This window comes from Leucoraja erinacea, chromosome 18 (assembly GCF_028641065.1).
Source record: "Leucoraja erinacea ecotype New England chromosome 18, Leri_hhj_1, whole genome shotgun sequence".
NCBI classification, from domain to species: Eukaryota; Metazoa; Chordata; class Chondrichthyes; order Rajiformes; family Rajidae; genus Leucoraja; species Leucoraja erinaceus.
In genome coordinates, this window is record NC_073394.1 from 34,963,086 (window position 1) to 35,077,277 (window position 114,192).

The window sequence follows — 114,192 nt, forward strand, 5'->3', positions numbered from 1 at the left end:
GCAGGGTAGTGACAGGAGCAAAGATAACCAAGTGTGTAAGAATGGAACCTGGCAAACCAACACAAGCCTATGATAAGTGATGTTCGACAGGGCTGAGTGCTGGCACCCTTATTATTAAATATGGGAATGATTTAGGTGTGAATGCAGGAGCCGTGACCATTAAGTTGCTCAGCAGCTGCACGGTGGGGCGTTGTACAAAGGCGTTACATAGGAGTCCAGGGCCGCGATGGGGAGCCACCTGCATTGATTTGAGCCAAGCTGAGCACGTGTAGAACTTTGCCTGAGGATTGTGCAGACAGATGTGGCCATCACAAAACAGCTGGATGAGCACAACTGTCTTTGCTGCACATCGAGCCGGGGGGGCCCAGCCAGTTCTGCACAGAATAGTGATGGGCCGAATGGCGTCTCCTGCAAGCAGCTGTGTGAACCGTCCTCCTGGATGCAGTAACAGCACACGGACGGATGGGTCCCGGAATGAGTCTCCAAACCAGTGGGTGATCGCTCATGTTTATTTTCTCTTGGCAGGTACACTGGAGATCAATTAGAACATTGTCCTTTCTGGCTTGGTTGAGAATTACATCATCTTTCATTCAGAACATCGTCACTGCACCTATTCCAGCATTCACTGTGCTCAAACTGCCCTTCATTTTCTAGAAAAAGGATGAGGTACAGGATACAACTTAAATAGACATCCAGATCCAGATCCCATCTAAACCATCCAGAGCCCACAGCTGGGAAGTGTCTCAGACCACCCAGCATCTGTGGAGAGAGAAACGTCAGCATGTTTGCTCAAAACGCAGGTCACGGGCCAAAAACGTCAACTGTATTCCTCTCTTCATAGATGCTGCCTGATCTGCCGAGCATCTCCTGCTATTATTAAGGAAGGGACAATCTCACAAGTCATGGGTCTGCTACCTGAACAATCGATTGATCATTCTCGAGGCTCGGTACAGCTGGCTCAGGCACCTGGTTAGATAAACAAAACTAAACATGAGGGATCACGAGGTGCCATCCAGGCCGGAGATTAATAAACACAAGTGCTTAACTGTAGTGTCCGCAATCCTTCACTCGAGGGGTAAAAGTGGGAGAAGGAAGAAGAAACGTCAGCAAAGAGTGGGAGAGGGAGAGGCTGCAGGAGGGAGGCACGGATCAGGAATGGGCCAGCACTGCGTAGTTGGCCGGGTACAGTCCTGCTTGTCCACTGCCGAGTTGGCCCTTGCACCAGCCTTGTTCGTCCTCTTCTCCGATCTTCAGGAACTCTTCACCTGTGGGAAAACACGAGGACAGGTAACTGCTGGGGATGGGAGCTGCGGTCCATGTCCTGACCCAGGGTGCAGGTGGAGCTGCTGCCAAAGGAGGTGAAAAGCTAGGGGGCAAACTTCAGCGACATTACAATTTGCATTTTACTGCAGGTGCAGTTCACAATCTGCAACAAATGCTGCCTTGCTGTTGTGGTGCTCAGCTCACACTTGCTCACACAACCATCGGACGATGACTAGATCTCTGCCGTGGGTCAGGTCAGGCCACCCCCCTTCCCCACATTCAGCGACTGGCCACTAGACGCTGCTGCTAGGAGTCAGCAAGGTCAGGGCCCTGTGAATGCAGGCCATGTAGTACCGTGTGACGGACTGGTTCCTACATTGGTGCGGTGCCCTGGGAAGGCCACAAAGTCTTGCAGTTGTGAAGCAGAAGTCTTCAGGCTTCAACTGGAACTTAATCAGGCAACTTCAGGCTGGAGGTTAGAAGTGTAAGTGGGCAAAATTTGATGCTGGCTTTGTGCCTGAAACCATGCACAGGATTGAAGTTGGCAAGCAGTGTGCAAAGACAGCCAAGGTTAATGGGCCTGCAATAAAACAAACCAGGTTCCATTTTACAGTCCACAGCATGCAAATGTGTCTGTTCCACATAACATGCTCGGCAATTCATGCTCCACTTCTCCACTGCCCTGAGGCTGGATCCTCCCCCTTCAAACACCCTGGGGGAAGAGTAAAGAGGAATATTTGGCTACATGGCCCTCTGCTGCACTGTCAGCTGCCATGGACCCAGCTAGTCTTGGAGAGAGACAGCATGGAAACATATCCTTTGGCCCACCCAGTCCACGCCCACCATCAACCACCCATTTACACCAATCCTACATAATCCCATTTCATTCCCACCACATTCCCATCAACTCCCCCCAGACGCTACCATTCACCTGCACATGGGGGCAGTTTCAGTAGCAAATTAAACCCTGAGTGGAGCACTCAGAGGAAGGTGACAGGGAGAAGGTATAAACTCCACACACAGACAGCACCCAAGGTCAGGCTTGAACCCAGATCTGTGGCACGCTAATGCTTTATGGGCTGCACCACTGCATCAGGCAGTGATCAATACCTCTGTACAGGGGTCAGGCCTTCAGTCAGGCTTTGAGCAGGCCAGAGGCTCAGTATTCTGCAATGAGTGACTCATCTATTGACACGCCAAGCCTTTCCACCATCTTTGTTTATATTCATACAATGGATGTGGGCCTCACAGGGCGAGCCAGCATTTCATTGCCCCATCTCTATTAGCCTTTGAGAAGGTGTCGATGAACTATCTATCACCTTGAACTGTTGCCATCTTGAGGTGTGATAAACTCCACACACATATATTTCACAGCACCCCAAGGTCAGGCTTGAACCCAGATAATGCTTTATGGGCTGCACCACTGCACAGGCAGTCCAGTTTAATACCTCTGTACAGGGGTCAGGCCTTCAGTCAGGCTTTGAGCAGGTCAGAGGCTCAGTATTCTGCAATGAGTGACTCATCCGAAGATTGACACGCGGTCACGGGCCGTACAAACTCCGTACAGACATCCCATAGTCGGGATTAACCTGGGTCTCTGGCGCTGGAGCGCTGTGGGCAGCAACTCTACCGCTGTGCCAGCATGGCCGCACAGTTGGTGCTTTTGCTGCCCTCGTCCTCCTAGCTGGGATTGGCCCTGTTTGGAAGATGTTGTCTAAAAGCCTTGTCCCACTGAACGAGTTCATTCAAAGAGCTCCCGAGTTTGCCTTGATTCGAACTCGGAGATTTACGGTAATGGCCGCTCATCGGTACTCGGGGCTCTCATGGACACTTTTCAACATGTTGAAAAATCTTCACGAGTCTTCCCGAGTACCTGCCGTTAGCGTTACGAGCCGCTAAGAGACGTCCCCGAGCACCTCCGTGCTTACCACGAGTTTAATTTTTCTTTAAACTCGGGAGAGCACTTGAATTAACTTGTACAGTGGGACAGGGCCATTAGGATTGTTGGCAAGTTGCTGCAGTGCATCTTGTGAATGGTACAAACTGCTGCTACCCGTGTGCCAGTGGTGGTTGTGATGGGACGCCCAGCAAGTGGACCACCATGTCCTGTGTACTGTGCTTCATCAAGCTGCAGTCATCCAGGTACATAGAGTATTGACTCAAGCTTTGTAACTGGTGGAAAAGCTTTGGGTAGTTGGCAGGCGAACCACTCGCTGCAAGATTCCCAGCCTCTGACCTGTGTATGTGGCCACATTGTGTATGTTGCCCACTCCAGCATAGTTCCTGGTCAATGGCATTCCCCGTGTCATCCCACATAGGATACTAGTGCACAGTGGTTTGTGTGCACATCTCCAGCATAGTTCCTGGTCAATGGCATTCCCGGTACGGAAGCCGGTTACGGAAACGCCCTCCAAACGCTCACAACTTTCCTTGGCTACGCGGGCAAACTTCCAAACTTTGGCAAAACAAAAACAAATGTTATGTCAGACAAATGTTAAGCACTGCTGGCTTTTTCTCCACCTCAGACCATTGGACTCCATGACAAATCCATTGCAGATTGTATCACTGTGGGCCTTTCATTGGGATATACGGGTGGGTCCTGGTACTAAGAGCTGGCCTCAGGGCAGGAGATAAGCTGATTGAGATGCGCATGGTGAAAGATTCCAGATCCCAATCACACGCGTCCAGGGTGTAAGATGAGATTGCTGGAAACATTCAGGGCAGGCAGCTCCAAAGATCCTACAGGGAGCAAGATAGTCCACTCGAGGAAAAAGACGTAGTACGGTCATGGGCAGATTCAAGGGTAATTTTCGGCCCCATTTTCGTAACCGGCTTCCGTCTCCGCACCAAAGATCCCATAGGATACTAGAGCGGAGACGGCAGCCGGTTACGGAAACATCCTCGTAAAAATAAAAGTTCTTTGGTAAAAATCTTCTCCTCATTTTTAGAATTAATTTATTAACACAAACTGTTCCCCCGCAACGTTGATTACACTGCGAGTCGGGTCGGGTTACTGAAATGGATGAAAAAAAGGCCCACGTTCTGTTCCGTTGCGTACTACACGTCTGTGGTCTATCTTGCTCCGCTATAGGATCTTTGCCTTTGTCTGACATCAGGGCAAAGGCTCAAGGGAACCCGGCCACATGGAGTTCACCACCCTGACCTGGAGATCACCACCATTCCTGCACAGCTGCTGGGACTAAATCCTGGAATTCCCAACCATCAGGGGGGAGGGGACTGGAGCAGTTTGATATTGTGGCTCACCACCACCTTCCCAAGAGTAATTAGGGAAGACAAAAATAAAGCTGGCCTCACAGATGCCAACAAAATACAAAAACAATTTAAATAAAGTTTAATCCTTATTGTCCCATGCTCCCCTCAACCTCGATTATCCAACCAAGATAATGCCAGTGTCCTGTTCACTGTCCACTGCCCATTCAACACCACCCAACCCACTCACATAGCCTTCAATATCCAAACCAGTCTGATTCCAGTCTTCAGCACAAACACCATGTCCTTTAACCCAGTTAAGGTCAAAACGTTGCACCTCCTACCATCTGAGGGGAAACTGCCAGGGGTCGTGTGGAGGTGGTCGGGGGGGCAATGAGTGGACCAGGGATTCACAGAGGGACAGGGTCCTGTGGAATGCAGAAAGGGGTTGGGTGAAGGTGGAATGCCATTACAACTGGCGGGAATGGCAAAGGGCGATGCGCGGGGTGCAGAGGCTCGCTGAGTGAAAGGCGAGGACTGGGGCAACTGTCTCTGCTAGCACGGGGGGGGGGGGGGGGGGTGAGAGCAGAATGCTATGAAATTGAGGAAATGGGTGAGAATTCAGTGGAAGGCAGTGAAAGAGGGATTGTTCTGGGTGGGATGTGACTGGGTCTGGGTGGAACAGCAGCAGAGTTGATAGAGTATTGGCACGATTTCTCAGTGTATTCTTGGTCAGGTTAGGCTCTGTTGTGAGGTGCCCTTTGCTCTTGATGCTGCGTGGTTGTGAGAGAAGGTGGGTTTGGGGGCAGTGATCACCACACAAACATGCAGAGCATCTGGAGGCCACGTGGGCAACATTGCGCATCGAAGCCAACGTGTGTTAGTTGGTCAGTACCTGCAGAAAAGCTCAGCTCATCAGCCTCCTGCCCCAGGTAATCATACAGTGCTCGCACTCTGACAGCCGCTACCTTCACTGCCTCGTCCGGTCCCGACACACACTTCCTGGGGCTGTCCTCATCCGACCAATCCGATGAGTAATCTTTAACTCCGCTGTGGGAAGGAAGGCAGAGATGAGTGCAAACGTAGCGTTTGGGAGTGTGTGTGTGTGTGTGTGTGCGTGCGTGCGTGCGTGTGTGTGCGTGTGTGCGTGTGTGTGTGTGTGTGTGTGTGTGTGTGCAGGGGAGCTGCTGGAATGGGGGACTTGCAGAGGCAGCAGAATGTGTGTGTGTGTGTGTGTGTGATTATCAGTGTAGTCAGAGCGTAAGCGACAGAGAGCATTTCAGAAGCTAAGATCAGGTCGGGGGAGGGTTTAGAGACCCTGCTGTCAAACACTGCCCCCCCCCCCCCCCCCCGGGCACATCGACTCCCTCTCCCTGGGTGACTCACTGCAGACACCTTCCACTGATGACAAAACTAGTCACAATTTTCAGCCTCTGCACTCTGACAACCTGATATGCCCTCGTCTCTCCTCATACCTGGGACCTTGACAGGAAACTCTTCAAGCTCCTCTGCACTGCTTTCCCAAAGTGGAGAACAGTACTCTGCGCGAGGCGTGAAGAGTGGTTTATAACATAAAGCGCATCGTATCCGATGTGGATTAAGCTCACGATCCTGTGGAGTTTCAAACCACCATCTAACATTCACCCTTCAACTTCAATGCGTGGGGGTATATTCCATTCCTGATATTCTTTTCCACATTAAAATAAATCACTTCATCATTCTGTTATATACCAATTGCAAAATGTGTCATCAGTATATATCTGTCCTAATCATTGTTTATATTTGATGGGGGGGGGGTTTGCTGGCTGCAGAGTTTGACGATGCCTTGTATACACAAGCTCAGGTCAGTAACTCAGTTGGAATCCGCTATTCAGCAACATTCAGAGCTGGCAGTGGCCAGATCCTGCCTCCACCCCTCTGCACGCACGCTTGCGGCAGACCAATGTCAAATACCATTTTGAAATTTTATCCCCACTTGCCGATCAAACAACTAAATTAATCTCAAGCCACATACTCTGTGTTTGTTTCACCAGCTGTCAAGTACTTGCCTGGACTTTACAAAGTAATAGCAATGAATCTTTTTTTAAAACAGGATGCTGTCTCTAGGTTTACACATCACCAGCGTTACATTATCTACTCCCCGATGTGTTCGAAAAAACACTTCTCTTTTTCCTAAATAAGGGCATCATGTTTGCAATGCTCTCTTCCCCAGAGGCAACCCACATGTGGCCAGTTTCCATGAAGGAGGAGGAGGGAGAGAGGAGGTGGGGGGGGGGGGGGGGGGAGGGGGGAGGGGGGGGGGGGGAAGGGAGGGTCAGGAAGGCGGAGCAGGGCTAAGGGGGGAAAAGCAGGTAGGGGATGGGGGGTAGGCTGGTAGGGAGGACTGAAGCAAGGCAGGGCAAAAGGGGGGGTGGGTGGGGGAGAGAGTGTGGGTGTGGGCTGGGGAAGCTGGGCGAAGGGGGGGGGGGGGGAGCGGGGGTGGCAGAGGAGAGAGCTGGACGGGCTGGTTACTAACATTTGCCGATGGCCGTCAGGTAAAGTTGTGTCTGAGACTGTCTTCCCCTCCATGTTACACCTGCATTGTTAAAAAGCAGTTTAGGAACAGTGAAATCCTCTCTCCACCCACCAATCTCCCACCTCCCTGCCTGGTCCTGCACGGTTAGGTACAAGATCACACTCTTGCCTCCTGTCATTCTAGAACCTTCCCTCCAGTCGATCTGCCACCATCAGGGTTCAAGTGTCACTTCACCCCAGCAAACTCCTTCCTTCACGCCCATGCAGGGTCTCACTTGATCTCTTGCTCCTCATCATCTCTGTAACTCCCTCTCCCCTGATGCTCAGTCTGAAGAAGGGTCTCGACCCGAAACGTCACCCGTTCCTTCTCTCCAGAGATGCTGCCTGTCCCGCTGAGTTACTCCAGCATTTTGTGTCTATCTTCGGTGTAAACCAGCATCTGCAGTTCCTTCCTGCACCCGTTCAGGGTTTGTTGTGTATTTCATCATATATTGGTGCATTCCACTATTGGAGATGAACTGGTTGTGCGTGCGTGCGTGTGTGTGCACGATAAATGTTGAGGGGCCAGTTTATGGGCACTGGCCGATGCCTAAGCAGGGACCTTGCCATAGTGGTCCAGTCCACAATAACTCTACCTCTTGGATCCAAGGCCCAGGAGTCTCTTCATTGGCATTGTGCCCACAGCTGGCTTGTCGAGGTGTTGGCAATAGGGAGTTGAGCACTGGCGGAGAGCAAGTGCGTTTGCCCCCCCCCCCCCCCGCAGTTAGCAGAGGTAACCTGGCATCATCTGCACATGTCAGAGGAGGCACAGAAGACTGCAGCCACCTCCAACCACACATCAGCATCTGCACACTGCCATCCATGTGCCATGGACGGAGAGTAAGGAGAGAGGGCAGGGAAGGGCGCGCGGGGGGGCCGTCATCGGGGGTTGTGTACCTGTCCTGTGGAGGAGAGGAGCGGGACATGGAGCCACTGGACGGCAAGATGTTTGTGAGCGTCACTTCCTCTGTGACTTGACCACACTTCTCCTTGCGGTGGATCGCTCGGTTTGCCTCAGGAAACCACTCCTGTCAGGGGCAGAGAGTAAATCAAAACGTATCAGTGGCAGGAATGATTATATTTACAGCATGAATATTGTACTTACAGCGATGCACAATGCTATTTGGCCCATGGGTCTAGCATAATTCCAATGGAAATCCCTTCATTCCCATTCCCCCCTCTCCTACTTTTCTCTCACATACTATCAGCTCCCCTTCAATTCTTTTCGTCATTCACCTAAACTTTGGAGTCATTCCACCAGCAGGCGTTTGGATCGGGGCGGGAGACAAAACCTGGGGGATTCCATGTGGGCTCCACAGGTCCACTGACTGGTTCAGTCGGTCAAACATCCACGACTGAAGGTGGATATATCCCGATACTGAGCTGCCCAGCATGAAAGAGAGATTGATATACTTAACGTACTACAGTGGTCTGGGTTACCTAGAAAAAAACTGATCATTACTTGCAATATTTATTTGTCTGCGTTGGGGCCTTTAATGCGCCTGTAAAGCTGCACCAGATGGGATGTCTTTGTTCCCGTCCCGGTGCATGCGACAAGTAAACATGCCGTTGACTCTCTCACCTTTTGGCAGGCCGTGCAAATGCTGCCAGACAGCACCCGGAGGTCAGGGATGAACCTGAAGCAGCAAGGCAGGAGGCACTGGAATGGCTGCACCACTGTGCTGCATGGAGTTTGTTCTGCAGCAGTCATGCCTCTTGCGTATGCACCTTCTCCAGCGAGCAGCACAATGTACACAGGAGTGCCACTAAAGGGCTGATGACACCTCCTACCCATCCTAAAGGGTGCATGGAGAGGGCTGAGGGCACCCCCTGCTGCAGTCTGCTGCTCCTGTGCAGGCAGTTTCTACAAACCGCTCCCCCCCCCTGTCACCCACAGAGCACGGTAGCTGCAGATTGCTGCTTCTGTGGAATGGGGAATTCAATGAATCGCTCACCGACTTCCCCACAGATCAACACAAAGTCCCTCTCACTTCAGGGTGAACACGCCACCACCGGAACGGCCAGGACATCCCTCTCCCCGCTGCACACCTCCCCCCACCCAAACAAGGCGAGAGAGAGAGAGAGACACTCACCTCAAACTGCGGCCAGCTCATGGGCATGCCGGGGCCGTGCGTGTTGTGCCACCACCGCAAGTCCTCCTGCTCGTTGGCGGCGACTATGGCTTTGTGCAGGTCCCGATAGATGGTGCGGAAGCTGCAACAAGACCAGGGCACAGGCTAGTTAATGGGCTCCGGCTTCTGCCTTCCATCAGATGGGAGGTGGCCTGAGGCCTGTGGGCCAGGGCCCATTCCAAAACAGGGCATCACCTGGCAGGCCCGTACAAAGCTTTTCAAAAAGGGGGGGTGGCATGACAGGATTACAAAAAAACTTAATGTGAAATAATGTGTGCGCTGCGCACATCACGAGCGCGAAGCGTGACATCCCTCGATGCCAGGGTCCAGGGCCCGTTTAAGGGCCCCAGAAGCTCTGGGGTTTTAGATGCTCTCTGATCCATTCTGAGCCTTGTTTTGGAGCATTTTTACACCAAATTCATGACCAATATTTCAGAAATTAACAGGAATCTGAGGTAGCTTTTTCACACAAAGGGTGCTGGGTGTATGTAACGAGCTGCCAGAGGAGGTAGTTAAGGCTGGGACTATCCTAATATTTAAGAGACATTTGGACACGTACATGGATAGGACAGATTTAGATGGATATGGGCCAAAAGCATGTGTGGGACTAGTTTAGATGGGACATGTTGGACGGTGTGGGCAAGTTGGGCTGAAGGGCCTGTTTCCACACTGCATCATTCTATGACTAAAAATTGAAGAAGAAAAATGCATGTAGATAAGTAGAGCAGATTTGAAAGAGGAGTGAAATGTAAAGGCAGAGAGAGGTTTATGGGTGGAAAGGAACATAGGAAAGGAGGGGGGAGATTGTTTAATATCATTCATATGGAGGAGAAAATATAATAGCTCTAAAACCTACCTTAATTTTGCAATCTCACTGAAGATAATCCCCCTTTCCCTCTCCCCTCCCCATCTCTCTCTCCTCTCCCTTCCCCTCTCTCTCTCCCCCTCCCCCCTCTCACATCCCCCCCTCTTTCTTGCGGGGGGGGCGAAGATGAAGGTGGCGCGGGCCCAAGATGAGGGTGGCGTGGGCCCAGCGGGGGTTGCTTAGCCGCAGCGGGGGTCAGCGGGGATCAGGGCGTGGGCCCAGTGGGGGTGGCGTGGGCCCAGCAGGGGTGGTGTGGGGGGAAGATGACTTTGGCGTCTGGTGTTGGGGTTACAGCCGTTGGGTTCAGATTCAGCCACTCCCGCCCGGGGACGGGAGATTTTTATTACAGAGAACTGGCCGTTTCCAAAGTGGAAACATTGATTTTTTTAATCCGAATTTTTTTTTTTCCCGATTAAAAAATTTATTTTGTGACTTTTTTCTTAGGGGAAAAAAAGGGGGGTGCGGTCGCACCCAACGCACCCCCCCCCCCTCAGATGGCCATGCCTGGAGCTTGCCCAGTACTTGGCGTTGGATCCAAGCATCTCACCCCACCGAGCAACCTTGCCCAGCAACGTTCAAGCCTGTCACAGCTGCAATACAGAAACTTTACCCGAGAAATGGCTCATGGAAAGAGTAGCTGCAGATGAAAACAGCGTCCATTTTCCTTGCTTAGACGATGGCAGACCATTCAACCACAGGAGAGACCTCCCTCAAACTACCGACCCAAGTAGATGGGTAGATCCGGCAGATGGAACGAGATGAGACCAACAGCCCAACAAAAAACAAACAAAATTGTAGATGCTGGAACCTAAATCAACCTCAAACCAGAGAAGCTAGTGGAACGTGACCGGTCGAGTAGCATCCGTGGAGCGAGAACCCAGTCAACGTTTCTTGTTAGGGACCCTTCCTCAGATCGCAGCGTGGGGGGGGGGAGAGCATGGTAATGGGAGAGGAGAAAGCAGTTTACAGGAGGCCATGGACACACAGGCTGCAATGGGAAGTGGGACTGAGAATTAAGGTGGCAGCAAGAAGAGACAATATCCCAATCTCTTCCTGATTTCCCCAATGCGGATGAAGCACCTGGTGAACACCACATACAGTGGATTAGAGGGCAAGTACAAGGGGACCGCTGCTTCCTTTGGGAGGATTTTCTCGGTCGCCAAACCCTTTTGAACCAATGCAAACTGGCAGCAGAGAGCAAATGCCACTTCCCCAACCACAGGCGGGGGCCAAACCTCACTCACTGTTAGCGAAAAACACACAGCTGGAGCAACGCGGCAGGCCAGGCCGGGCCGGGCAGCATCTGTGGCGGGAATGGACACGCAATGTTTTGGGCTGGGACCATTCTTCATACTAATCTCTGTGCATTCTCTGGCCAGAAGCGACCTGAACTGCCGAGCTCCTCCAGCAAAACGTTGTTGAGGATTTCAGCTTCCGCAGCTTCTTGTGCCTCCATGTAGCTCACAGAAGCAGGAACCATCAATGGTCCTGGTTACAAACCCCGGCAGGAAGCTTGTGAGCAGGGTTCGGGAAGTTATGGCAAAGCCTCAGTCAGCAACACAGAAGCCAACTCCATAGTTCCTGCCTGACCTGTGGAGTATTTCCAGCAGTCTCTGTTTTTATTTCAGATTTCTAGAATCTGCAGGGGGGGGTTTTGGTTTTGGTTTCTGTCGGGCCTCCCATAGCTCAAGCATTCCAACCTATCTCTCCTCTTCCCCGTCCCATTTACTCTCCCCGCACCCTGCCTCGCCCTGCAAGGTCCCCACCTGTCCACGCTGGAAAGGTCCAGGTGCGCGTGGAAGTCAAGCAGGACCTCCTTGAAGAATTGCAGCCGCTTCCTCTCGCTGTCCTGGCAGGTGTCAAACACCTGCTCCATGTCTTCCATGTACTTTGGGTTGTATTTGTTCAGGTCCTCCAGAGATTTCTCATAGCGTTCACGACCCTGCAGGCAACCAGCAGTCAGATCAGCCCCTCCCCCAAAACCCACACATATCTCAGGCCTGTAAAATGGCCGCTGCTCTCCCGTACCACATCTGTAATCCACCTCTGTACTCCACCCCACAGGTCAACATCACTGCCAGAACTTCAGGAGTGATGTTCCCCACATCCCAGTCCCTGGTCGTCTTGGATACCATGCCACTGGATTCTGACCCAGATCCGTCAAGGACCGTGTGGTGACTGCCTGTGCACCAGTCTCCCCACGTTAAACAAAGTCACTCACGCACTCACGGGCGTCCTCCATGAGGGGGACAGTCACCCTCGTGTCGAGTGACCGATGATGACATCTCAGTCAGGTCTATAATCCAAGTGGACATTTGACCGTGGCCCTGGTGGACAGCCTTGCCCAGGAGGGGAGTCCCTGGAAGAGAGGGTCGCTCATGCTGGTGACGTGCCCCTGGATCAGGGCTGGAAGGTGGGGAGGGGGAGACGGGCTGGACAGGTGAGAGGGGCTAGTGACGGGCTGGGAGCGGGAGAAAGGAAGTGGAGGAAAGACTGGGGTTAGATGATGACAGGAGACCAGACGTGGGTGTGGAATGGGACGGGTGGGGATGCACGGGACAAGCTGGGGTGGGAGAACCACGTCTGGGTGGTGTGGACTATAGAGGGTGGTCTTAGATGGATCTAATAGATCCTGAGCCGACTCTGACCCAACTCAGTCGACCTCACCTCGAGAGATGTTGCAACCAATCCCACTCACCCCACCGTCCTGCCACAGAAACTCCAGTCCCGCCAAGCACCCCGTTGACACCAGTAACATTGGGAACAGACAGACAGACACCACTGTAGACAATCCTTCCATGGTCCCTGTGTCAGGGGACACCCACATGCTTCGTGGGGTGCTGGCAAATTACCCCTCCCCCCCCCTCCTCCCCACACATGCCCCAGCACCACACCCCCCACCCTGGCAACTCCCCCTCCCCATCCCCCACCCTGGTGCCTCCCCATCCCCCCTTTCCTGCTTCACCGCCCAACACCCCCACCTCCTGCCCCTCCAACATCCACCTCATTGGCTCGCTCTCCCGATCGCCCAACTCCCTGCCCTGGCGTTTGTACCTCCCCCACTGCACCCCCCCCCCTCCCCCCTCCCTCCCCCCCCCTCATCTTGGGGCACGGGGCAGCACAGTTGTGCAGCTGGCAGAGCTGCCACCCTGCTCGATATTTGAAAATTGTCCCGAATGTGTGACCCATTGTAAGGAACATGGGGCGAACAAGTTACCGGTAAAATTATTGGGTCAATGGGATTGATCTGTGAGGCAGCACCAACTGAAGGGGCCTCTTTCTACTCCACACACGGAACATCTAACTGTGGGCTACCTGTATGTGTGACCTACCCCCAAACACTAGCCACCATTAACCAGACATGACGCGATGCTTTTCACTTGCCCAAGTGATTGCCGGGCGAATAACTCCCAAGGTGTTCAACACCATCCTGGATAAAGCAGCCCATTTAATTAGCACCCCAATCTTATTCAGCTAGATTGATCCACACACACACACACACACACACACTGACTGGTTCTTCTCCCCACCCAGCCCCTGGCAGCCCATGACCCAGCCTCCAGCAGCCCCAGTCCTGCGTCAAGCCCCACTGCTCTCTGACCTTCTCCATCTCCTGCGAGCTCCTCTCCACACGCTCCTGCAGCTTGCGGAGCTGGTCTGGGGCCATGGACTGGTCAGCTCGGCCGTTGTGCTCACGGACCTGTGCAGCGCGCTCCTCCTTGCAGGCGCCGTGGAAACTGCGCTTGGCCACCTCCACCTGTGGTGGGGGCAGAGTTCACTCATGAGCAGAAGCGCGCGTGACACCCTGCACGTCAGTCGGCAGCCGCAGAGCTCGAGCTGTTCATCATCGCACACACTCCCCATGCTGGCCCGGGGCCCCCAGAAACTGTCCAGATCCTCACACACGGGCACCTAGAAACTGTCAGGATCCTCACCCAGGGGCACCTAGAAACTGTCTGGATCCTCACCCAGGGACACCTAGAAACTGTCTGGATCCTCACCCAGGGACACCTAGAAACTGTCTGGGTCCTCACCCAGGGGCACCTAAAAACTGTCTGGATCCTCACCCAGGGACACCTAGAAACTGTCTGGATCCTCACCCAGGGGCACCTAGAAACTGTCTGAGTCTCATGCCCTGGGGCACCCAGACACCATCTCCTGCCATGTGCCAGGGGCACTGAGAAACCGTCTGGGCCCAAGTATGGACCACAAAGAAACTATCTCTGCCCATGTGAAACTGTCCCATGCATCAATGAGAGGCGTTGGGTTTACGATGTGAACACTGATGCATCTTCCAACCGACCACATCCCTTGGAGCGGGAATCACCTACATCACAGTGTTACTGTATATCGCACCTCCTTCAGCTTTTTGACCCAGGGCTTCTGCGCCTTGCAGAACTCATCCTCTGTCTCCCTGGTCTCCTTGAATCCGCCGACCAACTGCCTGTGGAACGCCTCCTTCTGCCAGTGCTTAACCTTGGCACTGTCTGCACCAGCCAAGTGCTGCTGCATTTCCAGGTGGAGCTCACTCAGCTTGTCGGCAGCCAGCATGAAGGCATGCCACGCCTTCTCCAGCGTCCCGTACTGTGCACCTGCCGACAGCAACGGGGGGAGGAGGGAGGGAGGGAGGGAGGGGGGGGGGAGCAGGGGCAAAAGTGAGGACAGGGGGGAGATAAGTGGAGGGAAAAAAAAAGGTGAGAATGAAATAAGAGAGAAAGCAAAAGAAAGGACAGAGAGTGAGAAGAGATGAAAGTCAGGCAAGGGGAAAAGGAGAGGGAGAGGGAGGGGGAAGGGGGGGAAGTGAGGGGGGGGAAGGGGAGAGGGGGAGAGGGGGGGGGAGAGGGGAGGGGAGAGGGGGAAGGGGGAGGGGGGGAAGGGGAGAGGGGGGGGAAGGGGGGGGGGGAGGGGGAGAGGGGGAAGGGGGAGAGGGGGGGGAAGGGGAGAGGGAGAGGGGAAGGGGAGGGGGGAAGGGGAGGGGGGGGGGGAGAGGGGGAAGGGGAGGGGGGGGGGGGGAGGGGGGGGGGAGGGGGGGGGGGAAGGGGAGGGGGGGGGGAGGGGGGAAGGGGGGGGGGGAGGGGGGGGGGGGGGGGGGGGGGAAGGGGGGGGGGGGGGGGGAGGGGAGGGAGGGGGAAGAGGAGGGGGAAGGGGAGAGAGAGAGGACCAAAGTGAATAGGTGATAAATGAGAAAGAGTGTGTGTAAGAAATATGAAAATCAGCAAACGAGAGAAAAAGCATCAAAATAGGGAAAAGTGGCAAAGGAGTCAGATGGCATGAAATGGAGGAGAATGGATGACAAGAGCAGAGGGCAAAAAGAGTAGACGAAAGAGAGTAAAATAGAAAGGGTGCATGGAAAGAGAATGGGTGTGAGAGGAGAGAGTGTGTGAAAGAAAGGAGAATGAGAAGATAAATTAAAAGAGAGCAGAGGTGAAAGAAAAGAGGGAGCAGGCAAATGAAAGAGAGGAGTAAGGCACGGCAAGAGGGGTGGGAGAAGTAAGGCAGGGAGTTGGAAAGGATGAATGAGTTGGGCAGATAGGAGAGCAGAATGGAATGGGAAATATAGGGGATGGAGGAATGAAACAGACAAAGAGTGGGTTAGATACAGGAATACACAGCCTGGGTTACAAAGTGTAATAGAATAGAAAGTCACCTATCCAAGTAAATAGTTATTTATTGTATACTTGTAGATCTTAGATCTAAATAGATCTTTGTGGGAGCTGTACGAGCCCGATCCTGTCAATGAGAACAACTCCATTTATTGTCAACTACTGCCCATTAATTTCAATGTAGACAGTCCTTGCCCACGTCCACTCAGGATGGAAATCCGGCTTCTAGAAATTATATCATTTTAATTTTGTTTATTACTATTGAGCTTTTTCTGACTTCCTACCTTAATCCAAATCTCCTTCAGTTGCAATCGCCACGTATTCCTTTACTCAAAATATGGAAATAAATATGAAAAAGCTCATAATTTCCTTATTTTCATATACAACGTCACATTTAAACACAGTGGCACAACTGGTAGAACTACTGCCTCACAGTGCCAGTGACACAGATTCAATCCTGACTTCAGGTGCTGTCTGCATGGAGTTTGCATGTGGATCTCCCTGTGACTGCGCTGGTTTATTCTGGATGCTCTGGTTTCCTCCCACATTCTAAACATGCATGGGATGGCGGGTGAATTTGCCGCAAGTCCCATGCCTTATAGATTGTCCCAATGTGAGAGTCAGTGGTAGAATCTGGGGAGGAAGTTGTGGCCAGAATAAAAACTAGGATTATTGTAAACGGGTGGTTGATGTTCCCAATATTGGGCGAGTCCAGAACCAGGGGCCACAGTCTTAGAATAAAGTGGAGGCCATTTAAGACTGAGGTGAGAAAAAAAAAAAAAAATTTCACCCAGAGAGTTGTGAATTTGTGGAATTCCCTGCCACAGAGAGCAGTGGAGGCCAAATCAGTGGATGGATTTAAGAGAGAGTTAGATAGAGCTCCAGGGGCTGATGGAATCAAGGGATATGGGGAGAAGGCAAGCACGGGCTATTGATTGGGGACGATCAGCCATGATCGCAATGAATGGCGGTGCTGGCTCGAAGGGCCGAATGGCTTCCTCCTGCACCTATTTTCTAGGTTTCTATGATCAGTGTTTTTGATGGCAAGTATAACTCTTACCATTTAGTATGTAAACTGCTCCTGTGTCAGACTGAATTCATTCTGGAGTGTCTTCTGCTAGGTTACGAACTCAGATGCCCAATGAGTTTATAATGAGCCTTGCTTAAATGCACTGAAGTTAGGCATGCCTAAATCCCTATTCCATCCCCTTTCAAACACTTCACTGAATACCAGCAGTTCGCACACTGTTAGATTAAGAATTAAAATGGGCATATTACTAAATACTGCTGACTTATTATCTATCTCCAGTATGCATTCCCTTGATCCAGCTCATAATATTGTTACTGCAATTCATCATCTCTCCTTCATTTGAAAGTGAAAGATAGTAAATGCAAAATAATTATTTAGCAATAGAGTATGTTTTCATCCTGAGACATTGGGGATTGTTTTGGGGTCAATCTCTCTTCTACTAAGAACAGCTTGTTATTGCACCCACTATTTTTCCCCCCAGACTTCCTACTTCATGCATCATTTCACCTTCTTGGCCTTGCTGAGAGTTTGTAGTTTTCACAATGCTTCCTTTGAATTGTCTATGGGGCTCTCTCAAGACCATGGTCCCAATCTGCCACCGTGATACAAGATTCAATCCACCCTTTCCGATTTATATTCTTATTCTCACAGTATGCAACTGGAGGTTTTTGGCCCGTCCCTGTTTGCGCTTCAGGTGATGCGTTTGATCAGCTACTATCTTAAACCATTATCGTCAATGGCATTGATCTTGGCCCATTATTGTCACGTGCAAGTTTGTTATGTGGTATTTAGGTAAATCATATCACACTAGTATAGTTGGTAGTGCAAAAGAAAATAGAGAAAATAAATAATTAGTGTTACAGCTAGGAGAAAGTGCAGATTACAAAAAAGGTGTAAGGGCCAGATCGAGGTAGGCTGGAAGATCGTGAATTCATCCGTAGCATATGGAAGGTCCGTTTGAGTCTGATAACAGTGGAGAAGAAGCTTTTGTCAAATTTGACACAGTATTTGCTCTCAAGCTTTTTTATCTCCTGCTCAATGGGAGAGGAGAGAAGAGGACCAATTGGGTGTCAGTGGTCTTTGATTATGTTGGCTGCTTTCCCAAGGCAGCATGAAGTATAGATGGAGTTGAGGGGGAGTGGGGGTGGGGTGGGGGTGGGGGTGCGAGTGCAGGCTGGTTGTTGGACTGGGCCGCCAACTCTCAGCAATAGCATGTGGTCTTGGGGAAACCAGTTGGCATATCAAATTGCAGTTCTTCCAGTTAGAGAAACTGATCGAGCCAAGTTGAATCTCTTTAAGCTTCTGAGGAAGTAGAGATTCGGTATACTTTCTTGGCCTTAGCATCAATGTGGTTGGACCAGGACAAATTGTTGGTGATATTTGAGAACCTAAATACTTGCAGCTCCCGACCATCTCCACTTCAGCACCATTGATACAGTCTGGGGCATGCACTCCAACCTACCTCCTGAAGTCAATGACCAGTGCCCTTGCTTTACTGATACTGAGAAGTTGTCATCTAGATATCATGCTACTAATCTCCCTCCTGTACTCTGCCTCATTGATGGTATTGATGACAAAGATGCACATATAAAGACCCAAGCACCAGATCCAGTCATTAATAGGGCACTTTTCACACTACTCAATCCACTCACAGAGCTTTGCAAACTCGCAATGGCATTGAAAGAACTGTTGCTCCACAAGCTAGTCAAGAGTCACTGCAGTTGTTGAGGGCCAGCTGTTGTGTACACTAACTAGCCCCCAATATATCATAGATAGACACAACAAGTTGGAGTATCTCAGCGGAACAGGCAGCATCTCTGGAGAGAAGGAATAGGTGATGTTTCGGGTCAAGACCTTTCTTAAACCTAATGTTTCTCCTCACCCCAATAAATCATGGTTTCCTCACCCTAGCTACTCCCTCTATAGGGTAGTTGACACTTCTACCTTGTCCAAGAGATGATGATATCAACCAGGGGCATAGATTTGAAGTGATTTCTAGAAAGATTAGGCAGGAGTTGAGGAAAAAGGTTTTCATGTGAAGTCTGAAATTCATTGCTGAGGGGATAGAGACAAAATTTCACATTTAAACATGATTCGAACTATGGAAATTGAAGGATGTTGGAAAGTGGAACAGAAGAGGATTTGTGCCTTGGCACAGCTCAGCCATAATTATATTGAACGACAGGACAGGCTCTAGGGGCCAGATGATCTATTCCTACTATTTCCGTGTGCGATGTAGAAGGTACAATCCAAGTGCTGAAATGCCGGATTAGGTTGGGCACATAATCAGTGCCCACATCTCAGAGCATTCACAGGGAAACTACAAGAAATTGATGCCCAGTGTGCAACTCCACAAGGTGGGCCATGTGGAGTCACAGCAGAGAATATCTTAGAATGGTCCAAGACTATGGTTCACGCCAATGGTTCACAAGTTCACAAGTTATAGGAGTAGAATTAGGCCATTCGGCCCATTGAGTCTTCTCTGCCATTCAATCATGGCTGTTCTCTGCCTCCTAATCCCATTTCTCTGCCTTTTCTTAATAACCCTTGACGCCGGTTCTAATCAAGAATTTGTCTATCTCTGCCTTAAAAATATCCACTGACTTCTCAGAAATGACTGAGATTACAATGTGGTCCTCCCTGCAGTTCAAATAACTGCAGGCCAGTCAACCTGATAAAGTATTGGAAACTATTTGAAAGGATAGTATAAACTCATCATCAAAATACCCCCAGGTTATCAAGCACAGACAGTGTGGATATGTCTAGGGAAGGTCACTTCTGGTTGACCCAGCTAAATAGCGTTTCAGGAGGCAGAGGTAGCACATCAGATTTAGCCTGTGGATTTTAGGAACATTTAGCTTAGAGAGACACAGCGTGGAAACAGGCCCTTCGGCCCACCGAGTCTGCATCGACCAGCGATCACCCCCCCTGTGTCTTGTTCTATGTTATCGCATCCTTCACACTAGGGACAATTTACATATGGCAATTAACCTACAAAACTGCACATCTTTAGAATGTGGGGAGAAAACGGAGCACCTGGAGAAAACCCACGCAGTCACAGGGAGAAGGTATAAACTGTGTACAGACGCCACCTGTAATCAGGATCAAACCGGGGTGTCTGGCTCTGTAAGGCTGCAACTCGACCACTGTGCCAAGTGTTGATGTGTCACATGCACACTGAATAGATGGTTAAACATTTATGAGATTTTACAGAAAAGTAGCACATTAACTTTAGGGACAGAGAGCAGATTAGTGCTTCATTGACCAGAGGGTCGCTTTGAGCGAGGGGGAGATTTAGTTGCCAGCTCGGTTAAAGACCCCTAACATTTTACAGTGAGCAGTAATGACTTAGCTTTTACTACAGTGGACAAGGGTACTGGTAATTGGCCAGGTGGGGAACAGACATGGAGAATGCTTTACACAACAAAAATATATGAACAAGCTGGTCTGGTGGCATCAAAGCCTGGATGGAGTGGATGTGGAGAGGATGTTTCCACTAGTGGGAGAGTCTAGGACCAGAGGCCATAGCCTCAGAATTAAATAACTTTCCTTTAGGAAGGAAATGAGGAGGAATTCCTTCAGTCAGAGGGTGGTGAATCTGTGGAATTATTTGCCACAGAAGACTATGGAGGCCAAGCCAATGGACATTTTTAAGGCAGAGATAGATAGATAGATTATTGATTAGTATCGAGTGACACATGTTAATAGGAGAAGGCAGTAGAATAGGATTAGGAGGGAGAGATAGATCAGCTATGATTGAATGGTGGGGTAGACCTGATGGGCCAAATGGCCTAACTCTGCTATGTCACTTGTGAATTCAACATTTGCCTGGATGAATACAGCTCCAATTCACAAGATTCACAACACCATTCAGACCCAAGCAACCACTTGACTGCTGACCCATTCATTAGCTCATTGTTCATGGAAGGACCATGGAAGTCACACACACACACAATCCTGACGTGGAAATATATTGCCTGCCCTTCAATGTGGCTTGGTCTAAATCCGAGAACTCCCATGTGGCACCTATGATGGAAGGAAGGCCAAGCACACAGAGTACTTTCAACTTGCAGTTCCAGAGAGCCACTCACCACCGTCTCAATGGTGTACAGAGAAGGATACCAAATGCTGGCTCTGCCAGTAACACCCACATCCCACAAGTCTTTAAAGTAATGGCAGCAGTATGAAGTAACAGATTTGGCTACGGGCAAGAAAGAGGGCAAGGAATATAGGATAAATGGCAGAATACTGGGGTGCACAGCGATCGTAACCGGCCCAAAATGCCCTCAAGGTAGAGGGAAAGGCGGATAAGCTGGTTGAAAGGTGTTTTATTTTTAAAGGATGGTTTTTATCTTTTTTTTTTATAATCAAAAAATGTATTAAATTATTTTAAAAAAAATATTTACACTCCAATAAAACAAGCCAGAACCCACCAGCATAAAATACAAACGTATATCCATAATAATACTACTATACAGCTATGTTACAATCCTTATTGAGGATACATTCAACACTCTGCGGAGCCCAGCGGTCCCGGAACTCCCCCAGGGTGATGGGTTTCTCTTCAGGCTGAGGTAGGGAGGAAGGCAAGTTGAAATTGTGCGTGCAAGCTGTGTGAATCAAATTGTGTGCACATGAGCTATTGGTGGAGATGATTCTGGCCGCCATGTCACACAGGAAGGATATGGAGCACTGCAGAAGGTTCAGGAGATTGACAAGGGTGGGGAAGTTCAGCATGTGATTGTTTACTTTGGAACGGAGGAAACATGGGGAAAGGTTAAAATAGTTGATGTGAGATGTCTGGACTGTGTGGATAAGGAAGTTCCATTTCACTTTGCCAGGTGGCACAGCTTTAAAGAAAATTATTTAATGGAGAGGACGACTCATGGGGAATGATTTACACCCGGTGGGTGGAAGGGGACTGAAACCAGTGCCTGAATGTGCCGTGGAGACAGAAACACACACCACGTTTAGTACAGTAATCAGCTCCAACGGCGAAACAAACCAAAGTGAATGTGCACGAGTCTTTTAGTTTTAGAGATTTTGTATAACATGGAAACAGGCCCTTCGGCCCACCGAGTCCACGCCGGCCAATGATCACCCGTACATTAGTTCAATCCCATACACCGGGTACAATTTACAGAAGGCAATTAACTGACGAACCTCCATGTCTTTCGAAACATGGGAGGAAACCGGAGCAAAACCCATGCGGTCACGGAGAGAATGGTCAAACTCCGTACAGGCAGTACCCGTAGTCAGGGTCGAACTGGGCCTCAGGCACTGTCAGGCCGCAACTCTACCGCTGTGCCACCGTGCTGCCCCCGAGTTTCAAAGGAGGGAGAGAGAAAGGGGCAGAGGTAAAGAGAGGGGGAGGGAGAGAGAAAGGGGTATGGGGAGGCAAGGAGAAGTGGAAGAAGTGGGCAAAATATTGATAGGAGCCATCCAGGGGGAAGGGAAAAAGGACAGAGAGAGGGAGCAGGGTATAGAGGAAGGGTGTCCGTCAGTCAGTTGGGGAGAGAGTGGGGTGGTGCCAGATTGGGCCCTCGAGGATGCAGCAGCTAGCTGTTAATTCACGGGCCTCTTACCTTTCTCCACCATGGTCTTCCATTTCTTGGACCAGTTAGTCAGCTGCTGGGCGTATTGCTTCTCAATCCTGGCTCTCTCCTGGAAGCAGCTGAGCACCTCGTTGCAGAGACGGTTGCCATCGTCGATCCGCTTCACCGTCCTGCTGTAGTGGCCCGGCTTCAGGGGGAGGTGGAAAACAGACGGTTGAACGAGGTTGAGATGGGACAGGGAGCACAGACGCTGGGGTCGAGGGGTTGCAAAGGGGACTCAGAGAACAGGGCCACTGCTGTTCGAGAACGCGGGCTCAGGAGTTTTAGCTCGACAGGTGCACACTCTCCGGGAGGAGGTCAAGAGACGGTGGGAGGGAGGAACGGAAAGTGCAGACAGCTGAAGACATGCAGCATAGGTTTACAAGGTTAATTCCCGGGATGGCGGGACTGTCATATGCTGAGAGAATGGAGCAGCTGGGCTTGTACACTCTGTGGAGTTTAGAAGGATGAGAGGGTATCTCATTGAAACATATAAGATTGTTAAGGGCTTGGACACGCTAGAGGCAGGAAACATGTTCCCGATGTTGGGAGAATCCAGAACCAGGGGCCACAGTTTTAAGAATAAGGAGTAAGCCATTTAGAACGGAGGCGAGGAAACACTTTTTCTCACAGAGAGTGGTGAGTCTGTAGAATTCTCTGCCCTAGAGGGCGGTGGAGGCCGGTTCTCTGGATGCTTTCAAGTGAGTGCTAGAGAGGGCTCTTAAAAATAGCGGCATCAGGGGATATGGGGAGAAGGCAGGAACGGGGTGGGGGGGGGGTACTGATTGTGGATGATCAGCCATGATCATATTGAATGGCGGTGCTGGCTCAAAGGGCCGAATGGCCAACTACTGCACCTGCACCTATTGGCTATCAGAGAAGGGGTGGGCAGAGAAAGAATCTGAGATGCAGGAAGAAGAATGGATCAGAAAGGGGAGACCAGTGCTGTGGGGAAGTGAAGGAACAGCTCAGTGTCGGGCCGGGAGGAGAGGCAAGGGGTCGAGAGATGCTGGCTTGAGAAGGGGATGGGAGGAAATGTAGCTGTTAAGTCTGTGGAGAGGAAATCGGAGGGCTAAATAAGGAGGGGAGGAGAATGGGGGAAAAGGTCGCAGACGAGGAGAATTGACCAGAGGTCTTCACTAACCTCCCAGAAGCTTTCTCCTGTTCCACCTTCCCTTGCCACTGACATGGCCGCTGTTTCCTTGCAGCACAGAATCTTGGCGGCTTTTTATTTCTGCTGCTGGAGGAGAAATGTCATGAAGTGAGGCACCGTGTCACAGACGGCATGCAGTGGCAGAGAGGGCACTCCCAGTGACCTGCCCGCTGAGGTGTGGCGAGGAGAATGGTCACTTGTTCGGCAGCCACAGCAACATCCGCATGCCAGCAACTCCAGAGCCGTTACCATACAATGCAAAGCACCTTCTCAAATGGAAGAACAGACGGCCATGGGCTTTATAATACCTTGGAGCAGCAAGGAAGGTTCATTGCAATACACCAAATTACAAAAGATTTCAGTGACATTGGAGTGAATTTTGGTGCAACTCATACCCCCCCTTACAGCATAGGTGGCCATTCGGCCCACTGGGGCTTTGCTAGCTCTGAGCATTTCCGATTCATAGAAAACATAGAAAATAGGTGCAGGTGGAGTTCATTTGGCCCTTCGAGCCATTCATAGTGATCATTGCTGATCATCACAATCAGTAACCCGTGCCTGCCTTCCCATATCCCCTGATTCAGCTAGGCCCCAATGCTCTATCTAAAGGGCCTGTCCCTCTTGGCCGTCATTTGCTCGTAATTTATGCAACATCATTTACGCACGTGATGTGTGCCTGGTGCGCATTACACACGCATGGTGCGCATTACACACGCGTGGTGCGCATTACACACGCGTGGTGCGCATTACACACGCGTGGTGCGCATTACACACGCATGGTGCGCATTACACACGCATGGTGCGCATTACACACGCATGGTGCGCATTACACACGCCTGGTGCGCATTACACACGCGTGGTGCGCATTACACACGCGTGGTGCGCATTACACACGCGTGGTGCGCATTACACACGCGTGGTGCGCATTACACACGCGTGGTGCGCATTACACACGCGTGGTGCGCATTACACACGCGTGGTGCGCATTACACACGCGTGGTGCGCATTACACACGCGTGGTGCGCATTACACACGCGTGGTGCGCATTACACACGCGTGGTGCGCATTACACACGCGTGGTGCGCATTACACACGCATGGTGCGCATTACACACGCATGGTGCGTGATGACATAGGCAGTGACGGGCGGCGATGTACAAAATCTTCGTGCGCCATCTGCATGACACGCAAATGACTGCCAAGTGGGACAGGCCCTTAACTCTCTTTTAAATTCATCCAGTGATTTGGCCTCTACTGCCTTCTGTGGCAGAGAGTTCCACAAATTCACAACTTTCAGGGTGAAAATGTTTTTTCTCATCTCAGTTTTAAATGGCCTCCCCATTATTCTTAGACTGTGCCTCCCTGGTTCTGGATTCCCCCCATCATTGGGAACATTTTTCCTCCATCTAGCTTGTCCAGTCCTTTTACAATTTTATACGTTTCCATAAGATGCCCTCTCATCCTTCTAAATTCCAGTGAGTTCCTTCATTTATTGCCTTGCTGTAAGACATGTTTGAACAGTTCGAACATGTTCGAATGGCGGTGCAGGCTCAAAGGGCCGAATGGCCTACTCCTGCACCTATTTTCTATGTTTCTATTTTGTGTAGAATATATCTTTACAAAGAAAATATGAGCACCAGTAGGCCATTCGGTCCCTTTGGCCCTGCTTCACCATTCAGCAGTAGCCTGTGCCCGCCTGCGCCCTATATCCCCCAGCATCATGCATCATCTTCCTCCTCCTCCAATATATTTAATGACTTGGCCTCCTGCGCCTATGGTGGAGAATTTGACATTCACCATCTCTGGAGGAAGATATTTTGCTTCAACCCAGTTCTCAGCTCAGCTAGATTCTCCGTGATGTCCACCAAGGGCGCGCATCTGGTCCTGGACTTCCCATTGGGAACGTCATTCTTACAACTCTTCAATCCTTTTGTCTCATACCTTTGTCTTTTGATGTCTGGCCTTTGTCCAACCATCTGCCCATCATAAACGACGTCCAGTCTCTCCTCCCTGCCAGCTGCTTCCCCTCCCCCCCCCCCCCACAATCAGTCCAAAGAAGGTTCCCGACCCAAACCATCACCTTACCCATATTCTCCAGGGATGCTGCCTGACCTGTTGAGTTACTCCAGTACTGTGTGCATTGCATATCGGTCTAGCCACTGTTACACCATTCATCGAGTATCCATTTACACTAACCCCATTTTTGGTTGGAGATTTAAAATGTTTTTCGGTTGCAAAGACGGGGTGGATAGGATTGGTGGGAGAAGAATGAGAATAAAAGGGATTGCCTGTGATGGAGTGGAGGGCAGAAAAGATTGAATGGTATGTTGGCTTTCATAGCAAAAGGATTTGAGTATAGGAGCAGGGAGGTTCTACTGCAGTTGTACAGGGTCTTGGTGAGACCACACCTGGAGTATTGCGTACAGTTTTGGTCTCCAAATCTGAGGAAGGACATTATTGCCATAGAGGGAGTGCAGAGAAGGTTCATCAGACTGATTCCTGGGATGTTAGGACTGTCTTATGAAGAAAGACTGGATAGACTTGGTTTATACTCTCTAGAATTTAGGAGATTGAGAGGGGATCTTATAGAAACCTACAAAATTCTTAAGGGGTTGGACAGGCTAGATGCAGGAAGATTGCTCCCGATGTTGGGGAAGTCCAGGACAAGGGGTCACAGCTTAAGGATAAGGGGGAAATCCTTTAAAACCGAGATGAGAAGAACTTTTTTCACACAGAGAGTGGTGAATCTCTGGAACTCTCTGCCGCAGAGGGTAGTCGAGGCCAGTTCATTGACTATATTTAAGAGGGAGTTAGATGTGGCCCTTGTGGCTAAGGGGATCAGAGGGTATGGAGGGAAGGCAGGTACGGGATACTGAGTTGGATGATCAGCCACGATCATATTGAATGGCGGTGCAGGCTCGAAGGGCCGAATGGCCTACTCCTGCACCTAATTTCTATGTTTCTATGAATGACACTAGAATGACAATGCTGTCTGAGAGAGGGTGATGAAGGCTAATGAATAATAAGCGAAAATAAGGAAATGTGTAAATACCAGCAAGAGAGAGATTAAAGCAGAACTATGAGTGCTGAAAATGTAAACATAAGAGACTGCCTGGGATCTTGAGCAACAAGCTGTTCGAGAAACTCAGAAGGGTCCCGATCTGAAATGTGGCCAGTCCTTTTCCTTCTACGGATGTTGCCTGTCTGGAATAAGATCAGAGTTCTTTAAGAATTTGATTCCTGAAACATGCTGCTGGTGGAAGTTACAAAAGCGGTGTTTAAGAGGCTTTTAGATGGGCACAGGGGTGCACAGGGAATGGAGGGGTATGGATCATGTGAGGCAGATGAGATGAGATGAGTTTAGTTTGGCATCGTGTTCAGCAAAGACATTATGGGGTGAAAAGGCCATTCATGTGCTGTACTTCTCCATGTTCCATGTGTGCAATTGTGGACTCCTAATTTGAGGAAGGACATTCTTGCTATTGAGGGAGGTAGCGTAGGTTCACCAGGTTAATTCCCGGGATGGTGGGACTGACATATGATGAAAGAATGGTTCGACTGGGCTTGTATTCACTGGAATTTAGAAGGATGAGAGGGGATCTTATAGAAACATATAATATTCTTAAAGGATTGGACAGGCGAGATGCAGGAAAAATGTTCCCGATGTTGGGGGGAGTCCAGATCCAGGGGTCACAGTTTAAGAATAAGGGGTAGGCCATTTAGGACTGAGATGAAGAAAAACTTGTCGTGAAACTGTTGAATTCTCCGCCTCAGAAGGCAGTGGAGGCCAATTCACTGGATGTTTTGAAGAGAGAATTAGATTTAGCTCTTAGGGCTAAAGGAATCAATAGACAATAGGTGCAGGAGTAGGCCATTCGGCCCTTCGAGCCAGCATTACTACATTTACGAAATGATTACAGAGACTCGATTGGACTAGGTATGGGTTATGCTGCTCCTCAAGCCTGCTCTGCCATTCTATCGTCAGAAGTCATTTTCCGACCCTAGCCCCTTTGGGAATTCCAAAGAATTACCGCCGGTATGTAAATGCTTTTCCTTTTCCCTGCCTTGAATGGTTGACCCCTTAAGTTTACGCTGTGAGCCTTGGTTCCTAACCACGAGGAAATGTCCTGTTGTGCCCTTTCAGAATGCATTTTGTAAGTTTCAACGTTGTTTCCTGCCATTCTTCTAAACTTCAAAGAATAAACCTACACAATACAATGGACCAAATATCCCAGGAACTACTCTGGTGAGTTTTCACTGCACTCCCTCTCTATCTAGTAAATCTGTTTTTCAGAGGTAAGGAGACCAAAACTACACAATACCCCAGGAAAAGTCTCGTCAAGGACTACATTAGTGTATTAAGGCACGGATACTTTTGTATTCAAATTTTCACGGCCAACGTATACATTTTTTTGGAAGTAGTGTTAGTTTTTAGTGACGTGTACAGATACACACACATGCATTTGAATATCCTTGTATCTCAAAATTTGAAAAAAAAATTAGAATGGGTACAGAATTGGCACCAGACAATAGAGCTGGGATATATGAATCATCTTCAGGTCAGTCAGCAGAGAAATTCCATTGGGACGAGGAATACAGCTTCAGCTATTTATAACTTACATTAATGTCAGTTGAGAGGATGAATGCATTGTAGCTACATTTGCTCAGATACAGGAATAGAACAGAGAGCAAGTTGTGAGAGCAGTGTGCAAAGATGCAACGGACTTATGTTCACAGGTACAATGTGGTTGAACAGCAGAATATTGGTACAATGAAGAGTAGAACAGCAGAATATTGTTTAAGTGTGTGTGTGTGGGGGGGGGGAGATTACAGAAAACCGATCCACAGAGGGTCTTTGGAGCTCTTGCACAAGAAGTGTTTGTTCTTTGCACAAACCACATGCAGAGGTCACAGTAGGAGTGGGATGGAGAAGTAAAGTGTCGGGCAACTGGAAACATTGGATCAGCCTTGTGGGCTGAATAACAGTGTCTTGCAAAGCTGTCACGAATCAGCATTCGGTTTTACAATATAAATTGGAAGTAGAAGAAGTGTACATGATGGTTATTTAGGATGATTCACTGCAGACAGACTAGGGAACAAGCCACCGCTGCCCAGTGCAATAAAAAAGAAATAATCAACAATCTTGTGTGGTCGTTCAGGGAAGAACAGCCACAACTTGATAGAATTCTTCATTCCATGGAGAGTGAACTAGTTTCCAGCTGCTCATCATTTTACAGATACATTGTCTTCAATCTCAGATTAGTGTAATGATACAACGCGGAAGCAAGCCCTTAGGTCCGCCGAGTCCGCACCGACCAGCGATCCCCGCAAACTGTTAATCCCTGCACATTAACACTATCCTACACACACCAAGGACAATTTGCACTTATACGAAGCCAATTTACCTACAAAACCTGGACGTCTTCGGAGTGTGGGAGGAAACTGAAGATCTCGGAGAAAACCAACGCGGTCTCGGGGAGAATGTACAAACTCTGTACAGACAGCGCCCATAGTCGGGGTTGAACCTGGGTCTCCGGCGCTGCAAGGCAGCGACTCTACTGCTGCGCCATGGTGTCATCCACTAGATCCCCATATTAACTTTGAAAATGCACGCGTGTGCATGTATATATATCTTCCGAAAAGGTTTGCTATCTAAATCCTACCAGTTACAAATCCATGTTAGCTATCGTACCTCTGAACAACAGAACATTTTAAAGATATTCAACCATTTATTTTCTCCATCATTACTCAATAACAAGTGCTAGGCTAACTAGTTTGGATTTTTTGATTGAATAATGAGAGGACTTGAAGTTAGAAATGCTCTTGCCGTAGTTTAGGCAAATTTCAACGAGGGAGAGAGGTAGGGAAATTAAACTGAGATCTCACCGATAACTAAAGAAATAAAACCGGGTAAAAAGTACAGGACAGACAGAGGCAAGCTGTTAACACAAGGGAGGGGTGGATTGCACAGTCAATCAACAAATGGAAATGAGAGGCAACAAGGAAAGAGTAGCAGCCAAGGTGAATCCAAAAATAGGCATGTGCACGAGAAAGGATTTTAAGATGGGACTGGTCAGAAACAAGGAAGGTAATTAAACGTGGAGGCAAAACGAATGACTGATGTACAGAAAGAGGACCACATCAGTCTTCACCAAGGAGTTTTACTGGACTCATAGCAAAGAAAGAGGTGTTCAAGATTCTGGATGGGTTGAAGGTTGATTAGGGGGAGGCTTTAGAGAGGCCAGCTGTACAGTGGATAAATCTCCTGGTCTAGATTGGATGCAACCTTGGTTCACGAGGGAAGGAAGGAAATTCCAGAGATTCTGGCCATAATCTTCCAAAGATTCAGGGGTGGTGCTCAAGGAATTGAAAAGGGCATACATTACTCATTGGTCAATTTAACCTGGGTGGTGGGGAAAGATCCAGAAACAATGGGAGAAAGGTTTGTGACGTGATATATATGGGCTTTAAAAAAGTATTTGATAAATTTCACACCTTAAAGGGCCTGTCCCACTTAAGCGATTTTTTTCGGCGACTTGCCGGCACCCGTCATAGTCGCAGCAGGTCTCCGAAAATTTTCAACGTGTTGAAAATCCAGCGGCGACCAGAAAAAGGTACGACTCTTTGGGCGACTACTCACGACCAAACAGCCGTCACCCCGTGACATGTCGCAAAGACACACATGAGCAGTTTGATGCTGTACATATCCAGATAAGCAACTCTTCTGCTGCATGCACATGCATCCAACACATGTAAATATATATAGGAGTCATTCAACGGGACAGGCAGCATCTGTGGAGAGAAGGAACGGGTGATGTTTCGGGTCGAGACCCTTCTTCAGACGTCTGAAGCAGGGTCTCGACACAAAACGTCACCCATTCCTTCTCCCCACAGATGCTGCCTGTCCCGCTGAGTTACTCCAGCATTTTGTGTCTATCTTCGGTGTAATCCAGCATCTGCACTTCCTTCCTACACATGAATATGTAGAGGTGCAGATCTAGCATAGAAACCTGCACAGCTGCAAACAGGCAGCTCCCTCTACACACCGAAGATATCCCACAAGTGAAAATCTAGCTGTCAGCCCCTGATGTTCAATGGCATCACCATCACTGGATCTCCCACTGCCACCACTCTGGGAGTTGCCATGGATCAGAAACTGAACTGCTGCAGCCATTTACATAATGCTGCTTCAAGAGCAGGAATCCTGTGGGGTGTAACGCACCTCCTAATTCCCTAACGCCTGTTAACATAGAAACATAGAAAATAGGTGCAGGAGTAGGCCATTCGGCCCTTCGAGCCTGCACCGCCATTCAATATGATCATGGCTGATCATCCAACTCAGTATCCCGTACCTGCCTTCTCTCCATACCCCCTGATCCCTTTAGCCACAAGGGCCACATCTAACTCCCTCTTAAATATAGCCAATGAACTCAAAGGCCTCAACTACCTTCTGTGGAAGAGAATTCCAGAGATTCGCCACTCTCTGTGTGAAAAATGTTTTCCTCATCTCAGTCCTAAAAGATTTCCCCCTTATGCTTAAACTGTGACCCCTCTCTCTTATCCTTAAACTGTTAACCATCTGTAAGGTTCATGTCAGGAGATAGCTGGAATACTCTCCACTTCAGTTTCAACAACTCGCACGCAGGATATAACAGCCAGCTTGATGAGCGACCCAACTACAAGCATGCATTCGACAACGCACAGTAACAGCATTGTACCAGCTAAAGGATGCACTGCAGTAACTCACCAAGATTCCTTCCTCTAAACCTGTGGTTCCCAACCTTTTTTTGGCCATGCCCCACCTAATCACCTCTAAAATCCTGATACCCCCCCCCACCATGTGGTGATATATAATTCTTATCATTTAAAAAGTGAACTCCGTTTCAGCTGAAGAAGCTTAAAACGCCAATACCTTGGTTTAAACAAGCTTCAAAAGAACATGGCATCCATGAAAAAGAAAAATGAAATAAACAAGACAGTTAAAGTTCTGAGCAAGAAATTACTAAAAAATTACTAAAGAAACAAGAAAAAAACATTAGGTGGTATTAAAATAATAATAATGATGAATATGATAATAAAAGAGTATTCACAGGTAATAAAGAGAGAGAAAATTTCTATATTAGAATATTGAAATATTTGTGGATTGTCTCATACGAAAAATCGATAATTTGGACCCAGACCTCCTCAGTTGCGCTCAATTGCCCCCCTTAAAAATCAAATTGCCCCCCTGTGGAGCGTACGCCCCACGTTGGGAACCACTGCTCCCCTCTATTAGCCAGAAGGGCAGTCAAAGTATGTAAATATCACCAGCTAGAAGTTACCCTCCAAGCCACACGCCCTCCTGATTTGAACATACAGTGCCCTCCATAATGTTTGGGACAAAGACCCATCATTTATTTATTTGTCTCTGTACTCCACAATTTGAGATTTGTAATAAAAAATATCGCATGTGGTTAAAGTGCACATTGTCAGATTTTATTAAAGGCCATTTTTATACATTTTGGTTTCACCATGTAGAAATTACAGCTGTGTTTACACATAGTCCCCCCCATTTCAGGGCACCATAATGTTTGGGACACATGGCTTCACAGGTGTTTGTAATTGCTCAGATGCGTAATCATTGCCTCCTCAATGCTGGTATAAGAGAGCTCTCAACACCCAGTCCTTCCTCCAGTCTTTCCATCACCTTTGGAAACTTTTATAGCTGTTTATCAACATGAGGACCAAAGTTGTGCCAATGAAAGTCAAAGAAGCCATTATGAGACTGAGAAACAAGAATAAAACTGTTAGAGACATCCGCCAAACCTTAGGCTTACCAAAATCAACTGTTTGGAACATCATTAAGAAGAAAGAGAGCACTGGTGGGCTTACTAATTGCAAAGGGACTGTCAGGCCAAGGAAGACCTCCACAGCTGATGACAGAAGAATTGTCTCTATAATAAAGAAAAATCCCCAAACACATGGTCAGACAGATCAGAAACACTCTTCAGGAGTCAGGTGTGGATTTGTCAATGACAACTGTCTGCAGAAGACTACAGGAAAAACAGAAATACTGAGGCTACACTTGAAGATGCAAACCACTGGTTAGCTGCAAAAATATGTGTATAAAAATGTATAAAAATGGCCTTTGTTAAAATCGGACAATGTGCACTTTAACCACATGTGATTTTTGTTCTATTACAAATCTCAAATTACGGAGCACAGAGGTAAATAAATAAATGATGGGTCTTTGTCCAAAACATTATGGAGGGCCATTATAATGGTAAACATTATATATTACCCATTCCTCCATTGTCAGTGGGTCAAAACCCGGCAACTCCATCACTAACGGGGTGGCACGGTGGCGCAGCGGTAGAGTTAATGACTTGCAGCGCCAGAAACCCGGGTTCCATCCTGACTACAGGTCTGGACGGAGTTTGTACGTTCTCCCCGTAACCCGCGTGGGCTTTCTCTGGGTACTCCGGTTTCCTGCCACACTCCAAAGACGTACAGGTTTGTAAATTGCCCCGAGTGTGTGTAGGTCAGTGTTAGTGTGCGGAGATCGCTGGTTGGCGCGGGCACGGTGGGCCAAAGGGCCTGTTTCTGCTCTGTATCTCTAAACTAAACTAAACTAAACAGCGTGTGGGTATACTCAATCCTCAAGGACAGCAATGGTTCAAAAAGCAGTTCACCGTCATTTTCTCAAGGGCTATTGGCGATGAACAGGCACACGCATTGAACAGGAGCAGCGGACTCCTGCAGGTATACGTGTGTGTGTGTGTACATCAACAGACACAACCAGCTTCCCCTACACATGCACACACATCTGCCCACTTATATGCAGGCACACTCAGTACTATCTGTGGATAAGGTGACAGGCACAAACACATAGCTAACCTCCCCTACATACATGTGCACTCACACAGCTAACATCATGCATACACACATTTACACAAAGATGGCCACCACACCTCCAGAGGATCAACTTCCTGTGTGCACACACGCAGAATTAGCTCCCAGAACATAGACACACCGAGCCAGCGACCCCTTCATGCAGCACGCGCATGGGCCCAGATGTAGGTGTGCACTCATCTACACATGCCCCAGAGCTAGCTCGCCAAGTACATGTATATAGCCAAGCTCCCAAGGCATACGAGTGCACACACACACACACACACACACACACACACAGATCTGGCTCACACCCACACAGTGCATGAACACTCTTACAACTGTTCCAACTGAATCCGCACTCACAATTCTGGCTTCCCAAGTGCATACACTTAGCCAGTTCTCCCTACATACACACAAACACACGCACACACGACCATCTTACCTTGTATGTGCACACAGACAGCATCTTCTGTGCAAACACACTAATCAGACAAGCAGCTTCCCACGTGTACACAAATAGAACCATCTCCCAGAGCGCGCACACACACACACACACACACAGCCCTGTCGGCATGCACATGTGAACACACAGACAGACATATAGAGCTGGCTCACTCCACATGATCCACAGATCTAGTTCCCAGTGCAGAATCCATTCCCCTTCCTGAACCAGGTCCTGTGTGCACATACACTGCCAGCTCTGGGTAGACACGCATTGACGGGCAAATACACAGACACCTCCACCCCTCCTTACTCCCGCTACCTGCACACTCACACACTGCAGAGAGAAGTGAGTTCAGGTGAAGAACGTGAAAAGAGTGAGGGGATGGTTAAGGGGGTGTTCCAGTGTGGAAGGGAGGTGCAGTCTGTACACAGTGGGGGTGGTATAGGTGGTGTTCCTGCAGAGTATAGAGCTGTCATTTATCCTTAATGCGGAGCAAATGTAACCTTCAGGACATGGCCATGGATGAATCAGCATTGCTGACAGGTTACACTGCCGCCTTGACAGTAAACAGCCCATGTTGGCAGCCACGGGGAATAACCCTCTGATCCCAGTGGAGCTGGAAACACCAGCGAAGGCAGACTATCCTTTAGTCACAAACCGCACCCAGACAAATGATGGAAAAAGCGAGGAGCAGAACAGCTGACAAGAGGGACTAAATCTGGCAGCATGGGAGGAAGATGCAAAGGAGATTGGATTACTCACCCTGCTCTCAATGCGCCTGACACGGACACTCACGGCCAACCTCAGGAGTATTCCACTTTCAGCCACGTCCTCTTCCCCGGTGTGCAATGGAGGGAGGTCTTCCTACAGAGAGTGACGGAGCCCACACTCAGCACCGGGATCACCTGTTTACCAGGCAGGTTGTTATTGCACCTCGTCAACAGAGAGACGGTGCTCGGCACCCTGGGGCCTGGACCTGCTGGGAATCATATCAAGGACCTCCCCCGTCCTGACAAAGCTTCAGCGCGGAGAGCCGTCAAATGCAGCAACACTTAGATTTCAACGGCCGAAGCATGCGATTATGTGGGAGTTCCTCGAAAATGAGAAGAGAGAACACTCTTCAGGATTGAGGACAATCTCATCGAGGAAATGTAAATGATACGCCTCATCCATCAACACTGCCTAACTAATCTGCAATCCCCTTATCAACCCCTCACAATATTCCAGAGGAGAAAGGGACTGACACCAGAGAGCAGGGGGACAGGGGAAAATAGTGTGGTTACCTGCAGCACATACTGTTGTGGAAACAACCGGACCATCGGAGAACCATAACAAAGATTTGTTTTACATGACTCGCACAGTGAGAAGCAGCGTTTCAGAGGAATACGGCCCGTTGGCATGCAGCCACGGAGCGGTGCCATGCCGTGAGGGAACGGGGCAGTATGGACGGAATAGACCCCCCAGTACAATTTGTAGTTAGTTGACCTTGCACCGTGCCAACATCGCTCGAGAGGGAGCCTGTCACTTTCCACAACAGTAGGACTGCATCAACTAGCTGTCTTGTCTGTTGACATCTTGGCTTCAGTTTTTAGATCAGTAGATCAGACACAGAACAACCACGCACGACCCCATCGGTACATCCGAGGCATCGACAAAGCCAATCGGTTACATAACAGACAGGGATAACTTACAGGAGACTGAAGAAAATCCATCCACCCTAGAGTACATCAAAGGGGGTCTCTCCACTCAGCTCTGTCTCTCTCTCTCCGTCTGCCCCGCTTTGAGTTGCCAATGATTGTTATTAATAGGCTCCTTTTCATTTTATTAGCATGACGTCTCTGACAAGTAGATATCACAATCGCATTCCTTCGAGTCCCAGCACCAATCCCGCCCTGTCACCCGATCCTGGCCTGTAATAGCCAGCAGCATGTGGGCTGGGCAGGGCAGGGCTGGGCAGGGTAGGGCCAGGCCGAGGAGGAACACGTCCTTGTAAGGGACGGCCCGTCTAATGTCAACACATTTATTTTAAAGCCCCGGTATTTTACACAGACTCTGGGTCTCGCCAACCGAGTGCCACCAGGCCAAGAAACGACCATGGCACATCCCAACCCCGCCCAGAAATATCTTGCAGGACGAATGAGGAACGAAAAATGACCTTTGGCCATGGAAAGGGGCGAAAGGTCATTTTGACAAAATCAGCCCCGTCCCAGAATACGCATCCATCTGATTGGGGCGGGCACCAGGCCAAGATGGCCGGGATATTTTCAATAAGGGCTGACACAGACGCATGAAGTATTTCATGTGAAAACGATGTCACTAGACTAGACAGAGAGGGCAGACATGGTTCAACACAGTCATCTAGCCTCATCCTTCATTGTCCTTCTCTCCTCAGAGTGCCACTGCCCACTGGCCCCTTGTTAAACTGATCATCTCTCTTGTAAGCAGCCTGGTGAGACGGAGAGGGCTAGGGTGCTGGGTTGGGAATGAAACTTGGGGTCAGCGTAACCGGACACTGGATTGTACACGTACTAGCACTCCTCAGTTTCCCACACGGAATAGCCATGGGTGGGGCACTTTGGATAGGATGTGTACTTAAAATAGCTGCTCCAGAATCCACAGGCCTGCCCTGTGCCAAGTCCTGAGTGAGGTTAATAAATAGATGGAGCATCATATTGGATATTCAGAGCGAGTTCTGCACAACAGACTCCAAGAAACAAGGATCAGCTCCAATGCAAATGCCAACCAGAGGCATTCCTGACCTACCTTCGCCACAAAGTGATTCTCACTCCCAACTTGCCATCACTCGAGAACTGAACCATCACATCCGACCTGCCGACACTGCACTGCCAAAATGTTCACCGTCCAGCATTCCCCCTCCCCCTCCCTCTCCAATCCCACAGATGTTTTCCCACTCCCAATCTGCCCTTCCCGATCCATCACTACATGCCCGAATAATAGCCCTGTCCCACGGTACGAGTTCATTCCAAGAGCTCTCCCGAGTTTGCCCCGATTCGAACTCGGGAGATTTACGGTAATGGCCGCTCGTCGGTACTCGGGGCTCTCGTGGACATTTTTCAACATATTGATAGCAATGTGCAGTGTTGTTTTTCAACATGTTGAAAAATCTTCTCGAGCCATCCCGTGCTTACCTGCCATTAGCGAGTCTTCCCGAGTACCTGCCGTTAGCGTTACAAGCTGCTAAGAGACGTCCCCGAGCTCCGACGTACCCGCTACGTTCATTCTCCGTGCTTACCACGAGTTTGATTTTTTCTTTTTTAAACTCGGGAGAGCTCTTGGACTGAACTCGTACCGTGGGACAGGGCTTTAAACTGGACCTTATGTGATGACTTGAGGATGGGTAAATTGAAAAGAGCTCTCACATACCCACCCACAGAAACCTGAGCCCTTTCCCCAAATCTTCTCCCTGTTGAGATCCAAAGAAGGTGACAATTATATAAAGATCATTTAAGAACTGAGACCCATTCACACAATTCACACAATCAAACCAACAGATTTGATCAAAGGCATGAAAGAATCCCACCACATTGATCCCTTACCACCCCGAACATCACATCCGGTAATCAAACCCATACCCAAAAGGAAAAGCAGCTCACATAGATGGGGTTAATGGTAGAACTCAGATAAAGAAACTGATTACGGAACTGAGACAATAGCAGTGTTGTTTATCAGATTATACACTATGAAGCATTGCAATTAAGACTCCTGTCCTTCAAGCAGTATATTGAAAATATGCCCAGTGTCAAATCAACAATGTATGTGGATGACACAAGAGAATGGAAAGTAATAATCACCGAGGATGACAGGGATTGTCGGGGACATTCAGGAAACATCCATCCACAGGGCACCCACCTTCAAATCTGATCAGACACTCTTATGGTAGAAAGACAGAGAAGCAAGAAGAACCAAATGGTATACATGTTGCAAAGGCTGCAAGCACAGTCAGAGAGACAAAGGCTCTGTATAAATAAATCCTTGCTGATGAGAATGATATTAAAGCAAAAAAAACCAAACAGAATATGACGCCAGAGGCCATTTAGTCCCTCAAGCCTGTTCTACCACCCCATATGTGAAATATGTAGGTTGCATTTCCACAAAATATGTGGCCTACTTTTGCCACATACTTATGGAAACTTTCAATGTGTTCAATCCTCCTTCTTAATTACAGACTAAAGTAATTACCCAACCACAAGTATTAGGCTAATTGCTCAATAATAACCAGTTGCCTTCTTTTTCAGCTTTCTTTAAGAGCAACGTACCATCTTCCTATCTGATATTTGTGAATCAAGCAAAGATAATAGGCATGTTTGATTACAAACTTGAGTGGGGTTGGATAAATCCCATCCTAAGGTTCTGTCACGTTAGTGCCATTGCTTACTGCCACATTACTGTTTCATTTACTTCTCATAAGCCGGGAATACGTTTGGTTGAATGCTGCCCTGAGTCAATATGAACTGCATCCGCTGTTCCAGGTGTCAACTCGCCCCTTCCCACCCAAAACACCCCCTCCCCAGGTACTTTCTCCTGCAACCGCAGGAGATGCAACACCTGTCCCTTTACCTCCCCTCTCGACTCCATCCAAGGACCCAAACAGTCTTTCCAGGTGAGGCAGAGGTTCACTTGCGCCTCCTCCAACCTCATCTACTGTATCCGCTGTTCCAGGTGTCAACTTCTCTACATCGGTGAGACCAAGCGCAGGCTCGGCGATCGTTTCACTGAACACCTCCGCTCAGTCCGCCTTAACCAACCTGATCTCCCGGTGGCTCAGCACTTCAACTCCCCCTCCCATTCCCAATCCTACCTTTCTGTGATGGGCCTCCTCCAGAGTGAGGCCCAGCACAAATTGGAGGAACAGCACCTCATATTTCGCTTGGGTAGTTTACACCCCAGCAGTGTGAACATTGACTTCTCTAACTTCAGATAGCCCTTGCATTCTCTCTCCATCCCCTTCCCCTTCCCAGTTCTACCACGAGTCTTACTGTATCCACCTACATTCTATCTTTGTCCCGCCCCCTCCCCTGACATCAGTCAGAAGAAGGGTCTCGACCCGAAACGTTGCCTGTTCCTTCTCTCCAGAGATGCTGCCTGTCCTGCCTGTTACTCCAGCATTGTGTCTAAACTGTTAACTGTTTACTATATGTTACTATATCCAAGAGATTTGATTGTCATGTGTCCCAGATAGCTTTGCTTCGGCACAACAGAATATAGAAGGCATAAATACAGAACAGATCAGTGTGTCCATATACCATTGTATAAATATATACACACATCAATAAATAAAACAGATATGGTGCAAATAAACAGATAATGGGCTATTAATGTTCAGAGTTTTGTTTGAGTTGAGTTCAATAGCCTGATGGCTGTGGGGAAGCAGCTATTCCTGAACCTGGACGTACAATTATATAACGTACACATTTACAATTAACAACCTTGTGAATATTGCACCGCTTTTAGTAATGATAAATTTACAGACACCTTTCACACTGACATTGAGATCAATTACCCTAATGCTAACAGAAACAATTCCAAACAGGCTGAAAACACTGAGCAGGTCATGTCTTTGAAGTTACAGAAGGGGGAGGGAGTGTGAAAATGAAGATTACAAAGTCTTTCCATCATGGAGTGGAGACCAAAGCTATCAAAGGAACAATTTTTTTTACAAATAGTTGGAACAAAAGTTAGTTTAGTATACGGAGATACCTGTACAGTGAAAAGTTTTTGTTGCGTGCTATCCAGTCAGTGGAAAGACAACACATGATTCTGATCGTGCCATTTACAGTGTATAGACACATGAAAAGGGAATGATGGTTAGTTCGGGGTAAAGCCAGCAATGTCCGAACAAGGGTAGTCCGAGGGTCACCAGTGAGGTAGATGGTAGTTCAGCACTGCTCTCTGGTTGTAGTAGGATGATTCAGTTGCCTGATAACAGCTGGGAAGAAACTGTCCCTGAATCTGGAGGTGTATACCAACATGGCATAGAAATAATTTAAGCAAAAGAAAATGAAAGGTTTGGCTGGGGACGGAGGAGGTTAAACTGAGGGATGTAGCATGCCTCGTCAGGGGATGACTAGAGGCTACCAGAATCAAGGGATATGGGGAGAAGGCAGGCATGGGCTACTGATTGTGGATGATCAGCCATGATCACAATAGATAATAGGTGCAGGAGTAGGCCATTCCTGCCTTTTCCGCATATCCCCTGACTCCGCTATTTTTAAGAGCTCTATCCAATTCTCTCTTGAAACCATACAGAGAAATGGCCTCCACTACCTTCTGAGGCAGAGAATTCCACAGATTCACAACTCTCTGTGTGAAAATGTTTTTCCTAATCTCAGTTCTAAATGGTTTACCGCTTAATCTTAAACTGTGGCCCCTGGTTCTGGACTCCCCCAACATCGGGAACATGTTTCCTGCATCGAGCATGTCCAAACCCTTAATAATCTTATATGTTTCAATAAGATACCCTCTCATCCTTCTAAATTCCAGTGAATATAAGCCCAGTCGACCCATTCTTTCATCATATGACAGTCCCGCCATCCTGGGAACAGATTAGTCAAGCAAGATTTCCCCTTCGTAAATCCATGCTGACTTGGACTGATCCTGTTACTGCTATCCAAATGTGCTGTTATTACATCTTTAATAATTGACTCCAGCATCTTTCCCACCACCCAATCAGGCTAACTGGTCTATAATTCCCTGCTTTCTCTCTCCCTCCTTTCATAAAAAGTGGGATAACATTAGCTACCCTCCAATCCACAGGAACTGATCCAGTATCTATAGAGCATTGGAAAATTATTGCCAATACGTCCACTAAATCTAGAGCCACCTCCTTGTACCCTGGGATGCAGACCATCAGGCCCTGAGGATTTATCAGCCTTCAGTCCCATCAGTCTATTCAACACCATTTCCTGACTAATGTGAATTTCCTTCAGTTCCCCTGTCACCCCATTCCTCTGTCCCCTAGTACACCTGGGAGATTGTTTGTGTCTTCCTTAGTGAAGTACCTGTTCAACTCGTCTGCCATTTCCTTGTTCCCCATAATAAATTCACCAGTTTCTTTCTTCAAGGGACCCACATTTGTCTTAACTAATTTTTTCCTTTTCACATACCTAAAGAAGCATTTACTATCCTCCTTTATATTCTTGGCTAGCTTACCTTCGTACTTCATCTTTTCTCCCCGTATTGCCTTTTTAGTTACATTCTGTTGATCTTTAAAAGTTTCCCAATCCTCTGGCTTCCCGCTCATCTTTGCGATGTTATAAGTCTTCTCTATTGTTTTATACTGTCCTTGACTTCCCTTGTCAGCCACGGTTGCCTCTTACTCCCCTTAGAATCTTTCCTCCTCTTTGGAATGAAATGATCTTGAATCTTCTGGATTATTCCCAGAAATACCTGTCATTGCTGTTCCACCGTCCTCCGTGCTAGGGTCCCTTTCCAGTCAACTTTGGCCAGCTCCTCCCTCATGCCTCCATAGTCCCCTTTGTTCAACTACAATGCTGACACTTCCGATTTTACCATCTCCCTCTCAAATTGCACATTAAAGTTACATCCTAATGGTTCCTTTACCTTGAATTCCCTTATTAAATCCAGTTCATTACAAAACACTAAATCCAGAATTGCCTTCTCCCTGGTTAGCTCCAGTACAAGCTGCTTTAAGAATCCATTTTGGAGGCACTCAACAAACCTTCTTTCTTGGGGTCCAGTACCAACGTGATTTTCTCAGTCTACCTGCATATTGAAATCTCCCATAACCACCGTAGCATTACCTTTGTTACATGCCAATTTTAACGCCTGATGCAACCTGCACCCTATATCCAGGCTACTGTTTGGGGGTCTGTAGATTCCCATTCGTGTCTTTTTACCCTTACAATTTCTCAATTCTATCCACAATTACTCTACATCTTCTGATTCTATGTCACCCCTCGCAAAGGACTGAATTCCATTCCTTACCAACAGAGCCACCCCACCCCCTCTGCCCACCCGTCTGTCTTTTCGATAGGACGTATAACGCTGAATATTCAGTTCCCAGCTCCAATCCTCTTGCAGCCATGTCTCTGTAATTCCCACAACATCATACCTACCAATCTCTAACTGAGCCTCAAGCTCATCCACTTGATTTCTTATACTTTGCGCATTCATATATAATACTTTTAATTTGCTATTCACCTCCACTCTCACACCGGTCCCTATTTTACCGACCTTACTCTCTTATCCCTTCTTGAACTTTCCGACCCATTAATTCAGGTGTCTTTCGTAACTTTTCCAATACTCTCTTTCCCTTTAACTCCATCCTTATACTTCCAATTTGTTGACCCCCACCCCCCCCCCCCCCCCCCCCCCACTATAACAGTAAAGGTTGAAGGGAAGAGAATATATATCTTCCCCATCTATGAAAAGTCCCACACAAAAGGCTGGTTTTCAAGATGAAAGCCTCTGGAAAAAGAGTCAGTGGCAATATAGATTAAGTCCAGGACAAACAATAACGTGTCACGGTAAAGAAATGTTATCAGGCTGATAAACAAGTGTGTTTCTCTGGATCAATTCCATGACCGCCTAGATACAGGGTGGCCAGACCAAAGTTTTGTGCTGGAACTAGGGTCAAGGATCAGCAGGACAGCTAGACTGATCAAGGGAAGTAAACCTCAGCAAAGCCTTGCTTTAGCAACCTATGCACGCATCAACTCAAATGGTGTATAACAACCCATTGCCGTCTGTGTGCAAGTTATTTAAACATTTATTACAATTTTGCTACTTCTGTTACTGGTGTCATGCAAGCAAATACATGGAAATGAGAACGGATATATTTTGGTAGATAATCAAGCTACTGTATATAGGCTTAAATGACAGTGTCATTTGTCATCTGTCTCCGGACAAAAAAAGGGGCCAGGAGATAGCTCTGATGTGTAGCATTAAGGACAATCCCAAAAGATTTTATAAATACATAAGGGGGAAAAGGGGTAACTAGAGAGAGAGTGGGACCTCTCAGGAATCAAAGCGGTCACCTCTGTGTGGAGCCACAGAAGATGGGCAGGGTCCTCAATAAGTATTTCTCCTCTGTGTTTACCGAGGAGAAAGACAGTAGGACGGAGGAACTTGGGGCAGTCACTGGAAGTGTCTTGAGAGCAGTCAGGGTTACCGTCAAAGATATACTGAGGGTACTGCCATGTTTGAAGGTTGACAAATCTCCAGTGCCTGATCAGAAATACCCGAGGACATTGCGGGAAACTAGAGAGGAAATTGTAGGAGCCCTGATGTTGTGAGGATGTTGCCTTCATCAGTCAGATTATTGAATATAGAAGTTGGGAGGTCATGTTGCAGTTGTATAAGATGTTGGTGAGACCGCATTGAGAATATTGTGTTCAGTTCTGGGCACCATGTTACAGGATTGTCAATCTTGAAAGAGTTCAGAAAAGATTTACGAGGATGTTGCCAGGACTAGAGGGTGTAAACTATAGGGAGAGGTTGAGTCGGCTGGGTCTCTATTCCATGGAGCACAGGAGGATGAGGGGAGATCTTATAGAGGTATACAAAACCATTGGAGGAATAGATTGGGTAAATGTAGAGTCTTTTGCCCAGAGTAGGGGAATTGAGGACCAAAGGACATAGGTTCAAGGTGAAAAGATTTAATAGGAATCTGAGGGGTAACTTTTTCACACAAGGGGTGGTGGGTGTATGGAACAAGCTGCCAGAGGAGGTAGTTGAAGCTGGGACCATCCCATCATTTAAGAAACAGTTAGACAGGTACATGGGTAGGACAGGTTTGGAGGGATATGGACCAAGCGCAGCGTGGGACTAGGGTAGCTGGGACATTGTTGGCCGGTGGGGGCCAGTGTATCACTCTATGACTCTTTACGAAAGCTGGAATAGGAAACAAAGAGCTGGCTGTGAATTGCATAAACCTGTAGACGAATAATTTGAGGTAGCATTTAGTAAAGCAATTGAGATCTTATATTTCGTGCTGGTATAAAGTATAAAAAATGAGGTTACCCTGCAGGTGTGCAAACTACAGGTTAGGCAACAATTGGTTTGGACGTGCAGGTCCTTGACAGCGTGCTGAAAAGATAAACCCAAATGGCCATAATGATGAGATATTTCAGCCACAACATTAAACAGAAGATGGGGTTGTTTTCAGAGATAGCAGATTTGAAAGATGTATATACATTCAGTGCGTAGGAAAGAGTTGCAGATGCTGGTTTGCATCGAACACAAAATGCTGGAGTAACTGTGGAGAGAAGGAATGGACGACGTTTTGAGTCTGAAGAAGGGTCTCGACTCGAAACGTCATCCATTCCTTCTCTACAGAGATGCTGCCTGTCCCGCTGAGTTACTCCAGCATTTTGTGTCTATATACAATTAGTACTGGTTTAGATGTGGTGAAGGGAGAATGAGATGAAAGATAATCTCATTAGCAGGTGGTTCAAGAGTGAGGAGGTTCAGATTTAAGGGCGATGCACAAAATGGACTGAGAACGAGGGGCAAAATGTGAGAAAATCCTTTTATGCAGTGGTTGTGATCTGGACTTCACTGGTGATAAAAGTTCAAATGTAGTTTTAGATAGTTATTCCGGGCATAGTAATTGGCATAGCCAAGAGAAAGAGCAGGGGAATGGGACTGAGTGGAACTCTTCTGTGTCAGCCATTTTACGAGCGACTCCCACTCAATGACTCAGCCGAAGTGATTAAAAGACTGGGCAGTCTTCATGTCAACAAACGCTCTCATTACAGAATCTTGTCAAACCACCTTCTCTGCCATAGCCTGGTCTAGAATACGCATGTAGGACATTTTAGACGGTTGTAAACTGTTTTAAGTAAACAGGATTTTACTGTGGCACCGCCATAATTTAAAATATTTACTGGGTGAAGATTATGCAAAAGCTGAAGGCTTTGAGGGCAGTAGACCACACCCACCCTGTTCTGCACCACTCACCCTTGGCGTGACTTTTATTAACACTGGACCAATGCAAAGAAATTATGATAAACATTGATTAAACACGGGTTTGGAAGTCAAGGAGATTGACTGGATTTATACCAAGTAAGAGGGAATCACATAGGTTGAGACTGAGATTGTTCTCCTTACAGCAGAGCTGATGAAGTGAGCCTCTGATGGAAATATTCAAGCTCAGGATAGGCAGAAGCCATTTCTCGCAGCATGAGGGTAGCTGAAAAGAAGGGTTGGCACTCTGCACTAAGTTGTGATTTGATATGTCGGTGCCTGAAAACATGATTCAGTACTGCAAGGGAGAAGTTCAAGGGTGGAGGGAAAGTGCTGAGATTGCAATTAATTACGAGTTTTATAAGAGTTGACACAACCACAATGAGTTAAATGGCCTCTTTTTGTGCTGCATTACTTGTGGTCATTTGAGACACAGCATGATTCATACGTTTGAGGTGAGGGGGGAAAGATTCAATACGAACCTGAGGGGCAATGTGGAAATGAGCTGCCTGGGGAGGTCATTTAGGCAGGTAAACATTTGCACAGGGTAGGAAATGTTTAGAAATATTTGGGCCAAACATAGGCAGATGGGATTAGTGTAGCTGGGGCATCTTGGTTGGCATGGGCAAGATGGGCCAATGGCCTGTACGACTGTCAAAGAGAGAAGGGAGGGAGGGAGTCTCAGACTTTCTTAAAGAGCAGATGGCATTTGTTACGTACACTTTTTTTTTTAAACAGCTATTGATCCTTTTCACCATTATCCCTTTCACAACCTTCAAGCTTTCTCCAGCTCACCCACCTCCTCTGCTTTTCCAACTCACACGCATTCACTAATCTACATTTCATGCAGAATTGACCCACTCATAACTGCAATCATTCAGATATAAATCCTATGGCTGTAAGCCAGGAATCCTCTTTCTTATTTACCCGTGACCGACACTCAATTTCAAAGCCTCACTCATTCACACACAGATTCGACCCCCTCTACTTATTACTTTTCTATCTTGGGCAGAGTGGTCGTAGTTGTTTCCATGAAGATCATGCAATGCGCACACAACTCCACCACGCACAATGTTTACCCGAATAAATCATCATGTGTGCGTGTAGGTGCGGGCACACTGTGGGACAGAGGCCTCAAGAGGGCAGTGCCAGTTCCACGCAAACTAATGTCATCTCAGAGGCCACATTACATTAGCTTCAAAGGCAATTCAAAAGTCCAGCTGACCAGTCCCTCCGTGTCATCCACATCACCAGTGGTTACTCTAGCTCATTCACACTGCCGCACACAGCTTAGGTAATTGGGACCTGGGGTTGTCCAGGAGGTTGCAGGGAAGGGGGTGGGAGGTTCAACCAGGTATCCATGTATCCATTAGGGCCATGAAGAGGAGTGAAGGTCATGTTTGGATGATGGTCTCAGAGTGGGGAGAAAATACAAGAAGAGGGAACTAAGAACATGGCTGATATTTGATCTTCACAGCATTTTCTGCACAATCCAGACACCCCATTCCAGAAATATATCCATCTTTTTGATTGGAATTAATGACAGAGCTTCCATGGGCATTTCGGGAGAGATTTCGGAAGATTTAGCACCTCCTGTGTGAAGGCATGGAACCATGTCAGTGGGACAATGGGAGAAGAGAGACGATGGGATTTAGAGTGAGGGTCAGTTGGGGTGGGGCGTGAGAATGGTCGACTGTGGGTGCTGGGGTCTGCCCACTACCACTGATGACCAACTGTGGAATTGAGACATTGGTGCTTTGAAGTTGGCTGCATGAGCTACCAGCCATGGTAATCATTGGATTCGGGTGAATTCACGGCACGAGATACCATTAGCCCTATTGCGTCTGTGTTGGTCAAAAAAGGATCACCCAATTTAATCACTCCTCCCAGCATCAGGTCTGTGATCAGCATTTCTTGCCTCTTCAAATACACATCCAAGTGGTGTGTAAATGTGATGGAGATTCTGCCTCTCCCCACTTTCCAGGTAGCGACTTCCAGACTCTCATCAATCATCCTGTGAATGAATATTTCCTCACTTCTACTAATTAAGCAGAAAAGACTACAAAAAGTAGTAAACACTGCCCAGTCCATCATCGGCTCTGACCTCCCTACCATCGATGGGATCCATCGCAGTCGCTGCATCAAAAAGGCTGACAGCATCATCAAGGACCCGCATCATCAAGGACCCACACCATCCTGGCCACACACTTATCTCCCCGCTACCTTCAGGTAGAAGGTACAGGAGCCTGAAGACTGCAACGTCCAGGTTCAGGAATAGCCATTTCCCCACAGCCATCAGGCTATTAAACTCAACTCAAACAAAACTCTGAACATTAATAGCCCATTATCTGTTTATTTGCACTTTATCTGTTTATTTATCTCCGTGTGCATATATTTATGTAATGGTTTATGGACACACTAATCTGTTCTGTATATTCTGTTCTACTATATTCTGTTGTACTGAAGCAAAGCAACAATTTCATTGTCCTATCTGGGACACATGACAATAAACTCTCTTGAATCTTACATCAATTCTATGACGCTAACTAACTAACCTTTCTGTTAAGGTTGATGGGAATAGGTAGATAAGGCCAAATTTTATACACATCAATTAAAAAACCCCACCCGATATACCTTTTTAATAACCACTTTATTCACCCGAGGTTATGAACTGCTTACATTTAAACTCACACCGCTCCTTGCACCCTCAAACCTTGTAACATCTCGTAACATGCATTACTTCAGTTCAGGATTAAATGCCATTTAGCTACTTTTCTACTCAATTGACACGACCATCTACTTGTCTTTCCTTGCAGTCTAACTTAGTGCGAGTGAAATAGATGAACCATCACGGTGATGGGACAGCGATGGGGAAAAAGAGTGGGCAGTGATAACGGCCACAAACACCAGCAGTTGCCTTGCCTTGAGCGAGCAAGGGATGGGGAGAGGTTCTGCTGCAGGACCTAGACTGACACAGGATCAGCGGAGGCCAAAAACACTGCAGATAACGAAGGCCGCAAATAACATTTCACCTCAGACAACAGCCTTCAGTACTCATCCCCCAACCCACAAGAGTAGTGAAACCCTATTGTCTTTACACACCTCTAGGGCTGCTCTTCTTGTCCATCTATTGAAGAATGCTCATCGGATCTCCAGAGTTACAATGCTGAGCATAGTTCTTCGCATTCTTTGCTTCCCACACCACAACAATCTGCTCTCAGCTTTTTTGCCGAGCAGCTGCTTGTGCCCACACACGGCAGTGGCTACCGGTGGTGAATGGATCCTCTGTGCAAAAGCACTGCATGCAAATAGACAGCAGCCATCTGTTGCACACTCCACCAAGCCACAGCATAAAAGGCTACTTGTTCTCAGGCTGGTCTTGTGGGGCAGGGAACTCCACCCTCAATAAAGTCCAGAGGGAACTAGTCGAGTGCAGCAATCAGATTCAAAATGCATTCCCATGCTCCTCCCTCCCCCTCTCTCCCCTTATTTCTGCCATAACCATTTCTCCTGTCTGTGCCCACTCCATTCCCTTCCTCCTTCTGCTTGCAGACAGGCAAGCACTCCCCTCTCCCCTTCCTTGCATAAGCACATTCACACCCCCCTTTCCATGCCATTCACAACCAAACTCTTTCCTTCCCCCCCATCACTCTTCTCCTCATCCCCACTGCATGTTAACATTGACACCCTCCCTTCCTAATCCCTCTCACTCCTTCCCTTCACACGCACATATCTCCCCCTCTCTCCTTTTCCCCAGAACATTTGTAGGTATTCTGTCTGTCCCCCTCCAAATTGTATGTGTCGACACAAAGCATCTCTTGCATGCTCTGTCCCTTCTTCCTCTCTCTTGATCACTCTCACCTTTTCTTCTGCACTTGTACAATTCCTTCTCTCTCTCTCACTCCGTGCTCTTTCCCCCCCACAGCATACACGCCTGCATCATTCCCCTCGAGTGTACACTACCAAATTTCTGCTTCTCCCCTTCCTTTCATTCAAATGCGTGACAGCATCTCCCTCCATCGCTATGCACGCACACCCCTTCCCTCCATCCATTGCAGTCGTATCCGCTTCATTCATCCCCTTCACACGCACTCCTTTTCTCCGTTCCTTCCCCTACAATATGTTCCTTTCATCTCACCTACATGCTCCCTCCCTGCTTCTTGCGTGCCCAGTCCCTTTCTTCTTTCCACCACTCTCTCCCGCTCTCTCTTCTACCCATTTTCTAGTGTGAACACCCGTCTATCTCCCACTCCCTGGCATGCTAATTTTATGCACATTCCCATCCCTCTGGTGCCGGACTGCCCACACCCTACCAGCGCATGTCCTTACACCTCTTCACACCTCGGCCCATCACCAATACATCCTTCTCTTCATGTACTCTCTCAGTCCCTCCATGTTCATTACTATGGTCTCTCCATGTCCTCCCATTTGGCCAAACAAACCCTTCACCTACTCCTTCATCCACCCCCTCATTTTTCTCACAGCAGGAACTCTCTTTTCACTGTACCTCGGTATATGTGACAGAAAACTAAACTGAGCCTTGCGCAGACACAATCTCCATCCCTTTACACATTTGCTCAGCTAGCACTGCAGGAGTCACATACATGACAGAACGGGCTGATTTCAAGCTGAAGGTTGTTGGGAGAGGAGAGTTGATCACTTTGGTGATTGTGTGGGGAGATGATAACTCAGGGCACCACCTGGAAGGTACGTGTGCTGCTTTGCCAGGTATCTTGCAACAAATGGCTCATGTCATCTTCTGCAAAAAAAAAACAAATTGCTGGAGGTATTCGACCGGTCAGGCAGCATCCGAGGAGGGAAATGAACTTCTGACATTTCGGGTCGAAATCAAGACGAAGCATCCTGCCCCAAAATGGTGTCTATCATTTCTTTCCAAAGATGCTCCTTGATCCGTTGAGTTCCTGCATCAGTTTTTTTTGTTCAAGATTCTGGCAATCTTTCATGTCTCAAGATTCTTGGTTTCTTGGTCCTCCAAAATATTCCAAATGGAATTTAAACTGGAGGTGGAATTCAACTACCTGCATGACATTAATGAACTAAGTCAGTTTATTTCCCACAGGTGAGCAGTTGTTGTGGCCTTTGCATGACCAGTTATTGCTGTTTCCAAATTCCAGAATGTTAACAGCATTTAAATTCCACAGCCACCACCAACCCTGTCCCCCTTCTCCTCCTGCATCTGCTCCTTCATATATACCCACTCTCTCTCCCTCCCCATCTCAAGCTCTCACTCCCCCTCCCTCCTACTCACCCACCCCCCTCCATCCCCAATAATGTGCACTTGCTCTCCTCTGTACCTCACCCACATGTTGTGTGCACCCACTCCCTCCCTCCCACTTGAGCATGCATGTCCTTTCTGCCTCACTCCGCTCCCATGGTCGCCTGCATTTCCTTTCCTCCTTCCCTGCCTGTGCGCATCTTCCCCATCACATCTGCTCTCCTTCCTTCAAACATGCTCCTCCCCCTTCCTCTTTAGGTCTGGATGTGCATTTCTTGCTTTCCTTTGTATGCGTGCACCCCTTCATACACAAGCATAGCCTCTCACCCTCTGTTCCAGTTTGTGTACATCCCTTTCCCCTCTGCTACTCTTCCACCTTTCCCTTGTGCACTCGCATTCCGCCTCTCTTCAGCCTTACTCCTCAGCTGCCCTCTTTTTCCTTCTCGGTCACTTATTCTGCACACTCCCAACTTTCCCTCGAGTTTGGCTCACCCCCTTGATTTCAAGAAGTCTCCAGTCTGACCATCAGTCATTGGGCACAGGGTCCTGTGGGGTGGAGTTAGTTGGTAATAGACAGAAAGGTCCAGCAGACACCTATCTAGCCAGCGGATACAACGTAGTGAGCAAGGTTAAAGATGTCGGCTGTGTGCTGGCCTCGGGACGGCTGCTATGGAGAGGAGACGGTTGCCCACCTCTTTGCAGAGTGTGGATTTGCAAAAAGAGTCTGGAGACGTATGCAAGGGTCCCTGGAACGCTTTATCCCGAACAGCTCCGTCACAGAGGACTCTGTGATTTACGGACTGTTCCCAGGGACACATTCAGAGACTGACATCAAGTGCTGCTGGAAGGTCATCAACTCGGTGAAAGACGCCCTTTGGTCTGCCTGAGCGTTGTTCACCACCCAGCAGAGAGAGATGTCCATCAGGGAATGTTGCCGACTGGCCCGCTGCAGACTGCAGGAGTACGTGCTGAGGGATGCACTGAAGCTCGGTGCAGCCAACACCAAGGCTCTGTGGGAGAGGACCACAGTCTAGGGCCCTTCCGCTGCTGGACATGGGGGGCACGATATGGTGGAGACGCCCCTCAAAATAAGGGAAGGTATCCCATGCCAGTGGGCCACATGAGCGGCACGCGTGGGGGACAGATTTGTGAAATTTGAAATGTATACACTGTATTGAACAATTTGTATAGCCTCCGAAAATGTCGGATGAATTTTTTCGCACGGTTCACGTATTGTATATATTTATTATTTGAATAAAGTCTATTTTGAAATTTAAAAAAATTAAGAAAAAGGTTGTGTGCCGGGTGATGTTATGGAACAAATCAAGGGAGGGGAAGGTTGTTGGGTGATGAGAGTTGATCGCTTCGGTTATTGTGAGGGAGATGGTAAATCGTAGGTTAGGTGTGCTGCCTTGCCAGGTATCCTGCAGTAAACGAAGTATTACTTGACAACGTACTGGGAAGATCCAGCTCTTTAATACATGGCTGGGATCAAAATGGAGGAGATCCAAGCCACGAAATGAAATAACTGGATCTGAAGTACTCTCAGTGAATGGAAATAGTGTTACCAATGGATCTGATCCAGGACTGACTTCATGCCATATTCAATTCTGACATAAAGGAAGGAATAGGGAGAGCTAATTGCAAGTAATTAAATTGCTGAGTAACATTACTCTATGTACTTTGGCTTTCACTAAGACGGTCTGGTTTACTTAGAATATCTGACATATTGTATGTTGCTGCATCAAATGTGCCCTTCAACGCTGTAACTTCATAATTCCAGTCCCGCTGCATTTGAAAATTAAACACTTGAACTCTTCAGATAAACGAGTAAAACTGTGGCCAAGCTAGAGAGCAATCACAGCGACAAAAAAAGTCAATTGTTCTCAAAAACATTGCACCCACGGCATTCGTTCGCCTTCACTGTCCCGGATCCCTAGACTGATATTCCTCACAATTGTTCCATAGCGCGCAATCCCATACCTCCACTCGCAGGTCCCGCCATTCCCAATCCCTGCCGCCAGCATCGCTTCCTCAGCCCTCCCTCATAGCCGGTACCTCCTGCTGTCCTCTCCCTACACCGCCACTACTCAGCCGCACAGAGTGGACCCAGAGCGCAAATCCACCTCCTCTCTGACACCCAGTCCTCACCCCCTCTCACAACCTCCCTCAATCTCACACCAACCTCCCTCCTCACTCCCACAACAACCTCACCCCCTCCCTCACTCACTCCCCCCCTCTCTCTCACTCTCACAACAACCTCACTCGACGCTGCAAACAGTAACTAAACTTCACAGGCATGTTCTGTGTTGCGCCTCGGTGCGACCAGAAGGCGTCAAATACGTCGCACAAACCCCCCCATAGATTTTCGCTGCCCCGCTGCCCTGATCACCGATCCACACTGGGTTACTGAGCAACAACCCCTCCCCTCCTTCTCCTACCCACTCGCTCAATCTCGGACTCACCGCCTCTTGTTTCTCGCACGGCCTCGCAAACCCGTTCAGGCTCAACCCCGACTCCTTCACTCCAGGTGACCCATGAGTCACTCTCAGCTGGTCCGGCAGTGTTTAACTCTTTCACCCAGGGTCACCAGTAAATTACTCGCAGCCTCTCTCTCTCTCTGTGTGCTGGTCGCAGTAGTTAACCCTTTCATCTAAGGTAACCAGTGATTCACTCTCAGTCCCTCTGCTGGTTGCAGAGCATTTTAACTTTTTCATCCAGGGTGACCAGGGAATAACTCTGCTGGTCTCCAATTATTTTAACCCTTTCACCAGTGATGACCAGCGAATCACTCCCAGCTCATCCATATAGATCTTGCGCTGTTTAACCCTTTCAGCCTGTGACTGTTCTGTCAGCCCACTCTGCTGGCTCCAGCATGTTAATAAAGATAATCTATTATTTCAATGTTTAAGCATGTTAGACCAACCCATTGCCCATTCTTATTCGTGCATGAGAAGGTGGTGGTGAGCAGCGATTAATCTTCTAATGAAGGTACTCCTCAGAATTATAGATAGCCACAAAAAGCTGGAGTAACTTAGTGGGTCAGACAGTATCTCTGGAGAGGATGAATGAATGAATAAATTTATTGGCCAAGTTTGTACACATACAAGGAATTTGCCTTGGTGCTCCACTCGCAAGTAACAACACGACATACAGTAAACAATTAAGAATAAAACATTAAAACATTAAACCAATAATAAAACATTATAGTTTAAACATGTGAATGAAATAAAATACCAGACCAAAAGGAGGCTACAGACTTTCGGTTATTGAGTAGAGCTACTGCTCGTGGAAAAAAAAGCTGTTTTTATGTCTGGCTGTGGCGGCTTTGACAGTCCAGAGTCACCTTCCAGAGGGAAGTGCTTCAAAGAGTTTGTAGCCAGAGTGAGAGGGGTCAGATATGATATTACCTCGCTCGCTTCCTGGCCCTTGCAGTGTACAGTTGGTCATATTGGGGATAAGGTTGCAGCCAACAACCTTCTCAGCTGCTCGAACGATTCGCTGCAGCCTCCGGTCGAGACCCTTCTTAAACCTAATGTTTCTCCTCACCCCAAAAAATCATGGTTTCCTCACCCTAGCTACTCCCTCTAGAGGGTAGTTGACACTTCTGCCTTGTCCAAGAGATGATGATATCAATCAGGGGCATAGATTTGAAGTGATTTCTAGAAAGATTAGGTAGGAGTTGAGGAAAAAGGTTTTCTTGTGAAGAGTCTGAAATTCATTGCTGAGTGGATAGAGACAAAATTTCACATTTAAACATGATTCGAACTATGGAATTTGAAGGATGTGGGGAACTGGAAGAGAAGAGGATTTGTGCCTTGGCACAGCTCAGCCATGATTATATTGAATGACAGGACAGGCTCTAGGGGCCAGATGATCTATTCCTGCTATTTTTGTGTGCGATGTAGAAGGTACAATCCAAGTGCTGAAAGGCAGGATTAGGTTGGGCACATAATCAGTGCCCACATCTCAGAGCATTCACAGGGAAACTACAAGAAATTGATGCCCCGTGTGCAACTCCACAAGGTGGGCCATGTGGAGTCACAGCAGAGAATATCTTAGAATGGTCCAAGACTATGGTTCACGCCAATGGTTCACAAGTTCACAAGTTATAGGAGTAGAATTAGGCCATTCGGCCCATTGAGTCTTCTCTGCCATTCAATCATGGCTGTTCTCGGCCTCCTAATCCCATTCTCCTGCCTTCACTTAATAACCCTTGACACCGGTTCTAATCAAGAATTTGTCTATCTCTGGCTTAAAAATACGGACGGTTCTCAGAAATGACTGTGATATAGAGAGATATAAAACAAATGAATAAAAAATATGCAAAAAAGTAACAATGATAAAGGAAACAGGCCATTGTTAACTGTGGGCTAGGTGAGAACGAGTTACAGACAATTAAACTCAACAGGACGTCAGTGAAACTAGTACAACAACTAGGGTGGGAGGGGGACAGAGAGAGAGGGGATGCAAGGTTTACTTGAAGTTAGAGAAATCACAATTCATACCACTGAGTTGTAAGCTGACCAAGTGAAATTTGACCTTATATTTATTAACAGCCTGTAATGCAAGCACTTGCCAAATGTTTACTGCACATTTTTTTAGTCATTAACATCTACATAGAATCATAGAGAGAGTGATACAGTGTAGGAACAGGCTCTCCGGCCCAACCTGCCGACACTGGCCAACATGTCCTAGCTACACTATGTTGGGTTGGATGCTCCTACCATATATTCCCAGGTTAGGATATGATTCCACATTCCCTCACACCTTACCCTTCTATGTGTATTTAATTTCCCTAACCCCTGACTCTCAGTCTGAAGAAAGGTCCAACTTGAAACGTCACCCATTCCTTCCTGATGACTGACAGATGTCAGTCATCAGGGACGGCTCGGGGTGGGTCTCGGTTCGGGGCGGGTCTCGGTTGCTAGGGGCATGTCTGGGTTGCTGGGGCGGGTTGATGTTGCCAGGGACGGGTCTAGGCTGCTAGGGGCGGGCCAATGTTGCTAGGGACGGATCTAGGTGTCACTGTGGCGCAGCAGTAGTTGCTGCCTTACAGCAAAATGCAGCGCTGGAGATCCGGGTTCAATCCCGACTACGGGCGCTGTCTGTATGGAGTTTATACGTTCTCCCCGTGACCTGCGTGGGTTTTCCCCGAGATCTTTGGTTTCCTCCCACATTCCAAAGACGTACAGGTTTGTAGGTTAATTGGCTTGATAACTGTAAAAATTGTCCAGTTTAAAACTGTCCAACTTCCAGTATAGTCCCTGGTGGACTCTTCGAAAGGTACAAGGTACAAGGTAGTTTGCTAGGAGCAAGTCTATGTTGCTATGTTGTGTTGTCTGAAGAAGGATTTCGACCCGAAACGTTGCCTATTTCCTTCGCTCCATAGATGCTGCTGCACCCGCTGAGTTTCTCCAGCATTTTCGTCTACCTTCTATGTTGCTAGGGGCGGGTCTATGTTGCTAGGTAGGGGCGGGTCTATGTTGCTAGGGGAGGGTCTATGTTACTGGGGTGGGTATATGTTGCTAGGGGCGGGCCTATATTACAAGGGGCGTGTCTATATTGCAAGGGGCGGGTCTGGGTTGCTAGAGGCGTGTCTGGTTGCTAGGGGGTGGGTCTAGGTTGCTAAGAGCGGATCTAGGTTGCTAGGGGCGGGTCCAGGTTGCTAAGGGCGTGTCTGTGTTGCTAGGGGCGGGTCTAGGTTGCTAGGGGCGGGTCTAGATTGCTAGGGGCGGGTCTAGGTTGCTAAGGGCGGGTCTGGGTTGCTAGGGGCGGGTCTATGTTGCTAGGGGCGGGTCTAGGTTGCTAGGGCGGGTCTAGGTTGCTAAGGGCGGGTCTGAGTTGCTAGGGGCGGGTCTGGGTTGCTAGGGGTGGGTCTAGGTTGCTAGGGGCGGGTCCAGGTTGCTAAGGGCGTGTCTGAGTTGCTAGGGGCGGGTCTATGTTGCTAGGGGCGGGTCTAGGGGCGGGTCTATGTTGCTAGGGGCGGGTCTATGTTGCTAGGGGCGGGTCGTTGGGCCGCGGGTCAATGTCATCGTGCCTCTGCCACCTCGCCGTTGTGATAATGATCGGGCGCCGCTAAGTTGTCCAGTCGCTGAGTCTGGCTACTGGATGGCGGGCCCCGAGGCCACGGCACTCCATTACCCAGCTCTACTGCTCGCCCTGCTGGTGCTCGGACTCCACACACCCGCGGCTGGAAAAACTCTCAGATTCGTCAACCTGGTGAGAGCGGAACGGAGAAAGTCTAGAGTGTTTAATCATTGTATGTACAGACAACAGACAATTAGAGAAGGAGAGGGGAATTGTTGGAGGAGGCGGAATGGGTAAAGAGAGGATGAAGGTCAGGCAGGGAGCGCGGAAAGAGAGCAGGGCTGAATGACAGGTAAGGATTGTCCTGCATGTGTGTGTGCAGAGAGGAAAATGAGGAATAATATAACAAAATTATGCAAATTGATGGAAATTATCTGCAAAACAGATTGTTTTCAGGTGATACATTTTAGGGATATCGGTATGATATTCTCGGCAAAAAGAATAGAAAATGATTTTTAGTGTGGTATTCCTGCTTTGACAAGCAAGCAATGCCGACATAATCAGTCCTTGCCTTTCCAAATGCTCTCATAATCCCCCAGTAATTTACCCACCGCTAATTTTAGGCTCATCAGCCGTTAGTTTCCTGGCTTGTTCTTGCGGTCCTTAAGTAAAGGTAAAACGCCTCACCTTTGGCAAACAATTATACCAATATTTCTGTCAGCGCCCCAGCAATTTCTTCCCTGCCTGTCAACAATGCCCTGGAATAATGCACTTTGTGCAGGCTCTGGGGAAATATCCACCTTTAAGACTGCCACTACTCTTGTAGTGTGGATATCAAAGATTATAGAGGAAATGTTCCAAAACATCATTATTCTCTTCCCAGAATTCCCAAGTTTCCACGACTTATACCATTACTCTGGCATCGTCTCTGGATTACAATCTTTGGTCCCTGTTTGGACGAGTCTTTGAAGGAGTTTGGAGCCAAGCAGACCTGCTAAAACCCAAACTGAAAGTTGATAAGTGTAGGAAGGAACTGTAGATGCTGATTTAAACCAAAGATAGACACAAAAAGCTGGACTAACTAAGCGGGACAGGCAGCATCTCTGGAGAGAAGGAATGGGTGACATTTCGGGTCAAGACCCTTCTACGCACTGAAAGGCACGAGAAAGGGAAAGAGAGATATAGACGACGATGTAGAGAGATATAGAACAATGAATGGAAGATATGCAAAAAAAGTAATGATGACAACAGGCCATTGTTCAATGAAGAAGGGCCTCGACCCGAAACGTCACCTATTCCTTCGCTCCATAGATGCTGCCTCACCTGCTGAGTTTCTCCAGCATTTTTGTCCAAAGGCCATTGTTAATGGTCTGTTGGGTGAAAATGAGAAGCTGGTGTGACTTGGGTGGGGGAAAGGGATGGTGAGAGAGCGAATGCTGGGGTTACTTGAAGTTAGAGAAATCAATATTCATACCACTGGGCTGTGTAAGCTGCTCAAGCAAAGTATGAGATGCTGTTCCTCCAATTTGCATTTTGACTCGCTCTGACAATGGACGAGACCCAGGACAGAAAGGTCAATGTGGGAATTGGAAGGAGAATTAAAGTGTTTAGCAACCGGGTGATCAGGTAGCTCCAGGTGGACTGAGCGAAGGTGTTCAGTGAAACGATCGCCCAGTCTACGTTGTTCTCATTGATGTATAAGAGTCCACCTTTTGAACAATGCATACAGTAGATGAGGCTGGAGGAGGTGTAAGTAAATCTCTGCCAAACCTGGCAGGACTGTCGGGGTCCCTGGACAAAGTTGAGGGAGGAGGTAAAGGGGCAGGTGTTGCATCTCCTGCGGTTGCAGGGGAAGGTACATGGGAAGTGGTGGTTTGGGTGGGAAGGGATGAGTTAACCAGTGAGTTGCGGAGAGAATGGTCTCTGCAGAAGGAGAAAAGGGGTGGAGATTGGAAGATGTGACTGGTAGTGTGATCCTGTTGGAGGTGGCGAAAATGTCAGAGGATTGTGTGTTGTATGTGACCGCAATGTGGAAAATGTCAGAGGATTATGTGTTGTATGTGACATTCCTTAAAGAATGAGGACATCGTCCTGGTATGAAATACCTCATCTAGGGTGCAGATGCGGCGTAGACAGAGGAATTGGGAGTAGGGGATAGAATCTATGCAGGAAGTAGGGTTGAAAGAAGTGTAGTGGAGATAGTTGTGGGAGTCAGTGGGTTTATAATAGGCTTCAGTTGATAGTCTATCTCCTAAGATGGAGACGGTGAGATCAAGAAAGGGGAGGGAGGTATCTGAGATGGTCCAAGTGAATTTGAGTGCAGGATGGAAATTGGTGGTGAAGTTGATGAAGTCCATGAGTTCTGCATGAGTGTAGGAGGTAGCACTGATGCAGTTGTCAATGTAACAGAGTTCGGGGATTGGGCCAGAGTACGCCTGGAACACAGGGATTGTTCAACATAATTGATAAGCAAGTGATGTTTATAAAGAGCAACTTCTGAGTTCTTCCATAAATGTGACTTTTGGAAGCAGATGGATTGTAATTATCCAGATTAACTATATATTTTTTTTAATTTTTGTGTGCTGCGTATACCTAAAGCTTTGGTAAACTGCAATTGAACAGTTCGGATGGTTTGGCACCTGGTTCATAGAGTTGTAGAGAGAGGCGCAAATGATTGAAACAGGCTCTTCGGCCTGATGGCTTTGCTGATAATGATGCCTTTCGATGCTAATTCCATTTGCCTGCATTTGGCCCATATCCCTTTTTTCCTTTCCTATCCATGTACCTAACCAAATACTTTCTTAATGCTATGATTTTACCTGCCTTCTTCAGACTCGAGTCTGCAAGAGGGCTTCTCCAAAGATGCTATCTGTGAGACCCACTGAGTTACTCCAGCACTTTGTGTTTTTTGTTCAAGATCCCATCACCTTTGTTCCTTGTGTCTAATATTCTGATGAATCATTTCTGCACTTTTCTAGCATTGCCACATCCTTTCAGTGCGGTGACCAGGACTAGTTGCAGTATTGCAAGTGTGGCTCATCTAATGTCTTGTAGAGCTGCAGCATGATGCCTCAGCTCTTACACGCAGTACTCCTTCCTATGAAAGTAAACTACATGCCTTTTTCACTTCCCTATCCACCAACGATGTTGCCATTTTCAGGGAGCTAGGACTTCCCTGTGAACTAGACCTCACTGTTTCTAAGGTCTCTGCTGATTACTCTGTACGTTTGGCCAGTATTAGGCGATCTAAAATACAATACCATTACTCTCATCAGAATAAATTCTGTCTGCTACAGATCCATCTAACTTTCCACCTGATCCATATCCCTCTGTATCGTTCGGCAACCATCCTTGCTACATCTGCAACTCATCAGTCTTTGTATCGTCAGCAGATTTACCTATGAGACCACAGACAGAAATGTCCATGTCACACAAATAAATGACGTCTCATCCAAGTCATTGATGCACAAGACAAACAACAAAAGTCTTGGCACGAATCCCTGCAGTGCTCCGCTAATGTCGAACTTCCAGTCAGTAATTGGAGATTTACTGTGCTGCTTCATTTTCCCCATTTTTGTGTGAAGATCAGTGTTCCAAGTCTGTGGGTGATGATGTAATCTAGTTCTGGACTGGATACTTTCAGTTCTGCAATTGGAATGTTGTCTTGTAGCTTTTGCTGATCTGTTGGTTGTGAGGTCATAGTGGTTTATCAGCAGAGAGCAGAGGCCACCCCGACTGAAGTCCCGTCACCCACATGGAAAACAACTCCTAGCATTCATCCAGCCAACAGAGACAAAAGTACACTGGATAGCCACCAAGTGGTCACAGGAGTGGAATGCAACCTCATCTCCATTACACAGCCACCTATCTTCACTAGATAAAAGCTGTCCAGGGTTTGACCTCCACAGAGGAGCATGGGTGAAGCTCAACAGACTTGGTACTGGAGTTGGGCGATTCAATGCCAGCATGTGGCGATGGGGACTCTGCCTGTGAATGCAGAGCAGAACAACAGACAGCCAACCATGTCATCTCTGAGTGCCCACTCTACCACCTACCAAATGGAGCTCGGGGCCTGGCAGACATTGACGCGGAGACAACAACCTGGCTGCTCAACACCCAGCTTGAGATCTAACTATTCCTTTGGTTTATGTTTCATTCGCAAGAAGAAGTGGTGTCATCTGCAAACCTTGTAGATGGAGTTGGGATGAGATGAATTTGGCCGCACAGTTGTAAGTGTATAAGGACTATAGAAGGGGACTGAGAATGCATTCTTGCAGGGCACCAGTATTGAGAATTATTGTGGAGGAGTTGTTATCACCTAACCTCACTGATTGTGGTCTGTGGGTCAGGAGTCTTAATGTAGCAGTTTTTGGTGATGAGCTTAGGCCAGGGAGATGACATCTGCTTTGGACCTGTTGCTAAGATAAGCAAACTGCAATGTATCAAGGCTGGCTGAGTGCCTGGAGTTAATATGTGCTATCACCAGTCTCTCAAAGCACTTTGGGATGGTGTATGTCAGAGCCACTGGATGCTAGTCATTAATGCATGCTAACTTTTCTTTGATAGTGGTCATGAAGGCTCACGTTTTGATGAGAGTAAAAGGATTGGTCAAAGACAATCGAGATTTATGAAAAGGAAATCATATTTGACAAACTTGCTTGAGTTTTTGAGGTTGTAACGAAAAATAGATAAGGGCGAGCGAGGGGATGTGATGTGTTTGAATTTTCAGAAGGCCTTTGCTAAGATGTCACTCAATTGGATAAGAAATAAAAATGTGAGATTGGGAGTAATGTTCTTCTGTAGATTGAGAAGTGGTTAAGGCAGAAAACTGTACAAATCAAATGATTAATAGCAATGTTACAAAATTTTGAGATTTTAAAAATCAAGTCTGCAATTTATCCCATCAGATAAAGCATAACAACAAGTTTAATTTGACACCAAATTCACTTTCATATCTCAAGTATTAAAAAAGTTATGGCCATTTTCATACTCGGAAATTAGCATCTTGTTCCCTATTGATTTTCAATGGACATTACAAAAAAGCTGTGATCTTGGATAGTCAAAAGCCCGTAACTTTCTTAAGAATTAAGAGAACTGAATGAAATTTTCACTTATCATAGATTGAAGCATTCTGAAAAAATATAAAACAATCTTACTTGGATGACATGAAATTAAAGCATATAATTAGCTAATTACCTAATTGTAGCTAATTACAAAATTGACCGATGTGACAGAAATGGTAATAAACAACCAGACTGCCTTGAAAATTCAAAAATGTGATATTATCAAGATCAGAACTTTAATATTATTGTATAATATGCTGTGTCAGTTATGGATAGGTAAATAAATTACAATTTCTAGCAAAAGACCAAGTCTTTATGGAGAAGATCAGCTGCTAGCTGGTACATTGGCATATCATAATCAGTAGCATCATCATACTCCTCAGACTGCAACCAATAAGCAACTCTGTACATGTTGTTTTTCCTCAATTTTTCAATTTTGGCATTGTAAACTAGAAGTTTTTGATCTTTCCCACTAATAATGTCGTGTAGATCATCACATTTGGAATAGTCCAAATTCGGAAAATCTCTGCGAATGTTCTCTAAATCGGTCTCTTTCAATTCTTTCCCTAGTTTTTTCCTCTCTTTCGTGTCTCGAGCATGCTCCTTGCCTTTCTATCGCTTGATGATTTCTGCTCTCAATTCCTTCTGTTTTTTCTTCCGTCTGTTCCTCTGCACTCTCCCCCATGTCACTGCCTTACAGAGCACCTCCTCCCTACGATGCTCCTCGAGATTATCAAGGAAGTTGACTGTTCTATTCTTGCAGGCCCGCATCCTACATGACAAATAACACATGGTGGCATTGGGAGATTTCTGTTTCGATGAACTAAACATCCCCATTATCTCCTCCGCATCAATGTTGTGTGATCTTGCTGATGCGGTCTCCTCCTTCAGTTTCTCAGTAACATCAAGTTCAAAGTATTTACTATACTGCCTCTCCAACACAGTGATGACAGCTTGAAGACAGCTCCTCATCTTTGAACTGAACTGTGGATGTACTGGTAGCTCCCGAAGTTTTGTCAATGTGGCGTCAAGATGTACCTCCTCACCGAAGAAATCTTCCCTTGCCAATATCAATTCCTCTGGATCATCTGTGGCTTCCTTTAGAGCAGCAATCACCCCTTTAACCACTTTGATGCCATCAACATGGTTGATCTGATTCTGGCTTGAAGTGTAGAAGCGCTTCATCCAAGGCCCAGTCAGATATTTGCCAAGTAAGCCCAATATCTGAAGTTCTACTTTTGCTTCAGCCTGGGTGAAGTCATGGAGGATGGCGCTTTTCAACCCCCCACAGGATATTCCGCTATTCAGCAGGGCAACAAAGTCATCATAATGTTCTATTAGCTTGCCACTAATGTGAAACAGTATGTGCAATCTGTTGCCACGATACCGTGGGAGGACACCTCGGGGGATGTTCCTGTCATCTAAAAATGCGACAAATCCTTTTGGGTCCCCTTTTCCGTTTTTATAACGAAGCTTGCTCATCTGCAGAATGGCATTTACTGCTAGACAGTCTTTCCCAAACAAGAATTGTCCTCCAGATTGTTTCTGCATTTTTAGGGCTGAGTGAACTGATGTAGCAATGGAGTCAAGAGGATGCAAGTGGCAGTAGAGCTCGTTCAAATATTTACCCCACTCGCTACTCACAATTCTAATAGCAGCATGATTTGCTGCACACTGGTCACTCATTGTGTTTGAAATGTTGGCGATCATATTTTGTCTGGTTTCTTGATAATTTGCTTGCAGATTGAAATAAGTGTAGGTTTTACATAAATTGTCAATTGTTTCACAAATATGTTGTGCATAGTCCTCAGCAATCCCACCAGCCAATTCCTCGACTGCTGCAGAGAGACATTTGTTTGTGGTGGTGAAATGAATGCTGTTAATGTGGATCTCTTCCTGGGTGGTTGCGTCAAAACCCACAGTCAAACCCTTTGTTGCAAGGAGCATCTCTGCTGTTTGCAACTCAGCAATAGCCCCCAATTCTCGGGACATAACTTCAACTGCACTGCGTTGTGGAACATGATCCAGATGAAGTCCACTCCGCTTGTAGAACTGGCTTATCAGGATTGGAATGTTTGCTGTGGGAGTTTTGTTTACAATACAGTCAAACACATGCATCCTTATTGTTGAGGAGTAAGTTTTCTGGCCCACCTTTGCCTTGACAATACTGGCAGCCTGCAGAGTTTTGATTGTTTCTTTGAGGACAAGAATGTCAAATTCGAGGCGTCTCACATCCTCTTTCCTGTCCTTTAAATATTCTTGACATTTTCTGAACTGTTGAATTGAAACAACTTTCCTCTTTTTCATACTGCCACGAAACATCAGCAATTGGCTGTGTGCTTTTTTAAGTTTCAAAAACTCTGCCTTGGTGTTAGAGAGCTCTCGTGCCAAAGTGTTATCATGTAATTTGGTTTTGAGTTCCTGAATCTTTCTGTCCTTTAAATCTATTTGCTTTTCCTTTCTCTTTAAGGCTTGATTAACTATACGTTTGGGAGTTTTCACTGCCCTAAGTTCACTGATCTTTGTGTGATACTTTGTTGAAAGAGCAGCCCTGGATTCGGACACAAACTGTAGTCTTTTCTTCAATTTCTGTTTCCTTGGTGAAAGACTTAGAAATTCTCTGCTACATCTTGTAGAAACACCAGATGTCGATGGTATTGGTTCAGGTAAGGCAGTAGATGTCGTTGGTGTTGCTAGATTCAGTGGAGAATGCAGACTATGACTGTCATCGCCCATGTCCTCGGTCTCTTGAAATATGGGCACTTGGCTTTCAGCTGATGTCAAGAATTCAGGATCTTGAGCACCAGGCAGTGGAATGTCATCTAAAGAAATGTGTCGACTGCCTTTTTGAAGTTTAAAAGTTTCATCACAAATTTCCATAAATGCCCCAAATTCCTTGGGATTGGTGAGTTTTTTAAACTTAAGCAAAGTCCGTTTAACGAGAGCATGCACTCTTAACTTAACAGCAGCACATGAATAGCCTTCTGCATCCGACAAAGAGAAATGTGAACTCAGCACTTTCTCTGTTTCAGTCAGACTTCTTCCAAATGAGGTAAACAAGTACAAGATGTGTCCATTTTTAAGATCCCTCATAGACTTGGGCATGACAGAGAAATTCACTTCAAGTTGAACTCTAGCTATGCCTGGCTGAGCTTTTGGATTGACAATTTTACATTTCTTCTTTGGAGACATCTGTTTACAATGTAAATAAAACAAAAACACTGAACAGCATTAACAGAAACAAGTTATTATTTGCAGTTTTAGAAAAAAAGGTAGAGATTATAAAGTTAAACGCTAAAACAAATAGTAAATACTAAAAAAGAAAATCATGTTTAATCAAAATTCAATTACAGGTGCACAATCTTTTATCCGGTGTTCCGGAAACCGAAAAACTCCGAAAACGGGCTATTTTTTCCAGATGTCGTCTGCGCACCAAAGCTCGCGTTTGGCGCCAAACTTGACCCGAAATGACCCACGGTCAACCCAGGTCTGTAATACTGTAGCGGCTGCCTCCTCCCCGGAGACCGGGGAGACACTTAAACATCTGTAAATCATTGCTTAAATGTTAGTCAGTTAGTTTGGAGGGCTTTTATGTGAAGGGGGGGTGAAGGGGTAAGCTTTAATTCTTAGTCCCCTACCTGGTCGGAGAGGCGGGGAGCGGTCAATGCCTTACCGGGTCACCGTGCAGTAAGCTCCGCAGCGCTGTGGCCGGTGGGGCTGTGGGCGGCACCGGTTGTAGCTCCGACCCCGGCAACTCTACCCCTGGCTGCGAGGCGCTCCAAATCCAGCGTGGCCCGCGGCCGGACGCCCCAGCTCCACGAATGTCGGGAGTCGGCGGCGTTGCAGCGCTGGGACACCAGCGGGGAGCGGGCAATGCCTTACCGGGTCGCTGTGCGGTAAGCTCCGGAGCGCTGTGGCCGCCGACTCCCAACATTCGCGGAGCGTCGCTGGATTTGGAGCCGCGCAGCCAGGGGTAGAGTTGCTGGGGTCGGAGCTCCAACCGGCGCCGCCCGCGGCCGGACGGAGCACCCAGCTCCGCGAGGTTGGGAGTCGCCGACCAGGTAGGGGACTAAGAATTAAAGTTTCCCCCTTCACCCCTACTCCACCACCACCACATAAAATCCCTCCAAACTAACTGACTAATATTTATGCAATGATTCTCCCGGTCTCCGGGGAGGAGGCAGTCGCTCCAGACTTTTCAAGCCGCCCGCGCTACCTACCTAATCTACGCTAAAAATCTTCCATTCGGAAATCCGAAAATGTCCGAAATCCGACAAGTGTCTGGTCCCAAGGCTTTCGGATAAAAGGTTGAGCACCTGTACTAGATATAAACATCTATCCATTTCTTAAGGAAAGATTAACATTTTTAAATAGCCTAAGTGTCCAAAGATTATTCACAAATAATTCACAATATAACATGATTTTTATATCTAATTTACATTAATTTATAGGCCAAATGGAAGGAATTTAGTGTTTAAGAGGGAACTGCAGATGCTGGAGAATCGAAGGTTACACAAAAAAGCTGGAGAAACTCAGCGGGTGCAGCAGCATCTATGCAGCGAAGGAAATAGGCAACGTTTCGGGCCGAAACCCTTCTTCAGACTGATCGGGGGCGGGGGGGGGCGGGGACAAGAAAGGGAAAAGGAGGAGGAGCCCGAAGGCTGGGGGATGGGAGGAGACAGCTGGGGGGCTGAGGAAGGGGAGGAAATGTTTCCATTAAATTGGGTGATCTCAGGCATGATCTCAGTCGACGCCGCCGACTCCCAACATTCGCAGGCCGCGCTGGATTTGGAACGCCTCGCAGCCAGGGGTAGAGTTGCCGGGGTCGGTTTCCATTAAATTGGGAGTTCTCCGACCTCTCTGTCCTGGGTCTCCTCCATGGCCACAGCGAGCAGCACCGGAAATTGGAGGAACAGCACCTCATATTCCATTTGGGGAGTCTGCATCCCGGGGGCATGAACATCGAATTCTCCCAATTTTGTTAGGCCTTGCTGTCTCCTCCCCTTCCTCAGCCCCCCTGCTGTCTCCTCCCATCCCCCAGCCTTCGGGCTCCTCCTCCTTTTCCCTTTCTTGTTCCCGCCCACCCCCGCCCCCGATCAGTCTGAAGAAGGGTTTCGGCCCGAAACGTTGCCTATTTCCTTCGCTCCATAGATGCTGCTGCACCCGCTGAGTTTCTCCAGCTTTTTTGTGTAACCTTGGAAGGAATTTAGTGTTCAATTGCTGTAAATAAATGCCCATTTAAATCGGCTTTCTAGTGGGTTCCTGTGAACGCGCTGGTTTAGAACGTTCACATCGCGCTGGATTTGTGCCCTCAAATGCCGAGAAAAATACTGCGGGATATAAAAAACCCAAAATGAACTACTCGCTATAGAAAACTTTATATACAGGGTTATATACATGCCCCATTTAATGTAAAAATAAGGTACATACCTTTAATTGTTTGCTTTATAAAACCCTGGGGCTGCGAGAGGTTGCGGAGTGAAAGAGTGATTTTAAAATTATTATAACTATTATTCGAGGCCTATAAAACTAATAATACCTTTTGCGACCGGGTCTTGCAGCGATTTTTCGTTAATGATTTACTAGGCTGAACATCTGCGATTGGAACAGCCTAGTAAAAATCGCGTTTTAAACCCGCCCCCTCCAAACAGCGCCAAAATCGCGGACATGGCTTTGGGCAGATTCCCAATGACGATTCAGGTAGGTTTTGTAACCTCAGAATAATATGTACAGGCATAGAATGGGTGAAGGCAACAGATAGAAAATAATGTGAAAATGTGAGATCACCCAATTTAATGGAAACATTTAAAAAATCTGAGTGTTTTAAAAGGTTAGCACTGGAAAGATTTTGGGTGATTGGTCCACCAAAGTCCATCGATATACAGCACTAAAAGTTAAGGTGTAATTGCGGCGGTGAAAGTAACTTACATTTCTGACCAGTCGGCTCACATCACCAGCATTAATGATTTAACCCATTGCCACTAATCTTACTGGTTTGTTGTATCAGCCCAGATGGTTTACTGTTACCTCTGCACAGAGACAGAGCAGCAAAGGTTCAAGCTGATTCCTGGGATGGTAGGTCGATCTCCTGACAAGACTCAAGATCTTTAATGTACAACATTCAAAATTCTCACAGGTGCTGTTTGGGTTGATCTTTGCCCCTGGTCAGAGAGTCTAGTATTAGTCCCCTCAGTCTCAGAGAGTCTAGTATTAGTCTCCTCCGTGAACCGGTCTCCTCCCCAAGGCCACCACTTTCCTTGCATTGCCTGTGAAATCCAACTTAAAGTTCTGATTTGAAACAAGCAGCCAGTGGTATCAGCATGAACAAACCTACCATGGTTCATTCCAAGCACCAAGTTAAGGTCAATTGAAAAGTCTGAGGTGCAGTGAAACCATTTTCATCTTGTGCAAACAGCCTGCAGAAAGATTTCCAGCAGTCTGCAGAAATGTGTGAGTTGCCTTTGAAGCACAAGATGCTTGGCATATGACTATCAAATGACCGTGTCATCATTTATACAGGAAATGTTGAAACAGCGATAATTGAAGTTTCCTGTTTTCTATTGAAAACTTATTAGGCACGTGTTCATATCCAGGTCCCCCTCCAAATTAAAGCCACTCATCTGCTTCTGAGAAAACAATCCAAGTTTGCCCAACCACTGCCAACCATAGCCATTGCTTTCTAATTAAGGCAACATTCTGGTAAAATATAGAAACAAGGAACTGCAGATGATGCTTTACAATAAAAACACACAAAGTGCTGGAGCAACTGTGAGTTAAGCCCCTGTCCCACTTAGGAAACCTGAACAGAAACCTCTGGAGACTTTGCGCCCCACCCAAGGTTTCCGTGCGGTTCCCAAAGGTTTTTGTCAGTCTCCCTACCTGCTTCCACTACCTGCTTCCACTACCTGCAACCACCTGCAACCTCTGGGAACCGCACGGAAACCTTGGGTGGGGCGCAAAGTCTCCAGAGGTTTCCGTTCAGGTTTCCTAAGTGGCATTAGGCAGCATCTCTGGAGAACATAGATAGTGATGTTTCAGGTCGGGACTCTTCTGCAGACAGATCAACAGGCATTTTGGTAAACCCCCTCCAATTCCTCTATATTTTTCATGTAATGGGGGAACCAGAACTCTGTTGAATAATGCAAATGCAACCTAACCAAAGTTTTATTGAAGCTGCAACTTGACTTCCTGATTCTTATACTCGATGTCCCAAAGACAAGGACACCATATGGCTTATTTACCACTCTATTAGCTTGTGTTGTGACTATCAGGGACCTCTGGACTTGGACCCTGAGATCCTGCTGCACTTCAATGCTGATAAAGGCCATGACATTAACTGTGTACTTTTTGCTTAGATTTGACCATCCAAAGTGCAACTCTTTGCACTTGCTTGGAATAAACACTATCTGACATTTCTTTTCCCATATCTGCCACTGTTCTAAATCCCATTGGTTCCTTAGACTACTTGCTTCAGATAAAATGCCCAGAGATAAAAGGATGGTTTAGTTTCTATCTTGTGAAGGAAGAGAAATCCGAAGTGAAAGAACAAAACTGTCTTTCCTGCTGTTACCCCACTTGAATGGATTTTACATAATTTAAGAATGTATTCTGATCTGCCAATCATTGGAGCCATTTTTTAAATTGCTTCTGCCGAACAAGATGCCTCATCTAGACTACTCACTTGCCCGAGTTTGGCCCATGTTCCTTTAGACATTTCCATGTGCCTGTCCAAATGTCTTTTAAATGTTATTATAGTACCAGCTCCAACTACCCCCTCTGGCAGGTCATTCCATACACTCATTGCCCTCTGTGGAAAAAGTTGCTCCTCAGGTTCCTATTAAATCTTTCCCTTCTTACCTTAATCATATGACCTCTGGTTCTTGATTCGTCTATTCTGCGTAAAAAGATTATATTCCTCCATGCTGTCTATTCCCTTCATGATCTTATGCATCACCCTCTCATTTTCCTACACTCCAAGGAATAAAATCCTAGTCCGCCCAACCTCTCCCAGTTACTCTGGCCCTCAAGTCCTGGCAACATCCTCGTTTACTTTCAGCTATGGGATGAGGACAATTCCCAAGCTACTGAGAGAGTAGATTTCATTAATGTACACTTTGAATAATTAGAGAAAATAATTTGTGGGAAGTAGGATTAGTTTAATGAAACATTTATGAAGAAATTGGAATCTGGGTAGAAGATTGAATGATGCATGAGTCTGATGTGGTTAACCAAGGGTGTGGTTGGTATAGTAAAGCCGAGCACCAGCCATACACACAAAGTGCTACAGCAACTTAGTTTTCCGCCCATGCCAGCTGCAAGCCCGGCCCGACACCTTCAGCCCCCCCCCCCCCCCCCCCCCCCCCCCCCCCCCCCCCCCCCGGGACAGGGACGATGGGACACCCGGGAGGGGATGTGGACGGCCCAGCAGCAACTCAACAGACCCGGGCCCGACACCGACCACGGACAAGCACGATCTCGCTCACTCGCCAAAGCATAAAGCAATAAAAATGACAAAATAATCTTAGCTTTTAATACAACTATTTCATAGTTTGAAAGCAGTTTTTTTTCTTACCTAGAAGAATCAAAGCTGGATGAAAAGGAAGAAATGAAGGTCCACTGCTCCACTGCTTTCCAGGGCTGTTTATGCATAGTGACCTTTAACCTGGGCATGTGCAGTCGGGATACCGAACTCACTTATTCACTGCGTTGTTGGAGTTTATTTGCATGTGTATGAAATTTTAATTGTTTCCAAATTCGTATAGCACTAAATATTATAGGGTTTTCCCTATAATTTTTTTTGTTTAATTTAGACGTAGCAAATATTATCGAACCGATATCAAAAGGTAGACAATCTTCCTTTTCCATTTTTAACCAGTCTGGTTGATGATCTATTTCTTCCAACCAGAAATTCATATTTTTAATATTAACTGCCCAGAAATAAAACAAAAAGTTAGGTAAAACCAAGCCTCCATTTCTTTTTGATTTATACAGGTGTCTTTTGTTTATCCTATGATTCTTATAATCCCAGATAAAATCATTAACAATAGAGTCTAATTTTTTTTTTAAGTTTTTTGCCAGAAATATCGGAATCGTCTGAAAAAGGTATAATATTTGCGGTAAAAAAATCATTTTTATGGCATTAATTTTGCCAACCATTGAGATCGGAAGTGTTTTCCAGTATTGGATATTCTTATGTAGTTTGTTCAGTAATGGGGGGAAATTTGCTTTAAATAATGATGTATATATCTTAGTTACATAAATACCTAGATATTTAAATTTTTCATTTACTATTTTAAATGGAAATTGTTGTATTATCTGTTTGTTATGTTCCCTTATTGGCATAATTTCACTTTTATTCCAATTTATTCTGTATCCCGATAGTGAACCGAATTGGGTTATTAGCTTTAATAAGTTTGGGATACTAATTTCTGGTTTTGTAATGTAAATTAATACGTCATCTGCGTATAGAGAAATTTTATTCACTGTATCCTTTGTGTTATACCCATGTATTTCCGGATGCCCCCTAACTCTTTCTGCCAGTGGCTCAATAGCAAGCGCAAATAATAATGGAGATAACGGGCATCCTTGTCTACAACCTCTAGATAGGCTAAATTTAGATGACAACCTTTGGTTAGTAAATATTCTAGCCGTGGGATTTGTATATAACAGTTTTATCCATGTACAGAATTTCTCCCCTAGCTGCATCTTTTCCATCACCGAAAATAAATAAGGCCATTCGACCTGATCAAATGCTTTTTCAGCGTCAAGTGAGATTATTGCTAGATCTTCATTAATAATTCTCTTGGAATATATAATATTAAATAATCTTCTTAGATTATAATATGAGTACCGTTTCTGAATAAAGCCTGTTTGGTCAGGGTGTATTAATTTATTCATCACTGTACTTAATCTATGCGCTAGTATTTTAGTTAATATTTTCTGGTCTGTATTCAGAAGTGCAATTGCTCTGTATGATCCCGGGTCTTCCGGATCTTTATCAGCTTTAGGAATAAGTGTTATTATAGATTCATTTAAAGTGTCTGGAAGTTTCTGTTGAGTATAGATATACTCATACAGTCTTTGTAAACGTGGGCAAAGCAAATCATAAAATTTTTTGTAAAATTCGGAACCTAGACCATCTGGTCCTACTGCTTTACCATTTTTTAGAGAGCCAATAGACTCCTCAATATCCTTTATCGTAATCTCCCTTTCTAGTAATTCTCTATCGTTTGAATCTAAACCTTTTAGATTACATTTTATTTAAAAATCTGCTATTCCTTCTGATTGTGCTACGGTTTTAGTTGAATAAAGGTTATGATAGTATTGGAGAAATCTATCATTTGTGTCCTTGGGCATTTTTAATAATTCTCCTGTCTCTGTTCTAATTTTATGAATTATTTTTTCCCCTTCCATTTTTCGTAACTGGCGTGCTAATAATTTTTGTGGTTTGTCTCCAAATTCAAAATGTAATTGTTTGGTTTTTTGATAAAGTTTTATTACTTGTTCTGAATACATTTTATTTAATTTATATTTCAATACAGCAATTTTATTATGTTTTAACGTAGATGGTATTCTCGCATTTTCTATATCTAGTTGCTTGATTTCACTTTCCAATGTTTGTTGCTTAATCCTGTTTTCTTTATTATAAAATGCTTGAGCAGAAAGTAATGTACCTCGAACATACGCTTTGAACGTTTCCCACATAAGAGAAATAGGTGTGTCAGGATTGTCATTTACCTCAAAAAATATTTGAATCTGTTTAATAATATATTCCTGGCATGATCTTTCGTTCAAAATTTGTGGGTTAAATCTCCAATATGCTTGTTTCTCGGACATTCCATTTAATTTAATCATGAATGTTACAGGTGCGTGATCTGAGATTATAATGTTATGGTATTTTGAATTATAAATAAATGGGATAAACGTAGAGTCAACTAAAAAATAATCTATTCTTGAGTATGTTTTGTGTACTGGTGAGTAAAATGAATATTCCCGTCCAGTTGGGTTTTCTATTCTCCAGACATCCTTAATATTAGTGGTATTAATAAATGAATTTAAAAATACACTTGAATGAGATGTTGCTTTTTTTTGCCTTGATGATCTATCTAAGTATGAATCTAATGTACAATTGAAGTCTCCTCCAATTATTAATTTATATTGTGTAAATTCAGGAATTTTATTAAATGTTTTATTAAAAAACGTGGGGTTATCAAAATTAGGCCCATAAACATTAAGAAGGATCACTTTTTCACCATTTAACTCTCCAACTAATATAATATATCTACCATCAATATCCACTATTGTTGAAGAGTTCGTAAAAGGTATTCCTTTACGAATTACTATTGCATAAAATTCTTAAGGGATTGGACAGGCTAGGTGAAGGAAAAATGTTCCCGATGATGGGTGAGTCCAAAACCTGGGGTTATAATTTAAGAATAAGGGGTAGGCCATTTAGGACTGAGATGAGAAAAAACTTTTTCACCCTGAGAGTTGTGAATATGTGGAATTCTCTGCCTCAGAAGGCAGTGGAGGCTGATTCACTGGATGTTTTCAAGAGTAACATGGAAACATAGAAAATAGGTGCAGGAGTAGGCCATTCGGCCCTTCGAGCCTGCACCACCATTCAATATGATCATGGCTGATCATCCAACTCGGTATCCTGTACCTGCCTTCTCTCCATTCCCCCTGATCCCTCTAGCCACAAGGGCTACATCTAACTCCCTCTTAAATATAGCCAATGAACTGGCCTCAACTACTTTCTGTGGAAGAGAATTCCACAGATTCACCACTCTCTGTGTGGAAAAAAAATTCTCATCTCGGACTTAAAACCATATAACAATTACAGCATGGAAACAGGCCATCTTGGCCCTTCTAGACCGTGCCGAACACTTGTTTCCCCCTAGTCCCATCTACCTGCACTCAGACCATAACCCTCCATTCCTTTCCCGTCCATAAACCCATCCAATTCATTTTTAAATGATAAAATCAAACCTGCCTCCACCACTTCCACTGGAAGCTCATTCCACCCAGCTATCACTCTCTGAGTAAAGAAGTTCCCCCTCATGTTACCCCTAAACTTCTGTCCCTTAATTCTCAAATCATGTCCTCTTGTTTGAATCTTCCCTCCTCTCAATGGAAAAAGCTTATCCGCGTCAACTCTGTCTATCCCTCTCATCATTTTAAAGACTTCTATCAAGTCCCCCCTTAACCTTCTGCGAATAAAGACCTAACTTGTTCAACCTTTCTCTGTAATTTAGTTGCTGAAACCCAGGCAACATTCTTGTAAATCTCCTTTGTACTCTCTCTATTTTGTTGACATCTTTTCTATAATTTGGCGACCAAAATTGTACACCATACTCCAGAATTGGCCTCACTAATGCCTTGTACAATTTTAACATTACATCCCAACTTCTATACTCAATGCTCTGATTTATAAAGGCCAGCACACCAAAAGCTTTCTTTACCACCCTATCTACATAAGATTCCACCTTCAGGGAACTATGCACAGTTATTCATCGATCCCTCTGTTCAACTACATTCCTCGATTCACTACCATTTACCATGTACGTCCTATTTTGATTTGTCCTGCCAAGATGTAGCACCTCACACTTATCAGCATTAAACTCCATCTGCCATCTTTCAGCCCACTCTTCCAAATGGTCTAAATCTCTCTGTAGACTTTGAAAATCTACTTCATTGTCCACAACAAAAAGACTTCCCCCTTATCCTTAAACTGTGACCCCTTGTTCTGGACTTCCCCAACATTGGAAACAATCTTCCTGCATCTAGCCTGTCCAACCCCTTAAGAATTTTGTAAGTTTCTATAAGATCCCCCCTCAATCTTCAAATTCTAGCAAGTACAAGCCGAGTCTATCCAGTGTTTCTTCATATGAAAGTCCTGCCATCCCAGGAATCAGTCTGGTGAACCTTCTCTGTACTCCCTCTATGGCAAGAATGTCTATCCTCAGATTAGGAGACCAAAACTGTACGCAATACTCCAGGTGTGGTCTCACCAAGGCCCTGTACAACTGCAGTAGAACCTCCCTGCTCGTATACTCAAATCCTTTTGCATGAATCCTAACATACCATTCGCTTTCTTCACTGCCTGCTGCACCTGCATGCCTACTTTCAATGACTGGTGTACCATGACACCCAGGTCTCGTTGCATCTGCCCTTTTCCTAATCGACCACGAGTCGGATAATAGTTTCCTGTTCTTGCCACCAAAGTGGATAACCTCACATGTATCCACATTATACTGCATCTGCCATGCATTTTCCCACTCACCCAATCTATCCAAGTCACCTTGCAATTCCCTTGTCCAAATTCAAATTCAATTCCCTTGTCCAAATCATTAATATATCTTGTAAATAGCTGGGGTCCCAGCACTGAGCCTTGTGGTACCCCACTAGTCATTGCCTGCCATTCTGAAAAGGACCCGTTTACTCATACTCTTTGCTTCCTGTTTGCCAGCCAGTTCTCTATCCACATCAATACTGAACCCCCAATACCGTGTGCTTTAAGTTTGCATACTAATCTCTTATGTGGGACCTTGTCGAAAGCCTTCTGAAAGTCCAGATATAACTCATCCACCGGTTCTCCCTTATCCACTCTACTAGTTACATCCTCGAAAAATTCTATAAGATGCATCAGACATGATTTACCTTTCATTAATCCATGCTGACTTTGTCCAATGATTTCACCACTTTCCAAATGTGCTGCTATCCCATCTTTAATAACTGACTCTAGCATTTTCCCCACTACCAATGTTAGACTAACTGGTCTGTAATTCCCCATTTTCTCTCTCCCTCCATTTTTAAAAAGTGGGGTTACATTAACTATCTTCCAATCCTCAGGAACTACTCCAGAATCTAAAGAGTTTTGAAAAATGATCACTAATGCATCCACTATTTCTGGGGCTACTTCCTTAAGCACTTCGGGATGCAGCCTATCTGGCTCTGGGGATTTATCAGCCTTTAATCCATTCAATTTACCTACCACCACTTCCCGACTAACCTGGATTTCACTCTTCCTCCATCTCATTTGACCCCCGGTCCTCTGTTATTTCCGGCAGATTATTTATGACTTCCTTAGTAACTAGGAGATATAGCTCTTCGGGAATCAAAGGATATGGGGGAAAATGCAGGAACGGGGTACTGATTTTGGATGATCAGCCATGATCATATTGAATGCCGGTGATGGCTCGAGGGGCCGAATGGCCTACTCCTGCACCTATTTTCCATGATTTGGAATACTTGGCAGTAGAGCTAACTAGTCTTGATGTGTAGGAAGGAACTGCAGATGCTGGTTTAATCTGAAGATAGAAGCAAAATGCTGGAGTAACTCAGCGGGCCAGGCAGCATCTCTGGAGAGAAGGAATGGGTGACTTTTTGAGTTGAGACCCTTTTTCAGACCAGTCTTGATGTTGCCTGAGGGGATGGTAGAGATAGAAACCTTTGCAGCATTGAATAAATCTCCAATAATGTGCTGTTAATCACGTGGGCATTCCTCCCAACCCTCTCCCACCACCCTCAACCCATAATGTTTGTGTATGTATTATTGGATGCCTCCTATCACTCCCCCTTGAATAGGGCACCATGTTATTGCACAGAAAGTGTCAGTTTCTACATGTGCACCGATGACAGCCATTCTAACGTCGCTGCTGTGTCTTAACGGAATCAAGGGATATGGGGAAAAATCAGGGGCAGGGTACTGATTCTGGATGATCAATCATGATCATATTGAATGGTGGTGCTGGCTCGAAGGGCTGAATGGCATACTCCTGCACCTACTTTCTATGTTTCTATGTCTTGTCTGAAAATTGCCAGATTGTCAAGAGTGCTTTCTTGTCATATGTCCCAAAACTGAACAATGAAATTCTTACTGGCAGCAACATAGCAGATATGTAAACATAGTACCCTGTAAACACCTTAATTAAACAACAAAAATGATCTATATAGAAAAAAATATATATAGAAAATCAAACAAACCTTAACAGTGCAAAGATAAAAACACGGCTCCCAAGTCTATGTAGTTTGGGGCTTATTTTGAGGTTGTAGTGTTTAATAGTCTGATGGTTGTAGAGAAAAAGCTGTTCTTGCATCTGGATGTTACAGTATTCAGGCTCCTTTACCTTCTTCTCGATGACAGGAGTGAAATGAGAGTGTGGCCAGGGTGGAGTGGATCTCTGATGATGCCGTCTGCAAATTTGAGGCAGTGGTTTCTTTAGATTCCTTCGATGGTTTGGAGGTTAGTACCTGTGATGGACTGGGCAATGTTCACCACTTTTTGCAATCTTCTTAATTCCTGGGCTTTCAAGATGCTGAACCAGGCCACATTGCAACCAGTCAATGTCCTCTCTACTATACATCTATAGAACCTCAAGAGAGTATTCACTGACATACCAAGTCTCCTCAATCTTCTTATGAAGTAGAAGCATTGATGGTCTTTCTTTGTGATTGCATCCGTGTACTGAGTCAAGGCCACCTCTTCCGAGATATGCACACCCAGTAATTTGATGTTTTTCACTCTCCACCACCGTCCCATCAATGAAGACTGGTTTGTGGATCCTCAACCTTTCTCCAAAGTCAACAATCAGTTCCTTGGTTTTACTGACTCGATGTCAAGGCAAGGTTGCTGTTATGACACCATTCGGTCAGTTGATCATCCTCTCTCCTATACTTTGACTCATCGTCAACTGTAACTCGTCCAACAAAGATGGTGTAGTCGGCAAATTTAATGAATTTGAAACTGTATCCGGCTACAAGTCATGAGTATAGAGTGAATAGCGCAGGGGTACGAGCACACAGCCTTCTGCTTCTCTGACTGGCTAAACAGAAACATCCTCCTGCTAAATATTCATGTATTGTCCTTGCCTATGGTATCTGCAAAAGCTCTGAAGTTCCATCTCGTAATAGGAAAGTGAATCAGAATGTGTTGCATTCCATATGTTGCATTTGCCCCAATGATATCTGGACCACTCATCCGCTCTGTCTGGAAGACCGCATGTGACTGATTAGTCTACAGAAAGATCTCGACCTGAAACATCTGTGTACTTCCCTCCGCAGATGCTGCCTGTCTTGCTGAGTTCCTCCAGCACTTTGCAGGAGACAAAGGAACGAGGCTGCAGGAAGAGTGGCGGAGGGGGATCGGATAAAACCAGGGTGACTGGGGATAAGTTGTAAACAGTTTTACCTCGTTGGTGAGTTAGCGGGAGCAGTCGAAGCGAGAACATAGACAAAGGAACGTGGGGAAAATAACAGGACTGTGAAAAGACTTGCTCGGCAAATTAGTAGGTCCATGTTCTCCACTCCCAAAGAAAAGCTGGAAAGAAAACAATAAACTGAGCTAATATCACAGATGGATTTCCGCCTTCTGCATTGTCACTGCAGGTGGTCACAATCAGGCCAGCATGAGAGTGGGATGGAGAATAAAATGGTCGGCAACAAGAAGTCTGGAGTCACTCATCTCTGTGGACTGAACAGATGGGAGCTCGGCAAACCATTTGCTCAGTCTGCATTTGAATCCTCCAACCTAGAGGAGACCACATTGTTGGCACCAAAAGCAAGACATGAGATGAAAGCATTGTAATGCAAATTACATATTTTGTGGCTCAGTACCTTCACACATGGTAACAAAAGCACTGCTGTTCTTCTATGATCTTGGGATCTTGCCAGATGATATCGCTGGTGTTCGTTTCTTAACTTGGCAACTTTGTTCAGGCATGATTTGTTAACGTCTGTAATTTTAGAGCGTGGCTTTGGGTGGACATTCAACTCTCAATCTGCCTCCAGGGTATCAAACACGTTATGTAAATATGTTTGAATCACTCATGAATCTCCGGAGTCTTTCTGGTGTCCCAGTTTCTCACTTCTGACAATCCTGACTGTGTTAGAACTTGGCCTTATCATTTAATTTGAACCTCTTCTTTACAGCATGCATCATAAATTTGATATTCTACGCTTTTCCACCTTCATTCCCAGATCTGGCTGAACTACCATGCAACAGTATTTCTACAGGCATTTATTCTGACATGGGTGTGCTAAGATGAAAATCTGCACTTTCGATTCACGTGCTTCTTAAGATGTCTTTTACTGAATATAATAAGACCACAATTTCTTTCTTTGAGGCTGGATGGTAAGGAGATGTAAAATGGCATTTGATCCAATTTCATTTCACAATCAATTTAATTTGAAATTACATTGTAGACCATTATCTAGCATAATCCCCCTGGGAAGACCATGTGGCAAAAATGAATGCACTATACAAGACCGATCTGTAACCGATGTTGTATTTCATGTTGCACTTCAATCCACTTTGGAAGATTTCCACCAGTATTCTTTGTTGAAGGGCTGGAGTGGCTTTGTTGGCCACTTCTATGGAGCAGCCACTTTCGAAGTGGTGCTCTTGGTAGCTGTGGTTTGCTGTCGTAGATTACTCTACACAGGCAGATGGGACTCGCTAATTTGTGCATTTCAGTCAGCGTGGGAGAGTTGGGCCAAAGGGCCCCGTTTCCTTGCTTGTATGATTCTGATTTCATGATCTATTTGCCTTCTCTTCCAGCTCTTTCAGGCATTTGAAACGATGATAAACTTTGATAAACTCAGTAAAGCTTTTTTTTTTTTTGCTGCTATATCCGTACGATTTTTGTCACTACAGCAGGTAAATGCCGTGCTGCTTGTACATTGTACATTTTTTCCATTCTCTAAGTGGGTGTCCGTGTTCTTGTACAGCAATATTGAATGTATTCAGGATAGTATTTTGTTACATCTTTCCTTTGAGAGTTGAGCATTTTCTTTGGTGACAAAGGATGTAAAGCACTCCAATAGTCAACAATGTCATTTCAATTTCAATTGTTTCTGAGTAATTATGCTTTTTGGGTCTCTGACTGTCCATCTTTTGCAATCCTATGTTTTACAAATATGTGGGGTTTTTTAAGCTGCTACTTTTCATTTTTTTTCCTTCCCCTCGGAACTTTCCATAACCAGCATGACTCATTTGTTCTGAGCAGCTTGGCATCTGTCCCATTCTTTTTTTTAAAACTGGTATAGAGGTCTGTTGAACAGATCTGCATATTGCTCAAGACGTTAATACAGAAGAAATTGAATTTGATCCACCTTGCATTTTTTTAAATTTCAATGATAAACTTTATTAGTAATAAAAAAATTTATACAAGAGTCAAGAGAGTTTATTGTCATGTGTCCCTGACAGGACAATTAAATTCATGGTTTGCTTCACCACACAGAACATGGCAGGCATTGACTACAAAACAAATCAGCGTGTCCATATACCTGTACCATTATTTACGTAAATACACACATGTATAAATAAACTGATAAAGTGCAAATAACAGATAATGGGCTATTAATGTTCAGAGTTTTGTCCGAGCCAAGTTTTAAAGCCTGATGACTGTGGGGAAGTAGCTATTCCTGGACCTGGCCGTTGCAGTCTTCAGGCTCCTGTACCTTCTACCTGAAAGTAGCAGGGAGATGAGTGTGTGGCCAGGATGGTGTGGGTCCTTGATATTGCCAGCCTTTTTGAGGCAAACAAACTGCCAAAATATCTTAATACCTTCTTAATGCCTATTCTTTCAACAATGTTAGGTCATACTCAAAAGGGTTAACATCTCTGGGATGTTGGTGGCTTGCGGGTGCCCCCATCATACCTCCACAGTATCTCTCCTGAATCTCCTTGCACCCTCTCTCCCCTTCTGACCCCAGGCCTGACCACTGTTGGGTTTTCACCATCCCCTTCAGAGCACCCTCTTTCTGATGTAGAACAGTCAGTCCCCAGCAGAGCCCCTACCCTTGTACCCTTACGATACGGTAAAACTTTATTCACCCCAGAGGGAAATTGGTCTGCCGACAGTCACAACACACAAGGTACACAAAGACTTGAAATTAAAAGTGAAAAGAAAAAGAAAAAGACAAGCGACTGTTGCCTTCACCAGAACAAATAAACAAACGAACACAGACTTATCCCTTGGGCAGAGGATTCTAAACTAGAGAGCCCCCTCCCCCAGACCGGGTCCCCCTTTGTTCTCTCACTGTCCCTCACGGCGGCCCCCCCACTCCGGGCCCCCATTGTCTACCCCTCACGCTCATCAACCACGAGGACCCACTGCCGCTGAGGCCCACGTTACCGTCGCTCAGTCTCCCGCTGCCCCACTGCCCCAAGGCTCCCATCTCTGCCACCGCTGAGGCTCCTTCGGCCCAGACAGGCCTCATCGCCCCGCTTCACCGCTATCCCCAGGGAGACTTGTGTGGGCGAGTTGGGCCCACTGGGGTGCGTTCAGGTCTTCAGTCGTCATTCTGGTTGTCGGCGGCACGGTTGTTCGGTGGGTGGATCAGGCCCGCGCGGCTCCCCAGGACATTCCCGTGGCGAGCGTAGCTCCCGGGACACCCCCACGTTTCAATGATTTCCGAGTCCACCATGATGTTGAGCTCTTCTCTTGTCGCCTCTGCCTCTGGGCCTTTTTCCCAGGAAAGGAGTCCACACCACGCAATTCTCCTGTCTTCAATATTTGTCTTTCTCATGGAATGGGAGGAATAGATCGGGTACTTCCCCAGAGTAGGGGAATCGAGGGTCAGAGGACATGGGTTTAAGGTGACGTGGAAAAGATTTAAGAGTAATCCGAGGGGTAACTTTTTTTATACAAAAGGGTGGTGGGTGTATGGAACAAGCTGCCAGAGGAGGTAGTTGATGCTGGGACTATCCCACTGTTTAAGAAAGTTAGACAGGTACATGGATAGTATAGGTTTGGAAGGATATGGACCAAGCGCAGGCAGGAGGGACTAGTGTAGCTGGAACATTGTTGGCCAGTGTGGGCAAGTTGGGCCGAAGGGCCTGTTTCCACAATGTATCACTCTATGAATATGACTCTGCCGGCCAGCCTTCAACATTCTTTGGAACTTTTCACTTCCAACTGTTGGTACGACATCAACCGTCTTGCCTTCTCCACTCTCTGCTCACTCAGCATCAACACCAACATTGCCTTTAAACCCACCGACAAGGGAAGTACTGTTGTCGTCTGGCAGACTGACTTCGACCATGCTGAGGCTAGGTGCCAGCTCTCGGACACCTCCTCATGCCTATCCCCTGACCATGACCTTACAGACGGAGGTAGAAGTGCTGGACTGAAGCCAGGTGTATCATTCTGAATCTTCCTTTATAAAGTGACAAATAATAAAATCCCAATTTGTAATAGACCTTTGTGATGTTGGCTATTTTTGCAGGTTTATCGCCATGGTGACCGATCTCCTATCGTGGCATACCCAACAGATCCAAATACGGAGAAGGATTGGCCCCAAGGTTTTGGGCAGCTTACCCAGGTCCGTGATCTTTATTCTTGCTTACCACCCTCTCTGACTTTCCTCATAAGCAAATGGACGTAGACATTTGGCCATACGCACCTGTTTTGTTATTCAACTTGAGGGTGATCATTTCCCTTGGTATTAACTTCTTGTACAAATCCCACTATTCTTCTCTAGATACCGTGCTCTAATGACTACTATCCAAAGGCTCTGATATCCACCATCATGAAGTGCTTTGATGGACGTGATCAACTTCTCAGACAGTCTTGATATATGGGAGTTTGCCTACCATCATTATAAGTCCATGGCATATGCCAACTCCCTGTCCCTACACTCATCTCTGTACCATCTAAATAACAATAACCCCCACATCAGACTCCTATTTGTTGACTATATCTCCACCTTCATCACCATAATCCTATCCAAACTTAACTTCAAACTGAGGAGTCAGCATCATTCTTCTGCCACAGGATGTTTGACTTCCCGACCCTTAGACTGCAATCCATGAGGATACATCATCCACAATAATTGTTCATAATATGGATGTATTACACTCCGCTGCCTCGTCTAAACCATCGACGGAGCTTGTGAACAGCTGGCCTGACAGCATTCGAGTTGTCCCTGCTTCTCAATCTGAAAATAAATTGTTTATTCCTAATGACTACCAACCAGTTCCACGTCCCTGTCAGTACATTATTCACAATATCAATATAGTAAAACCTCGCTACAAAGGACCGTATGGGGAGGACTGGTGTCCATTATTGCCCATTATCCGCTATAACCATGTAAGGTATTGTATGTAGTTGAAACAAAGAACTACATAAGATACACAATAGGACACAAAGTGCTGGAGTAACTCAGCGGCTCAGCATCACTGGAGAACATGGATAGGTGATATTGGGACCTTTCTTCAGGCTGATTTAGTTTGCTGCATTATTCCAGCACTTTGTGTCGTTTCACCTTAAAACTGCGCGCACCAGAAGCTGAGTAGACAGAGGGACATGGCAGCGACCAGCGGCAGCGGGCAAGTGACAAAGCAACGGCCAACAGGAAGAAGCAGTAGCAGGTGGAGGGGAGGGAGCCCCAAGGTGACTGAGCGTGACCTGTCGGTGAAAGCTGTGTCAGCCCGCAACCACAGCCGTGTCAGCTGTACCGGGAGATGGGTGAACAAGGGGTCACTGGTGCACCTTGCAATTCAAGGGTGGCATCGAAATCCAGAGCTCCAAGTGGTTGGGGAGATTGTTCGCTACAATATAACCAAAATTGATCATAAAGGGTTCCATTAAAATGAGGGGTTACTGTACATCATTCACAATAGCAGGCCCTTTACATTGAACTCCTTCGGTGGCACCTCTTCAAAGAGTTGCAACAGTCTCAATATACCACATCCATTGGATTCTCCTTGTCGATCAGGTGGTTCACAATCTGAAACTCTAGTAGATTTGTCAAATATAATTTCCATTTCGTATTTCTATAATGACTTTGGCCAAACCTATTATTACCACATAAGTGCCCTGTTACTACTTGGTAGATTGTAGAATTTTTCCTACGAGCAATGTCAGGCTAACTAGTCTGTATGTATTTTTTCCCTCCTCCCTTCAATGATTGGGACATATTTGCAACTCTCCAGTCTGTGAGAGCTGTTTGAGATTCTATAGACATTTAGCAAGATGACAATCTGGGCATCCACTATATCTTGTCAAACCTTGAGATGCAGCAAGGTCTAAAGGGTCACTGGGTGGAGATATAAATCCAATATCGATCCAGTAATGTGTTGGGTTCCATTTAGGTTTTTAACACTGATAGGTGTTCAACGAGACCGCACCCTTATGTTGGTTATGAGTTCTTTTTGTTGATCTTTCTTCTCCAGTAATGATTGGAATTTCTACTTCTGTCTGTAGATTGGGATGAGACAGCACTATGCACTGGGCCAGTATCTGCGAAATCGTTACAGTCGCTTTCTCAACTCCTCTTATGACCGACAAGAGGTGAGCTGTTATGTATAAGGCATATTGAGATTCCAAATCTCCTTGGATACCATTGACTGATGGAGACCAAAAACACTATCTGATTTACAGACTGTCTTGTACTGCCATATTGAATTTGAAGCCTGCTCTTGCAGGGAAGTGTGGCAAGAACAGAGGAAGGATGGAGACTAAAACAACCTGTCAGATAGAGAACACTACATTTCATGAACATTTGAAATAAAAGAATGTTGGAAATACCTAACAGGTCAGGCAACTGTCGAGAAACTAAAATAGAGTTAATGTTACAGGTTAACGACTATTCATCAGAACTGGCCAACTGTGCCACAAGCTGGGAAGGCTGGTCGTGTAAAATCAAGGATCATCCCTTTCCCATTTTGGTCTTCTACACTATCCCAGTGACTCCCATTGGAAGTACATGGAACTGTATTGGTCCTCCAGCTAGGTACATCGCAGCTCTTGGGCATTCAACAATGAATCCACCAATTTCAGATAACGAGCCTATCCAGCTTGTCAGAACTTGCCAGTTCCGATTAAAGCTGATCAAGCTGTTTTTAAAAATTCCCTCCATAGATAGCAAATGACCAAGGTATTTCAACATTCTTTTATTTCAGTTTTCCAGTATTTTATATCTCATAGATTCTGAAGTATTTTGTGTTTATTTTCTTTTTTTCCCCTTCCTGTCCCTTTATTGGCACTTCCTCCGGACGGATTAGATGCATTAGATTTACTCTCTCTCAGCCAGCATCACCACCATTCAGTTTCTCTTGGCCACTACCATTGTCATAGACTTTCCCTTTTGTTCTATCCTTCTTCTCTGCAACTTGAAACAACCTTTTATAACTGTTTTTAGTTGTGTCAACAGTTTGCTAATCTTTGTTTCCTTCTCAAGAAAAGCATAAAGTGCTGGAGGAACTCAGTGGGCCAGGCAGCATCGGTGGAGGGAATGGACAGACAACATTTTGGGGTCAGGCCCCTTGTTCTGACTGATTCAAGCTTTTCCATCCTGACCGCAATGTCGTATATCCTTTCCCGTTACAGATGCTACAGAACCTATTGAGTTCCCCCAGCACTTTGTATTTGTTCAAGGTTTCAACATCTGCAGTGTATTACATAGAAACATAGAAATTAGGTGCAGGAGTAGGCCATTCGGCCCTTCGAGGCTGCACCGCCATTCAATATGATCATGGCTGATCATCCAACTCAGTATCCCGTACCTGCCTTCTCTCCATACCCCCTGAACCCTTTTAGCCAGAAGGGCCACATCTAACTCCCTCTTAAATATAACCAATGGACTGGCCTCAACTACCTTCTGTGACAGAGAGTTCCAGAGATTTACCACTCTCTGTGTGAAAAAAGTTCTTCTCATCTCGGTTTTAAAGGATTTCCTCAGCCCCTGGATATCCTTAAGCTCCCAGCCGACCCCTTGTCCTGGACTTCCCCAACATCGGGAGCAATCTTCCTGCATCCAGAGCCTGTCCAACCCCTTAAGAATTTTGTAAGTTTCTATAAGATCCCCCCTCAATCAGAACCCCTAAATTCTAGAGAGTATAACCCAAGTCTATCCAGTCTTTCTTCATAAGACAGTCCTGACATCCCAGGAATCAGTCTGGTGAACCTTCTCTGCACTCCCTCTATGGCAATAATGTCCTTCCTCAGATTTGGAGACCAAAACTGTACGCAATACTCCAGGTGTGGTATTGTGTCTCTCTTTATTTCTTTCCCCACAAATGCTATCTGATTCTCTGAGTATTTTCAATATTTTCAGACACAAAGCTGTACACCTCAGAAATTTAGTCCTTTGCCCCAACTCATTTAATAATCCCATGCATTAGGCCTCAAACCCTCTTTTTTTCGTAATCATTACCTTTCCAAATGCCTTTTAAATGTAATTGTATCTGCCTCTGGCACCACATTCCAAATATTCACCACCCTCTGAGTGGAAACTCTACCCCTCAGTTCTCCTTTAAATTTCTCCCCTTTTGCCTTAAACCTATGCCCTCTAGTTTTAGACTCCCCTATCACGGGGAAATAAACATTTACTCTCTACCCAATCTTTGCCCTTTATAATGTTTTAAACCATATAAGCACTCCTCAGCCTCCTGGATTCGATTGAAGATAATCCCAGCCGATCCAACCGCTCCTTGTATTTGAAGCACTCTATTACAGGCAACATCCTGGTGAATTTTGTCTCCACTCCAGAGATGATAGCCCTAGACGTCCTGCTTTTCAACTTTCTACCTAACTCCCAAAATTATCTTTGCAGAACCCCATCTCTCTTACCAATGCCGTTAGCACTAACATCTTCTGGCTGCTTACTCTCGCCTTTCAGAATGTTCTGAACCCACTCCGAGACATCTGAGCTTGGCACAAGGGAGGCATCATACCTTCTGGAGTCTAGCTCCAGTCATTCCCTCTGACAGTCGAGTCGCTTATCACCACTGCTTGTCTCGACTTCGTCTTTCTGCACAGTCGAGTCGGTCATGGTGCCACGATGCTGCCTGACCCGCGGTTCATCCAGCTGATTTCCTTTTTCATTTAGCATGGTGCCACTAACGTGGCTGCTGCTGGTTTTCACTGAGAGGCCTCCTCTGCCCAAACGGTATCCACAGTGTTGGATAACAGGTATACCTTCCTTCTCTTAAAAGGTATAACAGGTATACCTGTTAGAGAAGGAATAGCCACAGGGAAATAATTCCCATACTAGCTGGCTGCCCCTCTGGTGGTCATTGATCTGAGTGCATAGTGCAACCACCTCTGTATGACACTTTCTGCCTCCTATGTGCTTGTCAGTGAGTCCAAACCCACTCCATCCCATGCGGTTTCAGAGGAGCTGCAGTTGAACACTCTTCCTGCAAATGTACGTAGTTATCAGGGACATGATCTCTCTCTGATATCCCACATTTCACAGGACGGGCATACCTCTCCACTGAATCTCATTACTATCCTTCCACTAATCCTAGAAAAAGCCTTTACTTTTCTGTTAACCTTGCTTTACTGTCTTTACTACTCAGCCTCACGTGTCTGCCAGTCTCTGCACTTTGACCCCCCTCCGGTACTTTGACTTCAAACACAGCTGCTTTCAAAATGGCTGCTCCCAAAATGGCTGCATTCACTGGCTTGTCTCCTTTTTATCTGCTGCACATCCTCCCCAGTGCTGCTGGAATTAAGTTAACAATTAAAAAAATCTCTTCTTTAAAAAAGGAGGTTGGGAACAATAAAGGGGAAGCATAATAATTCTGAAATATATTCCAGACATGGGAACTGCTACAAACATTTAAAAAACCCATCTGCACAGATCAAAACTGAAGGGACACATGGTGAGTGATAGTGATCTTTCAACAAAGAGCAACTCCGCTAATCCTGATTTTGCTGTAGAGATACAGCATGGAAACAGGCCCTTCAGCCCACTGAGTGGGTGGCAACTAGTGATCACTCCGAACACAACGACAATCCTCCGCTCCGGGGATAATTTATAATTTTTAGAAGCCAATTAGCCCACAAACCTGCACATCTTTGAAGTTTGGGTGAAACCGGAGCACCCAGAGAAAATCCACGTGGTCACAGGGAGAACGTATAAACTCCGTACAGACAAAGTCAGGATCGAACCCAGGTTCTTGGCGCTGTGCCGCCTCTTTTTGGCTCCACTTATCACACTCCAGCAGTTGTCTCCACTTTTTTGATGAAGGCCCTCCCACCTTAAATTCTACCTTTTCTCTCCACAGATGCTGCCTGACCTGCTGGGTGTTTTCCAATATGTTCTGATTTTATTTCAGATATCCGCTGTTTGCATTTCTTAAATGTTCTGCTCTAAACATTTGGTCTAAAGCCTCTACTGATTTGTATCTGTTTTCCCTTTGCTGTAGATTTATATTCGGAGCACAGATTTCGACCGGACTCTAATGAGTGCTGAATCTAATCTTGCCGGTTTGTACCCACCGCAAGGTCATCAGATCTTCCATCCTGGCCTGAACTGGCAACCGATTCCTGTGCATACAGTGCCAGTGGACGATGACAAGGCAAGTGACAGAAGAGTGACATAGTGAGAAGCAACTGTCCAGCACTGATTGTAGTAGGGGGAGCAGTGCAGAAATTAGGAGGCTGTCCTGTCTGCCCTGTCTGCCCTGCCTTCCTGCCCTGCCCTTCCTGCCCTGCCCTCCTGCCCTGCCCTCCTGCCCTGCCTTCCTGCCCTGCCCTCCTGCCCTGCCTTGTCCTGTCTGTCCGTCCGTTCTGTCTTTTTGTCTCTGAAACTGAACAAAGTGGAATTGTTTCAGATGCTTGTCTTTCCACTGAGGAACTGCCCTCGCTACACAGAGTTGATCACAGAGACGGAAAATACAGATGAATACAAAAAGATTTTGATGGAAAACAAGGTACAAATCAAACAGCTTACACTGTATTTGACCTTTTAAAGATTTGGAGCCTATTTAACAATTCCAGCAGCATTGTGGGGTGGGAGATTGCAACCTTCACATGGTCCGCCCTGTTTTGACGAATGCATTCAACCTGGCGTGCACAATCAAATAGGATCAAATAGAACAAGTTGTCCTACAACCTCAGGCTGTGCACGTCATACGCAAGAAGAAGAAGCAGCATTGTGCAGTGTAAAATATTAGTTAACAGACTCGATCATATGTACCCTGCCCAGACTGCGTGGTGACCATGGGAACACCTATCCTTTAGTGATCCCCTGCTCTAAAGGAGCCACAGGACTTACTGTATTGGCCAACCCATCTACCCTTTACTTCCTTCGGAGACTGAAGACATTCAGCATTGCTCCAATGATTCTAGGTTTCAAGGTCAATTTATTGTCACATATACCAATTAAGATAAAGTGAAATTCGATTTACAACACAGCCTTACTAAAAAAAAATCAACGGCACACAACTACATAACAGTTAATATAACCATCCACCATAGTGGATTCCCCACATTCCTCACTGTGATGGAAGGCAATAAAGTCCAATCTTCTTCCTCTTTATCAACTTACCAACTTATACAGATGCACCATTGTAAGCTGGTAACAGGATAACAGCATTATTGTTATCTGCTGTTATGAAAAAGGTGGTGTCAGTAATAAATTGTTAAACTTCCTGTTGAATCACAGTAGATCAGCATGCCGCTTATGTTGAAGGGCATTTAAAATTTCAAGTCAATGACCAGTTTTAAGTCTGAATACAGTCTGTTATCAACCTGAAACATTAACTTGGTTTGCCACAGATGCTGTCTGACATCATAAGTTAATAAGTAATAAGAGCAGAATGAGGCTATTCGGTCCAACAAGTCTACACCGCCATTCAATCATGGCAGATCTATCTCTCAATCCCATTCTCTTTCTCCTTTCTCCTCATAACCCCTGACACCTGTACTAAACAAGAATCTATCTATCTCAGCTTTAAAAATATGAATTGACTTGGCCTCCACAACCTTCTGAGGCTCGAGACACTCTCCAGTGCCAGCACATCCTTCCTCAGATATGGGGCCCAAAATTGCTCGCAATACTCCAAATGTGGTCTGACCAGCACCTTATAAAGCCTCAGCATTACATCCCTGTTTTTGTATTTTATTCGTCTTGAAATCAATGCCAGCATTGCGTTTGCCTTCCTTACTACTAATTTGACTTGAAAATGATCATTTTAGGAATTCTGCACCAGCACTCCCAAACCCCTCCGGCATGACTGCAGTCTGGTGTTTATTTCAGATTTCCAGCATCCACAATATATTTTATCAAAGGTGATTTGGTGCAATTGTAAATCAATTCATCAGAAGTTGAAGTGTGATTCCTCGAGGTTGTGATGAGTTTCATTCGGATTGATCGCAGGGTTGAGTAATGGTTTAGTGTGACTGGAAATTAAGTTATGATAAACGTTAGAGAGCGTTCTATAAATTAGTTACTCAAAATGCACATGACTTTCTACCTAAAGCAAGTGCTTCATTATGTGCTACGCTTAAGGCAAAATGAGTAGGTAATACTATTACACCAAGATAGAGAGTCGAGTGTTTAATTTTCATATGTGCCGAAACAGAACAATGAAATTCCTACTTGTAGCAGCATAACAGGTCAGTAAATACAGTACTCTATAGATAACATAATAAAACAAGCCCAAAAAAAGTTCAATTTAAAAAAAAAAGTTAAACAAAACAAAAGTCTGAAGTCTGTGGTGCAACCAAGAAAGTTTGTAGTTTAGTTGGTGTTTGTAACGTTCTTGAACCTGGATGTCACGACTCCTATACCTGAGACTCCTATACCTTATTCCTGATGGCAGGAGTGAAATGAGGGCCCAGCAAGGGTGATGTGGGCCTTGATTATATTAGCTGCCTTTTTGAGGCAGCGCCTCCTATGGATCCCTTCAATGGTGGGGAGGTCAGTGCCCCTGATGGACCGAGCAGTGTTCACCACTTCTTATAATCTCCATCGTTCCTGGGCGTTCGAACCATGCCGTGATGCAACCATTCGATACCATACATTTGTAGAAATTCATGAGTGTTCGTCAAAATACCAAATCTCCTCAATATTCTAAGTAGAGGTGTTGATGGGCTGGGCTTTCTTCACGATTGCACCAATGTGCTGGGTCAGGGACAGATCTTCAGAGATCTGCACGCCCAAAAATACACTCTTGAAGTTGTTGATTCTCCCCAATCAACCATCCATGAAGTCATTTTCATGGATGTCTGCCTTCTGACGTCAACAATCATCTCTTTCGGCTCACTGACATTGAGAGCAAGGTTGTTGTCTGGTACTATTCAATTAGATGATCCATTTCCTGATCAGATAATCGAATCGATCATTACCCGTAATTCATCCACCAACAATGGTGCCATCGGCGAATTTAAAATGGAGTTGGAACTGTATCTGGCTACATTGCCATGGGTATAAAGCAGGGGACTGAACACACAGCCTTGTGGTGCCCTATTCTGATGGTTATCAAGGAGGAAGTGTTTTTGCTAATTCATACTGATTGCGGTCTGTCGATGAGGAAGTCACAGATCCCATAGCGAAAGGATGTTCAGAGACGCAGTTCCCGCAGCTTGGTAACATGTTTCGAAGGGAAGATCATGTTGAATGCTGAGGTGTGGTTGATGAACACCAGACTATCGCATATGTTTTTAATTTCCAAGTGGTCCGGTACAGAGTGAAGAACCAGTGAGATCGCAATCCCCCATTGAACTATTGTGTGCCAGTAAGCAAAATATAGTGGATCCAGCTCTTGCTAAGATAACAGTTGATATGCACCATAACCAGACTCTCAAAGCACATCATCATCAGAGATGCCAGTCGGTAGTTATTGAGGAACGTCACCTTGCTGTTCTGGGGCACTGGTATTATTGTTACCATTTTAAAGCAGGTGGGAACCTTGGACCTCAGGTTGAAGATGTTGGCAAAAACTCTAGCTGGTTGGTCCACACAGGTTTTTAAAACAACCAGGTATACCATCGGGTCCAGATGCTTTCTGAAGGACCTTCTTGCAGTGCCGGAGACCTGGGTTCGATCCCGACTACGGTTGCTGTCTGTAAGGAGTTTGTACGTTCTCCCCGTGACCTGCGTGGGTTTTTCTCCGAGATGTTCGGTATCCTCCCACGCTCCAAAGATGTACAGGTATGTAGGTTAATGGCCTTGGTAAATATAAAAATTGTCCATAGTGTTTGTAGGATAGTACTGGTCGGCGTGGACCTGGTGGGCCGAAGGGCCTGTTTCCCTGCTGAAATGCGCCTAATGAAACTGACGGTTGAGTGGCCTGAAGGGAAACCTTTAGTTCAAAAAAGGGAAGATGGAAAGCATTGGAATGGGAGATGGAATCCTCGAGGTTGACTGGTGACCACTCCATGTTCAAAGGCGTGAGCAGTTGGAAACTTTTATGAAAAAAAAAAACCCTGGATACATGTTTAGCATTCCAGATTTAGGCAAAACCAGAACATGCCCACTAACTGCAGATCCACCCTTCCCTGGTGTTCAAAACCTTTCTGGTCTTGGCATTCAATACATGCAATGAATGTGCATCCTCACTTCCCAGGAAGAGATAACTCTAAAGCTCACAAACCCTGAAGGAAAATATACTTGTTGCAATCTAATTAGTTGATCACTTCTTTTCTTAATGCCATTTCTTAATTACAAACTCTTCTGCTGATGGAAAGAACATCATCATCATTTACCCTGTCATTCCTTCTCAGAACCTTAATGAGGTTACCCCTCATTCTTCTAAATTACGCGTATGTGACAATTCTTGTGTACTTCATGCTCGTGGGAAACCCATGTCCTATAATAAATCCTGTGAGTTTGCAGGGCATTGTTTCCAAGACCAGGCAGACTCACTGGACATTATAGGATATGAGTTTTCCCCGCAGTATGGGGATTAAAACCGTACACAGTCCAGATGTGGCCACACCAGTGCCTTCCACAGTTGTAGCAAAACTACCTGTATTCTCGCACTCCAAACTCTTGCAATAAGGGCAAAAATGTCTTATCCATTCAGAAATGTTTGTTGTATCTGCCATAACTTTGTGTAGCAGGCTCCCCTATCTCTTTACACCATCATATTTTACTAGTTTCTCAACATTTCTATTCTTCCAACCAAAATATATAACCTTTCATTTTCCTGGTGTACATCCCATCTGCCTGTCTTGTGCCCATTCATGTGCTGTCTATCTCCTTTTGCAGACTGTGATCTCTCCACTGATGCCCCCTCCATTGTAGAGGGGAGCGGCATCTTATTCTCACAGACTGTTGTAGAATGATACATGGTGCAGAACAAAAGGAGCTATTTTGCTCACCAAGTTTGCACCACGTCTTTCAAAGAGCCAGTGGCTTAAGGTTAGTCTCTTTACCTATATCTATAGTTTTTTCCCCACATATTCTTCTATTTTCCTTTTGACCACTATTGAACTGTGTCCACAACATTGTGTAGTGTATTCTATACCTTCACATCTATTTTTTTTTAAAGGTATTGGGGTCTGATTAACATGTTTGCATATGAGATGAAAGTTAGTTGTGTAGATAGTGAAGATGGCTGTCTGAAGTCTACAGCTGGATGTAGATCTAATGGGAATTTAGGTGATGTGTTGGCAAATGGTATTTATTCTTGACAAGTGTGAAGTGATGCATTTTAGGAAGTCAAATAAGGGTAGAGTTAACAAAATAAATATATGGGCACTGAGGAGTATTGATTAACATCAAGACCTTAGGGTTCAACTCCATTGTTTTCTGAAAGAGGCAACATCGGTTGATGAGATGGTGAAGAAGGCTTATGGCTAATGTGGTGGGGCATAGAATATAAATGTTGTAACGTTACAAAACACCGTTTAGATTGCACTTGGAATACTGTGTGCAGTTCTGTTCATGATCGTCTCAGAAGAGTGCAGAGGAGATTCACCAGGATGTTGCCTGGATTAGAAGATTTTAGCTGTGGAGGGAGAATTGGGTAGGCTGGAGTTTTAGTTTCCCTGGAGTAAATGAGGCTGAGAAGTGTCCTAATCGAGGTGTACAAAGCTATGAGAGGTACAGATAGGTATTCTGATTCATAGTCAGAATCTTTTCCCCATTGTATGGTTATCAAAAACAAAAGGGCACAGGCTTACGGTTAGTTTCAAAGGGGATTTGATATGAAAGTGCGGTGAAATCACTATTGTTAAGAGACATTTAGACTGCCACTTGAATCTTGAAGGCACAGCAGAATATGAACCTAATGTGGGCAAATGGGATTGGTGTCAATGGGCATAAAAGGTTGGCATGAATGTGGTGGGCCAAAGGGCCTGTTTCTGTGCTGTGCAACTTTGCCTTCAGCCACTGGGAGCAGCTCCTCTACAATAACTCATATGAGCCCTTCATAATTTTCAATGCTTCCTTGCACCTAGCATCCTCTCAGCACTACCTCAAAAAGGAGAACACTACCAATTTATCAGTGTAGCTGAAAGCCCTCATCCTTGTAATCATTCTAGTGCATTGTTAAAATGTGGTGCCCAGAACTGGACACAGTATTCCAAATAGAACAGTTATAACAAATAGAACACGCATGAACACCTCTGCGCTGCTGAAAAAGGTCCAGCAGAGACTGCACTTCCTGAGGGTGCTCAGGAAGAATAACATCACTCAGAGACTGCTGCTGTCCTTTTATCGGTGCTCCATTGAGAGCATCCTAACATACTGTGTATGCGTATGGTACACCAGCTGCACAGCGGCTCAGAGGAAAGCGCTCCAGAGGGCCATTGATAACGCCCAGAGGATTGTCGGCTGCCCTCTCCTTACTTTGGAGGACTTACACAGTTCCCGCTGCATCAAAAAATCCCAGAGTATTATAAAGGACATTTCCCACCCCGGACACTCCCTGTTGGAACTGTTGCCGTCAGGCAGACGGTACAGATCTACAAGGACAAGGACAGACTTAAAAACAGTTTTTACCCCACTGCTATAAAGGCAGTAAATGTAGCCTCCAAGGAACGCAGGGGCGATACATACTAAGGGACTGTGGTACACTGTGAAATCGACAGAAGGATGTAGGGTTGGGTGTTTATGCGTGCTATTTTACTGATATTTATTTTAGTTATCTTTTTTTAATATTTTACCATGTATGTATCGTCAGCTTTTAGAAATGTTTGAATGGTGCACTGACTGGCTGACATTTTTAAATTTCGTTGTACATGGTTCATGTTACAATGACAATAAAGAAACTATTCTATTCTAAAAGTTTAGTATAACCTGCCTTTTATTGACCCATCTATTAAGCCGAGGATTCCATTGGTGTGAATTCTTTTTTTTTTAAATCTTATTTTGCCACCTTTGTAGATCTGTGCCCTTTTCTGAGTATTTTAAAATTCTGCCAAAGATTTTTTCATTCATCCTGCAAGAAATATAACATCCAAACATTTTTTAAATTGAATTTCATCTTTTCCATATCTGACCATTACCTTTCTCTTTCTATGTCCTCTTGGTCAATTCATATTTTCCTTTACAGTTCTCATGCCATCTGGACATCTTAAATATGCTCTATACCATATGAAGGCCAAGTGAAGGCATTAAAACTAAAGACTAAAAACATCTGTCTTAGAAAAATAGTCCCCAATCAATAACCCGTGCCTGCCTTCTCCCCATATCCCTTGATTCCACCAGCCCCAAGTTCAAGTTCAAGTGAGTTTATTGTCATGTGTCCCTGTATAGGACAATGAAATTCTTGCTTTGCTTCAGCACACTGAACATAGTAGGCATTTACTACAAAACAGATAAGTGTGTCCATATACACAATATCTAACTCTTAAATCCATCCAGTGATTTGGCCTCCACTGCCCTCAGTGGCAGGGAATTCCACAAATTCACAACTTTCTTGGTACTGAACCTTGCTGAATACCACTGTATACAGGTCCATGTATCCAGCCTAAAAGGCAGCTACAGACCCAGATCTGTCCTAGACGTGAACTAATGTTGGAACTCTTCTGCCAATAACCCTGTTATCCCCAGGGCTCCAGTTTTACTAACAAACTTAATTCTTGATACTGTATCAGATGTCCTTTGGAAAATCCTTCTATATATGCTCTTAACAAATCCTTGCTGCCTTTCCTTTCTATCCATGGTTGCCCAAAGAGCACTTAGTTTCTCCGAATTTGTTCCTTATATCATCGACATTAAGCTAATTGTCAGGTTTATCTTTCTCCCCTTTTGGTCCAGAAATGTACCCCTTCCTGTATTTTTAAATTGGCTTTAGAAATCTCCCTAATGCTGTTCAAAAGAAAGGTTGCTAGCATTAATTTCAAAACCGGTTTCCTTAAGTAGTGTTACTGTTTCTAGAACTACAGGTGTTAATGTCCTAGTCGCGGGGCCTTTCCTCAAACTCCTGATCCTCGCACTACAATTCAGGCCAGCTACCCGGGGCTTTTGGCATGGAAGGGTTTTGGAGAGCATCCTAGAGTGCATACAGTGCTCAGCTTCCTTTTGTAAAGGGGGCACACACCAGGAAGTTTTCAGGGAGCTGCCTGTATGACTATTGGGAGTCCTGCACTCTGCGGTGAGATGCTGAGTCTAGTATGTGACATTTATCAGCAGAGGTAGCCTGGAAAGTTCCCGAGGCAAACATCTAGATTTTGAGCACTGGTTACCTCTTGAGGTTGTACAGAGTGGTTCAGCAAAGTCTTTCGAAGTTCTTTGCCTAACCTTGCCGATCCCTAGATCGGGTTACTGGTTCCTTCGCAGGAACAGTCAGGGGAATGTCAGGATTAAACCTAAGATTTGGAATGAATTCCGAGCTATTTGTTGGGGATGACAGAACCTGGATCAGTGAATCCAAGAGTGATGCAGCAATGATCCACACTTTGTGTCTTTTGTCAATGAACTGACGCTCCTGATATAACATTTGTTTATTTCTTATCTCTCTAGGACTTTCTGAACCTGCTGTCTAAAGTCACTGGGGTTCCCAGAGAGCAGTTATCGCTGAATTATGTTTGGTCAATTTACGACACCCTGTTCTGTGAGGTGAGCGCCATGGACTTGTGACAAAGAGCAGTTTTTTGTAGCAACCCAAACTGGAACCTGTACACAACAAACAGGAGTACGATCATTTGCTTGCATCTGCATACTCTCCCATCCCCTCCTGAGCTTCTGCTTTGGTTTTAAATGAGATTGTAGTTACTTGCAAATTCAAAATGCAACAGACACACCAGAGAGTAAAGAGGAGATTGGAAAATTCAATGTGAAGGAAGGAATTGCAGATGCTAGTCTACGATGATAGACACAAAAAGCTGGAGCAACTCAGCGAGACGGGCGGCATCTTTGGAGAGAAGGAATGGGTGAAGTTTCAGAAGTCCAAAGAAGGGTCTCGACCTGAAACGTCACCCATTACTTCTCTCCAGAGATGCTGCCTGTCCCGCTGAGTTACTCCAGCTTTTTGTGTCTTTCTTGGAAAATTCACTAATGGGTTGTAGACTACCCGTGCAGAATATGAAGTGTTGTCCTTCTAGTTTGTGTTGGGCTTCACCCTGGTGTAGATTGGCCATGATCTTATTGAATGTGGGGCAGGTTTGAGGGGCGTAGCTTTAGGTGAGGTGTAAGCAGTTTGAAGTGAATCTGAGGAAGATTTTCACCCAGAGTGTATTAGCAAAGATCCTATAGCGGAGCAAGATGGACCACTCCTGCTAAATGCAATGGGCTGACATGTAGTACACAACGGAGCGGAACGTGGGCCTTTTTTTTTACATCCATTTCAGTAACCCGACCCGACTTTGGGGATCCCCCTCGCAGTGTAATCAACTTTGCGGGGGGACAGTTTGTGTTAATAAATTATTTTTACCAAAGAACTTTTATTTTTACGAGGATGTTTCCGTAACCGGCTCCCGTCTCCGCACTAGTATCTTTGCTCCGCTATGGGATCTTTGGTGCGGAGACGGAAGCCGGTTACGGAAATGGGGCCGAAAATTACCCATGAATCTGCCCATGACCGTACCATGTCTTTTTCGTCAAGGGGACTATCTTGCTTGCTATAGGATCTTTGGTTATTCGCACTCTGGAACACACTGCCTGAGGGGGTGGTGGAGCATGTAGGAAGCATCTACATGAGCACTTGAATTGTCAAAACATTTTAGGCTAAAGGCTGGTAAATGGGCTACATAGGTTTTTGATGGTTGCCATGGTTGAAACAAGGGCCTGTTACTGCATTGTCTGATGCTATTAATGAGGCTTTAAATAAGTGGCAGCATTGGACAACGTGGACTCCTTCTATTGGGTATGGATGAGAAAGGAAGTCAGGGAGTCTCAATTCTTAATCATTTCTCCCTCTGCCTACCATAGCTTCAGAGACCAAGATTCAATCTTTACCTCTGGTGCTGTTGGGATGGAGTTGACATGTTCTCCCAGTAGGTCTTCTTCATGGGCTTCCAGTTCCCATCCACAGACCAAAGATGTGTGGGTTGCTCGGTTAATTGACCCTGGCATGTAGGCCTGCAGTAGAATTTAGAGGGAGTATATGGGAATGTTTGGAGAATAGGTTATAGAAGCAATTAGTTTAATAAAGGGAAGACAAAAATGCTGGAGAAACTCAGCGGGTGAGGCAGTATCTCTGGAAAGAAGGAATGGGTGATGTTTCGGGTCGAGACCCTTCTTCAGACTTCTGAAGAAGGGCCTCGACCCGAAAGATCGCCTATTTCCTTCGCTCCATAGATGCTGCCTCACCCGCTGAATTTCTCCAGCATTTTTGTCTGCCTTCGATTTTCCAGCATCTGCAGTTCCTTCTTAAACAAAAAGATTAACATAGAAACATAGAAACATAGAAATTAGGTGCAGGAGTAGGCCATTCGGCCCTACGAGCCTGCACCGCCATTCAATATGATCATGGCTGATCATCCAACTCAGCATCCCGTACCTGCCTTCTCTCCATACCCCCTGATCCCCTTAGCCAGAAGGGCCACATCTAACTCCTCTTAAATATAGGCAATGAACTGGCCTCAACTACCCTCTGTGGCAGAGAGTTCCAGAGATTCACCACTCTCCATTAATAAAGGGGAAGACTCAGTGAGCCGGGCTGGGCCTGATGGGCGGAAATGTCTCTTTCTCTGCAGAGGAATATGGATTTTTCTGTTCTGGTCATTACAGCGAAGCTTTTCTAAAACATGCCATGATTACTGTAACCTCTGCAGAGAGAAACCCAAACATTGCTTTTAGGTTGCTGGTGTCTTCCGCTATGAAGCCTGATGAAAAAAACGTGTTCCATTCATCTGCTTTTTCTTTATTCCCCATTGCTACTCACCAGTGCCATTTTCCAGGGTCCAATGTCCACTCTTGCCTTTCACTTGCTCTTTATATACCTGAAGAAACTTTTGGCATCCGCGTTTATATTATTGGCAAGTTTACCAAGTGTTTAAAAGCTTCCCAATCCTCCAGCTTCCTGCTAATCTTTGCAATATTATATGGCTTCTCTTTTACTTTTACGCTGTCTTTGACTTCCTTTGTCAGCCATGGTCGTCTCGTTCTTCCCTTAGAATCTTCCTACCTCTTTGGGATGGAAAGATCATCATTCCTAGGGGGTCTTTCCAACCAGCTTTAGCCAGTTCATCTCTCATGCCTCTGTAGTTTACTCAACAGTAATACTGAAACATCTGATTTCATCTTCTCCCTCTCAAACTGCAGGTTGAATTTTATCATTTCATGGTCACTACCTTCCAGGAGTTCCATTACCTAAGCTCCATAATCAAGAGACAATAGATGCAGGAGTAGGCCATTCGGCCCTTCGAGCCAGTACCGTCATTCATTGTGATCATGGCAGATCATCCACAATCAGTACCCCATTCCTGCCTTCTCCCCATTTCCCTTGACTCTGCTATCTTTAAGAGCTCTATCTAACTCTCTCTTGAAAGCATCCAGAGAATTGGCCTCCACTGCCTGAGGCAGAGAATTCCACAGATTCACAACTCTCTGGGTGAAAAGGTTTTTCCTCATCTCCGTTCTAAATGGCCTACCCCTTATTCTTAAATTATGGCTCCTGGTTCTGGACTCCCCCAACATTGGGAACATGTTTCCTGTCTCTAGCATGTCCAATGCCTTAATAATCTTTAATGTTTCAATAAGATTCCCTCTCATCCTTCTAAATTCTAGTGTATACAAGCCCAGTCGCTCTTCTTTCAACATATGACAGACCCGCCATTCCGGGAATTAACCTTGTGAACCTATGTTGCACTCCGTCAATAGAAAGAATGTCTTTCCTTGGATTTGGAGACCAATACTGCACACAATACTCCAGGTGTGGTCTCACTAGGGCCCTACACAATTGCAGATGAACACCTTTGCTCCCATACTCAACTCCTCTTGTTATGAAGGCCAACATGCCATTAGCTTTCTTCACTGCCTGCTGTACCTGCATGCCTACAACACCAAATCCACAATTGCCTTTTCCCTAGTATGCTCGACCGCTAGCTGCTCTAAGAAGCCATCTCATAGGCACTTTTCCACACATCTCTGTGAAGACGACAATGTCGTACTAAACAATTTCCAACTGTGCTATAAGCTGACCAACATTTTTCTGTTTACTGTGTGCATTCAAATATAGCCCCGTTTGTTCAGTATTCACCACATCAAATTAGATCCATTTTGCTTGACCTTAGATTCTTATCCCTTTTCAAACTTTCTGTCCTATCACGTTTTGTGGGCACTTCAGCAAACTCTCCTGTGCTTAAGAGGTTATGGGGAGAAGGCAGGAGAATGGGGTTAGGAGGGAGAGCTAGATCAGCCATGATTGAATGGCGGAATAGACTTGATGGGCCGAATGGCCTAATTTTACTATCACATGATCATGTGAACTTCATCCATACATTTCCAATTTGTTGAACCCCCCCACTAGTTAGTGTAAAGCTGGATTGATGGCCCTAGTTATACAGTTTGCCAGGACCCTGGTCCCAACAATATTCAGGGGAAGTCCGTCTCATCGGAACAGCTCCCTCGTTCCCCAATACCGATGCCAATGTTCCTTGAATTTAAACCCACCTCCCACCAATCTTTAAGCCATGCGTTCAACTCTTTAATCCTCTCGTGGCTCAGGCAGAAATCCAGAGTTATTACCTTTTTGGTTCTGCTTTTTAATTTAGTCCCTAGCTGCTTGAGCTCCCTCGGCAGAACTTCTTTCCTTGTTCTACCTGCATCATTGGCACCCACGTGACAAGGGCAAGTGATGTTGTGTTCTGAGCACAGGTCAACGTAACCTCAACATCCCCCTTACCTTGGCAGCAACTTCACAACAAGACTGTGCCTTCCTGGGTGACACCATCTGTCATGGAGCGCATGAGAACACTGAAGGAGTTTTACATCCTGGCTCACTATGGATTGTACAAGCAACGGGAGAAGTCACAGCTCCAGGGGGGTGAGTGCTCTTGGGGTTTAAACTGAGGCAAAGGGCAAAGAGGGGAGGACAAAAAGATGCAAGCAAACTGCGGGTTGGTCTGGTAACGGGCTGACCTGTCTGCAGACGGTGTGGTTTTGGGTGGACCCATCTGTGGACCATGTGGTCTCTAGCCGTCTCGTCTGGTCTTAGGCGGACCCAGTCTGGTCTGGGGGCCAACTCATCTGATGACAGTCCAGTCTCGGCCCGACGCGTCTAAGGCAGATCTGGTTCTGGGCTGAGTGGTCTATGTATGGTCTCTATCCGTCGCGTCTGGTCGCGGGCCGACCCATCTGTGGATGGTCTGGTCTCTCGTTGACCTTCCCCACATTGACCCACTCTAGGGTCATGGTTACGACCTTGTACTTAATGCTTGTGTGTTAAACAGTCTATGATATGACTGAACTTTGGTCAGCTCCTCGATTGACTGAATGGTACTTTTCCCATTTGCCTTTTGTTTTGTTGTAGGTATGCTTGTGAAAAAGATTCTCCAAAATATTGAACAATCGTTGAATGTGTCCTCTCCCGCACCAAAACCTAAACTGATCATGTACTCAGCGGTGAGTCCAATTGGTGGTTAAAGCTGCAGTGTTTAGTCTGCCTCAGTTCCTCATATACAGATGATCACCATTGATAGATATACCATGATTGACGCTGTTAAGTACACTTTGCACTGTAGTGAGGATTAGGAGAGTTCTGCAAAGCCAAGATGCCCATGTTGAGGCTGTCACCTGGTATTGTGGCCCATTGTGGTTTCACAGCCATGTCGATGAACATACGATATATATTAAATAGGAGACTTCTTATGTACAAGACAGTGGTTTGTGTAGGTGTTATTGTTGTTTATGCCTGTTTGTGTAAAATACACTAAATAACTATTAACAATATTAATCTGTTCCCAGCATGACACGACAATTGTAGCCCTTCAAATGGCTCTCAATGTTTACAGCCTTGCTCCCCCATACGCTTCCTGCCACATATTCGAGCTGTATCTGGAGGACAATGGGTAGGTCCTGTTTTGGAAACACATTGATTGTTCATTGATGCTTCAAGTTTGGGGTCTAAGCTGTCCACTGACAGTAGGGAACGGTGTGAGCTGTGGGGCAGGATTTGTGTGCACTGGGACTCTGCCTGCCCATCCCATCCTGGTGCAGCCCAAGATGCCAATGAAGCTGAAAGGCAGAAAATGCAAGGAATGCTTAGGAAGTCCGGCAGAATTTGTAGAGAGAGAAACAGTTTAGTTTTGTGCAGTTTTGTTTCTTGTCACGTGTACCAAGGTACAGTGAACAGTTTTTTTTGCGTGCTATCCAATCAGTTGAAAGACTATACTGAGCGTTTGATAAACAGAGTTAAGATTTCTGGTTTATTCTGGTATAGGGAGGGAATGAGGAAGGGATGTGTGATTGACAAAACTAAATGAGAGCAGTACGTGTGGGAGGAGGTGGAGGGTGATGGGGGGATGACGAAGATGTCTTGGTAGTTTATTGAACTAATATGTATGTTAAAGGAGGGTGGGATGTGCCTACTCTGGAGGATGCAAAGAAAAATGGGTGATGCGGTGGAAGGGATTGTTTGGGGAGCCAGAGGGAGAGATGGACAAGGGGCAAGGACCTTTGTAAATGGTTGGTAAGAGGGGCTAGGACATAAGGATATGGGATGAGGGGAAATTAGGGCTGATCTGGAGCAATATATTGGGGGAATGTTGGGAGCAGTGCCAGAACGTTTAACTTGTCTGCAGAAGTTTGCCGTGGAACGTGTGGATTAGGTTCAAAGAAAAACAGGAGCAGAATTGGGAGAGAACAAATTTCATATGTGCAAAAAAATTCAATAAAATCCTTGACCTCACACAAGCCAGAGAGTCAGAGCTAGATTTGTCAATTGTTGCAAAGTGCAGAATGACTTTCTACTGTTCTAAAGTGTGCCCATGGCATTTGCAGGTCCTTCACTGTGGAGATGTACTACAAGAATGATTCTTCTGAGCCACACCCACTAACTCTCCCAGCCTGCACCCACAGTTGTCCATTGGACAGATTCGTCCAGATTGCTAGAAGAGTAATACCTGATGACTGGGATAAAGAGTGTTGCCGTCCCAGCAACCACATCCAAATAGGTAAGGTATGGATGGCAAGCTCACCTTTGTAATAGTTGACAGTGGCGTCATCATTGTGATTATTCCTTCAGGACCTATATTGTTCTTGAGTTAGTTTGATGGTGTTTGTGTGTTATGTTATCTGACTTGATGGGAAAGCAAACGGAACACGTGACAACAATAAACCGAAACTTATGTCCAAATCTTATTGACCCACAGTACTGAGTGAGTAAAAATAAAAATGGACAAGATTTGTTGCTTGTTTTGCACAAACCTGCACGGTCCCCAAGTCTAATAATGGTCTCTGCTATTAGAAATATGGTGGTCGGCCACATGATCATCACAGATAAAATGAGTTCTTATGAGAAACCAATCTTGTAGGAACACATCTCCACTTATAACATGGCATTCAATGGGGAAAGTGTTACAGTAAATCACGATAGGACATTTTTCTAGGAATGCAAAGCTTCTGTAACGCATGGACATCTGTATATTTTTTGTCATCCCCTTACCTACATTGGTGTAGAGAGGAGACCCTGGCACTAATCCCGTGGACCCCACTGGGCACAGCTTCCTGAAATAACAATGATTGGTTGATATCCACAGTTCTCTGTCCTTTAACAGCACAAGAACTGGCCCTTGAGTCTAGGTCTCTGCTAAACATGATGTCAAGACCAACTCTGACATCAGCTGCATGTAATCCATATTCCTCCATTCTCCGCATATCCATATGCCTATCCAAAAGTCTCTTCAATGCCATTTTCATATCTGTCTAAACCACCACCCATGGAAGCGGATTCCAGGCATTTGCCACTCTCTGTGCAAACAAAATCTTGCCCCGCTCATCTCCTTTAAACTTGAGTCCACAGGAGCAGCGGCACGGTGGTGCAGCTGTATAGTCGCTGCCTCACAACGCCAGGTTCCATCCTGACTACAGGTGCTGTCTGTATGGAGTTTGTACCTGTGTGGGTATTCTCCGGGTGCTCTGGTTTCCTCCCGCACTTCACGTTTACAGGTTAATTGAATTTATCCCGAGTGTGTGTAGGGTAGGGCTAGTGCGTACAGGCATCGCTTCGATGAGCCGAAGGGCCCGTTTCCGTACTGTATCTCTAAAGCTGTGCTATCACAGAACCCACTAAATAGCCCGCCGCACGGAAGAGCATGCTGCGAGCCGGATAAAATCTTATGGCGGCCCGGATGTGGCCCGCGGGCCTTAGTTTGGTGACCCCTGGTCTACGCTATCTACGCCTCTCTAGTTTTATATACTTCTCAACCTCCGACATTCCAGAGAAAACAATCCAAGTCTGTCCAACCTGTAGCTAATAACCCCTAATCATTCTGGTAAACCTCCTCTGCACGCTTTACAAAGCTTCCACATCCTTCCTGTAATGGGGTGACCAGGACACTCAATACTCCAAATGTGGCCTCATCAACGTCCTATGATGCTGCACAATGAGCTCCTGATGCTTATGCTCAAAGTCCCATGATACTAGTATGTTTACTAGTATGATAGTAAACATACTAAATGCCACCTCCACTACTTGTGTTTCCACTTTGGAGTTATGCACTTGGAATCCATGATCCCTCTGTACATCAATGCTGTTAAGGGGTCATGCTATTAATTGTATCTTTTCCTCTTACATTTGACCTCCCAAAGTGCAACACCAAACACTTGCTCCGATTAAACTCTACCAGTTCTCTCCTTATTTCTGTACTTGATCCATATCCCGCTAAAGAGTGTGTGTGTGTGTGTGTGTGTGTGTGTGTGTGGCTGTGTGTGTCTGTGTGTCTGTGTCTCTCTCGCGCAACTTCATTGGTCACAGACCTCCTGCCTGAATATTGTCCTTCTAGCACAACCTTCCATTGAATATAGGATCAGCCAACTTAATGACGTAGACACGATCCACCGCCCGACCCTCATCCATTATCTTCATTACTCTCAAAAAATGTGGTCATTAGTACGACATGACCTACCATGTACGTAGCCATGCTGACTGTCCCTAATAAATCCATTCCCTTCCAAAAGGGAGTAAATCCTCTCCAGAATATTCCTGCCCAATAGGTTCCCAACCACTAAAGTGAGGCTAACCGGCCTATAATTCTCTACTTCCCTTCTTAATTGATTTTGATTTGATTTGATTCAATTTATTGTCATTGCACTTTTCAGTGCAACAAAATGGTTTAGCCTGCAGTCATAACATAGAATAAATAACAAACACTCAACACAGTTTAAAGCCCCAAAGTCATTGTCGCTTCCCTCCTTGCTCTCCCTCTGCGCTGAGGCAATCCAAGCCTCCGATGTTGTGACCCCGCCGGGTGATGGTAGGTAAGTCCCGCAGCTGAATTCGAGCTCCGCAAACGGGCCGGTTCAAACTCCGCGGCCCGGGGCGGTCGAAGCTGCCGAAGCTGCCGCCCTCCAGTCCAGCGGACGCAGCTGTAGTTGCGGGAGCTCCGGAAAACAGAACTCGAGCTCCCGATGATGTCGTCCACTGGCCCGCGGCCGAGCCTCCGAGGCTCCAAAGTTGGGTCGGAAGTTGGGTCGCACCGCAACCACAGCCCCGGTCGGCCAGTTGGTAAGTCCTGGGTCTGCCTCCGCAGCCTCGAGGTCGGTCGCAGTTGGAGGCCGCCGGCTCCGCGATAGGCCTCAGCGCAGATGGACACGGAGACGGGGGATATGGCAGGAAAGGTTGCATCCCCCCCTGAAGGAAGAGTCAAAAAACATGTTACACTCGCCCCCCCCACATACACAACTAAATAAACCGAAATAAACTGTAAAACAGACTGCAGGCGAGTCGCAGCTGCAAGGCAGCACCGCCACTTCCGGTTAGACGAACAACATCAGCTACTCCTCAGTACCCCGATACCTCACCTGTGGCTAGAGAAGACACAAAGATCCTGCAATCACCTCTCTTGTCTCGCATAATAACCTGGGATAGATCCCATCAGGTCCTAGTGATTTATCCAGCTTCACTGCTCTTCAATATCGCCAATCTAGATCCGGTTTTGCACTGGCAATCTTTTCAAATTTTTTTTAGTGCCCTTTCTTATGTTTTGTGTGGGGGGTGGTGTGTGTGGGGGGGGTAGGGGTTTTCTCCCACGACTGAGGTCTCACTGTCGGCTCCGTGTCCTTCGGGGCTGCTTGGTGTAAGCTGGGGCTCGCTGGAGGGGAGCAGAGACGGCAGCCTGTGACAGTACTAATTCCCTCGTGGGGGACCCGGGGGAGCATCTTCTCGTCTACATCCCCTGGAGGGGACTCGACAAGCACAGAAACTTCCTTGCGGCCTGTTATCCTTGGAACAGTCCGACCTTCTCTCCAGTTGCCCTCATTTTCAATACATTAAAAGTTTTGAGATTTTCTTTAATCTCACTCGCCAATCTGACTCGCCAAAGTCATTTTATGTCCCTTTTTGACTCTTCTAAATGCAAAGTCGAGTTGTTTTCCTCCTTTCTTTAATTTCCCCAAAAGCCCTGTCTGATTCCATCCATTGCATGCATTTCCTTTTTCTTTTTTGACCAAATTTACAACCACTTGGCCATTCAAGGTTCCTTTAAATTGCCATCCATTTCCCACCTCCTTACTGGAACTTGCTGGATCTGAACTTCGATCATCTGGCCTTTAAATGACTCCCACATGTCAGTTGTGGACTTACCATATAACAATTATTCCAAGTGTTTAAGAAGGAACTACAGATGCTGGAAAATCAAAGGTACACAAAAATGCTGGAGAAACTCAGCGGGTGCAGGAGCATCTATGGGAGCGAAGGAAATGGGCAATGTTTCAGGCCGAAACCCTTCTTCTGAAGAAAGGTTTTGGCCCGAAATGCCCATTTCCTTCGCTCCATAGATGCTGCCGCATCCGTTGAGTTTCTCCAGCATTTTTGTGTACCAACAATTATTCCAATATGTCCTGCTGTAATTTACCTTAGACCATTGCTTTAGTCCCTTTCTGTAAGGTCCAGCCTTCTCCCCATTAAAGCAGTTATTCCCCAAATGTGCTTTTGCTGTAACACCAGTCACTTAGCCAGGTTAATTTTCTTCTCCTCATAACCCCTCCTCCTTTAGATGCTGAAGTTGCCATTCACATGGGCTGATTCACTGCCCACTTGGTGAGACTGATGGCTGTCTGCATGGTGAGAGTCCATCAAAACGTGTGGGCAACGATGTGCCCTGCCTCAAGAGTGTACGATTGGCCATGTATGCCACCTCACTCTCTCTCTCTCTCGTTCTGCAGAACTGATCATTGGCCTGGCTTCTGGCTGCTGCCTTGTCCTGCTCCTCCTTTTCCTGACCGTGTGGCTCCATTGCCATGGCGAGTGTCAACGCCAGGGCTATCAGAAAGTCGCCACCAGCAACGGAGACCGAGACAATGGCCTTAATCTGACCGGGATGCTGAGTAAAGAAAGGCCGTGGGATTTGCGAGTCATCTAATCACAGAGGTGTTTTTCAATTGGCTTTTAACTGTGCAATAAAGCAGTGTTTTAATCCAGGCTTCCGGCCATCAGCAGCGTGGTTTCTGCAGAAAAGGAGCGCCGACCGACTGATTAAAAAGTAACACCAGGAAAGGAAACGCATAAAAAGCTGCCCAGGATGCAGGTGCTGAATTCATTATTAACGGCGTGTGGTTTAGCTGAGCAAGATAATGAGTTCTCCCCTGCAGCTGTCCCAGTGGATTCAAGTGGTTTGATCTTTGTCCTGTGTGAGCAGTGTGAGAGTTACCAGACCTGGTGCATTCCTGTAAACACATGGCCATCTATCTTCTTGCATTGCGTGTGTTGCATCACTGCATGCCCGAGGCTGCAGGCAAATTGTCTCTGCCTAAGGAGATCCACGTTCATACGAGTGAATGATTTGCATGACTTCACATTGCGTTACCTAGTCTCTCCTGTGTTCTGGCTATCACAGCAGAGAGCCAGGCGGTGAGCAACCAAAAGATGGACGAAGTTCAGGACACAGCTATTTAAAAACAAAACTATTCCCATGGGCCCTTCATGCAACTACCAGTGCCAGCTCCCTTAAAGTCAGCAACTAATTGTTGACCCTGTGAGCAATGACCATTGTTTGCCTCAAGTGCAGGTTTAAAAGTAATTATTTCTCTGGGCATCTGCTTGTTCTTAAGGGCATGTTCTGTTGGGAATCTAGAGTCTAAATATTCAACTCCATTGCAGGTGATAGACTACTGACCGACATCCACTATAAACCCACTGACTCCCATGGCTATCTGGACTACACTTCTACCCACCCTGACTCCATCCCCTACTCCCAATTCTCCGTCTACGCCACATTTGCACCCAGGATGAGGTGTTCCACACCAGGGCATCGGAGATGTCCTCATTCTTCAGGGAACGGTGGTTCCCCTCTTCTACTATAGATGAGACTCTCACCAGGGTCTCTTCTATACCCCGTGACTCTGCTCTCACTTCCCATCCCCCCCCACTCGTAACAAGGGCAGAGTCCCCCTTGTCCTCACCTTCCACCCTACCCGCCGTCACATACAACAAATAATCCTCTGACATTTTTGCCATCTCCAACGTGATCCCACCACTGGCCACATCTTCCCATCTCCTCCCCTGTCTGGTTTCCGCAGAGACCGCTCCCTCCGTAACTCCCTGGTCAATTCGTCCCTTCCCAGCCAAACCATCCCCTCTCCGAGCACTTTCCCTTGCAATCACAGGAAATGCTACACTTGTCGCTTTACCTCCCCCCCCTTGACTCCATTCAAGGACCCAAGCAGTCTTTCAGGTGCAGTAGAGGTTCACCTGCACTTCCTCCAACCTCATCTATAGCATCCGCTGCTCTAGATGTCAGCTGCTCTATATCGGTGAAACCAAGCGTAGGCTTGGCGATCGCTTCACCCAACACCTCTGCTCGGTTTGCAATAACCAACCTGATCTCCCGGTGGCTCAGCACTTTAACTCCCCCTCCCATTCCGAATCCAACCTTTCTGTCCTGGGCCTCCTCCATGGCCAGAGTGAGGACCACTGTAAATTGGAGGAGCAGCACCTCATATTTTGCTTGGGCAGTTTACACCCCAGCGGTATGAACATTGACCTCTTTGATTTCAGGTAGTCCCTACTTTCTCCTCCCCTTCTCAGTTCTCCCTCAGCCCACTGACTCCACCTCTTCCTTTCTTCTTCCCGCGCGCCCCCCACCCCCGGCACATCAGTCTGAAATAGGGTCTCGACCCAAAACTTTGCCTATTTCCTTTGCTCCATAGATGCTGCCTCACCCGCTGAGTTTCTCCAGCATTTATGTCTACCAACTAGAGAGCAGGATACTTTTACCATTTAGACACTAGGTGGGGAGTAGGCCATTCTGCCCTTGGAGCCAGCACGATAAGTGGATAACTGTATAACTGGCTATCAGAAAACAAGACTAGCTGGTGCAATAACACAAGGAGCTATGTTTATGTCTTCCCTTGTGCTATCATTGTTCCATATTGCTGTTCTTTCAAAATTAAACTGCCCTTTGATACGATCCTTCATTGTTCTGTTGATAAACTGAATCTTGTCAATAGCAACAATCACACTGAAGCCATTTCATCCTTTGTAATGGGCTGGCTCTTCATGGCACAGGAGCAGAACTAAAATCTGTTGAAATATATACATTACCTTCCATAAAGCTGGTGGAGGTTACAGGCAATAGGAGCTCACAGGAGCATAATGGATGGATTTGAATTGGGAATAGGTATTGAGGAGGAGAGGGGAAAAGAAAATTAAAATCACAAATCACTCGAGGTCTGAATGACCGCTACAGGGCATTCCAATTCCAATTCCTGCTTGTGATTACTGTAACTGGTTATTTTCTTGAATCATTTCTGTTAGGAGTTAAGTTCATTGAGCCTTTCACATTCTCAACATTTTGTGTTGCATGCAATAAAACTAGCCTTTTCTGCCTCTTGTGTATTAGATCAAGTCTTGTTTATTTGTAGTGATACAAGACAAAGGGTAACTCCATCCAGTCTGGCAGCTGGAACATCGCCCACTGTTAGGTTGAAGGTTTTCTGCATAAGATACCCCTTCCGTATGAACATTTGACAAGTAGTACTTGCCATCACCTCAGGAATTCAGCTGTGACTGGTGAAGAAAGGTCTCGACACAAGGGTAACGGCACCCATTATTTCCCTCCAGAGATGCTGCCTGTCCTGCTGAGTTACTCCAGCTTTTTGTGTCCATGTTCTGTGAAAGGTGAATCTCTCCAGCACATTCATGGAAGTGACCAGCTCACTTCTTGTGCAGACATTGTCCTGAGAACATCTTCCATTGTGTTGGGTGGTTCTGTAAACATGCTCAATAGCATTGAGTCAAACGTAGCAACTCAAAACTTGGAGTTGTTGACCAGCACCAGAACTGTACACTACTACAATCTGTAACCACAGGACTCAGCATATATTTCATTCATTATTATTAATCCTGGAATTCAGGAAATTAGATTAAGGCAATGATAAGTGAAGAAAATGGGCAGGTTATGAGAAGCTTTTTTAAGGTGTTCCTTACAGGCCAGTCATATTGGAAAATAAGGAAGTGACACTGAAATAAGTATTTTAGGTCAGTTTCAAATGAAAAGAGTGGAAGAGTATATTTAATAAAAGGAGAGTGAACTATGTTATAACTATAATTTAATTTAGGTCTGAGGGTGAGCCACATTTTGGTAAGTCAAAACCAAAGCAGGACAAGCACAATAAATGGTAGTGACCTGGAGAGCATTGTGGAGCAGAGAACCAGAGTCCCCTGAAGGTGGCGACATCAGCAAACAGGGAGGTGAAAATGCTTGCCTTCAATGATAAGAGTACTTTCTGAAGAGGGGTCTCGACCCAAAACATCACCCATTCCTACTCTCCAGAGATGCTGCATGTCCCGCTCAGTTACTCCAGCACCTTGTGTCTATATGAGTACAGAGTACAGGAATTAGGACATAAAACTACTGTATCAAGGGGGGTTGGGGGGGGGGGGGGGAGGGGGGTGGGGGGGGGGGGAGGAGGGGGGTTGGGGGCGGGGGGGAGGACATAAAACTACTAGGCTTGTGGTTTGGGTGGGAAGGGGGATCAAGATGTTACGGAGGGAACAGGGCGGTGGGGGGGGGGGGAAAGATGGGCAGTGGTGGGATCCTGGAGTTGGAGGGGTTGGAGGTTTATATGTAGTAGCGACAGCTGTCGGGTGGAAGGCGAGGACAAGGGGGACTCTGTGTTTCAAATGGGGGATGGGGTGTGAGAGCGGAGCTTCGATACAGAGGATGGTGAGGAGGTCTATAGTAAAGAGGTAGGGAGATGTCGCCCTGGTGTGGAAACCTCCAGGGTCCAGGTGTAGACAGAGGAATTGGGAGTAGGGGATTTCATTACAGGAAGCAGCCGGATGGAAGTTAGTGGAGAAATGGGTGAATTCTGCATGGGTGCAGGAGGTAGCACCAATGCATTTGTCAATGTAGTTGAGGTAGAATTCAGGGATGGGGTCACGGTACGCCTCGAACAACCACCCAAACCACCTCCCCCCCGGGTACTTTTCCTTGCAACTGCAGGAAATGCTACACTTGTCGCTTAACATCTTCCCTCGACTCCATCCAAGGACCCAAACAGTCTTTCCAGATGAGACAGAGGTTCACCTGCACCTCCTCCAACCTCATCTACTGTATCTGCTGTTCCAGGTGTCAACTGCTCTACATCAGCGAGACCATGTGCAGGCTTGGTGAGCGTTTCGCCCAACACCTCCGTGCAGTTTGCGCTAATCAATCTGGTGGCTCAGCACTTCAACTCCCCCTCCCATTCCGAGTCCGACCTTTCTGCCCTGGGCCTCCTCCATTAACAGAGAGAGGCCCAGCGCAAATTGGAGGAACAGCACCTCATATTTTGCTTGGGTAGTTTATACCCCAGCGGTATGAACATTGACTTCTCCAATTTCAGATAGCCCTTGCTTTCTCCTTCCCCTCACCTTCCCAGCTCTCCCACAGCCCACTGACTCCGCCTCTTCCTTTCTTTTTCCCACCAGAGGCAGTTGTAGAGATGAGTAGGATTAAGGGCCAATTGCAGGCAACTGGGACTAGCTCAGTTATAAAGCCTGGTCAGTGTAGATAAATGGGGCCAAAGGACTTCTGTCTGTGCTCAACCACTATTTGCGGTACAGGTCATGCTGCAATTCATTATTAAGGTTCTTGGAAGATAGTAATTGGATTCGGCAGAATCAACATGGAACTATGCAAAAGAAAAATCACATTTTGCCAAATCTGCTGGAATATTTAATTGTATAATCATCAGAATAGTCAAAGTGAACAAGTTGAGGTCGTGCAATTGGACAAATATTTATTAACATTTTCTAAGATGCCACAGAAGAGATTTTTAAACAAAACTAGAGCATGCAGGATTGGAGGTAATATAGTGCCCGCATTGTGGATTGTTTAACAGGCAGGGTGGAAATGTTTGAGTTGTGATGTTTTCTGGGGTCCAGATTTTCAATGCTGGGGATCAAACAGATGCATCAAACTTTTGTGAATAATGTGAATGGGCAAGGACGTGGTAGATGGATGTGTGGGGGAAAAGCAGGTTATTCACAGCTATAGAAAATATAGAAAGGCAAAGGTTTTTTTTTTTTTTTTTTAAATGGTGAGAGATAATCGATGTTGGCGTTGAGGGATGCAGCCATCCTTGTATGCTCGCAGAAGCTCAATGTACAGGTACTGAAACACTTGAAAAGGCAATGCTATATTGGCCTATTGTTGGAAATTGGATACAAAAACAAAGTGCAGGAAATACTCAGTAGGTCTCATTGGTGGAAGAGAAAAAAAAGAGTTAATGTTTCAGGACGTACACCCTTTGACTTTGGAAGACGACAAAAGCTCTGAGCTGTAGGGAGGATGGGGAAAAGGGGGTGACCACGGGGATGGACAAGGTTATCTGATCAATGAGTGAGTGGAGAATAGAAGGGGTAAAGAATGTAGGAGGTGTAAAATACAGAACAGGTCAAGCTGGGCATGTCCTCCACACCCTGGAGGGAAGGAAAAGCAAAGAAAAGGAACAAGCCAAGTTAATATCACAGATGGACGACTGGTGTGGACAGAAATTAAGTTTCCCCAAGTTGTAAATTCAATTGTAAAGTTGTGAAGACAGTGAGATGCTCAGACAGATGGTGAGGTGTTATATCCGAAGCTTGCATTGTCCCCCGTAACTGTACAGGAAGCCACAGACTACAGGGTCAAAGAGCGATGGGATGAAGAATTCAAACCATTAGCAAAAAGCTCAGACAAAATTCAAGTGATCAGATGCAAAACAAAAATTTGAGGAATGTCAAAGGTTCTGGAACTTTAATCTGAGTTAACGAAAACATTCCACACAAAATTTCCTTTTATGATCCGGCTTATATTGGACGATTGTTTGAAAGACATGCCGATACAAAAAGTTGATATCTTACATTTAAACACTCTCCCACATATGAACCCCACCTTCTGGATCACAGAAATGACATGGGAGACACTACATTTCAAAAACATATGGGAGGAAAGCTTACTGTTACTGTTTCTTTACTGTTACTGTTACATTACTGTTCTTTAAATGTCAGGCATTGTCTGATACAATTCAGAATATTGCATTGGTTTATACTACTCAGACCAAATTGAATAAGATTTTCTCAACTGTCTCCCCTATCTGTGATAAATGTCACCTCTAAGAAGCCACCTTAACCCATTCCTTTGTATCCTGTATAAAAATACAAAATGTCTGGATGGGAATATTCAATACCATTTCTAAACCACTCAAAATTCAATTTGAGTCAGATGCAAAACTAATAATATTAGGAATGTCAGAGGGCTGCTTTAAGTTAACAACATTCCAAAGACGTTTCCTTGACTACAGCTTAATAACTGCGAAAAAACATACTTAAATCCTGGAAAAAGATAACAGTTCCCACAGTGAAGATGTGGATCACAGAAATGACCAAGACACTACATTTAGAAAACATAAGGCTTGTTTTGGCTGATAAATCAGACCAATTTTCCAAAACATGGTCTACTTTCACTGAATTTCTTCAACAATAGAATGGTTGAACACAAATTTAAAACCGATGCTTGGGTTGGGTGAGCGGGGGTAGGGTAGGATAGTGGGACATATCTCTGTTTTTCTTTTCTCTTTTTTTCTCCTCTCACTTTAGTCAGTCCAGGGTTTTTTTCTTGGCATCATGGACAAGTCGGAGTGTGATGAAATTCCCTCCAATTGCGTGAATGAATGTAGCTGTAATAATCTCAAGTAGCCCCACACCATCCAGCACACAGCAATTGACACCCCATCCACCACCTTAAACATTCATTTCCTCGACCCACTGGCACAAAGTGGTTAAAGTGCGTACCATCTACATTGGACAGCAGCCTTCAAACCTGCAGCTGCGGCGGACATGGTCTGTGGGCACGGAACACCACCTTCTCCTGCAGCATGCAGCCTGTCCTGACTTGGTAATGTGTCACTGGTTCTCCATCTTTGCTCGGTCGAAACTGTGGAACTCCCTCCCCAATAGCACTGTGGGAGCACTTTCACCAAAAGGACTACAGCAGTTAAAGGAAAGCTCCCCTCAAATCTTCTCTACAGAAAATGCAGACACTGGCTCTGTCAATGACAGCCAGATCCGTAAAACTAATTTAAAAAATCATTCTTGTACTTTAATTCTATTTTTTTCTCCTTCTCTCTGAGATATTAAAGATTCCACTGAATGAATGAAAGAAACGTTATTATCACACGAGACAAGTCAGTGATATTCTTTGCATTGCATATCAAAGGTATGTAAAGAGTTGCCACATAAAGGGCACGGACATGGGTCCTTCCTCATATACCTTGCCCTTCACCTCTCCCTCAGCCAGCACTACCACTGTTTGTGAATCATTCTCTCCTGGTCTCTGCCTTATCGGACCCTCCTTGTTGTCTATGACCCACCCTCTTTTTCTGCTCATTTAAATTTGCTTCTCTCTTCCCTCAATGACCTAAAGCGTTAATTGTTCTGCC

At 46.0% G+C, this 114,192-nt stretch overlaps 2 protein-coding genes across 16 annotated transcripts; one reads left to right on the forward strand and one right to left on the reverse strand.

The window, feature by feature from the left end:
• Positions 1–493: 493 nt before the first annotated feature.
• On the reverse strand, positions 494–52,548 carry pacsin3 (protein kinase C and casein kinase substrate in neurons 3). Of its 14 annotated transcripts, none has more exons than XM_055649822.1 (12): positions 52,369–52,546; positions 34,483–34,584; positions 23,395–23,487; positions 22,242–22,398; positions 14,380–14,615; positions 13,625–13,780; positions 11,790–11,965; positions 9,120–9,240; positions 7,924–8,054; positions 6,989–7,048; positions 5,369–5,523; positions 494–1,265 (listed from the first exon to the last, which is right to left on the reverse strand). In XM_055649822.1, exons 3-12 carry the CDS (start codon positions 23,437–23,439, stop codon positions 1,150–1,152), a joined length of 1,353 nt encoding a protein of 450 aa, XP_055505797.1. In that variant the 5' UTR covers positions 23,440–23,487; positions 34,483–34,584; positions 52,369–52,546; the 3' UTR covers positions 494–1,149. The 14 variants fall into 14 exon arrangements, with proteins under 14 accessions (XP_055505797.1, XP_055505795.1, XP_055505800.1 ...); XM_055649820.1 differs by having other exon boundaries at positions 23,395–23,490; XM_055649825.1 differs by lacking the exon at positions 52,369–52,546 and adding an exon at positions 47,770–48,031.
• A 3,356-nt stretch (positions 52,549–55,904) lies between these two features.
• LOC129705910 (lysosomal acid phosphatase-like) lies at positions 55,905–106,709 on the forward strand. 2 transcript variants are annotated; one of them, XM_055649830.1, is made up of 11 exons: positions 55,905–56,125; positions 81,229–81,324; positions 83,208–83,294; positions 87,158–87,310; positions 87,566–87,664; positions 95,650–95,745; positions 99,982–100,114; positions 100,601–100,692; positions 101,035–101,138; positions 102,070–102,242; positions 106,453–106,709. In XM_055649830.1, the coding sequence occupies exons 1-11, from the start codon at positions 56,015–56,017 to the stop codon at positions 106,647–106,649; spliced, it is 1,341 nt and encodes a 446-aa protein (XP_055505805.1). In that variant the 5' UTR covers positions 55,905–56,014; the 3' UTR covers positions 106,650–106,709. The 2 variants fall into 2 exon arrangements, with proteins under 2 accessions (XP_055505805.1, XP_055505806.1); XM_055649831.1 differs by having other exon boundaries at positions 102,070–102,247; positions 106,453–106,657.
• Positions 106,710–114,192: the final 7,483 nt, after the last annotated feature.

Bases quoted from the DNA above. Each gene is read 5' to 3' on its own strand.
- pacsin3 (XM_055649817.1), bottom strand. From the start codon at position 23,439: ATGTCAGTGGCAAGGGAAGGTGGAACAGGAGAAAGCTTCTGGGAG. The intron at 9,241-11,789 runs GTGGGGACCTTG...GTCTTGTTGCAG, and splicing joins GACCTTTCCAGCGTGGACAG to CTTCCGCACCATCTATCGGG. The intron at 5,524-6,988 runs GTTAGTAACCAG...TCCTTCCCACAG, and splicing joins CCTGACGGCCATCGGCAAAT to CGGAGTTAAAGATTACTCAT.
- LOC129705910 (XM_055649830.1), top strand. From the start codon at position 56,015: ATGGCGGGCCCCGAGGCCACGGCACTCCATTACCCAGCTCTACTGCTC. The intron at 95,746-99,981 runs GTGAGCGCCATG...TTACCTTGGCAG, and splicing joins ACGACACCCTGTTCTGTGAG to CAACTTCACAACAAGACTGT. The intron at 100,115-100,600 runs GTGAGTGCTCTT...GTTTTGTTGTAG, and splicing joins GAAGTCACAGCTCCAGGGGG to GTATGCTTGTGAAAAAGATT.